Consider the following 144,179-nt stretch of genomic DNA (forward strand, 5'->3'; position numbering starts at 1 on the left):
CCGGTTTCAGGGGGGGCCCGGCCGGTTTTCAGGGGGGGCCCGGCCGGTTTCAGGGGGGGGCCCGGCCGGTTTCAGGGGGGGCCCGGCGGTTTCAGGGGGGGCCCGGCCGGTTTCAGGGGGGGCCCGGCCGGTTTCAGGGGGGGCCCGGCCGGTTTCAGGGGGGCCCGGCCGGTTTCAGGGGGGGCCCGGCCGGTTTCAGGGGGGGCCCGGCCGGTTTCAGGGGGGGCCCGGCCGGTTTCAGGGGGGGCCCGGCCGGTTTCAGGGGGGGCCCGGCGGTTTCAGGGGGGGGCCCGGCCGGTTTCAGGGGGGGCCCGGCCGGTTTCAGGGGGGGCACCGGCCGGTTTCAGGGGGGGCCCGGCCGGTTTCAGGGGGGGCCCGGCCGGTTTCAGGGGGGGCCCGGCCGGTTTCAGGGGGGGCCCGGCCGGTTTTCAGGGGGGGCCCGGCCGGTTTCAGGGGGGGCCCGGCCGGTTTCAGGGGGGGCCCGGCCGGTTTCAGGGGGGGCCCGGCCGGTTTCAGGGGGGGCCCGGCCGGTTTTCAGGGGGGGGCCCGGCCGGTTTCAGGGGGGGCCCGGCCGGTTTCAGGGGGGGCCCGGCCGGTTTCAGGGGGGGCCCGGCCGGTTTCAGGGGGGGCCCGGCCGGTTTCAGGGGGGGCCCGGCCGGTTTCAGGGGGGGCCCGGCCGGTTTCAGGGGGGGCCCGGCCGGTTCAGGGGGGGCCCGGCCGGTTTCAGGGGGGGCCCGGCCGGTTTCAGGGGGGGCCCGGCCGGTTTTCAGGGGGGGCCCGGCCGGTTTCAGGGGGGCCCGGCCGGTTTCAGGGGGGGCCCGGCCGGTTTCAGGGGGGGGCCCGGCCGGTTTCAGGGGGGGCCCGGCCGGTTTCAGGGGGGGCCCGGCCGGTTTCAGGGGGGGCCCGGCCGGTTTCAGGGGGGCCCGGCCGGTTTCAGGGGGGGCCCGGCCGGTTTCAGGGGGGGCCCGGCCGGTTTCAGGGGGGGCCCGGCGGTTTCAGGGGGGGCCCGGCCGGTTTCAGGGGGGGCCCGGCCGGTTTCAGGGGGGCCCGGCCGGTTTCAGGGGGGGCCCGGCCGGTTTCAGGGGGGGCCCGGCCGGTTTCAGGGGGGGCCCGGCCGGTTTCAGGGGGGGCCCGGCCGGTTTTCAGGGGGGGCCCGGCCGGTTTCAGGGGGGCCCGGCCGGTTTCAGGGGGGGCCCGGCCGGTTTCAGGGGGGGCCCGGCCGGTTTCAGGGGGGGCCCGGCCGGTTTCAGGGGGGGCCCGGCCGTTTTCAGGGGGGGCCCGGCCGGTTTCAGGGGGGGCCCGGCCGGTTTCAGGGGGGGCCCGGCCGGTTTCAGGGGGGGCCCGGCCGGTTTCAGGGGGGCCCGGCCGGTTTCAGGGGGGCCCGGCCGGTTTCAGGGGGGGCCCGGCCGGTTTCAGGGGGGGCCCGGCGGTTTTCAGGGGGGGCCCAGGCCGGTTTCAGGGGGGGCCCGGCCGGTTTCAGGGGGGGCCCGGCCGGTTTCAGGGGGGGCCCGGCCGGTTTCAGGGGGGGCCCGGCCGGTTTCAGGGGGGGCCCTGGCCGGTTTCAGGGGGGGCCCGGCCGGTTTCAGGGGGGGGCCCGGCCGGTTTCAGGGGGGGCCCGGCCGGTTTCAGGGGGGGCCCGGCCGGTTTCAGGGGGGGCCCGGCCGGTTTCAGGGGGGGCCCGGCCGGTTTCAGGGGGGGCCCGGCCGGTTTCAGGGGGGGCCCGGCCGGTTTCAGGGGGGGCCCGGCCGGTTTCAGGGGGGGCCCGGCCGGTTTCAGGGGGGGCCCGGCCGGTTTCAGGGGGGGCCCGGCCGGTTTCAGGGGGGGCCCGGCCGGTTTCAGGGGGGGCCCGGCCGGTTTCAGGGGGGGCCCGGCCGGTTTCAGGGGGGGCCCGGCCGGTTTCAGGGGGGGCCCGGCCGGTTTCAGGGGGGGCCCGGCCGGTTTCAGGGGGGGCCCGGCCGGTTTCAGGGGGGGCCCGGCCGGTTTCAGGGGGGGCCCGGCCGGTTTCAGGGGGGGGCCCGGCCGGTTTCAGGGGGGGCCCGGCCGGTTTCAGGGGGGGCCCGGCCGTTTCAGGGGGGGCCCGGCCGGTTTCAGGGGGGGCCCGGCCGGTTTCAGGGGGGGCCCGGCCGGTTTCAGGGGGGGCCTCGGCCGGTTTCAGGGGGGGCCCGGCCGGTTTCAGGGGGGGCCCGGCCGGTTTCAGGGGGGGCCCGGCCGGTTTCAGGGGGGGCCCGGCCGGTTTCAGGGGGGGCCCGGCCGGTTTCAGGGGGGGCCCGGCCGGTTTCAGGGGGGGCCCCAGGCCGGTTTCAGGGGGGGCCCGGCCGGTTTCAGGGGGGGCCCGGCCGGTTTCAGGGGGGGCCTGGCCGGTTTCAGGGGGGGCCTGGCCGGTTTCAGGGGGGGCCCGGCCGGTTTCAGGGGGGGCCTGGCCGGTTTCAGGGGAAGCCAAGGCCACTTCCCAGCGCCCAGAACCGGAGCCTCGGGCCTGACCTCGCCAGGACCTTTGCCCACTCCCCCTCCCTGCCGCAGGCAGACCCGCGACTCACGGTGACGGGGCCGCTGATCTGCCGAGATGCCGCCCTGCAGCGAGAGCCGATGCCCCCCGCACTGTCGTGTCCCCCCGCCCGCCCCCCCCACCGCTGAGCGGCCTGGCTGGTGTCAGGGAAGCCAAGGCCGCTTCCCAGCGCCCGGAACCGGAGGCCTCGGGCCTGACCTCGCCAGGGACCGTTGCCCACTCCCCCTCCCTGCCGCAGGCCGACCCGCGACTCACGGTGACGGGGCCGCTGATCCGCCGAGATGCCGCCCTGCAACGAGAGCCGATGCCCCCGCACTGTCGTTGTCCATCCCGATCGCCCGCAAACCCCCGCCCTCCCGCACACAGGCCTGAGTAAGTATTATGAAGTTTCATCTCAGGATAAAACGATCTTCCAATAGTTTCATGTCACAGTGATAAATATATTCCTGGTTAAAAATGGTCCTGCACCTGCTCATTAGGCATAAAACTTGAAGTATGTAAATCAAAGGATATTTGTACCAATGGAAAAAGGGCATGGCAAATAACCCTGCTAGAGTTCATGCCCACAATCAGTCACCCATTTGATTGTTTCAGGAATCATGTTATTCTCCCACATTCTCAATAGCCCTCAGATTTTACTATTCGACAGCACACTAGCAACATTTGACAAATCCTCTATAGAGAAATATTATTTATTGAATATTTTATTTCTCATTTGTTAATGCTTCTGGAAAGAGTTTATCCAAAACTATTATTAAACATTTATTTTAATAAGAAAAAGTTTAACATTACATATGTTGAAAGAAGAGAAAACATGCAGATGTTGAAAATTTTCAATAAATATTTAGTTCGGCCCTCGACTTAGTCCAAGTTTTTAATTTTGGCCCTCCGTGAATTTGAGTTTGACACCCCTGCAGTAAAAGGCGTGTGATGTACATTTACATGTAACCTTAAAACAAACCATGAAAATTACGGGCCAACACAAAGATGAAGGGAAATGACAGCATGTCCAAGGATCCCTGGATATCAAGGGATTCTAGGAAGCATATGCAGGTTATAGAGAACTGTAATTAGGGGAGGATTTTCAACAGAGGTCAAAATATCACTGTAGGCCAAAATAAGAAAAAAAAATCCCAAAGTATTTTATTAAGGGAAAGAGAATAACCAGAGGTAGCACAAAGGCAAAAACAGCTACGTGTGGCACCAGAGGGTAGAGGTGCAGTCTCAAATGAATATTTATCATGTGGATTCATTAAGGACATTGCAGTTCAAAAACCTAGAGGTGGAATGGTGAAATTCTAGAACATGTTACTATTAAAAAGGAAGTATTAGATGTCAGTGTAGAGATAAAACTGAAGGTAAACTATTGAAAGTAATCTTGATAAATATCAAGATGAAGTGCTCTGATAGATTTTAATTCAATCTGATGAGAATAGTTTTCAAAGTTATCTCCAAACAATTCAGCAGTCGAAATGAATCACAAGTCATTCCATCAGAGAGGGAACAAATCATCACATCACAAATAGGAAAAAAAAACCCTCTTTGAGGTTCCACCCTCAATTGCATGACCATTTTGTGTTAAAAATCAGATGTCCACTTGAAATAGTCTCACCAAAAAACTATAAATCAAGGATTCTCACTGCCCTTTCATCACTCCTGCCGACAGAAAGGAGGTGCAGAAGCCTGAAGACACACACTCAACAACTCAAAAACAGCTTCTTCCCCTCTGCAAAGATTTTGAATGAACAATGAACCCATGGCCAAAACCACAGACAACAATCTTGCCCTCGTTGTCACCAAAACCAAAGAGCTGATTGACTTTAAGAAGGGAAAACCAGAGGTGTCCAATCAATGATTATTGGAGGATCAGAGGTGGAGAGGGTGAGCAAATTTAAGTTCTTGCAAGTCACTCTCTTGGAAGTTCTTTTCTGCACCCAACATACAAATAGCATTGTGAAGAAACCACGTCAGAGCATCCAATTCCTCAGGAGTTTGTGGAGGTTGGGTAGGATACCAGAAACCCTGGCAAATTTCTATAGATGTGTGGTGGAAAGTGTGCTGACCGGCTACATCAATCTGGTAATAGGGACACCAATACCCCGGAGCATAAAGCCCTTCCAAAGGTAGTGGACGCAACCCAGGAAATCACAGGCAAAACCCTCCCCACTATCAAACATCTACAGGGAACGCTGATGTCAGAGAGCTCCAGCAGCGATCATCAAGGATCCACACCTCCCAGCATATGCTCAGTTCTCGCTGTTGCCATCAGGAGATATAGGTGGCACAAGACTCGCATCATGAGGTTCAGGACCTGCTGCTACCCCTCCAATATCAGTCTTCTCAACAACAAACTCAATCAGGGTTTCATTTAAGGACTCATACTTGTGCACTTCATTTTTTCTAATTCTCTCTCTATTGCAGTTTGTTTACATTTATTACCTGTTTACATTTATTTGTTACACGTATACACTGTACCGTCTTTTTGCACGACCAATAAGTGGTTATTGTGCCTCATCTGCAGAAAAAAGAATCTCAGGGCTTTGTGATGTCGTATGTCCCCTGACAATAAATCTGAAAATGTAAATTTTTCTTTTTTGCATTTAAAGAAAAATCTTGTATTTTTAGCCATTTTGCATTTTATTCTGCAAAATACTGCTGTCACAAAACAACAAATTTCATGACGTTCATGACCATAAACAAGATTCTTCTGATTGCAGTCTCATTTCCAATTTCCTCTCAATTTGTAAAGGGATTTTTAATATTTCCAGTAGAAAATAATTTGTATGGCAAATTTTGAATTTCAAAATTGTATACACTTTGCAGTTGAAGGAACTTAAATACATAAACATGTATTAACTCTCGTCACAACAAATTTAATACAAATATATACCAAACAATATTTACAAATTAAAAAAAAAACCCATCTCTCCACCTTTCATTTGTGTACCCACTGCTGCAAGCCAGTTCCTTTCCTCACTCCCACCCCTTTGAAACTGCACCAATATATATTGCTTCTCCTTATTTTTCCTATGTGCTTTACTTCAAACTCTGTGTTACCTGTAATAGACCATGTAATGGTCTATTTTACCAGCATATTTTCTCTTGGATGTTTCAAATCTTATTATTTATTACAATACAAAATTCCTTGAAAAACTCAGCAGGTCCTGTAGTGTCCTTAGGAGGCAAAGATACGTTACCAATGTTTTAGGCCCGAGCCCTTCATCAAAGTTTGAGAAAAAAAGCAGGCAGGTGCCTGAATAAAGAGGTAAGGGTGGAGCATAGGCCAACAACTAAGAAGCCATAGGTGAACATAGATAGGAGGGCAGGAGAGAAAAGATTAGGGGAGAGGGTGAGATTGTTGTATTGAAACTGCCGCTTCCTGATGCGAAGAACAGAGCGTACAGAACTGGCACAGCTAACTCTTTATTGGACACCATGTTAACCTGAGAGAACCCTTACTGTGTACAGCCTCGAAAGCAGTCACCAGGGGTCTCTGACCGACAAAGGGATGCATCAACTTTTATACACTCAAGTAAAAAAGTCAAACTAAAAGATTACATCATTACTTTACATACAAGGAAAATAACACCCTTTGTTGCCGCCTCCCCTATCTCCCTGTATCAAGATTGAATAATAAGAACATTGGGTTATATTTACTCAACATTCAGCAAAAACACACATTCCTTATCTGCACTGCCTACATTCCAAAGCCATCTATTGGTGCCTTACGAAGGTCGTACCAGTCTGTATCATATTCATGGTGCATCCTTAATCTCTCAGCTATCTTTTTGTTTTAATTCACTTTAATTATTTTAATATTCATTTTAATACTACGTTTCTCCAGCAATTTTGTTTACACTACAATCACAGGATATGCAGACTTCACTGATTCCACTTTATTTCATGACATCTGCAAACTTATCCCCGAACACAAGTCCAGGATGCTAATTTATCAAAATTAGCAGAGGATCTTTTGTAAAACTGTATAACCCAATGGAGACACAAAAGTCAGTAAATTCTGTAACCTGGAGCAAATGTTGGTGAGTGAACTCAATGGGTCAAGTAGCTACAAGGGAAGAAAACAAGCAGTCAGATCAAGACCCTTCATCTATTACAATGCCAGCATTCTGGTTCAAATCCAGCACTGTCTGTAAGGAGTTTGTACATTCTCCCTGTGTCTATGTAGGTTTCCACCAGGCACTCTGGTTTCCTTTCACCTTTCAAAAACCTACTGTTACGGAGTCCAGAGGATCCCAAAAACCGGCAGCAATAGATATGCACCACAAAGAGATATTTAAAAAAAAAAGCTTTTAATTATATTTGAACAAGAAAACAGAATTAGACTTTAACTTATTACTTAACCTACTTAATTTCTCCCCCCACCCCCTCTAATACTAAGTACAGGTGTGTGTAATGTATATTTAAGATTAGAAAAGTTCTTTGGATCACAGTCCAATCTCACTGGTGCAGGCAATTCTTTTACTGTGCACAGAAGTTAGCATCAACAAAGTTCACCAGTTTTTGGTGCTTAACAGGCAAATGATTACCACTCAGGAGGGTTCTTGCTGGTTTTCAGAGATTCCTCTTCCAGGACATCCGCAACAGATTCCTTCTCAATCAGTCTTGCTGACTAAACATGACCCCTTCAGGGATTAGAGCAGAGAGAGTTGTAAAAGGGTGTCAATTTAAAACAGAGGTGTAGAAAAATTACTTTAGTCAGAGGGTCGAGAGTCTTTGGAGTATCACCACAGGCAGCTGTGGAAGCACAGTTGTTGAGTGTACTTAAGGCAAAGATTGACAGGTATTTGATTAGTCAAGGCATCAAGTGTTATGGGGAGAAAGCCCGTGAGTGGGAGGATGGATCAATTCATGATTAGAATGGCAGAGCAGACTCGATGGGTCAATGGGCCTCCCACTGCTCCCATATTTTATGGATATAGTGCGTCAGGAACACTTTTTATACCTCAAGATTTCGTTCCATATTACTCTTCTTGACTTTCTCACCTTTGCATCACAATTAGAATTGGTCAATAGTTTCTACAAGCATTGTGAAGAAACAAATGACAAGGACAAAGCAAAAAAATGGTTTATATTTAGTACCAGCCCAGAATGTTCACAGAAGAGAAAAAATAAATATCAAGGTAGATAGGAGCAAGGGAGTCCTTAGTAATCTGCTGGATTTTTATAACTTCCAAGTATTAATCACATGCAAACTGTATAATATATAATTTCTATGGATGCGACAAACAAATCAAGCATACAATGATAAAGATCACTTTAATCTCTTTTTTTTTAAACTTCAAAATATACAAATGGCATGATCACACTTCTGGTTGAAATTATGGTCAGGAGAGTGTCATTTATTTCCATGTTACAACTTCACTTGTTAACACTTCAATATTCCATGTTAACACTTCAATATTTTGATATTCAGAAAACAAATGGATTAACTAAACAAACCAAAGAATTGACATTTATATTGACTTTCTCTTCCCCCCCCCCTCCAATCTCAATATCTCAAAGAATTTAAATCAAGAATGTTTGAATTATAAAACATTGCAAAGTTTCCAAACAGACAACCCCCACAAATAATGATCAATAATCAAGTCAAATTTCAGGTGGATCATTTCAAATTTATACAGGAGTCAGGAGAATATATCTGATGTTTGAACAAGCCCATGGATAGAGACTTGAATTCTTTAATGTCTTTTCACAAGAGAACTAGGCGTCAGTTCAGTGGCGCCAAGGACAGCATCACACTTTCTTTTTAGAGCACATGGTGTCAACTTAGATTAGGTGCTCAAGTTTCTGGAGTGGAAATTAAAGCCTCTTGCATCATGAATCATCTGGATACATTGCTGAAAATGCCAAATTTTACACCACATCGACACAAATTCAATACAAAAAGAATCTTCAAAGTAAAATAATTACTGCTGAAAATACTGCTGCCAAGACTCAAACGATTACATTTTTCTTTTTCAATTTTTTTTTTAATTGTTTTACAATAAATACAGTACAATGAAGAAAAACTGAAGTGTGTGTAAAAAGATAAAACTTAAAACAGCATAAACTCGATCCACCCTCTACTGCACTGGGTTAAGACAGGAATTGCATCAAAAAATATATATTATTAATAACCATCTAGAAATAGGTTGGGGATCTCCATTAGAAAAAAGGCACAAGAAGTGCTTTTAAAACTATGAAATGTGAAATGAAAAAATGTTAATGTTTGCAGGGGCCACAACTACCAGTAAATAGCTTCCAATAAGGTACAGAATAAAATTCTTAAAAGGGATTGCCAGAACAAAGAAATAGTACACAAAACAAGAAACCTTTGTGTTTATGCAGCCTTGGTTTCAATCATATTGTCTAATCTTCATCACACACAAAGCAGAGGAAACTTCCCTTAGTGTTTGACATTCCTGTGTGATACTTCTGCATCCTTTACAGTGATTTAAGGCAAAGTAGTGGGGGGGGGGGGAGGGGGGGGGGGAGGAAAGAGAGATTTAAAAGATAACCGTGGCAAGTTCTCTCATCTGTACATAGTGCTTTATAGTTGAAACTAACTGCAAAAGGTAGATATTATAACATTTAAAAACCATTTGGAAAAATAATTGTTGGGAAGAAAATACTAACTTTTAATTCACTTAAAAAAAAACCAATGTTACGTTGAATAAACCTGGTAAGACTGCAGTAACCAGGACCCAGTGAATTCATGGGGAGTGCAGAAACCAGAATTCAGTGAGGCAGACGTTAAACCATCAAGATTTCTGAATAATCACATTACAGCTTAGTTTTACTCAAATGGAATGTAAAGGTGCCAAGTTCCTCTTTAAACCACTTGTCAAGACAAAAAAAAAACATACCAACATTTTAAAGCAAAATAGCAGAGGCTGGACATCTGAACACAGAAGTACTGAACGCACTGGCAGGTCCCAGTGACATCTGCTTTCTCACTCATTTTGTCATTCAATCTTTTGCCTAGTCACAGGCTATATGGTATGGAAAATTGAACGCCAGGCCTGTGAAAGATGCCCTACAGGCCAGACTTTATAAATAAAAAACGGAGCCAAAAAAATACCCAGCTGGGCTCGTTTAGACGGTGGCCAATGCCTTGCTCCTTCCTGTTCCATGAAAATTTGAATCCTTAGCTGTTTGTCCAGATACTATCAGATCTGAGCACTCCCTGCTTTATGCCAATGTATTCAGTATTATTTCAGTTGGACTGAATATCAGGAAATAATTTTCGCTGTGCAAGCATCTTCCTAGCTTTCAACACCCAAGTATATTTCAGAATACAGCGTATAATCAAACACATTTCTATCGTGTTAATGCGAGTAACAGATCTGTCCAGACACTGATCCCCCAAACTTCAAAGTTTCCATCTGTGGTTTTCAAAGAGTTTAACGTCTCTTGCGTCGACTCCTTAATTTTCGGCGGACCCTGCAGGAGACTGGCAAAGTGCTGTAACAACCTCTCCCAGTTTTGCTCGGGCGCCTCTTCGTGTATCCATTGGCCACTTCCCGCATCGAACCGCATGCCACCGGCCCACTGCAGGAGGTAGTTCGAGTACGCACGCGCAAACGCCGGCTGCCGAGCAGCGAGTTCGGTCAACACTGCGCATGGCAGCTCACGGCAGGCGGCGCTAGCGTTCCCCAGCAACCACTGCAGCGCGGGCGGTGGCGCAGCAGCACCCGCCAGCAACTCGGCGATTGGCTCCCAACCGCCGGCTGTCAAGGCCCGTCGTAAAACCTCCTGCTCCGGTAAATCCTGCCTCTGCTCCCCAAGGCGCTGGCACAGGATCGCCGCTTGGGTTGCGACCGCGGCCCGCTGTTCTGGCGGCTCAGCGCCGGGCCCAGTCGCGCTCTGCCCGCAGGCCCGAAGGACACGCACCGCCGCCGCTCGCCTGACGGCGCTGCCGAGCGACGATGACAGCGCGGCCTCGCAGCTGCGACCGGCGCCACGGCGCCAGGCGGCGGCAGCGCGATGGAAGGCGGCGACCGAGGCGGCGGGGTTGAGCAGCAGCGCCTGGCTGAGCACCTCCTGGCCGCGGCCCAGCTCTTCCAGCCGCAGGTCCGCCCGCCGGCTCCGGAGCCGCCGCCGCCAGGCCGCCTGAGCGCCCGCGCTCCCCGCCAGCTGGGCGTTCAAGTGCTCGAAGTAACGGGCCCATTGGAAAGCTCGGCTCACCGCCACCTCGTCCCAGTCGCTGGCCCACGGACTTCGCGCTACCGCCAGCACGTCGGCGAACCGCTCCGCATTCTCCAAGGCCGCCTCCATGAGCACATACGCCGGCTGTCGCTGCGGATCCCTTCAAACTGGGCTGCAGCACCCGCCCTGCGCCGCCATTGGTCGGTTGCCTTCTGAGGGGGGGGGGGGGGGGGGGGTGTATTCTGCGCATGCGCGCTGAATTGTGATTGCTCTCGATTTATTCATGAATGCAATAACTCCAGTTTATTGTTTTCTTTTTAAAATATTTGTATTGAATTTAACATACAAATCGTACATAACAAACAACAGGTCGTATCATATGCATATCACAAATTAAATATAAATCAATCAAAAACCTATCCATAATTGTTTCTTTAACAATATTTATTTAAAACATAAAATTCTATCATTATGGTCCTGAGCCATTTATCTCTTTATATAATCCAATATGGTACTGGATAGAAAATAAATGACTGAATTAAACAATTCCTTTATCGAAACAAAGGGTAAATTCTATCTTAATTATATGATCCATGACAATCATATTTAAACCCATGTTTAACCAGTTAATCTAAAAAGAAAAAAAATAGCTAAATCTAATCTAGCTCCTCCTTCTAATCAAGGTTAACTTGTAACAATTGTGAAAATATGGATTGAATAGTGACTTCCAGACACTAGACAGAGAATCTCTGGATATTTTTTTCTGATTGTACACGTACAACCAGATGAAACAGTGTTCTCAGGCAAAACATACAGGCACAACACACATACAGACAGGCAATACATATATGCAGGACAAGTATTTAATCGATACAAATAAATACATATTGTTTTACATATATGAGAATCTCGGTTAGTGTAAGCAGTTCCTTTGGTCATTCAACATTCTCTCTTCCTGTGGGAATAAGCTGTACCTGGTGACGCTGGCCTTGATACTCTGGTATCTCTTCCAGAACGTGAGCAGCTGAAAGATGCTGTGTGCGGGGTGGAAGGGGTCATCAATGATTTTGATTTTCGTCAATTACTGTTGGAGATCACTTTAATGCAGCATGAAGTTAAATAACATTCGCGTGATGTTTTACGTAGTTAGGTTTGTGAAAGTTGCAAGTAGTGTTTGAAGCAAACAATTTTAAGAGATACAGGAGTATAAGAGCCAGCACAACTAGCTGAGGAACAGCTTCTTCCCACAGACAATGAGAATGCTGAGCAACCAAAAGAACCACTCACACTAACCATCTGAGATTATTATATTCAGGAAAAAAATATTTGCATATATGAATATTTGTCTTGCGTATGTATTGTCTGTTAGTATGTGTGTTATGTTTGGTTGTGTGCCTGCGTGTTTTGCACCAAGGACCAGAGAACACTGGTTGTACTTGTGCAATCGAATGACAATAAACTTGTTTGACTACTTTCACAAAGCTCAAATAAGATGGGTAACTCAGAAAAGCTAATACTCATGATCCCAGTGATTTAATGGGATAACTACCTAGCAAAGTCAAACCGGAGTTGGTGGAAAAGTGAACTAGGAGCTAGTCAATAGGCCTTGAGCAACATATGTGGTGAGCACCAGAACAGAAGTTCCATTGTGGACAACAGCCTGGATTTTGCATCCAACGGCGATGGAACAATACCCAGTAGCCACCACACACACAGGTTATGAAGTGCAGATGTCTTCTTCTATCAACAGCTATGTCAGGTGAGACACGAGAATCAACAAACTTCATAGCATATATGATACTGAAATAATCAATTTGGTGCAGTCAATGCCAGTGATTTTGCATTACTTTTGCTTCCTTACAACTTCCTGAATTTAAACACAACCACCTATCCGTTCATTGTTCCAGCATCCAATAAAACCATGGCTGGCCAAAAGTTCATAATTTCTTCATAACTTATTTTCTAGCATATATTTGTGATGTTGAAAATCGAATGACCATGCCTCATTACCTTCTTGCATAATTCATAACAACTGTAAAGAGTTGAGGCCCTAGCACTGATATCGCTGCAACTTACTGATCAGAAAAAATATGCATTTGAACATATTTAGTTTCCTATTGGCCAGTTGATCATCTATCCATACCAAAATGTAATTGGCTACATTAAACTTTCACTAAAATCAGACTGACAGGGGTAAAAAAACAACAAATTAATGTATAGAGAGTGAACAAATGCATCAGGAATTAAGAGAAACTTAATTGAAAACATTTTTTCAAAACTATGCACAATTTTAGAAATACTTATAACATAAAGAGGCCAGACTACCTATTTGCTTAACATTTCCATAATAGCAAGGCTGATCTGAACTTTACTTTCCCACCTGTTTCTATAACACCTGACTCTTGTATATTTCAAAAAAATTGTCTATCTCAGCCTTGAGGTAGACCTAACAGCATTATAACTCACAGTTTTCATCCATTTCACTCATGGAATAAAACAGCACAGAAACAGGCCCTTTGGTCACCCTGTACCTGCAGACAATCAATGCTAATACTTTTTGATGAAATAGACTCTTAAAGGGAGGAGGTGTTGGATGCATATCAAAGTGAATACTGTATTTATATTACATAACATCAGCATCATGACTAGGAACTCAAATGGATCAGTCGCATAAGTATAGTTACAATGGGAACAGCAAGTGATCCATTTTCCAGATAATTTACTCGTTAAAAATGTGACTGTTATGGGTTATATTATATATAAATATGTTTTTAAAAGAGATAGATTATGGGGGTTCAGTGTAGGTCATTTCACAAATAGAGTAACACTTTACATCTCATTTAAAATGCAAGAGTTTTGCTGAAGCTAGACTTTCAGGCACCAATAATTTTGCAAAGACAATGGAACTGCTTTGGGAAAGAATTTCAAAATCAGGTGCAAATGGAAAAGTCTAGGTTCAAAGTGCTGATAAAGATCTTTCAAAAGTTGGGTTTGGAGCCCTGCAAGGAGGTTTGGTTTTTACAAGCAGAGGGAGAGAGAACTGAGTTCTTCAGTAGCTTTTGAGGTTGCAACATGGCAAGCTGGCAGGCTTGTTGAAAATCCCATTTTGAAGACAAGTTGAGAGTTCTGAGTTCAGCCTGTTGAAAACCTTTGTTGTCCTTACAAGAGGAAATGGCTGGCTAGGGTGTTTCTCCTGAAATAAGGGAAACAAGAGGAACTCTGTGATGACCTGGAAAAAGAGGTTATAATTTGGAAAATCTGTGATGGGGAAAGTTTCTTTGGCAAGACTCTGAAGTGACTGATTGGAGGAAATCAGTTTGGGTGTGTGTCCAACGAGCAACAAATCTCTCTCTGAAACCAACTAGAATCTTCCTGAGCGGTAACCATTTACCTTTAAGCACCAGAATGTGGTGAAAATTCATAAATGTTAAATTCTATGCATAATATACCAGTGAACATGAAGAAGTGAGAAGTGAATGATTAGATTATTAAAGCAAAGAACTTTCCTGAACATATACACATTGCATACATGTGCGCTTAGAATTAGAAGGGGGTTAAGTTAGGTTAAGTTAATAGTAAAAAGTTAAAGTTTGATCTGGTTTTTATATTTAAAGAAAATTAAAAGCAACTTTTGTTAAGTAATCATTTGCCTTGGTGAATTTCTATTGCTGCTGGGTTTTGGGGTCCTCTGGGCTCGAAACAGTGATGGAATTGCCTCTGCTTGACTGGATGACTACAGTCCTATAACACTCAAGAACCTAGGAGAAAGTAATACCTATCTATCACTAAGCATTTATTACTTCCACCATTAGTTAGCAACGGATTGAGTATCTACCATCTTCAAAATAAACTACAATTGTTTGGCAAACACCTCACAAATCTATAAACATCAGGCCAAGAGGTTCAAGTATATAAAAAAGCCACAACTTGCATGTTCCCTGCCAAATAGCAGACAGAAAAACTTGTTATTGCTTTGTTTCCACTCGCATTAGTCTTGGAAATGCTCACGAGAAGGACAGGAGTTGAAGAAGGTGGCTCATCACCCCCATCTCAAGTACCACATAGTAAGGACATTAAATGGTGGCTTCGTCATCGATGTCCTGAAAAAGAATGAAAAACACCTCACCGTATCTTTTATCAGATTCCAATATCATAGATTCTGACAATTCTTTTGTGTAAAAAAAAGTATTCTCTTCAAATCCTCTAGAAACTTTGAGATAACTCTTATTTAATTTAACTTCCTGTCTTGCAAGAAAGACAGTCTCATCACCAGTAACAATACTGTGAGTCTTTTGACTAATGAAAACAGTGCAATATTACACGGAATTTGTTTTTGTCTGCTATAAGGCAGACAGATTCATTTTCGGCAGAATGGCTCTTACAGTTAGAGATGGAGAAGCAAAAGAGGGTACCCTCAGAGACCTGGTGTGCCTGTGGATTTGTCTCCAACACTACCACAGCACCTGCAGCCACACAAAGTCCAGTCCAAATCCACATGTTATAATCTCCAAAGCACTTCAGCTGAGGACAAATTAATTAATTATAATATTCTTTGACTTTATTCTCTATATTTTAAATCAATTTTAGCCACTTTATCAAACTTGAAGGACTTTATTGCCTTGAAGGATCCTACTTTTCAACAATTTACATATTTTTGTTGTATGGTTTCTTTACTCCCTCAAACCATATGGAATTTAATGCAGTTGAAGTGAAGCTATATGCTGTGCTTCTGTCCATTTCACTGTTCTTTCTATGCCACCAAAACAACATCCTCATTTTCTACATTGTATATATTGCACGTTTTATAATGCTTCTTACTTCTGCTAGTAAGCTCCCTGTCCGTTCTGGCTTCCCTTTTTATGATTAATCATCACATTTTAACTTAAGTCATTTTAACCTAAATTCTCTATATAACAATCCACCCCTTTCTCTCTTTAAAATGTGTGTAATATATATATAGATATGAATGGGGATTTTAACCTGGGGAAGAGAAACGTTTCATGATACATTAATCTCGTGCTGAAGTAAAATTCTAACGGGGTCTCCCAGTCCCCCTGGTTGCATAGCCTGTTGTACCATGGAAATCACCAGGCTGCGTAGACAGGGAATAATACAGGGCAAAATAAGTAGGAGGAATAAAATACCTCCGATGACCCACAAGAAGGTACGCCACCAGGTTCCCCCAAACCATTTGTCCATCCAATTTAATTGTGCAAAAGGATGCCAGGTTTGAACCGGTACATGGGACAAAGTACGAATATTATCAGCGATTTTTCGAATGGCTTGGCCATTATCATCAATCTGTAAGCAGCAGTTAGTCAAGTTAAGCTTTCCACATACACCTCCTTCCATGGCTAGGAGATAGTCTAGGGCCAGACGGTTCTGATATATAGCAGAGCGCATTTGACCTTGCTGGGATGCAAGTAATTGCAGGGCTAGAGCTGTTTGATTTGTAACAATTTCAAGGACTGCTTGTAAGCGAATAATGCGATTTAACATATAAATAGGAGTACGATAACCCCAGGATCCATCTTGAGCCCATGTAGCGGGACCATAATATTGAATTATGCGTTCTGGAGGCCAATCATCTCCCCATTGTCCCAAATGTACCGTGCTAGAGCGGGGCTGACGGTGTAATGTATCAAAAACCTTCACGCCTAATTTATGACCGTGATCGTGGGGTAGGAGGAAAAATTCTGGGCGGATTATTCCTCATTGCAGTAATAGCACTTAATGAACCTCTGGGGTCTTCCCTCTCTTGGATATCTTGGATTGTTTAGAGGAAGGTTTTGTTTTCTTTCCCCTCTGGATTCGGCATTCATCTGTCGGATAGTCTGTACCATAACCTTTGTCGCCCTCTTTTGATCTTCTTCTTCTCTCTGCACATATACTTTTTGCGCCTTTTTTAACAGGTCACTTAGGGGTTTTTCGCTCCAGTCCTCCTCCTTTTCTAGTTTCTTTCTAATGTCCTGCCATGATTTGGAAACAAATTCAATTCGAATAAGCTGTTCACCCATTGGTGTACTAGGGTCCACGCCCGCATACTGTTGGACATTCTTTCTCACCCTCTCCAAAAAATCAGTAGGGGACTCGTCTTTCCCCTGGTGGTTCCCAAATGCCTTGGTGAAATTGTGACCCTTTGGCACAGCCTCCCGTATCCCTTTAATTGTCCACTCTCTATATTGTCTCATACTTGCCAATCCCTCGGGTGTTCGTTTGTCCCACCTGGGTTCATTTAAGGGATATTTTTGTTCATGGGGTCTGGGGTCCCCAGGTTGTTCATATTCCCACATGAGGAGGGCAGCCCGTCGAATCATCTGCCTCTCCTGGGGTGAGAATAATGTTCCCATTATTGCCTGCATCTCTTCCCACGTATATGTGTTTGGTCCCAGGAATTGGTCGAGCTGTTCAGCCAATCCTCTAGGATCTTCCAATAACTTTTTCATTTCTTTCTTAAATCCCCGCACCTCTGTACTAGTTAGGGGAACATTCACATATCCCGTTCCCCCTCCCGGTCCTCCCATAGGAACTTCCCTCAGGGGATTTAGGCTTATTGAAAACTTTGATGGTCCTGGACCAGTCTGGGATCTTGTCCAGGGTCGGTTTACCGGTGGAAGTTTAGGGTCCGACTCCCTTAATTCATCCTTTTTTTCCCGGCCCCTTTCGGGGCAATCAGATTCATCACCTTTCCCCTCCGGTAATAAGCTTTCCTCGGGCGCAGTAGGCACCGGGGGAATATAAGGAGGGGGAAGGTTGTCCAGAGGTTCCCATTTCTTTTCTCCCACTACCCTCAATTTAAAACATTTTGTTAAGGATCCTGGCCAGGGAACCCAACAAAATGCATATGCTGACTCTTCTTGATTCACCTTTGGTCTCGAATTTACATATATGTTTAATGCTTGTCTAACCCAATCCTCATCAGATCCAAATTTCGGCCACCAGACCAAGGAACCTTTAATAGGTTGTTTCGACCAAAGGAGACAATATTGGACCATCTTTTTCTTGTTTTTGTCTCGATATCTTTTACTATCCCAATTTTCAAACATTCTCCCCAAAGGGCTGTCAAGGGGAACTCCCAGGAATTGTCCTGAATTTTCAGACGAGCCCTTAGATTTTGATCCTCCCATTTTCCCACCTAGATCTGTTTATCGTTGCTGAGGACTCTCTCGTTGTGGACCCTACTCCCTTCTTCTCAGACGCCTCGTCGGAGGTACTGTCCCTCCTTCGGTTACCGCTGAGGTTTCCCTGGGGTTGACCCCTCTCTTCTCGGCACTTCGTCGGAGGTGCTGTCCCTCCTTCGGTTACCGCCGAGGTTTCCCTGGGGTCTATCCTAGAGTCCCACGACAGGGTCCTCACGCCACGACAAAAGCTCTATACCTGATCTATTATGTTAGGTTTTTTTATCCAAACAGGTGTATCCCATTACACCTGTTACCCAATCCCCACACCACAACCGTAAGTCGTCACTTACCGGTGTCTTCCCGGGGATTGAACCGTCACCCTTCTCCTCTCCGTCTTGTTGTGTCACCTTGTCCGGATACCACTCGCTCAAGCCGCCCGAAGCGACGAGCAAGGGACTAGGAGCCGCTGAACTCAGCGGGGTGCACCGCCTCCGATGTCCCTCTTCTCGCCTCCCCTCACGGCCGGAGTGTAGATCCCGGACGAGCCCCCATTTGTCAGAAATAAAACTTCTCACACATGAGTCTCTTTAAAACTGATGACACGACAAGCTTTATTTACAAGTCTGCAGAGTTGGACTCAACTGGCTTCTCACCAGTTAAGCCCCGATACATACAGTGCATTGATTTTTATACCCTTATTGTTTGCCCTTCCCCTTCTTATTAATACTGTTTTAATTGGTTAGTATTGCAAAAGCATTCTAAGTATAACTGCATTTTTAATTATCACGTTCGTTACGTACGCTGTGAACTCTACATACACTAAATTCTGTTTCTCACCCTTCTTATCAATCCTTTGTCTCCTGCATGTCTCTCACTATGACCATGAAAAGATAGGTTTTAAAAAAAACATATCCAGCTGAACCTTTTGTCCTTGGCTGCTAGTAAGCTCCCTGTCCGTTCTGGCTTCCCTTTTTATGATTAATCATCACATTTTAACTTAAGTCATTTTAACCTAAATTCTCTATATAACACTCCAGTTCTCTGGTTTCCTTCCACCCTTCAAAACGTACTGGGGGTGTGGTGTGGGTCAGGAGGAGGGTTGTAGATTAATTGAGTGTAATTGGGTGGCACGGGCTTGTGGGCCAAAGGGCCTGTTACCATGCTGTATGTCTAAAATAAAATAAGAGTTTAATTGAGATCATCTAACTCAATCAGCTAATCTCATTATTGAATTGTGTTAGCTGATTTCAACCAGACTCAGCAACTTACCAACCAGAGTGGCAATAGGCTAATGTTTCTTTATCAATTCCAGCATCTTGACTGAGAGGAAAGGAAAGTCACCTTGCTCTTCAATTGTTTATTCAAAATGGCAAGATTTAATTGAACAGAGACAATCCTTGAGCATATGCTGACACCATATTGCCTCATATATGAGATGCTCAAATTATGCTGAAGCTCACACCTTTATGAAAAGCATGAGAAATTTGGTGTAAATAACAAAATAAAAAAGCACAACCCTCTACAATAACATTCCCTGAAAAAATATAATCATAGTTTTTTCAAGTTAACATTGGTTAGAATGTTCAATTAAATCTTGCCATTTTGAATAAACAATTGAAGAGCAAGATGACTTTCCTTTCCTCTCAGTCAAGATGCTGGAATTGATAAAGAAACATTAGCCTATTGCCACTCTGGTTGGTAAGTTGCTGAGTCTGGTTGAAATCAGCTAACACAATTCAATAATGAGGTTAGCTGATTGAGTTAGCTGATCTCAATTAAACTCTTATTTTATTTTAGACATACAGCATAGTAACAGGCCCTTTGGCCCACAAGCCCATGCCACTCAATTAATCTACAACCCTCCTCCTGACCCACACCTCAGCCCCAATACGTATTGAAGGGTGGAAGGAAACCCGAGAACTGGAGAAAATCCACAAAAGTACAAGGAGAACATACAGTTTCCTTACAGAGAGCACTGGACTCAAATCTGGGTCGCTTATGCTGTAACAGTGTTGCACTAACCGCTATGCTAACCATATTGCTTTTCTTCAGTCCATTTCACTTTTTTTCTATGACATCGATGTAAAACACTCTATATTAAATTAGATGGACCTGAAAACCTGCCATTAATAAATTTATAGAATCTTTATTTTGTATTGAAAAGGTGTACAAATTAATATATAGTTACTTTTTTTTAAAGGAACAGCTTGTTTACCCTTGCCTAGATTGCTATGGTAAACTGGAATATAAGCCACAAGAGACTATTATTACATTTCCTAATTATCCAGTGAACACTTTGAAGGATATCTCAGATTTAACATCTTTGAAAAAAGTGACAAAACGCTTTGTGGAGAGATTATTTGAGCTATTTACAGGTTAATGCCTTTTTCAATGCTCAGTTGTGTGGAATATTCGGTCAATGTCTGATCTCATTCGCATTGAACTAGATTCTACAATGTTCAGCAGCTTCATGTTTCACCCGAATATGACTATAAACAAAGAAGTAACAGAAAACAGAAAGTGATAGCTTCAAGTGAATGAAATTGTGATAGCTTCTGAAGTAAATGATAACAAAGAAGCTGTCGACAAAGCTATCTATCCATTTGGGCTCATTGCGTAGAATATTTTATAGTCACTGTTTTTGTTATTATGTTGACATCAGCAATTCTAAATTTATATTTCCAATTAAGTTATAAGGTTTGCTTCATGATAAATATATTCAGTGAATCAAATTCTCTGTATTCCAAAAAGTCACCGGGGTTGCTGTGGAATCAACTTTTGATTAACTTCTTCACTTGCAAAAGAGCAGTTTGGAAACAATATTGGAGGAAAGAGATTTTTAAAAGCAATGTTTATTAATTACTGTATTTTAATTATGGCTAAACAATGGTATAATCCTGAAGGGATGCATTCATCAGGATGCTCTTTATCAACTACAGTTCAGCATCATCCCCTCAAAACTGATAAGCAAACTCTAAGACGGGGAACTCAACACTCCATTGTGTAATTGCATCAGGGATTTCCTCAGCTTCAGACCACAATCAGTGAGGATTGCTAAGAACATCTCCACAATCTCTATCAGTACCAGAGCACCACAAGGCTGCATTCTTAGCCCACTGCTCTAATCACTTTACATCTACAACTGTGTGGCATGGTATGACAATGACATCATCTACAACTTAGCTGACAATATCACGGTAGTAGGTTATATAAAGAAAGGCAAGGAGTCAGCATACAGGAAGTAAATTGAAAACGTGGCCAAATGGAGCACCAACAACAACTTTGCACTCAATGTCACCAAAACCAAGGAGCTGATTATGGAGTTCAGGAAGGGAAAACCAGAGGTGTATGACCCAATGATTATTGGGGGATCAGAGGTAGAAAGGGTGAGGAAATTTAAGTTCTTGGGAGTCACTATCTCAGAGGATCTTTCCTGGACCCAACACACTGATGGCAACATGAAGAAAGTATGTCAGTGCCTCTACTTCCTCAGGAGTTTGTGGAAGTTTGGTATGACACCAGAAACCCTGGTAAATTTCTATAGATGTGTGGTGGAAAGTGTGCTGACCGGCTGCATCATGGTCTGGTATGGGGACAACAATATTCCTGACCATAAAACCCTCCAAGAGGTAATGGTCACAGCTCAGAACATCACAGGTAAAACCCTTGAGAATATCTACAGGGAATGCTGCTGTCAGAGAGCAGCTGCAATCATCAAGGATCCACACCACCCAGCAAATTCTCGATTCTCACTGCTGCCATCAGAAAAGAGGTCTAGGTGCCACAAGACGTGCACCACCAGATTAGGAACAGCTGCTACCCCTCCACCATAAGTCTCAAACTCAATCAGGGACTAATTTAAGGAGTTTTAGCACTTCATTGATTTTTTAAAAATTCTCTGTATTGCACAGTTTGTTTACATTTATTTGTTTACATGTGTACATTGAGTACAGTATTTTTTTTGCACCACCAACAAGTGGTAATTTTACCTTGCCCCCAGGAAAAAGAATCTCAGGGTTGTATGTGATGTCATGTATGTACTCTGACAATAAATCTGAATCTGTATCTCCCGCCGTGACTCACTTGTCCACTCCTCCCTTCTCACCAATCACCCCCTTCGCAACTTACTCTGTGAAAATGGAAAGATGAGTTTCCACCTACCCACTTGCAATGGTTACAGAATATTTCATTTTTGAGTTTCGAGAAAATTAGATATAATGTCATGAAACTTAAAATCACATGTGATAAGATGGTTTATGGTTTATTACCACAATTTGAGTAATTAAGGTACATGGATGTGGTTGACTGGTATGCTTTGCTGGACCTCCGAAGATCGTCACTCAATTCCAAGGCTGCTAATATTATTAATTCAACCTTGTTAGTAGGAGGGTTAGTGTAATTGTTTTTTTTGCAATTAGTCTTTTTTCTCTCGCGGGACTAAATACTTATGGATTTGATCGAGATTTCATTTACTATCACTAATGTACAGTAGGAAATAAAAAAAATAATATATATCGTATTGGTTCTTTAGGAATCTATTATATATGTTCTCAATTAAACTCATAAAAATATTTTAAAAATGAAATCTAAATGGAACAAAAGGAAATGATTGATAATGACAGTTAATTACACATTAGATCTTGAACATACTTTGTTCACTTGCCTAAGAATGCTAGAGGGATAAAAGGGTCATCATAGATAATCCTTAATTTGACAAGTCTCTTACTCATTGGGATAGACTGAACTCAAATTACATGCAATATAAAAGGAGTGAATACAACATCTATCAAGCTTTTTATTGTTTTTAGAAATGCAGTACTGTGCATCTTCAAATATTTGTATCAAGGGTAATTTTCTCATAAATTTCATCCAACTGGCTGTGAAAAGACAAAATATTTAAACAAAGAAACCCATGGTTTCTGATTTCTGATAATTTATGAAGCCTTTAAGAATTATAACTTAGGAAATTACAACTCCTACTGAGAGAGAAGGGAATCAAGTAGGGTGAATAATTTGATATCCAGCAACATTTAAAAGAGGTAATCAGATAAACTGGAGTAATTGTACACAAAGTTATGAAAGAAAGTGTAAACCATAGGAAGCTTTAAAAAGAACATCAAATTTCCTTCATAATTAGTCACAATTATTCATGAGGATGAAAGTTCATACGATTTCTTCAAAAATAAATAACTGAAAGGAAAATAAACAACTAATTCAAATTGAATTCTGATTATTGGTGAGTGATATTTACAATATCTCAGAGTAGATAGGCTAGAGAGATTTGTGTGGAATTAGTTTTGTTCTGACAACTTTTGTTGATCGTTTAATTGTTTAATCACTGTTTTAGTACTGTATAACCAAGTTTTTTTAAACAGTTTGTAATAATGTAGTAACTAATATAGAGTTAAATAAACTGAGGAAAACTCAACTCAACTTTAGTACAGATTTGTTTGAATGAGACATAGACAGCAACAACATTCTAATTCCTGGAAGCGACTATAAAGGAAAATAGTTGCAACATTTGCCTTTTCTTCATTCATTCCTGACAGGTGTAATGATTGACAAGCTCTCATCAAACAACCAGTCTCCTCCTGAAGTGGTAAGTAAGTTTATACACTTCAACATTTTTTTCCATGAGGATTTTGGCACCATCACTCTTTTACCTCAGAAAAATTATTAATTTGTCAGACTGTCCTGGTGTGTCTGCTGCTTCTCCAGCTATTTAATTTGAACTGTATGTAACTTGTGCTGTTTTTTAACAAATGATTTGCCTTGTTGGAGCTTCTTCAACAATAGTTTTGCCTTCGGCAGATCCTTTACTCAGCAGATTCACTTTCTCTAAATGTGTCTCTATCTGTCTCTCCTGCAGAGAGATGTATTGTGTATTTGTGAAACAGTCTTAATAGTAGACAATTCTATATCAACAAACTTACTGCAAGGTCAATGTAGCTTTCTTGAGGCATTTTGAAAATTATTCATCACAATCATTTATAAAGACGTGAGGTCCTATTAAGCCCGTATGTCACATCCAAGAGATCCTTTTTAATTTTAGTTTAGCTTGTCTCAGTGTCTTTATTAGAATTCACTTTGTAGAGACTGTGTTAGCCCTCTTGCATGATAGCAGCTCTAATATTCTTTTCTGAGGTTTTTGCTTGCACTGCCAATTTTCTTTTCAGTATTGAGGAGTATACCACTGGTTCTGCTGTGACATATTGTATGAGCAATTATACTTCCTCATGAATGTAAATCCAACACTATTCAACACCCAGAACCCCCAGTGTTCACTTACTATCCATCTAGTTTACATCTCCATGTATTCACCAATGATATTTCCTGATCTTTGAAGATATCCAAGTGGTTGGAATGTCCACTGGTGCTATGAACTCCGCCTCCATCAATATTTCACACCTGCCATTTATTTTGACTTTTGGAGTTGTTGAAACAGGTCCCAAAAGACACCTGGCTACTGTAAACTCTCACCTAGCTCCAGATATTTTTCCTGGAGCTTTCCATTTTCTTCAAACTTATCTATAAATCTAACTAGCAGATGCTCCTTTATTGAGTATAAAAGTTACATCTGCAGTAACCTATATTCTCATATGGCTCTTTGTTTACTGTTAACAGATCCACACTGGGCTGCATTGAGACTCTTCAGGTATAATCTCTTCTATATACTGTTATCCATTTTTTTTGATTTTTAATTTTTAGCTTGCATTTTCCCAATGGTATTTGGAGTTGTGACATAACATATTTGATTTGTTTCATCAAGTTTCTTTGCACATTTAGGAAAGATATTGTTACATGCAACATTGTCTATTTCTGCTACTGTCTTGATAGAAAAGATCTGTATTGGGTATTTGGCCTCCTATACTTTGTTCACTTGTTTCATTTTTTCTCGGCCTGATTTTAATGTCACTACTTTGACTTTTCCCCCCAGATGCCTCATGGAAACAATAGGCCTTGGGTGGAACAATGTGAGTTGGCCTTGTCACTTTCCTAATACCCATCTACCTGTTGACTATCTTCCTCATTCTGCACTGGGATGAAAATTGGTTTGTCTTTTGCACTTGCAGTACTCTTTTCCATAAGTTGAGTATTTCTCATTTTGAAATTCATACTGTTCACTGCAGATTTTGCACTGTACATGCTGTTCTTTCCTTCTATTCTTCTGTTTGACTGCATGGACACAATTCTGTTCTGTGCTTTTCAAACTCATCAGGTAGGGCTGTGTACACATCTGAGGCTGAAAACGATATGATATACTTTGTCGGGTTTTGATGAACCTGTTTTTATGATCTGGTACTTTCTCAGTCCTGCATTTGAATCTTGTGTACCACCCTGTCACAGATCAGTGAGTCCCTCAGAACTCAATTTGCAACCAACAACTTCAGTTACGGTTGCATTAAATGTCTCAGTCTTATTGCATGTTCATTTTTTATTCTCATTATCAACTATTCCCAATTTATACACTATTCCAGTTTCCTGAGTAAATATTGATGCAAAACAAGTTTCATTAGGCTCCACACATAGATGGCCACTCTGAACTTCTAGGGACTAATTTGTCCCTTACTATCCTTTTACTCTTAACATATTTGTAGAAACCCTTTGGTTTTACCTTCACATCATCTGCCAAAGCAACCTCATGTCTTCTTTTTGCCTTCCTGATTTCATTCTTCAGTACTTTCTTACATTTTCTATACTCTTCTAGTTTCTAATTTGCTCCTTGTTGCCTATACTTGCTATACACCTCTCTCTTCCTCTTAATCAGATTGCTAATATCTCTTGAAAATCAAGGTTCCCTATGCCTGTTAATTTTACCTTTAATCCTGACTGGAACATGCAAACCGCACTCTCAAAATTTTGCCTTTTAAGGCCTTCCATAATATCTGGTTATGTGGCTGTCAGCACCCTATTCTGTTAGATGGATCCAAAATCATTCAATCCTCACCATAGATCCTTTTACAGGAATTTGTGCAGCATGTTTCTAAATCAATTCAGTTTTCCAAGCAACATCTCAGTTCAAAGGTTTTCTGACAGCAGTCCTATCACCATAGCTTTTTTCTTTTTAAAAAAGTTAAACCCTTGTATTTAGCCAATTCTTTTGGAAGACGATTGAGCTAATTTCAAGCATGTAATGTGTGTCCTGAATAGCACATTCTGATTTCTGAATATGAAATATCGGAGAGCTGTCATTTTACCACCATTAGATGGCACTACATCTCTTGCTCCAACCTTACAATTGATCTGAATGGGACTCTGTTCTTTTTTTCTCTCTATTCTTTTTTCTGTCTTACTGAGATCCAGCTATTTCAAGATTCAGATCGAGTTAATCACTTTGGCACTGTTGCCAACCTGCCAACATCCGCACTGATCTTTCTTCATACTGAGAGAATGCAAAGAAATAGTCAACACATGCTAATTTAAGAGAAATCTCAAGATGAAACTACATCAATATCATATGTTCATTTCATTCAAATAGCTAATTGAGCAATGACAAAGGGACAGACAACCACTGCTGTGATTATATATTTGTGATGGTTAATTCCTGATACTTGTTTGAGCATAAAACTAAAATAAATTATTTTTTAAAACACTGGTGCGATACTGTGGAGATTTGCACTCATGGGCATTTGAATCCTTAATGAACAATCTTACCCTGAATCTCAAAAACTGATTAACTTATTTTTACCTCCTACATATGTACACAAAGTTGATAATATTGGAGAGGGTGAGGAAATTTAAGTTCTTGGGAGTCACTATCTTGGACCTAACACATTAATGGCATCATGAAGAAAGCACGTCCGCATCTCTCCATCCTCACAAATTTTCTGAGGTTTCATATGACATCGGAAACCCTAGCAAATTTCTATAGTTGTGTGGTGGAAAGTGTGCTGACCAGCTGCATCATGGTCTCATATGGTGACACCAATACCCTCGAGTGAAAAGCCCTGCAAAAGGTAGTGGACACAGGCCAGGACATCACTGGCAAAACTCTCGTCACCATTGAGAAAATCTACATGGAACAGTGGCTCAGAGCAGCAACAGCATCATCAAGGATCCACACCACTAAGCACATGTTCTGTTCTCACTGCTACCATCAGGAAAGAGGTATAGGTGCCATAATGCTTGCACCACTAGGTTCAGGAACAACAACTCCCTCACCACCATCAGACTCCTCAATGACAAACTCAATCAGAGACACGTTAAAGGACTCTTATGAACTTTTTTTTAAAATTCTGTGTATTGTTTGCAAGTGTACATTGAGTAGTTTTTTTGCAGTGCAATAAATTGTAATTTTGCCTCGCCTGGAGGAAAAAGAATCTCAGGGTTGTATGTGATGTAATGTATGCACTCTGACAATAAATCTGAAATCTAATATCCATTAGATAAGCTGTGGAATTTTGGGGGGGATATATCAAATTCACCCTGAGATGAGATGTGATATATCATTTGTGATGGAGAAGAACAAGGTGTTGCAGATAAATTCTCTGCCTATTGGAAGATAAGCTATTCAAACAAGAATTGGGTTTTTATTTGCAAAGTCTGTAGGATACTGCTATAAGGTGTAGGAATGCAATAACCCCAGAAGGAGTAGATGAATTCTAGTGTAAAGATGTGATACAGTGATGTCTGTTGGTGCAGTGTTTACATGATCTGGGTTTAGTTCTGATCTTGGGTGATCTCTGCGGTTGCATGTCATTCTTGTGACCACACAGGTGCTCCAGTTTCTTTACACATACCAAACACTTGCTGATGGTATGTTTTTGACTGCTAAATTGCTTTTACTGTAAGTAGGTGGCAGGAGAATTGGGGTGTGTTGCTGGGAATATGAGAGGAGAAAATTGGATTAATGTGATATTGGTATACATAGGTTTTTAAAGGGAATTTGGGAACCAGAACCCTGTAGAATGGAATTGGAGTATTCTAAGCAACACCCAAGGAACCAGAAGATGAACAATTGGTATTTTTCTGTTATTCAGAATTCAAACAACCGGCAGCCTTAAGCAACTGGCAAAAAAAAATTGCAGAATATAAATGGGTAAAAAATATGGAAGTTTAAAATTGGTGCTCCTCACCATTAGTTCTCCATTCACGCAACACTCAATTTCAAGCAACCAAAAAATTCACTTATCCAGCATCTACCAATACCTATAGATGCTGGATACCAGGGATTTTACTACAGTCAGATAGTGGATTATCAAAAATTTGCTATAATTTTGAGTGCCCTAGGTATAGATATACATGCTCCAGATTCTTCCAGATTCATAGTGGAATGTAGTACTATAGAATATACAACAGTCTTGTACATTTCTACCTCACTTGCAAAGAGATTCAAATGAACATGGAATGTAACATTAGGAAGGCATGCATAACCTTAATGCAAATCCTGGTCATCATACATGCAATTCCTACAAATAATAAGTTGAAAGAATAAGTCCAACTTTTGGGCTGACAAATGAGTCTGGTTCCATATTGGGATTGAGTGACTGAAGTGATACTCAGATGCTGATACCAAATTTTAGGAGAAAGAGCTGATTAAAATAGCTTTGGACTGTAGTGAACCTGATATAGAATTGGCACTTCACTGTCAAAAAAAAAAACAAGGAGCAACCTATTATGCTATTAATGTATGAAGTATGAGATCGTACATCAAACCATTGGGTTTGATAATAGAAATCACACACACCTGATTTACATTAACAAGGCAATGGCTCAATGGGACATAAACCATACGTAAATCTAAATGGATAGAATAACTGAAGAACGGAAATTAATTCCCTCAAATGAAATTTATCAATAGAATGTTTGATTTGGAAAATTTATTAGTATGGGCTAATATTTTGTAAACTAAAATTGGTGAGAAGAAGATGGAGCAATTTATTTATAAATGAAATTCTAAATTGCAACTTATTTATAATTCACCTATTTTGAGACATTTAATTGAATTATGGAGTATGATAAATGAGGAAATATGTACACGGGAAAACTTCAGGTAAGACACCCTTGCATTAGCATAAACTTTTTCCTTTTACTCTTAATAATCAACATTTGAAAATATGGGATCAGAAAGGAATTAAGACTGTTCAAGATTGCTACGAACCTGGTCATTTTATTTCTTTTCAAAGAATGAATGAGAAATATGAAATTCGAAAAAGTATTTTTTTGTTCTTATCAAGTTAAAGCTTCATTATTGAAAAATTTTGAAAATCCTTTAAAGTTGGCAAGGCAGTCAAAATTTGAAATTCTACTTATACAACGTAGGAATAAAAAAAATTGTATCTGAAATGTATCCTCAGCCTGATGGCTCCTGCCCGCCACCCCTGCCTTGAGGGGTCATGGAGGGAGAATGGTGAGTGGGGAGATGGGTCACGGGTTGATGGTATCATTAGCCCACCCCTAACCAGCAGCACTCCTTCGATTATCCTTCCCCAAGAAGCGCCTTGGAACTGACCATGGCACATTCAAAGGTAAGTCTTTAGGTGTAAGGCCGAAGTACCTCCGCCTTTACAGACAGGTGTTTTCCCTGCTTGAAAGTGCCTTATGTCATTCCTTCTGAATAATATCTAATTTAGAAGGACTGGCTGGATTCCTCAGAATTGAGTAATGTTACATGTCAAAATACAATGGCTTGAGAGAGACTTATAATGGCTTCTTAGGACCACATTCATGGGAATTTCTAAGAAATTTGAAAGCATATCTGCTTTGAAGAAAAAAAGTTGCCTTTTCTTTCACTCCTTGCAAAGCTAAAATTAATCAAAAGGAAACTTTTTTGGCCATTTGTTTCTACAAGATCCAAAAGTTCTTCATGGAATCCTGGTCAGTGCGGAAAATTATTAAAAGTTTTTTGGATGAGATACAACCACTGCAGTTTTTACCATCACCACGATTGATTCAATAGCAATTTCGGCCAGTGTTTGACCTGCCAATAATCTGTGAAATTAGAGGAATGAATGGTGAATTTCCTTTGTTCGATATGGATTAAAGGCAGAAAAATAAAGATGAGATACAAACTAGTCAATATATGAAATGAATAGAGAGGAGCCAATGGAGGGAATGGATTGCCTAATCCTGTCCATAATTCACATGATTCAATTTTTTCCTCTTTCATACTAAAAACTTGCTACATATGTTTCAGACAATGGAACTAATTAGTAAAGGGTAGAATGACAGATTTCTCAAGCTATGTAGAGTGCTGAAAATGGATGTGTTTGGTAGTTTCTTTTGAACAGTTAGTGAATATACTTGAATGGCTTTGTTTGTTTCCCTTCAGACAAACCATTTAACTGCTGCAAACTGAGGAGCTAAAGATTAAACAGAACATCCATTTTGCAATCCATTTTAACCTCTTTTAAACTACAAGAAGTAAAGAAACTTATCGCAAATTAAATTGTGGATAACAATGGTTGGAAAATTTTGCACGACTGAGATTCTCTTCTAGCTTGCAGTGTCAGAAAATTATCCCTAAGTACAATTCTTTTACTTATATTTTCTTTTACAAGCAAAGTTAAAAAGCAATCTAAAGATTTTATGGATTTGAACCAACTTTCAGTGGTTTGGATCCCATTACATCATAAGAAAAAACTTATTTTACTCAAGTGTCCATATATCAATATTGCCTTTTGGTCTCCATGGTTTGTAACAATTTTGAAGAATATTAGTTTCATTCCCTATTTCCACATGTTTCCACCTGAATCAACTCCCAACAGCCTCCTTTCTGGCCTACATTCACCAATCTAAACTGCCAAAATGTCCTCTGCTAGTAATGTTAATCTTTTCTTGTAATGTTATCCTTACCCTTATTTCACTGCAATCCCTCTAACTTTTTCATAAAATTTATCCCGAGGTTCAAACCAGGTGAGTGATACTACAAGTACATGCAGATTTTATTACATGGCAAATCGGCATTTTAATCTGAATCATTAATTTTATAAACAAAAATTTTAAATTGTAGATATTGTTTTAAAAAAAAACAGATGCAGCATCTTAAAGTTTTTATTTGCTTATCTTTTGCCATATTACTTATAGACCTTCCCTCCATATTTACCTCAAGCTTTCCTAATTTAAATTTTTTTTACTCTGTTCTATTTTCTATGACCTTTTGATCTAAAATAAAATCATTCATTGTTTCTGTCAGATCAAAAGTAATTTCCCAACCTAGTTCAGGTACATTTTTTCACATATTAATCCAGTATCTTAAATACATCTATTCTGATATCTTATTTTACCCCATTTGGCTTTCATTTTGAGCATTGAGCTGATCTTGGTAAAATGGGTCTATGCTTGTGTAATGGAACCCCTTTTTTCTATTTGGTGCCAACAATGAGTGTTAAAATGCAGTTGAGGTTAGATGCAGTGTAAAGCTCTTGACTATATATACTTGTGTATATTTTGTGGCAATTCAAATCTGCTTTCTTGTGTGTCAAATTACTGTTACTGTTTGATCTGTTTTAATTTGTGGACCCATTCCCAGAAGAAACTCAGCTAAAACTGTTCAAATTAACACTTGAGTCTTTTATATCATAGATAAAGAGAAAGAACTTGCATCTGAACAGCTTCTCTTAATTCAGCATAGAATCCAAAAATATCATCATGTATTTAATCTACTAAATTTGTCAACTGCAGTAACCAGAACACCAAGCCATTTTTTTTCTTTTATTTAAAACTCCCACCTCCACATCTCCATCATTATTCTTCAGTAACATGTTTAATTCCAATCTATCCTTTCCCATAATCAGAAGAACTCTAATGTTATACAATATCCTGCAAGTACAGAATTTAACTACAGAGAGCCATTGAAGCATCAATCCCATTTTTTTTGAAACAGCTATCCAATCTTTTCTTATAAGCTTGCAGGTCAATACTCAAAGTACACCTGCTTATTAAGGTACTCCAAGGATCTAATTCCATCACTCTTTCAAGTTGTGCGTTCCAGGTCTCAACCACCATGTGTGTATATGTGCAGAAGTGATGGGGGAAGTGGGTGTGCACAAACATCTCATTCTTCTTTCTTTGGTTTGGCTTCGTGGATGAAGATTATTGTGCATTTGCTTTTCAAATCTATGACCTCTGTCTATTGGCCTATCCATCACAAAGAAATAATTTCCCTCTGATTTATCAAAACCCCTTAATTTCTACCATAATTAGAAGTTGGTTTGTAGCCTTGATGTCATATTTGATGGTGACATATTGTGAAGATCATTTACTTATGTAAAACCAGTTGTCTGAACCTCCTTTATATCATTCTTGAAAACATTTATTATTTATAAATTAAAGTATTCCAAAGCATTCCCACATTCTACCTTCCTTAATTGTTAGATTATCCAACACCCAATTTACTTAAGCTACAGTCCTTTCGTCCATCACTGATATTAACATCGATATTATCTCTTTGATAATCATTATCAGATTCCTCCAAATGGAAGTTCAATCTCATCTCTTAAATCTCATCTGGTCTCTGACCTGCTGTGACATCTGTGGCTTTCAATTCAGTCCTGATCACTTCTTCAGTTATTGATGTATGTTTTCTAGTCTTGCCTTGCTTTCAGCTGCCAAAACAATGCTTTGAAATTCCTTCCTTACACATCTCATCCTTTCTACCTCCTTCATGCTTTCGACGCTACTTAAATCCTACCCCTTTAACCAATGTTTTGATTATTTCCCCAAGGCTCACTCTTTAATTAATGTAAAACTGAAATGCTTCCAAGAAAGTAGTGCACATTTATATGTGTGGGTGGCTTTGCCCTGGAGAAAAAAAAAGGATGATAATCCCATCTTAAATGGGGTCCTAAATAATATGGAGGAATAATTCTGGAAACAAAGATGAGATCCAAATCTTCATGAACATCTTTTCTGTGCTTCATCTTGGTAAGAGAGATGCTGAGCTTACTTTTTGCAGCAACAAAATCATTGACCTGGGAGGGAGGTAAATAACATTTAACATTCCACAACCACTTTGATAAAACGTTGCTTCCAAATTGAAGATAAGAATAAATAAAGCCCATGAATTTCATTCAGATATCAAAGCAGGCTCATTTTTAGACATACAGCATTGTAGAAGGGCTTTCTGGCCCACAAGCCCATATTGCTCAATTACACCCAATTGACCAATAATCTTGGTTTGTTTTGGAGGTAACTAGAGCGCCTGGAGGATACCCACGCTGACACGGGGAGAACATACAAACTACAGTCAGTGTCGAATTTGAACCCTAGTCACAGGTGCTGTAACAGTATTGCACTAACTGCTATGCTAACCACTGCACTAGCCATGCTGCCACTGTAGCAGAATACTATACGTCAGTATGGATTAAACGTGGTCACACTTGACTGAGAACCTGCAATGCAATGCATGGCTGGAACCTTCAGCTAAGTTTGGTTGTCACATGTCACGTCTGCAACATTTCATTTTGAAGCAGCAACCCAGTAGGAAATCCTGTATGTAAATATCTCCCCATCCACTTGGTCTTCAACATCATCCATATCCAATATAGAAGATCCCATGCTTTGATCTTGCACAATATAAAATATACATCAATAACTTCATCGTGTCTAACAGAGAATACCATGGTACATTTTATACATTTCCTGATCAATTAACGTGAAGGAGAAATTCCAGTGATATCCTGTGCTTATCCATTGAATACTACAGTACAGAAACAGGCCCTTCAAGTCTGTGCCAAACTAGTATTCTACCAAACACCACTGGCCTGCATCCAGACCATATCCCTCCATACTCTTCTCAGCCATGTACCTGTCCAAATTCTTTCTTAAATATCATAAATATTTACCAATACAGCTGGCAGCTCATTCCACACTCCCTCTAATATTCCCTTCACCCTTAACCCATGTCCTCCAGTTTTTTAAAATCTCTCCTGACCTCAGTGAAAAAAGCTGCTTGCATTTACTCTATCTAAACCAATCTCAAATTTGGGCACCTATATCAAATCACCTCTGATTCTTCTATGTTCCAGGTGAGATCAAGATGGCGGTACAGCCGGAGCCACTGAAAAGGCAGTGCTGGTGCGGACCTGCGGGGAGCGAGGGAGCGGGATCCAGCTGCTGTCACTCCAAATGGGCTTTGAATGTCCCATTGAGGGAGCTGATTGGGGTTTTTATTTGAAATCCTGCGACCTTGGGGCTGCAGACTCTGGGGAAGCGGAGGACTGGAGCAGGACACCAGAGGATGGAAAGACCACCACACACCCCCAAGTCTGAGGAGAAGTGGAGGAGACAACCCGCAAGGACAGTGACCACGGTGGTGGACTAGTGAGGGGGATCTGCGGCTGAGGGACCAGTGCATGCATAGGGCTGCTGGAGACTTGAGGCAAGGAACCCGTGGAAGCTGTGGGCTGCTGGAGACTGCTGTCGGGAGACTCGTCCTAGGCTGCCGACTGCTGGAGACTGGCTCAAACTGGCTGGAGGGGTACCAGGTATTGGAACTGGGATACGAGGAGGTGCAGAGGGCGCTGAAGGCTTCCTGACCATGTCGGAGGTTTGGATCTGGAGCTTAGGTTGCCAGTAGTTTGGACTGGATTCTGTGTGGCTGCGGGGGCTGCGGAAGTGCTGGAGGTGAATCTATGGACACTCGGTGACCCTGCGGGGACTCTCTTTTGGTTCTCTCTCTCTCTCTCTCTCTCTCTCTGACTGTGTCTGACTGTAAGAGGTGCTTAGGCAATTCTAGCTGGTGGTGAATCTGTCTGCCTTGCAGCAGACAAAAAATAAATTCATGTTTTATTACTATGGTAATAAATTGAATCTTGAATGAAGTCGCAACCTGCTTAATCTTTCCATGTAATTCAGTTCAAGTCCTGGCAAATTGGATGTATATCTCCACTGCACTCTTTCAATCTTATTGATAGATTTCCTGGAGTGAGGTGACCAAAACTGCAATGCAATGCAGATGGAATTGCCTCGATCAATTACTTCATTGTAAAATTAGGCCTGCTATTCCACATCTACAAAACAAATATGGAAGAAACTATCCTCTCATTGAGAGGCTCATGGCCCATTTATTTCGGTATTCCCCTGCAGCATTTTCCCAACATTAAAGGCACTGTATGAACACAGGCACTTGTCATTATGCAATGAAGAATAGTAATGGCTTTTCCGCAAGATCAATGGATAATCTGAAAAATTCTTGTCATTTCAGGGTCCATTTGAAGGTTCATAGATACAGAGAGGAGAGATGTCGTCCCCAGTTGCCTCCTTCTTGAAATAATGCCAACGAACTCTGTCATATCTATTGAACTTGACAGTCATGCGATCTTCCATCAATGCAGCACACGCTCGATGCCCAAGCCTGTGATGTGACCCATCATTGGAAGTGTATCAGATTAGGTCAAAATGTGGAAATAAAAATCAAATCAAATGCGATCTACAGAAACCATTGCAAAGACAGCGAATAAATACTGCATTTTTTCTTCTTCTCTATGGCCAAGCTAATTGTTAATTTTACTAGGACCGAAAGACCATGTCTCTCGCGTACCAATGTAATTTCAAATTGATCTCTTTTCCGCAAGAAGACCCCAATTTCAGAATGAACTTCGTCTGGTTTTGCCAGAGGCTGAAATGTAGCAGGAAAGGCATTGACTTCCGTTCTCATTTGACAGGACGATGTGAACGTGGTCTTACTCTGTGGTCGGCACTACTTGAATTCTTCCACCGAAGATGCACAGCTGAAGAACCGGCAATGCCAGGAGCCCTGTGCGGAAAGTGCTGTTTGATCTCCAGAGGCGGAGCCGAGAGGCCGATGTGCGGAGAGTGTGGCATTGCAGGCGAGACTGAGTGAGATCGACAGGACGGATCCGCTTGAAGTGGGTGATTCCTCTCCCACCATGAGCTTCCCCGGCGCTGTCGAAGTCATGAAAGCGTGAAATTATAGCGTCAAACAAGGAGCACGGACACGTTATCAGACTGATCGCAATCTCAACTACGTGCATGTGTTACAAACGAATGAAACAATAATACGAGGTACCGAGGTACCGTATTATGAATATTTTAAATTGAATGCCATTTGAACGCAATCGTTGAACAATCTTAACTGGGGTTTTTTTTTAAATCTTACGCGTAAAATCTTAATTTCAGTTCGTATGCACAATTCAGTGAAGAAATCTGGGAAACCATACCCTCAGAAGTAATTTTAGGTCGAGGTTACTATTGCTTCTGAATGTTGCAAGTTAAAATAAAGTTGCAAGTTCAAGATTAGTGATGCATTGTTTGATTAACCATCTCCATTTCAATGCACAAGTTTTTATCCAGGCGCATTTTATTTACAGAGTCGATTTAAAAAAATCTAGAATAAACTAAACACGGCTAATGAAATTGTATACGCCTCTTTAAAACGTTGCTCTTTTCACGTGCAGCTTTAAAAAAATAAAATCGGTGTAATAGTTTCAATTACAAATGATTAAAAAGCTTGCATCGCTGTTCTCTGCGAAGTCGAGGCAATGAATGCACCTCTGTACTGTTTTATATAAAACCCCACTGTTCTGAGAGGGGGAGTTTATTATGTCTGATGGTGTGCTGAAGAGGGAACAGTTGTTGCATGCTCTTTGGTGAATTGTAAACTGTACTAAACCAGGTCACTCCTGGTGATTGTGATGCTTGGAACTTGAGATGTCAGCTCACATTCAGGTACAAAAAGGGCTCTTCTGAAGCAGAAAAAGTGTTCAATTAAAGCTTCCTTGCACGCCGGTCCCATTTGTAGCACAGTGCTTCTGTTGTTGAGTTAACAAGGTAAATCTTAAATTGAATATAAATATTCTGGGTTTTATTCTGGGGAAAAAAAATGTACATCTTTTTCACTTCTCTGAAGTTGAAAAATGCAAATTTATTTGCCAATAATAAGTTGTGTTATTTTAAATTGAATAATTAGACACAGATTAAATGGCTGAATATTTTTTGTCTTTTTTATAATCCCTATTCATTTCAACTGCTGGGTATAAATAGTAATAAACTACTTTTTGACTTTAAAAATTGTGTTGCATATTATTTCAACTATTTTTTTCTATTGTAAATTACAGGTAGATAAGGGAAGATGTACAGCACATTTAGTCCTAAGGAGCCTGGGCCAAGTCTCTCTGATGTACACCAGTACAGTCAATGGTTGGCAAGTAGGCACGAGGCTAGTTTATTACCAATGAAAGAGGACCTGGCTCTATGGTTGACAAATTTACTAGGTAAGATTTCAATGGTAATGATCTGTGTTTAATTAAAATAATTAAAAATGTCAATTAGTTTAAACTTTTCCATGAAAGCAATATAGCCATTGTTTTTGTGAGGTAAAATTAAAAAAAAAAATTCCTTTACACCTTTCACAACTTGGAGCCAGCAGAGTACTTAGATGAGTCGTCACCGATATAATGTGGAAATTTGGCAGCCAACAGGTGCACATAAAGCTTCCATCAAAAAGCAATGTGCAAATGATCAGATAATTTGTTTATCATTGATATTGACTGAAGCACAAATATTGACCAGAATGAAAATTGGCAAAGATACCAGTGATCTCTTACTTAATGTTCCTTGAAAATGCCATGCAGTTGTTAATGTACACTTGAGGGAGATGATATAGCCTTCCTTTAACATCTCATTTGATAGAAAGAACTTTTGAATAGTGCAGTGCTGGCTCAGAATACATTCAGCGTTGAATATTGGATAGGAATCAAAGCAATGCTTCATCTACTCTCTTCCCTAGGTAGATATTCCTTTTCCACAAATTTTACTGAACTGATTGTGGTCTGTCCTCCAGAGTAATATTCTTTTGTATGCCTTTTCTCTGATATCAATATGTCTCTGTTCTACAATAGTCAAGGCTCTTTGGTTGAATGATCTTCAATTATTACTGTTCCAAACTTATTGCTTGTACTCAGTGATTCCCATACTGCTACTTCTTCATGTAGGATGAATTTCTGTAGGTTGAGTAGGTGAAGCAGGTGAAGCAAACTTTGTTTCAAAATTCTTACATATATGGGTACCGAGACTCAGAAATAACTTACCGTGTTTACTCGTGTAAAAGTCGGTACCATGTAAAAGTTGACCCCCTCCTGTGATTTTTGGCTCAAAAATCTAGTATTTTCCATTTTCTGTGTGCAAAAGTTGACCCTCTTGCCCACTGGCCACCTGCAGGCTGGAGCTCCCGATGCCTCTGTTGAGAACTCACGCCTCAGCTCTAGCACCCTGTCATTTGGAGCTCCTGACACCTTGACTGTGGAAATCCCACTTGGTCCTGGCTGCCTGCCCATTGGAGCTTCCGACACCTCTCTTATCCAGCCCTCTGTGGTCCGGCAATGCCATGGTCTGGCACGTTTGAATTAGCCACTGTTGGTACAGATTCCTTAGACAGTGTGGGACTCGAACCCTGCTCCTGATCGCTGATGCTGACTGCTGCACTAACTGTCACTCCACAGTGTTTCCTGTTCTACCTTTAATATGTTTACATAAGGGGTTTCCTTAGGGGTCAATTTCTGCTTTCCACTATTTTTTGTGATCTGGCAATGACCGGGTCCCAATGTTGCTGGATTAGAGGTATAACCTGTACTGATTTCCCACCTGGTCCTGGCTGCCCATCAGAGCTCTCGACACCTTGAATACCAACTTCCAAACCAGTTCCGGTGGCCCACCCATCGGAGCTACCAAAGCCTCCGACAATGCAGATACTGACCACTGTCAAAGGTAGTATCCATGTATTAAACTATTCCCATCAATTTAATATTAAGACTAATCTACAAAATTCAATTTTTACCTGAGTATATATGGTAGGATCCCTTGCCAGCCTTTTCCCATTTAACGATGTGCTGGACTCCTCATAAAATCCATAGCAGAGTGCTAACTGGCATCATGCCCTGAATTCCCCAAGGCAACACCCCCAAAAAAACTTAAGCTAAGTTAGATCTGATTAAGGTGTTGCATCTCACCATTCATTTAATCAGTAAGAAACAATTTTGAGGGGCCTATTTCACTGTGAGGTAATTCACATTTTTATTTGAATTAATTGAATGTGGTTGCTTTTGTTTTTAAGTTTCAATAATAACATTTTAATTGTTCCTGAAAGTAAGACATCCTGAAACAGTCATAGATTTTGAAAGTTTTGATGGCTCACCAAGCTGTGGGAGGTTTAGCCAGAGTTCCCAGCTGGTGCATATGTGGGGCTTGTTTTGCAAATTTGTGTATGCAAAAACCTTAGCATTGAGAATCAGACTGACATTTTGCAGGGAATTGAGTGATCTATAAATATGGTTGTAAGTGACTGCCTCTGGCAGAAACCTTTGGGCCACTTTCTGTATAACGTGGCCTTGACCCCTATGTATGGTGCACCAGATGCATGTAGTGCTTGAAGAGCAAAGATCCTGTTGATGCAGGATAATTTGTACAATTGACTGACACATTTTTGAGTCACTGGCATTGCAGTCTTTATTTTCATAACAATTGGCAATCTACATTTAACACAAACGACTTGAACAAAAATCCTGTAAATTAATATTAATAAGCAAACAAAATTACAAAGTTCTAATAAGCATTTCTATATCTTCTGAGGTAAGTTCTTCTCTGATCCTGATAGGATTAAGGAAAACTGTAGAAATTAGTAACCAATGCAATATGTAGCCCTAAATGGTCGGATTGGTTATAATTAAATAATTGCTCAAAATATATTATTTGTTCATTTTTGCTTTTTCATTCAAATGTTTTAATATACAGTCATTCATGCCCTTTTTATTTGAATGAAAATTATTATACATATTATTTAAGTTTGAAAGAATATATTTTAATCTTCAGTCAAACTTGGGTCTTAATAAGTGATGTACACTTCAAGGGACCAACATCTGTTTCCAAATTGCCAGACATTTCTGGTTTTTAAAAAAATAAATCTAATTGATATATTCCGTGAAGCACTTTTTTTGTTAATTCTGAATATTTCCTTTCACAGGTTAAGGGCTTTGTCCCAAAATTATCACCTTCATGTGTTTCTAATCTACCCTGAAATTGGGATTGTGAATTTTGTGTTTTGTGACATAGTGATACAATCAGCATTTAATTGAAGATAAACTTCAAGTTCTTCATTACTTCGAATTAAATGATGTTTGAATCAACAGGAATAAACTTTCTATTCAGCAAAAAAGTAAATAGTTTCACCTGCAACTAAATATACTTGTGACATTCTTGTACTTGTTTAGTCAAGGTTACAGATTCAGATTAATTAGCAGCATGTAATAACTTTAACTTGTTGAAATCTTTTTTTTAAATTGTATTCTGCTCTCCGAGAATATGAAGAGTAAGGAGCTGGACTAGGCCCTTTGGCCCAGGATATCAGTGCTAAACATAATGACAATTTAAATGACTTTCATCTGCCTGCACAAGACCGATATCCCTCGATTTTCTGTTGTTCATGTGCCTGTTGGGTAGTGAATCTCTGGGACTCTCTATCCCAGAAGATTGTTGTTCATGTGCCTATTGGGTAGTGAATCTTAGAGACTCTATCACAGAGGATTGTGGAGGTACTTAAATAAGATACCGTTTTGGGGAAGATTGACAGCAGTGGGAACTGGCAGAGAACAAGAGTTGAGGCAGAGCAAATACCTACAAGTATAATCAATGGTGGGGCAGGGTTAATGGACCAAGTATCCTACCCTGATCCTGTTTTCTTAAGTTTTTTTTTGCCTTGAATTGCTGAAGCATATCATATGGTGCAATTATTATGAATTTGAATGGAGTGGCCTACAGACCCTTTTGCGTCACTGCAAATAACAACAGTAGAGCTACTGGCAGAAAATTCTTTATCAAAGGCTTTGAGTCTCAACTGAGTATTAGGGTCTGGTGCAACAAAATTCAGCAATGTACACTCATTTCATCTACTTTTAGCTCTTAAAGGGATACTTAAACACTACATTGCTTTTCCATTTTTACTAATGTAAAACCATTATATATGTATAAATTATACCATCAGTTAACCATCTACATTGATATGCTGTTGAAAATTCAACTAATTAAAAAAATGAATGCAACAGTATAGTCTTTGTTCTCTGCACACTCCACTACAACCCGTACTTGACTTCTTTGAAGTATCTACTCCAGGTGTTGATTCCTGTGGACAATTTTTTCCAGATAGGCTTCAAATGCATCTCATTTCATGTCCTGTTCTGCAATTGTTGCTTCAAGATAATTTACATCGTAACTAAACCACATATATTACATCTTGATCACCTTTGAACTTCTTACTCTGAGGTCCTGTGGTCATTGGAATTTGCTTCTTTCTTAGATTCACATTTACTCCTTGTCTAGATCATCTCCAGGGATTTCCACTCCACTGTGACTGGATATCGACTGAATTTAGTCGAATGAGATTGGTAAAGATGGGCAAAAAGGTCAGCATGGCTGCAATGGGCTGAAGGGCCTGTTTTTGTTCTGCACAATCCTATTTCTATGAGTTTAGCTTGTTTTGCTGCATTATGACCATACTACATCCAGCAGACTTTAGTATTCCCACATGTGATATTCTTCAAAGAATCTTCAGCCGTTTCGAACTGCTTCCACATTTCTTTTAAGAGACTGTTATACGGTCCCAACTCATCTGCATTTGAATCTGTTCAGTCAGCAATTTCTGTAATCAGTAACAGTTTTTTAGGCAGTGAACCAGCATAGACTCGTCTTCCTTTGGCCAATTAATCTACCATTCTGCATATCTTTATGATGTTCTGGAAAACTGGAGCACCCAGGGGAAACCCATGAGGTCAAAGGTTACAAGATATGGACAGGATGCAGAGTTGGGCAGAAAAGTGGCAGATGGATTTCAATGTGTGAGGTGATGCATTTTGGAAGGACAAAAGAATGAGAATAGGGTTAACAGTTGGTTACTTAAGAATATAAATGAACAGAGGGACCTTGGGGTTCAAATCCATAATCGTTCAAGGTTGTCGCACAGGTTGATAAGATAGTTAAGAAGGCCTATGGGATGCTGGGCTTCATTTATAGGGGGATTGAATTCAAGAATAGAGAGGCCATGTTACAACTCTACAAATCTTTGGTAAGGCCACACTTAGTGTTGTATTCAGTTCTGGTCACCTCATTATATGAAGGATGTGGAAGCTATGCAGAGGAGATTTACCAAGATTTGTCTGTATTGGAAAACAAGCCTTGTGAGGCAAAGTTAGCAGACCTTGGACTTTTCACCTTGGAGTGTAGAAGGATGAGAAATGAATTTATAGAGGTCTGCAAGATGGAGCAGCATCAATAGGGTGGACAGCCAGCACCTGTTTCCTAGGGCAGGATCAGCAAACACCAGAGGGTATATGTACAAAGTGAAGGGAGGGGAGTTTAGGGCAAGTTTTTTTTTAAAACACAGAGTTGTGGGTGCATGGAATGCCTTGCTAGGGATGGTGGTGGAAGCTGAAACATTGGGGCCATTTAAGAGACTCTTCATAATGAAAGAAAAATAGAGGGTTATGGGGTAGGGAGAGTTTAGTACGTTTTAGAAAATGATACAACTTCAAGGGCTGAATGGCCTATACTGTGCTGTTCTATATCACAGGGAGAATATGCAAACTCCATACAAACAGGGTTGTACTCTGATCTTTGTGTGTGAGGCAGCAATTGTGCTTCCTGTGCTATTGTGTCACTCTAATATGGAATTATCATTTACTGCTCCAGTGTTTCCTTGTCCTCATGATGCACCTGTTTAAGTTACTGATCCATGCTGAAACAGATGTGCCTCCATCTTTTATTGTCAGAAACGTAAGCTGTTGACACTGTAAATCCATGAACCAAAGAATACTCTCTTTCTTCCCTTCTTGATCCAAAAGGTACCACTTTAACTAATTTTACACACTACTGGAGATAACGCATTCCCATGCTGTGCCAGGCTGCATTACAAGCCCTTCATATTTTGTGACCTTCTTTCAAGTTTCTTTGTTTGTTGCTTTTCTTTAGCTAAACTGTCGTCTTACCTCCACCCAGCTATGTCTCGCATTTAACTGCTTAGCTCTCTTTGCAGACTAGGCTTCACATTCCTTGTCAGATGCCTTGAGTATCCAAAATGTCCTCTGCCTGCCAGGATCACTGCTCCATATTGAAAAGTCTGCTCTCTAATTTCTGGATCACTTTTGTGTTACACCTTTAAAAAGCAACAACTCAAACAAGGTGCCAGTGTAGTGATTGTAATTACTTGGCATTGCTGCTTGAATTTTTTATAAAAAGTTGTGTTATTGAAAGAGTATTATTTATTGTATTCAGTAACAGTCAAATTAACAAGATTGTCTGGTACAACTATGTATCAAAGTTGATTGTTAAAGGAGAATTTTAATGATCAACTTTTATTCAATGCATTCTCCATGAAATTTAGAAAAGTGTCTAATTTTGGCACTAACTCTGTAGATTTTCTTCCAATTTTGTTTGGACATTATCTGTACATTTTTTGTCTCGTGGAAAATTGAACATTATGGCAGTGATTACATCCTGTGTACAAAATAAAAATATTCAGAATAGGGAGTTGATTATCATTTCTCATGCAACAAGGATTTTAAATCAAGTCAAGGCAAGGTTATTTTAATCTGATTGCACAAGTACAACCCAACAAAACAGCGTTCTCTGGAACTCATTGCAAAACGCACAGACACCCAACCAGACATAACACACATACAAACAATACATATGCAGGACAAGTATTCATATATACAATAAATTTAAAAAAATATTGTTTTGTAAGAGTCTCGGATGGTTAGGGTGAGCAGTTCCTTTGGTCGTTCAGCATTCTCACTGCCCTTGGGAAGAAGCTGCTCCTCAGCCTGGTGGTGGTGGCTCTGATACTGCTGCAGCTGCAAGATGCTGTGTGCAGGGTGGAAGGAGTCCTCAACGATTTTGCACGGCCTCTCCAGACAAAAAAATCCCAATAGATCACGTTGGTGGAAGGGAGACTCCAGTGACCCTCTCTGTCACTCTTGTGGTCCTGTGGAATAACTTCTGATCCATTTCTCTGCAGCAACCATACCACACTGTGATGCAGCCAGCCAGGACGCTTTTGATAGAGCTCCTGTAGAAGGTTGACATAATGGTGGCCAGTAGCCTTGCCCACTTCAGTCTTCTCAGGAAATGCAGTCTTCCTGACAAATGAGGAGATATTGTGTGTCAACAATAAGTCACTAGTTAAGCGGGCTCCAAAGACTTGGTGCTCTCTTCTCTCCACTACAGAGTTATTGATATGTAGTAGATATCGCAAAATGAGACTGTCTCCAGATGAGGACCGTATACCAGAAGAAGAAAATGAGAAGGGCTTTGATAATTGGTGTACACTACTGAAGGTTTATCAAGGAGTAGAAGTTGAAAGTGCACTTGACAGAGAAGCTTCTTCCAACAGAATCTGCTTTACAAAAGGCCTGGTTGCAGAGATTGGCTGCTGAGCCACGCATGGATCATTGTCCGATGAATAAGGGTGAGGTTGTTATGAAGTGGATAAATGACGAGATTAATAGCCTTGAGGTTGGAATTAATTTTTAATTAAAAAAAAAATTAAGAAATACGGCACGGTAAAAGGCCCTTCCTGCTCACAAGCCTGTGCCACCAAAATACATGTGACCAATTAATGTACTAACCATGTATGCCTTTGGAATATTTGGAGGAAACCAGATTATCCAGAGGAAACCCACACAGACGTGGGGAGAACATACAAACTCCGTACAGACAGTGCCAGATTTGAACCTGCTTTACTACTGTTTTAATAGTCTTGTGCTAGGCACTACACTAACAATGCCATAAGATTCCAGAGATCTGGCTTTAAATAATTAGGCGGTTTTGGAATTTAAATGATTAAAAATTATACAAAATCTAAAAACCAAAAGATGTATTCGTGTAATGGTAATCATGAGTCATTGAGTAATACAGCATGGAAACTGACCCTTCAGCCCATACTATCCCTCAACCACTCACAGGCATTCTACACTAACCCCATTTTATCCTCTCCAGCTTCCTTTTGAGACTCTGGAATTGTGGGAACAACTCCATCTGATCACTAATGTTCTTCAGGAGAGAAAATCTGCTGTACTAATCCGGTATGTCTTCTATATGACTCCAGATGTGAACTAATGCAGTTGACTCATGATTGTCCTCAGAAATGCCCATTTACTTGGATCATAACTACTAACGTAAAACAGAAGAAAACTCCAACGTACCTCCCAGCATCAACCTTGGCACCATATTCTCATGGGAATCTGTAGCAGCTAGTGAGAAAATTAACATGAGAGATAAAATTGTTCGACCTGGTCCTCCCAGTCTTACCAATTGTTCGACCTGGTCCTCCCAGTCTTACCAATTGTTCGACCTGGTCCTCCCAGTCTTACCAATTGTTCGACCTGGTCCTCCCAGTCTTACCAATTGTTCGACCTGGTCCTCCCAGTCTTACCAATTGTTCGACCTGGTCCTCCCAGTCTTACCAATTGTTCGACCTGGTCCTCCCAGTCTTACCAATTGTTCGACCTGGTCCTCCCAGTCTTACCAATTGTTCGACCTGGTCCTCCCAGTCTTACCAATTGTTCGACCTGGTCCTCCCAGTCTTACCAATTGTTCGACCTGGTCCTCCCAGTCTTACCAATTGTTCGACCTGGTCCTCCCAGTCTTACCAATTGTTCGACCTGGTCCTCCCAGTCTTACCAATTGTTCGACCTGGTCCTCCCAGTCTTACCAATTGTTCGACCTGGTCCTCCCAGTCTTACCAATTGTTCGACCTGGTCCTCCCAGTCTTACCAATTGAAGATGCTTATGATATCATTGGTAGAACTGATTGCTTTACAAATCAATAAATGGATTGGATTAAAAATAGATCTGATAGCTTAAACAGATTTCTCACACACTTGGAAAAAAGTGCTCCCGTGACCATGTACACATTCATGGCCTGAAATATTCCTTACTTTTCCATCACAGTCAAGTGAGGAGAACAATCCTGGTCCTTTATATGCAGAATAGGATTCTGGGAACATACCTACAAATGAGCTGTCAATCAAATGCAGCTGCTTTTGCACAACCTCATATTTACTACAGAGAAAATGGAGTATGGAATTGAGCAGAATTAGGTGATCCTATAACCAATGGTTCAGGTTAAATCTTTGGAGTCATGTCTCATCTATTCATGAATGGCGATGCACAATTCAACATTTACCAGGAGGAGCAGGCTCCAAAATATATTTATCCTCCATATCTTTATTGAGCATGAAGAACTTGGAATCAATCATTTTCAGCAAGAAATGATGATGTATGATCTTTCTCAGCGATCTTCTGAGATCCTTACCAGTCAATCTGCAGCCAATTCAACATGGTTGAGGGCATTGAATGTAGCAAAAGGTATGGAACCAGATAACATTGATGTGATGCTGAATCCATGCACAAATAATACTTCATCATCTGAGCAGTTCTAGATGGATTAATTCATTTTTCAAACATTGATTCTATGCCTGTACATGTCAAGACAAAGACAGCATTCATACATGGGCTAATATGTGGCAATGCCCGTGCAACAAAAGAATAATCCAATGTCCATCTTCAACTTGAAAGAGTTAAACTCTTCTTGAATAAACTAGCATTATTATCCCAAGGGGCGCCATTGGTCAGAAACTTAACGAGACCAGCCACATTAATACTTTGATTAAGAATAGGTCAGAGACTGGGAAATCAATAATAATTTTCTTACACTGGTATCTCATTGGTGGAGACGTCACCGCGACTGCCATGACCGATCGGTCGCAGCAACTCGGGTGACTCAGGAGACCAAAAAATGTCTTGCGCTCTTACCAAGGCGATGACAGGGCAACGTCCACGACGTCTCTAGACAAGGTGACAACCAATTTGCCTGAAAGTCAAGGCGACGTCTCTGGCAGTTGCAGTAATGTCGCCGCAATGTCTCCTCTGTCTTCTCTGGCTCCAGCAGGTCACGGAGATGTCTCCCCAGTCACGGACAAAATTAGTCTCCGCGACGTCGCCGCAACTGATGGAGACTTTGCGGAGACGTGGTGGGGACTGGAAAAAGTCTCCAAAAAAATTGAGCATTTTTGAATTTCCCACGACTCCCCGGAGACCCGGCTATTCTCCAGGATACGTCGCGGAGACATCTCCGCAACAGAAAGAGACTTGAGTTGCCACCAGGTCGTCACCTATTCTCCAGGCCAATGAGATAGGCCCTTTAATGTTCCAAATCCTTTCCACCAACTATGACTCAGGAGGATGAAAGAATTGGGAAGCAAGGTTAGCATAGAGGGCAGCATGGTTGGCGTAGTAATTAGTGCAATGCTACTACAGTGCCAGCAATCTGGGTTTGAATTTGGTGCTGTCTGTAAGGAGTTGATACTTTGTCTGCATGGGTGCTCTGGTTTCCTCCCACCTTTCAAAGCGTACAGGGGTTGTACGTTAATTGAGATATTTGGGCGACATAGGCTCATAGGCCAGAAGGGCCTGTTACCTTGTTGTATGTCTAAATTAACAAAAAAATTGAAATAAAGAAAATAGCATAAATACTCTCCACAGTCCTAGAATAGTGGAGCTACAGTAGGACTTGAGAAACTCAACACCATATGGGATTAGGCAGTTCACATTATTGGGACCTCATCTATTACTTTAAATATTTATTCCCTCTGCCACTGAAGGATCTTGTCTACAATAAGTACCTTCTATAAAGAGCACCACAGAAACTAACCTGGGCTTCTGTGACTGGTGAACTGCCCTCAACCAATAGAGGCCTTGACATGTGCTATACCTACAATGCTGCGAAGGAAGGAGTTCCAGGATTTTTATCATCCCTCTAAACCTTTCCTATCCTGTATATCTGACTGCATTGCAAGATGCTGGTGCACCCATTTACCCACTCTTCCTCTGGATTTAGCACTCCAGTGGGAGAGCACGAATATCTTGACCTGGTGGACCTGATAGGAAGCATTGGCCTGAAATGGGTTATTCATCATGATAAGTCCATGCAGACATTTAAACTTCATCATTTCTGATCTAAGTCCATCAACCTAACCTGTCAGATGTCAAACAAACATATCAATGCTGGTTGTCCCAGCATAAAACTCCTTTTATACCTCACTTTAATGACCTTTAAAGCCAAAATCTGCACATTGCAGCTTCCTTTCAGAATTTCAGAAATTGACCAATTTTTGGAAACTGGAAATTGATTTGCTATTTGAAGAAACTGAATTTGACTGAGAGTTGGGGAAGAAGTTTGTTAATAGCTATGACTGAAATAATTTGTATATATTAAACTGTAGCACAAATTTTGTAAAATTATGACAAGAAGACCATATCTGAAAAATGTAATGATGTGTTTGTTGTATGATATTTATTGATACATGAATATATATCCAGTCAGATTTTTTCAAGTGAACTGATTATTGTTTGGACTTTATTTGATGATAAAATCCACCTTTGTAAGAAATTTTATTACCTTTTGCAGGATTGAATTGCAGGCAGCTGAAAGTTGACACTTTAAACATTTTTCATTGATTATATAGATGGAAAAGGCTCAAGACTAGTTAGTTAAACACCGATAAACTTTAATGTTCATTAATTAAAAATAATAGATTTAAAGATAGAAGTATCTTGAAATTATCTGTGAAAGTATGGAAATGCAAAGTTACAAAGTGGTTGATTATCTATACATAACACATGTGACATTTTAATAGGTCCAAATGTTAAAATTTATTACTTCTATTTCTCGGCAATGTTTGTATTGGCATTCAACTTGAAAGAGAATCAGAAATGTGCACTGAGAAATGTACTTATTCAAGATGAGAAATGTTATTCTTGCTGTGTAGTCTCATGGCAGATTTTTTTCATAACTCTAGGAAACAGATTAAGATTTGATTTTCAGAAAGTTAGTAAAGCATTTTCCGCTTTACCACTTTTTAGCAAAACTCTATGCTGTTTTAAAAAAAACAAACCCAAATCTTTGGAACCAATGATTGTTTTTCTTGCAATTGTTCTTATCTAAACATATATCTATCATATGCCACGTCAATCCAGTATGAAAGGTGGAGTCTTTAGCCCCTTTTCCACTGGCATCTTGTGTCAGGAATTAATGGGGAATTAACCAGTTGAAGGTCCTGTAGAAAATGGGAAAAAATCGGCACTCCGGCATCAAATGATGTCAAATTACGTCAGGGATACCCCTACTCAGATCCCTGACGTCTGCTGACACCAGCATGCTGATTAAACCAGTGGGAAAAGGACAACTTCCATCCATTCCATTCTATTTGAAGATGCTCTCCAAACCCCAGGGATGAATTGTGTTCAGTGAAAAAGCAGTTAGTGTCCCAGTTAAAGGTGGTGGTCCAGTGGAAATAGCACAGACTGCTTCCTATCCCGGGACACTGCCTGGCCAATTATCTGGGATGCCAGTGGAAGAAGGGCTTGTGGTTAATGTCAAGATTCTTAAACAGTGTGGATGAACAGAGAGATCTTGGGAGTCCAGGTCTACAGATCCCTCAAGGTTGCCATGTAGGTTGATAGGGTGATTACAAGGGCATATAGTGTTCTGGCTTTCATTAGTTGGGGGATTGAATTCAAGAGCTATGAGATAATGTTTCAGCTGTATAAAACTGTTAGACCACACCTAGGGTATTATATTCAGTTCTGGTCGCCTCATTATAGGAGAATGTAGGTGCTTTGGAGAGAGAGCAGAGGAGATTTACCAGGATGTTACCTGGATTGGAGGAAATGTCGTGGAGCAAAGTTGACACAGCTAGGGTTTTCTCTTTGGAGCAATGAAAGATAAGAGTTGACTTAATGAAGGTATAAAAAAAAATTATGAGGGCATAGATAGGGTGAACAGTCAGGCCCTTTTTCCTGGGGTGACAGTAGCAAATACCAGAGGGCATTGGTTTATGATGAGTGGAGAAAAATTTAGGGGAGATGTCAGGAGGTATGTTTTTCACACAGCGAGTGGTGGGTGCTTGGAATTCATTGGTGAGGGAGGTGATGGAGGCTGGTACAACAGTGACGTTGAAAAGTCTCTTAGATAGGAATATGATGTGAAAAATGGAGGATTATGGGTTTGAGGTAGGGAAGGATAAGATGACGGCACAACAACATGGGCTGAATGGCCGGGACTGCACTGAAATGCGATATTTATTAATAAGTACGTATAATGATAATGACTAGCTTAACTAATTTTTACCATGGTAATCTAAACTTTGGAATCCGGTACCAGTGAGCATGATAATTATGTTATGTAGACTCTGGTTTTGTTCTGGTATTTGATGCTTAGCCCAGATAAATGGTCTTGGTGTTTTTCTAATCTTTTGAATTGTGTCTCAATTCAACAGATGATTTGGAAAGATGTTAACATTATTACAAGCTGCAAAGTTTGAAATACAGTATTGCTCTTGGCTTGAAGTATCCCAGTGTTTTAATTGTGCAGAAACCCTTTTGCTGGATTATTTCAGAAGGTGTAAATCACCTTGTTGTAAAATCTCATTGCATTATTTAACTTTGTAAACCCAACATTCAGCTGTTGTTTCATCCATTCCCAAAGTGATTTTAATAATGTGAACAGTATCTTCCAATTTAAATAGTGCCAGTAAGTTTGAAAGGAGAATTTTATCAACATGAGGCCGAAATGGATGGCAAGCACAATGGAAAAGAGCCGTCAGAAACTGAGCTGAGATCAAGATCAAAAGAGTACAAGATGTAAAAATGTTCAGAGGGTTTCTTCAAGCAGGTTGGGAGGAGGTCATGGAGAGAGCAATTGAAAGGGAACTCCAGGGTTGGAGTAACAGAGAAATGTTGAGAAAATTAGGGCTCAAGAAGGTACCATGGGAACTTGGAGTGGCAGAGATTGGAAGGATTTAGTACCAATATCAGCTATTTGGGAAAAGATTATTTTGGAATATAAACAAGTGATAACAGCCTCCATGGAGGAAGTCTGCACTTTCCAATTATTCTCCAAGTTGAGATCATGAACAGTAAGAAAATTATCAACTTTATTTTGAAATATTATTGTATTAGTTAAATGATGAATTATTAAGCAAATTACAGCAGACAGAGAAATATTTAATAAAATATCAATTGGAAAGGAACATTGGATTATAAAATCCTGTCATACCAATATAGGCGTTATCAAATGGGACATAATTTACAATGTGAATTTCATCTATTTTCCTTAAGTAAGTATTGTCCTTTTAATTAATTTAGAAAAGTACCTTTTCTAGCAATTATGGTAGAGGATTATTAAAACCATATCTGCATGCTAAAGGTAGATAGCTGAATTAGTGATAGAAAAATCATGTTTAATGAAATAAAATTTATTAAACAATTAGAATTGTTATGATGAACTAGATCATACTCAGTCGAACTTCTGTGTCCCACTGGGAGCTAGCCCTGTGGTCACACCCATTTTTTTGAGGTTGGGCAGCTCCCAACAACCTTATAACCTCTGGGCTACAGCCGTTCCACAAGTGGAATGGTGCGTAATAAGCAACCAGGCTGTCAAAGACTTCTAAGAGCAGTTGAACTTTAAAAAAAAACCTCAACATTATTTTCAATTAAAAATTATGAATTTACTTGAAAATTGATTCTGTAACTTACTAATAAATATTCAGGGAAATAAATAAAAAAGATACATAAAAGCCTCTGTTAATCTTAATGTTGTAATGAAGGTCAGCATCCCCATTTAAACAGATGAATTTCGAGTAAATGTGCCAACATGTGTGCGCTGCAAAGCTGAAGGATCTGATACAAAGTGCACAGATATTAGAAGTTTAGTGCATGCTGATGTCTGCACTGCCACTTGTCGGCAGTTCCCTATGGAATCATTGGATCGCTGCTGACCTGCTTTTACCCAATGCAAATCATAGAATCCCTACCATAACCAAATGAAAAATTTTGGATGTTACAGAATTTATTCTTACCTTATTTTAACTTGGCTTTTTTTTAAACATCAAGGGAAAGAGATTACTGCAGAAAGCTTCATGGAAAAGCTGGATAATGGAGCACTTCTCTGCCAACTTGCACAAACGTTGCAAGAAAAATTCAAAGAAAACCACAGTGAAAGCAAAGTAACCAAGGTATGTCTGTAATCTATTCCAGTAATCCTTATAAACGTTAACATTTTGACAGGCAAGGAACTGATATTTTGATTTTGATTCATTAACATTGATTAAAATAATTTGCTTCTAGAAAATTTGATTTGTTTTAACTTTATTTCAATTGGGTGTCTGTGACATAGGACTGAAAATTAGCAGTTCAAACACCACTGAATTGATATTTGTAATAATTTGCATTTGCTTTGTGGATACTTTTAATTAGCTGATAATTATTATCTAAAATTTGAAGACCGAATATTATATTAACATTCTTGTGAACTTTAAGGCATCATGATATTCTCCAAAATTAAACCCCAGTTTTATTTAAATTGTACGTGGATAGTGAAGCAGAAAATGCTGGAAACGCTCACCAGGTCAAGCAGCATCCATAGGAAGTAAAGGCGAACCAAAGTTTCGGGCTGGGTTCCTTTGTCATACATGCATGACCTGCTGAGTTTCTCCAGCACATGTGTGTATTGCACTCAGCCTCTGCATCTTCAGACTTGTTTCATTTTTAAATTTAATTTAGATGTCAAGATGGTAATCGACCCTTCTGGTCCACAAGCCTGTAACCCCAAAAGTACACCAATTAACAGACAACCCCATACAACTCCCATGTGTTTTTGTAAGGTAGGAGGAAACCAGAGCACCCGGAGGAAACCCATGCAGACACAACAAGATGGTACAAACAGCGTTGGATTCGAACTAGGGTCATTACCGTTGTAATAGCATTGGACTAACTGCTGCACTAACTCTGCTACATCGTATTTTGCCTTCTAGCATAGACAAAACTATAGACCAAAAATTGTCATGCTGGAAACTCTATTAAGACTTTGCAAAGGTAGATTTAAGCTAATATTTTCCCATTAGTTATTAAGTGCTTTGGTGATTATCCATTTCTCTTATGAGTGCAAGAAAGCACTCAGGTTTTTTAAAAACCTGAAAACCATAAACCTTATGGAGTTCTGAATACAAAGGTGAAATTGAACATCAAAACTGTCAGAGCAGTGAAAATCACACAATGGAATTCTATATTCTAGTTCTTTTAAATTGGAATTAAATGCAATTTCAAATGTAGCAAAATAATTTTCATAATGGTAAATAAAAATGGTACTTTTATTTTTCCTTAAGGACATAAGAACATTATTCAGTGTAATGTCATGGATATGCTTTTCCGGGTAGCAGGCAGATAATTGAGGTTAAAATAATTCATGCCATTTTCATTCCTAATTACAGAAATCATACATATATCTCAGCCATTGTAACCAGATGTGAAGCTAACAGTTTGTTTTTCACCACCCAGCAGTTTCCTTTCTATATTTTTATTTTTAGCAGCTCGGTATGAGATTTATACAATAATTCTGTTGGTTTGACAGAGGCATTTAGAATTGCTCGGTGTAAACATACAGAAGAGATAAAGACCGGGTAATATTAAGCTAAAAAGGATTCTTCGAAGTAGCAATAATTTAAACCACTCCTTAGTTTGGATATAGTGCAGAAAAATAACTCCTCATCAATGATCTTTGCCCAGCCCCACATCATTTCAGAGATGCTAGATGTAAAGTGATGCAAAAGTATTCTCACCATTGCAAATGATTACCTCTGCATTAGAACTCGCCACATTTCTCACTTGCTGAAGTGTTGAGCATTATTACTCAGGATATCTGTATTTTAAAATTCTGGCCAGTCGTCTGTGGACTTGAATTAAACTTATCGGGAAAGAAAATACTTTGTAACATGTCAATTTTTTTTAAATTATTCAGTAACATTTATATTTAGAACAATTTTCCATTTGTCTCACTTGTAGTATACTTTATCTACTTTTCACTTTTTGGCTGTTAAATGTGTCACTTCAGCAAGGAGGCAAGCAGGTGATTTTATTCAAGACCTCAGCAAATGTATCCCTTGGGTTGGTTCCTGTGAAGCAGGCCAGAGGAATTGACTCTTTCTCCGACTTTTCTTTCTTCCTTTTGGGAAACTCCTGTCTCTACTTTGCGCCTTTCTGTAGTGGCATGGTGGAAATTAGAAACACGCTGAATGAGGAATGACAGACTTAAATCTGTATTCTGGCATTCTTAAGGCACAGACACATTACACTCTTTTTTTTTAAATGTGTTGATGGTCTACCAATAGTTTTTTTTATATTTAGAGTTAAGCCAGACCTTTCACCTTACTCTGAATCCTGCTTTCCTGAGGCAAGCAACAACTTACACGTGGTGAAGACATTAATTTCTCAATCTGCCTTCACCATCTGGAGAAGTAATTTTCTTAACTGGGGCAGTGAAATTCAATTCTGATCTCTAAACAATTGAAAACATAATAGAGTCAATTTGCCTTTTCCCAACAGAGGTGCATATTTGTACAAAATTGGAGAGTATTATAATTTGTATGCCAGTTTGCTTGGAATGATGGTTACTACACATTCAAATGGTAATACTTTCACCAATCAGTGTGGAAAGTTGTATAGATCTGTTTGACATTAGGAGAATTTGATGCTGAGCTACTCAGTAATCACTAGTCTGCAGCATAACCCGGCCATCATGAAGACACTGTTCATGCTTCATTTGCAGTAGTAGGGTAGGAGAAGAATGAGAATGGTAATAAATGAAAATGGGCTGCGTTTAAAATCCTAAAACGTGGCTGCTATTGGCCTGCTAAACTTTTGTTGACAGTGTCCTACTAACTCCGATCACAAGGAATGAGGCAGTGTGAGTTTCAATTCCACAGACCAACCGATAGCTTTTGTAGTTCTCAGATAATAGATGGTTTCCACTTGTGTTACAATAGGAATTATGCCAGCGTTCGGGAAAGAATCTGTGCAAAACTGAAGAATCTTTTCCTCCAACTTAAAAAAAAAAAGTTTCTGACTACAGAAAACTCTATTAAATTTGCTGTTGTAGATGGTAGGGTACATACATTCTTCTCATCCTCAGCTGAGGCTAATCATTCTCTATCCATTTGATAGCCTGCCATCCCAGGAAGCATGCTGATGAATCTTTGTAGCCCTCTCTTATAGCAAGTAGATCTTCATTTTGGAAAGAAAATCTAAATTATGCACAATAGCCCAGGTGTACTAAAATCACAATACTTTATTAGAGCAAAGATAAAGATATATAAATAACATTTCAGGCTTGAGCCCTTCTTCGAGGTATGAAAAAATGTAGCCCATGTGTGGTCTCACCAAGACACTATTATTGTAATAATTCAGCTTTACTCAAATTTGTCATGCAGTAAAGGCCACAGTTTCTTTGCCTACTGCATTCTGGATATTTTATGGACGTGCATTAGGACACACAGATGCCAGTCTCTCACTATTTAAAAACTACTTGGCATTTCTGCCTTTTCTACCCAATTTGGATCACCGAATTCTTAATCACATTGTTCTCCATCTGCCTTGTTGTGCCCTCTCAGTCAGCTTGTCTTTATCTTCATGAAATCTGTATGCATTCTTATCATGGTTTCACACTCCTACATAGACTTGGGAATGTTATAGCTGGGCAGCAAAATGGAGCAGCTAATGGAATCAAACTTGAAAGTCTGCAGATGCTGTGATCGTAGTAAAAATACAGAAAGTCCGGAGGAACTTGGCATGTCTCACAGCGTCCGTAGGAGGTAAAGATATTTATCTGACGTTTTGGACTTGAGCTCTTCAAAGTTGTGAACAAAAAGCAGATAGGCACCTGAATTAAAAGACCGGGGAAAAGGAAAGAAAAGGCAGGGCAAGGAGTACAAACCAACATACAAAAAGTGTTAATTGGATATGTATAGGAAGACAAGAGAGGAAATATAAGAATTAATTGGGGGGAGGTTGTTTAGCTCTGTAAATGTAGGTCTCGGGGAGAGGAGGAAGAGGGAAAAGGGAATAGAGACAAGCTAGAGGAAATGACACATAGAAATAGATGGGGGGGGGGTACTAACAGAAACCTTGACCTCACTCTCAATAACTTCTCCTTCGACTCATCTCACTTCTGAAAGTCAAATAGGTAGCCAAGGGTGCCTGCATGGGCCCCAGCTGTGCCTGCCTTTTTGTTGGCTACATCCAGCAAGGCTTCTCAACTCGTCTCATCCTCCACTAAAGCAACGACTACTCTGGTGATGCCTCATGCACTCACGCTGCCAACTTCCATCTCAAACTCAAATTCACATGGTCCACCTCCAGTAACACCCTCCTTTTTTGATCACTCAGCTACCTGGACTACACCTCTTGTCACCTTTCCCCTGTAAGGATTCTATTCCTTTCTCTGTGTTCCTCCATCTCTATTGCATTGATTTCCACAACAAGGTTTTCTATGCAGATCATCCTAGATGTTCTCCTTCTTTAAACAATGTGGCTTTCACTCCATCATTATCAATGCAGCCCTCACATACATATTCTCTGTTACCTGCACATCTGCACTGACCTCCTCGGTCTAGCACACGCAACAAGGACGGGATTCCCCTTGTCCTTACCTAACACCCCCGAGCTTCTACGTCCAATATATCATCCTCCACCATTTCTGCCATCTACTACGTGATCCCACGACCACCTCCACTCTCCGCCTTCCACAGGGAGACAATCTAGTGATCACTGGGGGATCAGAGGTGGAGAGAGTAAGCAATTTATTTTCTTGGGAGTCACTGTCTGAGGATCTTTCCTGAACCCAACACAACATTGGCATTGTAAAGAAAGAATGTCAGTGCCTCCACTTCCTCAGGAGTTTGTAGAGGTTTGGTATAACTCATAAACACTGGAAAACTTCTACAGAGGTGTGGTGAAGAGTATGCTGACCGGGTACATCACAGTCTGGTATCAGGACACCGATTTTCCCGGAGTGTAAAGCCCTCCAAAAGGCAGTGGACACAGCCAAGGACATCACAGGCAAAAGTCTCTCCACTATTGAGTACACCTTCATAGAACATTGCCGTTGAAGAGCAGCAGCAATCATCCAAGACCTCACCACCCAGCACACACTCTGTTCTCGCTGCTGCCATTAGGAAAGCGGTATAGGTGCCACAAGACTCGTAACACCAGGTTCTGGAACAGCACCTACCCCTCCACCATCAGACTCCTGAATGACAAACTCTATCAGAGACTCATTTAAGGACTTTTACATGCACTTTATTGATTTTCTTTTTGTTCTCTCTGTATTGCACAGTCAATTTGTTTACATTAGTTATCTGTACACTGTTCTTTGTTTATTTACATTTTAAGCTGTGTTCGGTTTTTTTTTTGCACTCCCAATTAACAGTAATTCTGCCTCGCCTGCAGTAAAATGGAATCTCAGGGTTGTATGTGATGTCGTGTATGTACTCTGACAATAAATCTGAATCTCCCTCCATGACTCACTTGTTCACTCCTCCCTTCTCACCTATCACCCCCTTCATAACCTACTCTGTGATTGGAGGAGGTGCTCTGCTTGCACCCATGGCGCCTTCTCACCAACATTTAAGGCTCCAAACAGTCCCTCCATGTGAAACAACATTTCACTTGTGAATCCCTCACCTACTGTGTGTGGTGCTCCAGTTGTGGTTTCCTCTACATCAGAGAGACCAGATGCAGACTGGGAGATCGCTTCATTAAGCACCTCTACTCTGTCTGCTGCAGTAGCATGGATTTCCCAGTGGCCATTCATTTCAATTCCCTGCCCCATTTCCTTGGCAACATGTCTGTCCTTGGCCTCATGCACTGCCAGACTGAGATAACCAGCAAATTGGAGGAAGAATACCTCCTATTTCATCTGGGGATCCTCTAAATGGATGGCATTAACATTGACCTCCCACATTTATCCCTATATTTCCTTTCCTGTATCTGTCTCTTTTTCCACTCTTTCTATCTGTCTCTGTCTCTGTCTCTGTCTCTGTCTCTGTCTCTCTCTTCTCCTTTCCCCCAGCTTTGCATTCACAGAGCCAAACATCCCTCCCCCAATCAATTATCACCTTTTCTCTCTTTGTCCAACAATCCATAATCCTGTTAACACCTTTTGTCTTTTGGTCTGTACCCTTCCCCCTCCATTTTCTTTCCTTCTCCCCAGTCTTTTAATTCAGACACCTGCCTGCTTTTTACTCATACCGTGAAGAAGGGCTTAGGCCTGAAATGTTAGTTGTATATCTTCCAATAGATGGTGCAAGATCTGCTGAGTTCCTTCAGCTTTTCTGCAGGGGACCAGGGTTCAAATCAGGCCTTGGGCCCTCTCTGTATGGAGTTTGCACATTCTCCCTGTATCTGTATAAAGTTCCTCTTGGTACTTTGATTTCTTCCTGCATCCCTAGGTTATGTGGGTTAGTAATTAATTAGCTACTGCAAGTACGTTGGTGAGTAGTAGAATCTGGTGGTGGGGGGGGGGGGGTGTGGTGGGGGAAGGGAGATGAGAATATGGGGAGAATATGATTCATGCAGGAGTAGTACAAATTGGTGATTGAGGTTTCACGTTGGCTTGGTCGGAAGAAGGTCTTGTTTCTATGCTTTGTGTCTCTATGGTCCCTCCAGTGAGAATGATGACAAAAGGTTTTGATAGTTGCAGGTCAAGTGCTGTTCTCCATTAGGTTAGAAACATGAGAAGGACCCGGTTTATTCCTACCTACTAAACAACTCTAAATAGCTGCTTGTACATTACCCAAATTTTGTGCTCAGATGTTTTATGTGGAACTTTATCAAAAGCCTTCCAAGAATTTGTTCAGTAATTTCCCATCATCCACTTTACCAGATAAGTTCACAAAGAACAGTTACAGATAACTTTAACATGATTTCCTTTTCATTAATCTATGTCGACTAGCATTTTCTAAGCACCTTTAAATCACATCCTCCATTATATCAGGATTTGTGTGATGAACATAAATTAGCACGTAGTCACGCTAGCCGCGCAGCAAGCTAAAGTGAGTTGAACCAACTGATTCAAAAACTGCATGCTTAAGAACCCTCTCTCAGCAGTCGCTATGATCTACGGGGCTAAAATGGCATCAGCCGCCAGGCTGCAGGCTTGCCCCGTGCCCAGAGCTATCATAGTCAGATCTACCACGGACTTGCCCGTGACTCCGCGAGCTGGTTCGCCTGTTGTGTGGGTGAGCCGCCACAAGTGCTTTGGCCAGCATTTGTGGGATAGTGAAACAGTGAATATTTAGTCATATGGGGATATCAAAAGGTAATTTAAAATATAATAATGTAGCGGCAGCTACACTGGTACTGAAAGAACACACAACCAGACGGATTGAGCTCAGTGAGCGGAACTGATTTATTGCAGGCTGCTGGGCTGGACTTGTACTCCCAGCCCGGACCTGGCTGAGAACTGCACTGGGGGATGCTGATGTCACCCAGGCATCACATGGTCCCCCAGCACAGGCTTCTGAGCCCTGTGATGAGAAGAAGAGGAAACCTCTGACGGTGCCATTTTGGCCAGCTGCCCTGCTGCGTGGATTACAAGCGGTGCCGGTTCGCCTGCCTAGTGGTGTGCCGCCACACAGCACCCCCCCCCCCCCCCGCCAGAACTGGTACCAATGTCCTTTTTAGCTAGGTGGCCTCGCTTCTTGGGCTGGCCCACAATTACTGGTTCAGTGGGGTCGAGGTGTGCCGACTTCTGCCTGTCCACAGTAAACAGTTCCCGCCTGCTACCAATGTCCAGCCTGAACATAGACCCTGAACGCTGGACAACATTGTACGGCCCCTTGTAAGGTCTCTGCAGAGGTGCCGTGGGCAGGCCCCGCCGAATAAAAACGTACTCTGCGGAAAGCAGCTCACTGGGGACGTGAGATGGCTGTGTGCTGTGTCTGGGCAGCGGCGGGGGTGCAAAGGAGTCCAAGCGGGCCCGGATGTGGGGAAGCAGCTTGTGCGGCGACCGCTGGGGATTGTGAGGCGCATTGTTGAACTCACCAGGAAGTGCCAGCGGTGCGCCGTAGACCAGCTCAGCTGATGACCCCTGCAGATCCTCCTTGGGTGTGGAGTGGATGCCCAGGAGCACCCAAGGCAATTTGTCCACCCAGTCGGGACCAGTGAGGCAGGCCATAAGTGTTGACAAGGTGGCATTGCAGGCGCTCGACCAGCCCATTGACCTGCGGATGATAGGCCATGGTGTGGTGTAGCTCGATCCCCAACCTCTTGTCAAGCTGTGCTCAGAGCACAGAGGTGAACTGGGCAGCCCGATCGCTGGTGACGTGATTCGGAATGCCCAACCGGGTGACCCAACCGTGCAACAGCGCTCGGGAGCAGGAGTCTGTGGAGGCGTCCGGCATTGGGATCGCCTTGGGCCAATGAATGGTGCGGTCCACCACCATGAACAGGTAACAGTTGCCCCGGGAAATGTGGAAGGGCCCGATTATGTCCACGTGAATGTGGCTGAACCATTCCCGGACGTGCTCAAACTCTTGCACGGGTGCCCTGGTGTGCCTGTGTAGCTTGGACATTTGGGAATGGGTGCATGTTCTGGCCCAGCCTGCGATCTGCTTCCGCAGCCTGTGCCAGACGAACCGCTCTGCCACCATCTGGACCGTGGACCTGATGGACGGGTGTGAAAGGTCGTGGATGTGGAAGACTTGCCTGTGCCACTGCTGGGGAACCACTGGCCACAGGGTGCCCATGGAGACATTGCACAGGATGGTGCTTCCGCCGCTCGGAGTCTGGAGGTCTCGGAACCGCAGGCCCGTGATGGCAGTCCTGAAGGCTCACATCTCCTCGTCCCGGGAGAAATGGTCAAAGTCTAGGCTGGGCGTCAGCGCGCAGATGGCTGGTTGCAAGAGTGCATCAGCGACCTCATTGTCCTTCCCCCGCCTTGGGCCGAATGTCGGTGTAAACTCCGACACAAAGGAGAGGTGACACTGCTGGTGGGCTGACCAGGGGTCTTTTACCATCACGAGTGCCTGGGTGGTAAAAGTCCTCCCGTCTAAGAAATAGTGGAAATGCCACACCGCCAGGTTCATGCCCAGTAACTCATGGTCAAAACCGCTATACTTGCGCTCTGGTGGGCGGATAAGCTGGGTGAAGAATGCCAGAGGCTTCCATTGTCCGTTCACCTGCTGCTCCAAGACTGCGCCGATGGCTGTGGCAGAGGTATCGACAGAGAGCACCACATGCAGGTCAGTGTGCAGGTGGGCAAGCATGGTAGCCTTCGCAAGGGTGTCATTAGTGGCCTCGAATGCACTGCAGGCCTCTGGGGTCCAGGTGAGCATTTTGTGCATGGCTGCGATGAGGGCGAATAGCAGCTGCATGATGTGTGCAGCTCCCGGGATGAATCGGTTGTAGAAGTTGACCATACCCGTGAACTCCTGCAGCCCTTTGAGATTGTCCAGACGTGGGAACTCCTTGATAGCGGCAACCTTCGTAACTTGATAGTGGCTCCCTCAGCAGTGATGGTATGGGCCAGGAACTGCATGGACTCTTTCCCAAACTGGCACTTGGCTGGGTTGATGGTGAGGCCAAAGTCGGCCAGCCAGGAGAAGAGGGTGCGCAGGTGGGCCTTGTGTTGCGCCCAGTCCCTGCTGGCAATGAGGATGTCGTCTAAGTAAATGAAGACGAAATCCAGGTCCCTGCCCACTGAGTCTATGAGGCACTGGAATGTCTGAGTGGTGTTCTTGAGCCCGAACGGCATGCGAAGGAATTTGAACAAGCCGAAGTAGGTGATGATGGCCGTCACCCATTGCCAAATGTCCCACACCTGATCTCACTTGGTCAAACCTTAAATATCTTGATAAGCCTAAGAGCAGTGGGATCAGTGTGGGGACTAATAGTGGGCTGTCGAGGCGGAGCGGGTTGGTAGGATCAGTGTGGGGATTGGTCGTGAGATGTTGAGGGGAATGGGACAGTGGGATCAGTGTGGGGGCTGGTAGCAGGCTGCCGGGGCAGTGCAGGATGGTGGGATCGGTATGGGGACTGATAACGGACCGTCGGGGCAAAGCAGGATGGTGGTGGTGGTGGTGGTGGGTGGGGGGGGGTGGGGGGGAGGTTATGTCGGCACTCAAAAAGCCTGCTGTTATTTGTTGTTTCAAAATCTGAAGAAAAAAATCTAAAATTCTTTTAGTCCTGAGCATTTCGGACAAGGGGTACTGAACCTATAATATTAGCATATTACTTGCTAAAGACTGCACCAATAAACAGTCGTCCAGAAATTACTAAAATGAATAAAATCAACTTAGTTTGAAAATTTGTTTACATTCCCACTTACTCTCCCCACTTTCTTAAATAATAGATGGGGGGTGGTGTAGGAATCATTTAAAATTTTGAAAGATGATAGTGAAACTGGGTGTCTGCTGTCATGTCTTAACTGCCATAATTACTGCACCATGAACTGGGATTTGCAGCAATGGTTGGATTCTGTAATCAGCTTCCCTTTTGGAAGTGGAATCAGGAAATCTGTTAGCAGTAGTTCGTTTCTGCAGGTGTGCAGCTCTAATGAAATCACTTGTGCTTCTGGTTTGGAGAAACAAATATAACTGATTTCTCCAAAGGCACAAAGACTAGCAGAACTTGTACAAAATGCCCTGGGGCCAGCATGGAGCATAATCCTCGTTGATTTTATATATATATATGTGTGTGTGTGTGTGTGTGTGTGTGTGTGTGTGTGTGTGTGTGTGTGTGTGTGTGTGTGTGTGTGTGTGTGTGTGTGTGTGTGTGTGTGTGTGTGTGTGTGTGTGTGTGTGTGTGTGTGTGTGTGTGTGTGTGTGTGTGTGTGTGTCCATATATATATATATATATGGAAATCCAATTTCTAGTCCTGAACACATACGCACATCTATACTTATAAGTACACTCTGAAGAACATTAAAAGTTCTAAAAATTTTATTATTGTTGGAAATGTTGCAGAAATATTTTTGTGATTTTCCCCCACCATATTAAAAATCTTCACTGACATTTTTTAAGTTCTGGCCCAGAAACAATAAGTTAAAAATATGTTCTATATTAGGAATAAATCAAACAGAATTTGAAAACAGCCTTATGGTTAGTTGAATGTTGACTGTTCAGAGAATAGTTTTTTGAGAGTTCACGAACAGTGATGTAGGTTTTTTTTTCTCCAATGTACCTCTTTGTTATATGGTTTAAAGCGATAATGGTGAAGGCAGCCCTGGCACGTTTTGCTGAATGCCATCCCAAGGACAAAATGAACGTATGTGCATTCAGAGTGTGCAAAACTGAGCAACGTTGGTTTCATGACAGAGCTGGGCAAATTGAGCTCAATGCTTCAGCAACTATCACTCATTACAGACAGCAGAATGCGTAGCTTTAATAACAGGAAATAACCACCTCACTATCACTATTTAAAGTGATCACTGACACCACTGATTAATTTCCAACAGCTGTTGCTGTAATTCTAAAAGGGTTGGTGCTCTCTAGCTTTTGTCAAAATCAGTAAAGTCTATAGTGAGTAGTAAGCCAGGTGCCTAAGTAATTTGTCTTGACCTCAAGTCTTTTAGAAAAGTTCATTTTCTTTTCCCAGATAGGGATGTATCGGTAGCCATTCTGTTTGCCACGCAACATGAACAGGTGAATGAGCCATTAGCGTACAGAGCAAAATGAGCTTCAAGAAAATGAGGGGAGAAAGTAGCTCAATCCATCACATATAAATAGGATGTTTAGGGAGTAATCCACATGCCTGAACCTCAGTGATTTCAATATAATAATAAATTGCCCCATTTCTCAAGACTGGGATTAAAACTAACATTATGATGTTGAGAAACCAAATGGGTATAAGTTCATAAATATAATTTCCATCATTATGTTTGGAGTTAGAGTTAAAGTTGACCCAATACATCACATATAAACAAGAAGGTCTGCAGAGACTGTGATTGTGTTAAGTACACAAAAGTGCTGGGGAATCTTGGAAGGCCCCACAGTGTCCATAGGAGGCAAAGATATATACCCAACATTTCTGACCTGAGCCTTTTGTCAAGGTATGAGCAAAAAGCAGGCAGGTGCCTGAATTTAAAAAAAAAAATGGTGGGGAGGAGGGAAGGGGGTAGAAGGAAGAGCACAAATCAAGAGCCAAGAGGCCATATGTGATCATGGATAGGAAGACAAGAGGAAAAAAAGCTGAAAATTGATCAGAGGAGGGGGAGTTGCTCTGTAATTGCGGAGTTGGAGGTAAGGAGTCAAATGGATGGGGCGAGAGAGAGAGAGAAACAAGGGGTGGGGAGCTGAATGAAGGGAGACATAGGAATGAGGGGTGTGGGGGCTAACAGAAACCGGAGAAGTCGTTAATGCCATCTGGTTGGAGGGTGCTCAGGCAGATCGTAAGGCGTTGTTCCTCCAATTTGTGGGCGGTCTCAGTTTGGCAGTGCATGGGACCATGAACAGACATGGTCACTGATTATACTTGTGTGAAAATTCAACATTGATTATTATGAATAGTAATGGGTGGAAATGCGCTGAGTAGGATTCAGCTGCTAAATTTCTTCAGTTTCAGTATCTGTTTCAGCTTTTCTTGTAATTTTTATTTTATGTTGTGTCCTTAATTTCAAATTTGTATTGTAAGTCATTATATCTTTATTGATGTCACTGTCAACCTCAGTCATTAAAAGGGCATTTATTATCCGCTATCATTTCATTTTATAATTTATAATTTTATAATTTTCACTACCCATTGACTGTTGAAAAACGCTACCATTGACTATTCATTGCCAAAACCTGCAAGTAAATTATTGAATTCTCTTGATTTTTTTTTTTTACACAATTCAGGGTACATTTTGAACTTCCATATTTTATTTAACTGATTCTTAATTATAATCATGAATTTGTTGCCTTGTTGTCTTTGACTCGTGCTTTATTTGGGAGTGATTGCGATACAGGTTGTGATAATGTTACCTAAAAGCTTAGTCCTGTATACAATAACAGAAGGTTAGCTATAAGTGTTATTGGACAAATAAATTAAGTTTCATTGCTCAGAAATGTCATTTGTCATTGGTCAAAATTAGACTTGTACCGGTAGACAGCATTTTAATTTGGTGATATCCATACCAGGCTAGAAGCCATTTGCAAACATTTCATTAACCAAAAGAATTAATTGCTGTGTTAATGAAAAGATAATTTGTTCCAAATATTTTGCTAAATCAGCACTGCTCCTTGAGAGATTATACTGGGCAATAGTTTAAAATTCTGTTATATAACTTGCATGACTGCATTCCATCAAAATTTTCTCTCCTTTAACTTGTGTATATTTTTTAAGTGATTTGATCATTTTGCTTCATGTAAATCATTAACATCTTCAACATTAAATGTAATTCTATATCGGTCAGATTCATAAGGCAGTAGTTTATCTCGACACATGGCTGTCCCATAATCCACTTCAGAAGAATTGTGGAACTCCACTCCAAAGAGCTGGCTTATTCTTTGCAGAATTCACATTGGTTGTCATCAAAATTGCACAGGACTATGTGCCAGTGTCTGTGGTTCAATGATACCCATCAACCTGTTTCATTTGCATATCAGTACAATTTACTGGTTATGTGATTCAGCTTGTGCAGTCTTGGTAAATGGAGAAAATTTGGATGCAGAGTGTTTTAGTTGCTAAAATAGAACATGGTTTAACCTAGTGGGAATCTAGCAAATTTGGAATTTGATTCAACCACTCTCTTCAAGGAATTTTGCACAGAATTAATGTTACAACTAACATACATATGATACAAAAATAATAAAAACCATTTAATCTGTCTGATACCCAAGATTTTGCCAAAGGACTAGAATCTGTCTCGGTTGAATAAAGATCACAGTTGATATTTGAAAGTAATAATCCAATACAAATGTCATTTCCACAGATTAATTTGATTATACATTACATTTTTCTTATTTTATTCCAATGGCAAATTAATTTTTTACAGCATCTTATTTCTACTGGTTTTGGATATTGTGATAGAACAGATTCTATCACCAATGTGTATATGTACAGATGGTAGTGTAGGATGACTGTGATTGGCTGAGAGCGTAGCTACACTTACTGGCAGGTCCTAAAGGATTGCTCCTAGCCAGACCAGGTCATTCTGGACTGGTCAACCTACATGTGATATGCTCCAGTCTTTTTGTTAATAAAAGCCTTGGTTTGGATCAACAAGTCTTTGGTTCTTTCAACGCGCTCTACAGATATATAAATATCATGAGGTAATGAATAAATAATCTTGAACTTAATAACCTCCAACTTACATAACAGTGCCTCTTTTATTACCATACATAATGTGACATTGTTGTAATATTAGTTGAGTATTCTGCTTTTAAAATTGGCTGCTTATTGCTGTGAAATGTTGAAAAAGCTGCACTGAGACTTTCTGAACTTGATGGCCTCTCTTCACTGGTGATTTCAGAGTCCAGTGATTCATTGTTAATTTCCCAGTGGTTACACTGGGTCAACTGCTCCTGTACAGTTTGAGGAAGAGCAACACCTCATCTTGCATCTGGATATCCTCCAACTGGATGGCATTAACATTGACTTCTCTGGTTTCTGCTAAGCACTCCCCACTTCTCTCCCTCCCCACCCCTCCCCCCTATTCTCTGTCTCTCTTCCCTTTTCCGTCTGTCTCCTTTCACAGAGTTAAAATCAATTCTCATCTTTCCCTTTTATCATATGCAATTAACACCTTTTGGTCTGGATTCCTCCCCCTCTCATTCTTCCCCCTTTATAACCATATATCTCCAGGCTTTATTTTTTTTGCTTCTACTATACAACTCCGATTATCCAAAATGGTTGGGACTAGGCCTATTTCGGATAAACATTTTTTTTTCGGATAACTGGTCATTTAAAAAAAACAGCCCTGAAGCAGCAGCAAATCACTTGTAACAGTGTTGAAACAACAACAAAGGAAGGCTATTAAAACATGAAATAATGCTTAATTCTCACGAAAATGAGATAAATCTTTCGGCATCAAAAAGTTTTGGATAAATGAGGATTTTGGATAATCTGATTTAGGATAATCGGTGTTGTACTGTACCTTGAAGAAGTGCTCAGGCCCCGAACATCGGTAGTATATCTTTATGGACGCTGTGAGACCGGCAAAGTTCCTCCAGCCGGTGATTTTACCCTACTCACAGCTTCTGCACTTTTGTGTTTCACCCTCATTTGAATGAAGAATACCCACACGTCACTGAGATCGGTATAATTAATATTTTTTTTATTTAATTGAGTTTATTTAAAGTATTTCAATTATTTATTTTAAAATGTTTTATTTCAATTGATTTCTGCTATATTTTTTAAAATAATTTGAATGTCAGGAGTTTACAAAATCAATGACAAGTATGGCACAAATTTAAGACCAAGAGGTTTGCCTAATCCGGTTTATTGGTTTAGCCATTTGTTATTTATCCTCATATTTTGAGGACTGGGCTTTATTATTATGATCCCACCCATAATGATGCACAATAGCTTTGGCGTTGAATAGCAAGACAATATCAACAAATCTGGGGAAGGATCAAACTTAAACATAGGCCAGCCATGAGTAAGGTTTACCAGTAGTGAGCTCTGGACCAATGTTCTTTCGTGCAGTATTTATCAAGTAGCATATTAACATTACAACACATGATTAATAATTTGAACTAGATTTTTTCTGCTATGGGGAATGGTGCAATAATTTGTATGCTTGTTACTTAGAAAGATTGAAAGCAAAGCCAAGCTAGGATCACTGAGTTGACAAAGACATAGAGATATGAACAATTGTTCAAAAGATTATAGGCCTGCAAGGAATGGGATTGGAATGGCTGAAGATATTCTGTATGAGGGAGATAAGGGTTAAACTACCATAAAGTGTGAAAGCAAAAAGGTCATCGAGGATCTTCAATGGCTGCAACATTTTTGATTTTGAGAGCCTGTGAAATCAAACCTATAAGAGACTCTTTGGGTACTGATGGGGTGAACATTGTCAAAGGACTGAGGGGTGGAGGGAGAGTGGAAACTTTAGCACAAGGAGAAATATTTTCACATCAAAGTATCATTTTGGAAGATAAGCAAAAGGATAGATAATGCACTGAAGTCAGTCACCTTAGACAAGGGTGTCTAGGGATGTGAACTACTCATCAAATATTGTCTGTTCTGAAGTAAGTAATTTTGTACTTAATGGACTCTTGATGTTTCATGTAAATTTCCAGTTACAGTTAATTTTAAACTATCCAAGAATTGATCATGTTACAAAATCTGTGACACTTGCATTTTACAGGATATTAAAAGATATTTTAAAATGTCACATATTATGCAATTTACTGAGGTTTAGTATTTGTTTAGTGATAATTTGATAACAAGTATTTCACAGAAGTGTTCAATTACATAAGCAGCAGACATGATCCATTGTGTTTTCAAAAAATGCCTTATTTTATATTTAATTGTTTTCTTCTTGTTCATTACAGGAAATTATGGAAATTTGTAATAATAATTCTTTCCCAGTGGCACTTTTAATTTGAGCTCTAAGGAAAGAATATGTGTAACTGACTATTTCCCATTGTAAATGTGAACAAATAAAGATATAAGGGAACAAGTTAAAACAAAAATACATCCATATATAGCATTTCTACCACATTGCAAATAATCTCTCCTGGACAAAATAGGAATTAAAACTAAATGAACACATTGGGTGCATTGTGGGTGTTTAGATTAACTGTCATTATTTTAAAGTTGTATGTTCTGATATTTTAGTATTTCTATCACAATTTCCCACATTTACATGTAAAATATAAATGACCTCTAAACTTGTCACATAAAATGATACCCCACATTTCTTTTCATCACCTTCTGATTCAGATCTCATTCATCTAATTGAACTTTCTTTTTCACTCAGTTATATCTCTTTGCCCAATCTTCCTCTTCTTCATTCATATCCCTACCTCACCTTCTTCAGCTTTAACCTTCCATTAATATTCTCTCTTACTTCCTTACTTTCAATTGCATTATCTGTCAATAATCTCTCAATGCCCATCCTTGGAATTCCTTATTTATTTCTCAATAGTGAATTTTCTCTGTGAACATTTTGTGTTTAACCCAGTGGTTCTCAACCTTTTTTCTTTCCACTCACATACTGCATTAAGTAATCCCTACGCTCTGTGAATAGTAAGGGATTGCTTAAGGTGGTATGTGAATGGAAAGGGAAAGTTGAGAATCATTGCTCTAGATCCAATTGTTACTGAAATATTTTGCTTGAGAAAAATTGTCATTGGCCCATTTCCTTTGAAGTTATGAAACAAGTCAGTCGGATACAATTAAAATAGTGGTTTTCAAACTTTTACTTTCCACCCACATGCCACCTTAAGCAATCCCTTACTAATTATAGAGCACCTATGGCATAGGGAATACTTAAAGTGGTATGTGAGTGGAAGAAAAAGGTTGAGAACCACTTGTTTAATCCTTTCCAAATCTCATGTCATCTCCTTTGTTATTTCTGCTCACCAATCTGTCTCCCTCTATGAACCCATATTTCAAATTTTACTTTTTATATTGTACTCTTGCTTTATTTTTAAAAATGCTGATAAATTAGAACTCTGTTTTAAAGATCTCCTTATTGATATGCCTTCAGAATCATAATACCTTTCTGGAAAATGCATTATTATCATTAACAAGACTTGTCTCTACCTCCCCCTCAGTTGAAACAGAGAGATGGAACTGAAATGACTTAGATTGTGGACAAAATAAATTTGAACAGTATGAATTAAAGGCCACATGCAGCAGCTTAGATTAAATATTAGAAGGTTTGTTAATTTCACTAAGTTGTTAAAGATTAGAGAAAATTACTGAATCCCTTGATGCTGTTGATTTTCTACAACAGTTGAAAACTAACTGGACAAGATCCAATATGTGGCTAAAATCATTGCATCAAAAGTTAATGGGACACTAGTTAAATACCTCAATCATATTGATCTTTGAAAACATGTTTCATAGGCCTTTATGATTTCTCTACAAACTGAATGAATATAATTTTAGTCCAATTTGTTTTAAAAAAAATGTCCAAGAGATTTTTGGATAGAAATATGCCCAAATTCGCTTGAACAATATAACAGTGGTTGCATATTAATTTAACCCTGTCTTTGATATAGAATAAATGACACATGGTGCATGAGAATGCAAGCTAAGAACAACTTCACCTTCAGTGGTAGAGAAAGTCACAGAGGTGAATGGAATTGATTAATAACTGCCTATTCATAAAGGTACCACTGGCTCGTCTTTGGGAATCACTATGATGCAGAGAAAGGAGGTCCAAACAGAGCTGGAGGTCAGATGTTGCCACATTGTTCCATCCCTTCCACCACTGAACTCCCCATAGATCCCATGATAGAGTAGTGATGTAATTTGCACCTGGTCTTTCATTTTACACCAGGGAGAATTGACAAATGAACAAAGACTTGCCAGCCCCATGGATGAAAGGTTGTGCAAGTTGGTGGTTGAATTATTTCCTTTTAGAATTTTTAATTATTTTTTAATATTTTAGTATATTTTTTACTATATTTATCTTTTTGGTTATTTTAATTTGTTAAAACATATTTGCAATATTTTAAATAGGTTTAACCATCTCTGACTATTGCAGATGTTAATACTGTTCATTAATCTTTGATGGTGATGTACTATCAAAGGAAGTGTTTTGGAAACAGGGCTCAGGGTGCGGAGCACTGTGTTAGTTCCACACCATCGAACCCACTCTGCTTGATGGTGTGAGGGGTCGGCTTGTTTGGCTTCCACCCAGATCATTTAAGTATAAGCAGGTGGAACTCATGAATGATGAGTCCAGGCAAGCTGTTTAATTCTCTCATCACAGCCTAACAAGCTTTTCCTGTCCAACCTTTAAGTTGTGATCTCCCATCACAAAATCTTTTTCTCAGCCAATTTTTTAGACAATTAACATGCTGATTGAGTACAGCTGGCAGATTTATATTGATGCAACCAAGAAAAGTGAAGTAGACTGCGTAATTAGAATAAAATCTACCCTGTCACAGGTTTGAGGTAAAAGATCAAGGCTAGGCCATCAGGGAAAACTAAGACTTTTAAGTTAATTCTTTAATTAAAAAAAAATCCAGTTCTTGGTGTGGTTGTTGTTGCAAGGACAACATTTATTGCCTTATTAAATGCCCTTGAGAAGGTGAATTGCTGCAGTCCCTGTCTGAAGATTTCCTCCAACCTCAGTAAAACTAACTCTTCCCACACTTGTCAGAATGGTATTTTGGATGCATCGCAACTCTGCCTGAAGATTTAAATGGCAGCCGATTTGTTTCCCCATGAAATGTTGTAAGAATTGTGGGATTCTGCAGCAAGCTTTGAGAATCCATTATGGACAAATCCTATCTTTAAATGTAGTAATTTATAATGTAAAAGATTGAAACAAAAGTGCGATGAAAGCGGTTTCTTGATTTACCTGTCTACTGAACTCTTATCATGTTTGTATCCACAGAGTCTGCTTCTGAAGAAGATCCCTTGCAAAGCAAATGCCCCTTCAGGCTCTTTCTTTGCTCGTGACAACACTGCCAACTTTCTAGCCTGGTGCAGGGAAGTGGGGGTAGATGATACGTGCCTTTTTGAATCTGAAGGTTTGGGTACGTAACTAAATATGTTTACATCATAATGTATTGTTTGGGGATTATCTATCATAGAATACTTCGAAGGAAGTATTATGTGGAAATGCACAATATGTGTTTCATCTGTGGGTTTTATTGGTACCCCTGTTGATTTTCAAAAGCCCTATTTAGTTGGATGAATACACTATCTGTACTGCCTGGGGAATAAACGAGCCTCTGTGTTCTGCTGAGTGACCTCCTTTCTGAGTGGGGGGGGGAGTGGGGGGGGGGGTGGGGGGGGGGGGAGAGAAAGACAAAAGGTCACTTGAAAAAAAACTGACTGCAATCCTTATCTTTCATGTAACTGATATGCACTTTCTGTGTGTTAATGGCACTGTTTTGCACTATTATTTCCAACTGACAGCTTGACATACTTATCACTTTTTTTTTCTCTGACATTCTTTAAAGCAAAATAAAGCTGTTGGTGATCTCCAGAGAAATGTTATCAAAGATGAATATCTGTGCTTTTGACACTATTGGCTCAAATATTGCTTTTTTAGGATGCGCCACCAGTGGAAGGAACCTTCTTCATTTCATGACAAAAGAAGAGCTGAAACAGGAATTTTTATGAAGGTTCCACCTCAGTCAGTGTTAGAATGCTGTCTGTGATATCATAATATTGTATCGTTGGTGTTGTAATTGTCTTTCAATTGAACTCCATAACAATATCATTCATGAATTGCCACCTTTTGTTCATTATTGTGTATAATACAACACTTGTTTTTCATCAGCATGTGAAACAAATGTGTGTTAAAGCTCTTGAATTCCACAGAGAACAGTCTTTTGGGATTTGCGTTATTAATTAAGGAGCTCTTTGATCAGAATTTTTTTTAATCCCCCCCCACTTTTAACCTGCAATGAGTTAGTGTGAAGTGTTCGATTAAAGCAAAAAGAAAGTTTTAAAAACTCCGTTTTTAGATTGGGTGGATTTGGGTACAATCCAACTTGAGTGTATTTTTAAAATTATTTCTAAATAAATTCTTCAAGTGTTGAAATATATTTTCAGTTTAAAGGTGTACGTAGTTGTTCTGTAAAATATCAGGGAACCATGGACTAAAACTGGAACACTGATTCGTTTTGTTCACTTCTAGTTGAGGACATAGAAATATTCCATTAGTGCATTTCTTTAGATGAATCAGGGCAATTTTGTTTGATTGTAAAGATCATAAACATTATATCACGATGCACAAAATATTGGAAATATTCATGTCAGATTTCAAAATAAACAAAAATATTGTGATATGAGCATTCCAGGAAACACTCTTCTCAAGGAATTGAGACATCTGCCTTCTGAAATGGTCAGCTGCTTATAAAAGGCAAGGAACAATTTAATCCATTCTGAAACACCACAGGGTAGAAATTAGATTCTGTTGCATGTTTTTTTAAAATAAGTTTGTGAAGCCCAATTTTCCAAATTAATATCTTGTGATCTATGAATACTTTTTAAAAAAAAAACAGATCTTATTAGGGATGGCTATTTTGCTGAGTACTGTGTAAAATGGGTTTTAGGCTCTTGACTAATGCCATTGTGGCTGTTTTAGAACCTATCAGTAATTTGGGTTGATCTAAATGGAGAGGAGATTGGGATTCTTCCACTTGGATTTGGAAGTGATTTTGCCAGAGTAGCAAGTAAGTTGGTTTATTTAAAAAGGAAAAAAATGAGGAGCCATTAAACCAAGATGGCTTCATCCGGGTGCACATCACTCTGGTGCTTGCCTCCTCCTCACTTGGGTATTTCCCTGAGGCAGGCTTTTAGACCAATAGAATTTATTCAATTAATATAAACCACATTTGTATCGCCTTCTGAATTACTCAGAAAGGAACCTTGGTTGACATGGTTGAGGGGCCTGTATATCTCTATGACTAGGATGCCCCTTGTGTTCAGACTACCAAAAGTAAATATTAGTTTGATACTTTCTTCTGAACTGGTGTGAAGCAGCCACTACCCTGTTTCTCTGTGATTGCATTAGTTCCAATTGACAATGCTTCTATGTTGGTGCATGGGTGGCAGAGTTGTAATGGTTAGCACAATATTGTTATAGCGCCAGTAACCCTTGTTTGAATCTGACTCTGGAAGGAAGATGCACGTTCTCCCCATGACTGTGTGGGTTTGCTGTGAGTACTCTAGTTTCCTCCCATTTTCAAAAAAATGTATGGGGTTGGTAGGTCACATGGATGTATTTGCGCAGCATGGGCTTGTTGGCTAGAAGGGCTTGTTACTGTGCTGTATCTCTACATTAATATTTTTAAAAAATGCATCATCTAGTCTGCAGCAAGGGGGCAAGGTTCAAACTTTAATGCCTGGAGAATTGCTGATAGTTTCACACTTTTCATAACTTATTACTTGCTCTCCAGTCAGGAAATTACCATATTTGATGGCATATAGGACACCACCGCCCCCTCCCCCCCTCCCATTTTAAACCGAGATTTCAGGAAAAAATTGTTTTAGTGTATTTACCTTCTCTCATCTCGATGGAAACCTTCCAGCCCTGCATGGCCAAGATGCCGAAGCCTCCTCGTATAAGAGCAACAGCAGCAACACGTCCTCCTGCCCACTGCATGCCAAGGCTCAGGTTGCTTTCCCCCCACATTGTGCAAATGCTGATTGATTGACAGGCATGCTGGGGCTTGGGAAGGAGAAACTGGTCACCAGGACAATGGGAAGGGCCCAGGGAGCAAACAACAGATTGCTCATTTTGAGGGGAGCTCTGGGCCTTGGTGATCAGGCTCCATGCTGAGCCTTTGTTCGACAAGCACAGCTCCCCGAACAGATTGAATGAGGCATGGGAGGTGAATAGCAGTGAGTGGCCTTTTGGACTGAGTTTAACAGGCGACTCGCTCACTGCCACCTGCTTCCGCGCCTCATTTAATTTGCTTGGGGATTGTGCTCGTCGAACAAAGCCTGATCGCGAGGGCCTAACGTCCCCTCAAAGTACCAAGGGAGAGAGTAAGTGGCAGCGGCGACTCTGGAAAGTACGGGCCACCTGAGGGAAGGTGGTCCACGAAGCTGTAGGCCCGCTTCCTGGACAGCCGCACCACCTCCGTGGGCTTCTTGAAGCTGAGTGAGTAATTTGAGTGCTTTCCTCCTGTCACCATCCTGCGGAGGAAAGCCTCCACTCCATTTGAATTTTGGTGCCCAAAATGGAGGCTCCAAAATGGTACTTTCGCATATAGGGCCTGAGATGGTTTTTGGGGGTTGGGAAAGGGGGGTGGGGTGTCCTATATGCCATCAAATATGGTACTCTATTTAACACAAATATGGCAGGAATTTTCCAAAACTTTGCCGCAAAAAAACTGTATGAGAATGACATGACAGTAATTTTCATTGCGAAGTTTGTGCAGAAGTTATCACACCACTTTTAGCACTGTATTAGAGCTATTGATCTGGGTGAGGGCACTGATCTTGGTTTGCTTGGTCGTCCAGTAAATTTGGAGAAGTTGTGGAGGCAGTATCGGAGGTACTTTCCCAGTTCCTGAAGATCCCTGCCTTACTACATGTTCAGAAGCCACAATTCTGGTTGATTTCTTTTTTTTCATATTCTAATCAACCAGTTACTGTAAATCTCTGACCCCTTGCTGCTAAGGGAAGTAGGTCATTTCTTTTTGCCCTATGGGGGTCTATCAATATTTCCTTTCTCTCTGTAAATCATATGTAATATTTTACATACATCTTTCTTGACTTTTTCATAACTATAGTTTGAACAGATAATAAATAATTCCTTACCTGAGCAGTTATTGTCATATAAGGAAATTGCCATTGAAATTTGGCTATTTTTGGATTCAGATCCATGTGAGAAAATGGATTAAATCCATAATGGGGCTCTGATAGCTCAGTGGTTAGAGCACTGGCCTTGTAAACCAGGGGCTGTGAGTTTGTTCCTTGCTGGGGCCTCATTTATGTGAGGGGTGCTGGATAAAGTGGCTACTCTGTCTTTCTTGTGGTAGACGAAGTTAAAGAATTTCATGTATGTTACATTCTAAATGTAGTATTATGTGATAATAATGAAACCTTTATCTTTAATGATTTAGAGTAACTAAAAAATTTTAGTTACAAAATCCCTATCGCAAATTTATTATACATAGAATAAACAATTATTTTCAAATGATTGAATACCAAAAGTTGTAAAATAACAAAAATATGATAACTAGCTGAACATGTAGATCTTTGTAAAGTTTGGTTTATGCTTGTTATTAAATCTTAATTGCTCTTTGTGTGTTATGTTTTCAGTCCTTCATAAGCAACCCAGGGAAGTGTGCCTGTGCTTGCTGGAACTGGGGAGGATAGCTTCCAGGTAAAGTCAAATTTTCCTGCTTTCTCTTGAGATGCAACCATGGATCATATTCACATTATTAACTACCTGACTTAATGCTTTCAGCCAGCACATATCATCTGCACCAATGCAGTAAACACTAAAAAGAAGTGCAATGTTCAAGATTTTATTCCACAACATCTTGTGGGCAGTTTAAATAGTTGTTCATTATGCAATGATGTGGCTCATTTACTGAGAGATTCTCAGAATTTCTAGCCACAATAGGGAAAGAAAATGGAAAGGATTTTTTTGTTAATGCTGCAAGATGTTGTGGGGGGGGGAGGGGGGAATCTTTTCAACCAGAAGCTTCCCAATAGTTTGGAATAAGTTCAAAAATCCATTCTTGCTGCTTTAAATCTGCCAGCGTTTACTGCCTAGATACTAGTAAAGAAAAGGTATCCAAATCCATAATGCATGCATAAAAAGAAGCTGTAAAACCTGAGTTCAGTAAAACTTTGATTCACTCGTCTGTGAATTTGTCTTTTCTTCAAGTATGTGGCAAATGGAAGTCTTTTCATCTCCATCTCGTTAATCTTCATAGTATGGAATTTGAAACAAGTTGCTGCCTCAGATATTTAAAATCTATTTATTACATTTTTATAGCATTAGATCATTGGAGTTGAGCAGAAAGCCTAAATTTAAATTCCATCTACATCTGGCCTGTGTATTAGGTGTTCCGTTTGTGTGAATTTATTCCCGTTTTGCCATGTAAATGACTTCCATGCTGATTTAAAATGAATGTGGTGACTGTAAAAGACAAAATGCGTAAAAGTGGCTAACATGGAATATTTTTGTCCAGACGTTGTTGTAAAAGATTTAGGCAAGATAATATTTATTGCCTCCTCCTTAAACTGCTGCACTCATTGCGATTCTGGAGTTTCAACAATGGGATCTGTTAAATTATTATCTCAGGTTGAGAACTGTGTTATTCCACAGCACAAAGGTCAGAGATGGTAGGTGTAACTGCAGATGAAAATCTGATGAAAATCTGTGAAAATAAAAACAGACCATTGAACCTTCTACACATATCAAATATTTGTTAGATAGCTTATCTCCTGAACATGTTTCTGCTGTTTGTAAATATTTGCTTTTAAATTTTTGATGGTATATTTCAAATAAAATGGTTCTTTATATCCTCCATATTTTGGTTTATTACATTTTTTCCCAAAATAAATAAACAATCATAAAAAAAATATCTTCTTTAGTAAAATGACAAATCTTGAGAAATAACAAATAGGTTTCTGACTAAAACTTGCATTAGGAGCGGCACAGTTAGCATTGAAGTTAGCACAACACGTTACTGCTCCAGCAGCGAGGGTTCGAATCTTCTGGGAGAAGTTTGTGCATTTTCCCTGTGCCTGTGTGGGGTTTCCTCCAGTGGTTCCAGTTTCCTTCCACCATTTAAAAGCTTACCAGGGTTTTTAGTTCAATTGAATATAATTCGGTATGCCCAGTTTTGAAATGTGTTCAAAAAATTTGTATTGCATTGAAAAAAATCAAGTGAAACTTGGGATTGCAATACATTCCAAATAATTCCACAGTTATCATCTGTTTGCAATTTTAATGGAAAGGGACAAGCAATCATTAATATTCTGGATATTGTGATTAATAGGGTGCTAACTTTTCCTTTTTTTTAATTTTAATTTTTCACACTATAAACCATACTGACCAAAATACATACAGACATTTTTCTTTTGAATATAGTGTCATTTTCTCCCCTTCTTCTCCTCTCCCTCTTCCCCCCCCCCCCCCCTTCCCATTTCAATGACACAGGAGTTCCCTCTTTTGTAATGCAGAGTTAGTTCATCCAGCAGAAACTTGACATCCACAACAATGATGAACTATGAAGAGCTTGGGTCCGAAATGTTGGATAAATATATATACACCTTAACCTCCTATGCATGCTGTGAGACCAGCATTTTTGTGGTGTTATTAATGAGGAAAGGGTTGTGGTTGATGTTTGCTGTGGACAGGATGTGCTGAGGGAAGGCCAGAAAATGCCTCCTCTGCTGTCAGTAAACTGCAAAATGCATAACAGAAGAGCCTGGACCAATTTTGTTGAATAGGTTAGGCAATTTCTGTAGTCACTGGCATTCTATGAAATTATATGAATGAAATAAGAGTTTTGTTGTCATATACACATACATAATTCTTATTTCTACAGCCACGCAGGAATGTGAGGTATATCAACTACGTTAAATCACCACAATATGGTATGAGGTAGAAACAGATAAATAAATGTAAAGGATAGTTAAATAAATATACACTCTTACAGTGGTGCAAAAAAAGTTATATTTCAGTATTGCATGATAGATCTTTTGATGTCACTAAGTAGTTTATAGCTTGGTTTAGGGAAGTATTAGGAAGATCAAGAACCTGGAAAGAACTGTTCTTGAACCTAGAATTGCTGTACTTCTGCCTTAAGATAGCAGTGAGAAAAGATTGTGATGAGATTTAGAATGTTGGTCACCTTCTTGAATGCAGTACCTCACAAAAATGACTTCAGTGTTGCCCATGACAGATTTTGCTAAGTTTGTCACTTTATGAAGTCTTTTGCATGCCTGGCACTAAACAAATCAGGCCATGATGGGACCAATCTGTTGACTATCCATAGTAGACCTGTAGAGATCTGATGGATTATTTGCTGACATGCCAAATTTCCTTGGACTTAGAAAGCAGAGGCATTGGTATGCCTTCTTCAAGGTCACCTAGATGTGCTGCCTCCAAGAGAGATCCTCCGATGTACACTTGTTAACCCTCTCCACCACTGTCATGCCAATGAAGGCAGGCATGTGGTCGTATGGTTTCCCCTTACTAATGTCCATAATATGCTCCTTGATCTTGCTGATGTTCAGAGCAGGATTGTTCTGGCATCACACAACCAGATTCTTGATCTACATCCCACATTTCCTGCTATTCAGCCAATGACAGTGGTGCTGTCAGTGAATTTATAGATTGTGTTGGAGTTAAACTTGGCCACACATTCGTGCCTGTAGAGGGAATAGAGCATGGGGCTAAGCACACAGCCTTGTAATGCCCCTGTGTTGATGGTCAGTGTGGAGGAAGTGCATTTATTGAGGTCTACTGATGAGGAAGTTGAGCTTCCAGTTGCAAAGGATAAACAGCATCTCCTATTTGTTTTGCTGGTAGACAATGAACATCAGTTTGTCAATGAAGAATAATATTATCTAATAAAGGATTTAATCTTTCCTGAAATGTGACCTAACACTAAAGAAAATGTTCCAGGCCATTTAAAACTATATCAATTTTTTTTTTTTTTTTTTTGGCTTCAAAAGCTAACTACAGAATCAAATGTTTGGAAATGTTCAATGTTCAAATTTATTGTCAGATTACATAATGACATCACAATATTCCTGAGATTCTTTTTTATTTCCCTTTGAAGGCCAGACAAAATTTCATCTTATCAATAGTAAAAATACAATGGTGGAGAAACTCGGCCAGTCAAATGTTCTTGTTGAAGCTGGATCTGGCGATGCAGTCGTGGGCCAGTAGCGTGAACAGGAGCAGGGGCAGGTTGAGCACACAACCCTGAGGAGCACCAGAGCTCAGCATGATAATGCTCGATGTTCTGCTACCGAACTTGGACAGTTGTGTGCAGTTTATTTGCGCAGCAAAGGATTTCAGTAAAGTGGAAGGCATGCAGGAAAGATTCACAAGCACTTTATCAGGTAGGGTGGGCTTCAGTTATGTGGATAAACTGGGACTTTTTTCCCGTGGATACTGGAGATTGAGGAATGACTATAAAGGAAAGTAAAATCATGAGGGGCATAGATGTAAGGTGAGAGGAAAAAAATATCCAGATCAATGGAGCAGGTATGACCTGCAGAAAGCTATCTTCCAGGCGAAATGGAGATTCTGAATGAAAATAACAAGACATCTGTGGCAAGGCCTAAATGCCATAAACTTGTTTTTTTTAAAAAAAACCAAATCCAGTAAAATAGCAGATGACAAAGATTCTCTTCTAGAAGAACTTGATGTTTTCTATGCCAGATTTTATGACCGTAACAGCAAAGAACCACCCCTTCACAACCCCATGTCTCCTGATGATCCCTCCTGCTCGTATCTGTGAATGACGTTCATGCTGCCTTCAGGAGAGTAAATCCGAGGAAAGCATCTGGCCTGGACGGAGGACTTGGCCAAGTATTAAAAATCTGTGCCAACCAACTTATCAAGGTATTCACGGATGTCACTACAGCAGGATGTGGTTACCCACCTGTTTCAAACGGGCATCAATCATACAAGTCCCCAGAAGAGTGTAGTAATCTCCACTAATGACTATTGACCAGTGGGTGGAAAGAAAAAGTTTGAAAACCACTGTTTTAATCGTACCTCATTGACTCGTTACGTGCTCAGTTTCATAACTCCAAAGGAAATGGGCCAATCACAATTTTTCTCAAGCAAAATATTTCAGTAACAATTGGGTCTAGAGCAGTGATTCTCAACCTTTCCTTCCCATCACATACCACCTTAAGCAATCCCTTACTAATCACAGAGCACCAATGGCATACGGATTACTTAAAGTGGTATGTGAGTCGACAACGGCTCTGTATACGCTAATCTTTGTGAGGTTTTTCAGTTGGTTGTTTTTCCAGACTCTTTTGTGTAGTCTTCCAAAGGCGCTATTTGCCTTGCCGAGTCTGTTGTCTATCTCGTTGTCGATCCGATGAAATGGTGCAGCCGAGATAGGTAAACTGGTTGACTGTTTTGAGTTTTGTGTGCTCAATGGAGATGTGGGGGGGCTGGTGGTCATGGTGGGGAGCTGGCTGATGGAGGACCTCAGTTTTCTTCAGGCTGACTTCCAGGCCAAACATTTTGGCAGTTTCTGCAAAACAGGACGTCAAGTGCTGAAGAGCTGGCTCTGAATGGGCAACTAAAGCGGCATCGTCTGCAAAGAGTAGTTCACGGACAAGTTGCTCTTGTGTCTTGGTGTGAGCTTGCAGGCGCCTCAGATTGAAGAGACTGCCATCCGTGCAGTACCGGGTGTAAACAGCGTCTTCATTGCTGAGGTCTTTCATGGCTTGTTTCAGCATCATGCTGAAGAAGATAGAAAAGAGGGTTGGTGCGAGAACGCAGCCTTGCTTCACGCCATTGTTAATGGAGAAGGGTTCAGAGAGCTCATTGCTGTATCTGACCTTGTTGGTTTTCATGCAGTTGGATAAACACACAATCATGGGTCCTTTACCGGCATCACCTACGGCTCCTAGAACGCTTCCACCAGCATTGTCTCCGCTCCATCCTCAACATTCATTGGAATGACTTCATCTCCAACATCGAGGCCGACAGCATTGAATCCACGCTGCTGAAGATCAAATTGTGCTGGGTAGGTCATGTCTCCAGAATGGAGGACCATCGCCTTCCCAAGATCGTGCTATATGGCGAGCTCTCCACTGGCCACCGAGACAGAGGTGCACCAAAGAAGAGGTACAAGAACTGCCTAAAGAAAGCTCTTAGTGCCTGCCACATTGACCACTGCCAGTGGGCTGATAATGCCTCAAACCGTGCATCTTGGCGCCTCACAGTTCAGCGGGCAGCAACCTCCTTTGAAGAAGACCGCAGAGCCCACCTCACTGTCAAAAGACAAAGGAGGAAAAACCCAACACCCAACCCCAACCAACCAATTTTCCCTTGCAACCGTGTCTGCCTGTCCCACATCGGACTTGTCAGCCACAAACGAGCCTGCAGCTGACGTGGACATTACCCCTCCATAAATCTTCGTCCGCGAAGCCAAGCCAAAGAAAAATGTGAGTGGAAATAAAAAATTTGAAAACCACTGTGTTAGGCCAAAGGTCCTGTTTCCATGCAGTAAAAGTCAGCAACAAAATCCTCATGGGAGAGTGTTACAAAGGGTATGGTCTGCAGTGTAGTTTGACAAATTGGATCTGAAATTATCTTTCTAATAAGGTGATGGTGAAAGGTCACTTATGCAAGTGGAAACATGCACCTGAGGCATGCCTCCGGAATTGGTGCAGAGACCCTTGGTGTTGGTTATTACAATCTGGATGTGAATTTGGGGGATATGATTAGTTATGGTTAGCAGTTGACATAGAGTGACAATGACATTGATCATGAAGTGGGTCGTGTTCAGCCACTGACTGGAATTGATCGGTTGGTAAGACAGATGGAGGAAAGGCAGTTGGCATTTAATCCTGTGAAGTATAAGGTGATGCATTTTGGGAGGATCAATAAACCGAGAGTTCATGCAATAAATGGTGTAGAGAGGGACAGAAGGTGTACAATAGCAATGAGAGCTGAAGGTGGAAATACTGGTAGATACAGTAGTTACTGCCAAGCATTTTAGGTTGTGGGCCGCATATAGAAAAACACAAGGAGTCACTGGTCAAAGAATATTAAGCCTGGCAGTAATGTTACAAGAAAAAATAGTGTTTTTAGATGAGAAAACCCCTGTGTCATTGTCATTTAATTTTCTATCAAAATAACTAAACAACACTACTGATCAGTATTACAGTAGTTCATTTATCTGCTCACATATTAAGGTCAGCATTTCTGAATCTGCTGCTCTTTAATTTTAAATGACTACAATGAAACACTTTAAAAACTCTCATTCAAAAAGCAGTGCAACATAAAAAACTTACTTTCCAAATAAGAACAAGAGAAAAGATCAAGAAAGACCGTCTCCATCATTCCTCCACAACTCTCAGTGAATACAGTTTTTAGCCCAATTGTCCACCTTAACAATTATGATGCAGTGTGTACCTCTGTGGACAGGCTATTAAAGTTGAGAGTTCTTGTGAATCAAATAAACACACTTCCCCTTGACTTTTAGGAAAAGTTATTCATTTTCCCACTGTGTCTGAAATTTTCGGTACTCCCTTGCTATTTCCCATCTTTTTGGTTCCTCCAAGTTTGTCCAACTGTTGTAAACTTTTTTTTAAACTGAGGTAAACACTTTAATCGATGAGCAACATTGCAGCAGTTGGTCTCCATCGTTGTTCAGAATGGCAGCAATATTAAGTGTTGAAACTAAGAAGTGGAATGTACATAAAGTGCAATTTATTGTTAGAGACTGTTCTAACAGGCCATATTCCTTTAAAAATTGTCAATGGTTGCAGTTGGCCCAGGAGTCATAGTTTGTCCACTCCTGCAATAGAGATTCAGTACTTGTCTGCTTCATCTTCAATTGTAAACATCCTTTTATATTTCCTCAGTCTTCATGAATTTTCTCCTGAGAGGATGTGCAGTTTCTTCCTGTGCAAGCAATGGTGTATAACAATGTTGTTACTGATAATATATGCAGCACTTTGACATCATGTTGGCACATAAAGTGCCTGTTGTGTTTGAGACCTTGATTTTTGCTTTTGGAGATGGATCTTTGATGGCAAATTCTCAATCATTCTCACAGTATATCCAACAGCTGGATGCAATATGAGCATCCTTCATGTTTAAAATTTATCTGCTCCTCCAAAAGGATCCTTAAAGAGGTAGAAAAGAGCCAGCTAATGTACAGAATCCGCCAACTGGCATGGGTTAAAATGCAGACAACATTTTCTGTAGATGTCAGAAATTCCAGTCCGTAAACCATGGCGCGCTACATCTAAAACAGTACAGTGCATAAATGTGGGTGAGAACAGAGAGCATTATAAAGTAATGTGTTGAGAAAGAAAATGCAACCAAAAAAAAAGTGGTGAGAGTTTGAAATGATTGTACTTTTTCAATGTCTGTGGCTGATTTGGTAGACAGATCTAAACATGAATTCAATAACTGTGGACAAATACATAAGGATAATAATGAATGCTTGAAGTATTGTTGAGGAGCAAATACGACCCTGTTCATTTTGGAGACTTGTGAGCTACATTTATCAACCACTTCTTGATGCCATGAAGTCCTGGTTGGACTATAGCCAATGTGAGTTCTTTCTCCTCCCTCTGACAATTCCCCAACCTCTTGGTTGCCAAAGCCACATTCTGACTTGTAGTATATCCAGTTACATGATTCATCTCTTCAAACTGCAAGGTTTTGCAAAAAAATGTAGATTTTTCTGGAAAATATTCCAGGGCAATGGATTGCAAATCCACACTCTATTGAGACCATGAAATTACTTCCTTCACATCCATTGAATCAGGGGTGAAGGATAAAGATGTTGCTTTTTCATTCTTTTTGATAAAGCTGTTTTTCCTGGTGTGATCAAGCATTAATCCCTTTTGTTTATGGCACCATGGATTGTCATTTCACAGCCAAAGCTTGGCTGTCTTGGATGTTATTCTGTTGTGATGGTCTGTGGTTACTTGTACAATATGTTGGCCTTCTCAATTAGTGTATCTTAAAATTGTTAGGTTCCATGATTGCTGTCATTGAGGCTTGGGCACTGTTTGTCAACTAGCCAACTGTTCCTTCTCAAAATGATCTTGCTTGGTAAACCAGATGGTGGTGACATTCTCAAAATAAAACTCTTTGGTTGCCTGACAGATCAGGTGAATCCCTTCGCTAAAGGCTTGATAAAGCCAATGACGAATAGCTCAGTGTGTTGTGACTTCAACATAAATGGGTATGTTGTGTCTGCATTGGCTATAGTTTCCTTCGAATGCAAATAAATGATGGTTGAGTTGAAAATGAATATTGATATTTCTCAGTTTACAAACATTAGGTTTAAGAATCTTCATCAGATGCAATTAATATTTTTTAAGAAATATATCCACTATTTACAAACTTTTTTGTGAGAATAAATATTTCTTGTACATTACTTTCCATAACGGATTAATGGGGTGAACTGCTTTGGATGGTTTGAAACTGTATTTTCTTAATTTCCTGTGCTGAATGGGAGTTTAATTTAATAATTGTACCTCATTCCTTTGTTCAGCTCTGTCCGAGTGTTGTGACTTCAATTGGCAAGTTTTGCAGGGATCACTGAACTTCCATGGTTGGTTACATTTTCACATTAACCGGGCAAACTGGTCCTGTTAAAGTAACAGGGAAGCACAGTGTAGAGATTGGGTGGCCAGCTGGCATCTTTCTCTCAGGGCGGCAGTAGCCAATACTAGAGGGAACCTGTTTAAGGTGAATGGAAAGAGAGTTTGGCGGAGATGGCAGTGTTAAGTTTTTTTTGTTATAGACTGCAATGAGTGCCTGGAATGCATTTCCAGGGGTGGTGATGAAAACTGTTACAAAAGGGACATTTAAAAGACTCTCAGATATACCACAGATGTAAGATAAACAGAGTTATGTGCTGTGAGTTTGGGAAGGGTTAGAATGATGGTGGAATAAGTATAAAGTATATAGGTCGGTACAACATTGTGGACCGAAGGGCTTGCACTCTGCAGTGCAGTACTCTTCTATGTTCTTTATTGAGGATGAACATTGATACATCTAAAGATAATGTTTGTTGAATCTTGGTGTTGCAAAAAATTTTGCTGTTGGAGGTGTTCTTCACATTGATTAGAAACCAATCAAATAAAAATGAAAGCACATGATAACAAAGATCAAATTGATGTATCAAAAGTGGCAGGTAACTAATTTGGGAATTGCTGGCAGGACTAACTTGTTCATTACCAATTGCCCTTGAGGAAGTAAGTACTGCGGTAATCTTCCTCAACTGGTGCTATTTTTCTTGTGAAAATATTTGCACAGTGCTGTTGGGACAATGAGTTCCAGGATTTAAACAGAGCAATGATGAAAGATGGCAGGGGTAATGTATTTTGAAGTAAGGATGGTGTGCAGCTTGGAGGGTAACCTGAAGTTGGCGTTGTTCCCATGCAGTTTCTGCCCTTGCCTTTGTCAGAAAAGCTTGCAGATTTGGGCAGTGCTGCAGGAGGAGCTGGATGAGGAACTGGGGTTTTTGGGTGGTCACAGAAGCCTGTAAGCAGCCATTTTAGTTTTTTATTACTCCTTCTGCATTAGTATTCTCTAAATGACCATTGATGAATCTATTGAATATGGGTGTTCATCTTTAGCAATACTGCCTAGTTTCATTCTGATATTGTAAAGATCATTGTATTTGATTACATTCAAAACAAAGATATTTGCAAAAAGTTTAGTTTGATTAAAAATGATGCATGGTCAGTTTATTTGTGCTGCCATATCTGCCATTTTTTCCTCCAATAATCTGACTACAGATTAATCTGAGGTCAATAATAATAGAAAAATAAATGTAAGATCTTTTAGAACTTAAAAAAAAATTAGACATATAGTATGGTAACAGGCCCTTCTGGCCCATGAGCATGAGCCCATACTGTCCAAATGCCTCAATTAATCTACAACCACCGTTTTGAAGGGTGTGAAGAAACTGGACCATCCAGAGGAAATCCACGCAGACACGGGAAGAATGTACAAACTCTTTAGAGTCAGCGCAGGATTCGGACTGGGTCACTGGCACTGTAGTAGTGCTACGCTACGCTAATCGTGCTGCCCAATTATTTGTTTAATTTTTTTTACTTCACAAGATGCAATGAAAAATTGCCTATTAAATAATTAAAAGATGAGGTTAAGCAGGCTCCTGCACAGAAGCAGATTGTTTATGTCATGAATGAGTGTGAAGCCAGGTAAAGGAAGAGGTCCAATGAGAATAAGAAGATTTACAGCACGTCAGCCCCTCCAGACACACAGGAAAGGAATATATCCAGTTTAAGCATAATGCTGGCTGATTTGTTTTTAATTATTAAACAGGCCACATCAGCTATTTGCCAAAGAAAGCAGCTAGAATTTCATTTATGCAGGATTGAAATGCATTTGGACCAACATGATTTGAACTAGTTATTGTTCCTATTTACTTATTACCTTAGCTACCATTTATGATGAGCCAAGGCAAACCTTTCTATTTTCTAGGTGTTGCTGTACATGCCTTTTATGTGAATTGAATAGCCATTACAAGAGGCTCTCAAACCTGCCTTTTATATTTTGTGAATATAACACAACTCCATGACTAATTTAAAAAAAACATTACTTTCCACTTGAACCCAAATGTGAAGTATTATTTAGTTGCTTTTTTGTACTTTTCCTTTCCTGTTTGTACAGCTTTCCCATCACAGATGAATTGATTGAAAATCTAATCCCCTGTTTATAGTCACATTCAAAAGTCAAAGAACACCAAACATCTGCTTGTATTCAACCTCTGACTGGAAGTTTAAAGTCATATATCCTATGCTTCAAATCATCCCTGGCTTAAAACAAACTCTTGGGTTCTTGGGTATATTATGTGGTGTTCAGGGTAGAATGGACAAAAATATCCAATTACATTTCTTTTTATTCCCTCTGAAAAATATATTGACAATTAGAATATTACCCATTTGTTTCCCTTTATTGCATTTTCTACCAAGAGGGAGAAATAAAAATGAACAGTTCAGCTTTTAAGCATCTCTTAAAGCACTCATGTCAAACTCTGGCCCGCGGGCCAAATTATATATAAATATAATTATATTTGGCCCGCAAGATCAAATTAAATATATATTAGAGTTGGCCCGCTGGCCGCCGCGCCAGTATAGCGCATGCACACTGAAGGTGAAAATGAAGATGCCGGAGGTGTGGAGGGATCTCAGAGTCCCGAATCCCGGGGATCGGAGCGCCGCACTCAGCCCGCCCGGCTCCCGGACACACAGACGCGGCTGGAGTTGGGGACCATCCTCACTGGGTCTGCGCTTCAGCTGCGACGCCTGACCGAACGTCTCGTTGGCGATGCCTTCCCCCTCGCTCTGTGCGCGGCGGACCCTGCCTCCCGCTCCTTTTGTTGGAGATGAGCCTGGCGCCGTGAGAGCGCAGTTTAATCCCTCTCCAACCAACGGGCTCTTCTCAGCCAATTCCTCCACCGTCCCGGACGCCGGCGTTTCAATGGGGGGTTCGCTTGCCTTCGTCAGGTGACCGACCTGTTTGTCCAAGACAAGGGGAGAGCATACAAACTCCACACAGACAGCACCTGAACTCGGGTGAACGTGGAGCTGCGACCCCACATTCCACATCAGGACTGTGTGTAAGATTGGGAGCAGTGAGACGGAAGCTTATTTTGTTCCTGTGATTTAAGCCTTTCTTGGGGTGGTTGGGGGGGGGTGGGGTCCTTCTCTGACCACTTGCCTAACAATTAACCTAACCAGATGTGGAGTTACCACAATACAACAGTTCTCAACCTTTTTCTTTCCACTCGCGTCCCTGTGCCATTGGTGCTCTGTGATTAGTAAGGGATTGCTTAAGGTGGTCTGTGGGTGGAAAGAAAAAGTTTGAAGACCACTGCTTTAATCATCCCTCATTGACTCGTCATGTGCACGGTTTCAGAACGTTAAAGGAAATGGTCCAATGAAGATGAAAGAGTTTATCCAAAACTATTATTAAACATTTATTTTAATAAGAAAAAGTTTAACATTACATATGTTGAAAGAAGAGAAAACATGCAGATGTTGTTGAAAATTTTCAATAAATATTTAGTTCGGCCCTCGACTTAGTCCAAGCTTTTAATTTTGGCCCTCCGTGAATTTGAGTTTGACACCACTGTCTTAAAGGAACAATGAGTTGAATTTTGGTTAAAGTGCTACTGTGACGAGTACAACAGAATTGATTAATTACACAAAACTTTCTTGTGAACAAACAAGCTTCATTATTTACATTGGATTTTTGAATATTTTCATATCATAAGGATAAAATAAATGGTGAAGTGTTATTTTTTCCATTACTGCTGAGGAGAAATTGATTTGCAGAGATGTGCAACTTCAGTTACATTAACCTTTTGGGAAAGTAATAACATTGATGGGGAAATATTGACAAGGATGTACCGTAGATCCTTAGTGAGGTTCCCCTAAATATTTGTCATCTTAACACCGGCTAGTGTAGCGGTTAGCACAATGCTGTTGTAGCACCAGCGACCCGGGTTCAAATCCAGACCTATTTGTAAGGAATTTGTAAATTCTCCCATGTTTCCTCTGGGTATTCCGGTTTCCTCCCACTTTTCAAAATATACAGGGATTGTAGGTTAATTGGGTGTATTTGGCTAGCAGTAACTCGTGAGCCAGAAGGGCCTGTTGCCGTGCTCTGTCTAAATCTAAAAATAACTAAAGCTCGCGGAATTGATTAGTTACACGTAAAGAGTGGATTGGGAAAATGTCATTGTAATCAAATTGGAAGTGTTCCATGTTTTCTCATTCAATTATTCACTATATTAATTATGTAATGACTTAAAGAACACAATGGATAGCAATATATTCAGGTTTATTGATAACTCCAAGAAAGATGGTGCAGTAATCATAGATTAATGCATAAAACTACAAAAATGTTTAGCAATTGGGCATAACCATGAAAATGAATTTTATGTGATCCTTCACTTTAGACCAGAAAGTAATTTTATGATATTAAACGCTAAAAATGAAACTTCCCAAGGGTTTTAAAAATCCATTTACTTCGATCACTAAAATGTCATCTAGTTGCTTTTTAATTCCCTGAAAGGCTCTAAAATACTAACCTTTATAACATGAGAATACAGAACACTACATAGATTTTTAGAATCCTGCATCATGGGGGTATATTGCAAGGATGGCAACGTAGGTTCTCAAGAACTTTAGATTAAATATGAGGTTGTTTCTTGAGTCAGCATTTATTACCCAGCATGACAGGGAACATCTTTGGAAAAGAGCATCTTTGATTCATATGGATGTTGCCTGACTTCCTGAGTATTTCTCGAATATTCAGATTTCTAGCACTTGCATTATTCAATTATTAGCCAGTCATTTTCCCCACTGAACTGAAACTTACTGAGCCACTGCAGAGAACAGTCACGTCAACTGCATTGCAGTGGGTCTCAAATCATACAAAAGATATACAGCATAAAAATTATCACCTTTGTTAAAAAGAAATGCTTGTTTCTATAAAAAAATTCAGTGGTTTAATTGTCATCAATTATTAATCCTGTTTTTTTTAAAAATTTCAAACTGAATTTGTATTCTCCAGCTGTAGTGAGACTTCAAATGAAGATCCCAGTTCATTAGGAACACTAAAGTCTGTAGACTCTGTGATTGTAGTAAAAACACAAAAATGCAACAGGTTTTGCATTCATAGGAGGTAACTATATATAACTGGTTCAGGCCTGAGCTCTCATCCAAGATCAGCCATCCTCAATCTTTTTATCAGCTATGGCCCCCTGCAGGACTCCGCTCAAAGTTTACAGCCTCCCCTTCCCTGAGAAGCAGTCAAGTTTTGGTTTCTTTTGTACTTCCCTCTCACTGACTACATAAAACCATGCTACTCGAAGTGAAAAGAAAACAAAGAAAAAATATCCGTGGCCCTGGGGAGGGGGGAGTGGTGACAGGGGAAAGCGCAGCAGGGCTGGGACGTGGGGCCTCCCATTGAGAATGGCTGGTTTAGACCTCTGGATTATTATCCAGTAACTTAAGTACCGTGTTAATTTATCCCATTTAATTGAATTTATCGGAACTTGGAAAGATGATTATGAGGTAGGACGATAAAAATACATAGGTCTTACCCATAAAAATGGTATATGTGAGTTTATAATTTTAAATTTTTGAGGGCAATTTTTTTGGTAGTTAATGTTATGGAAGAAGCAGTCACCAGCCCCCCCACATCTCCATCGGGCACACAAAACTCAAAACGGTCAACCAGTTTACCTATCTCGGCTGCACCATTTCATCAGATGCAAGGATCGACAATGAGATAGACAACAGACTCGCCAAGGCAAATAGCGCCTTTGGAAGACTACACAAAAGAGTCTGGAAAAACAACCAACTGAAAAACCTCACAAAGATAAGCGTATACAGAGCCATTGTCATACCCACACTCCTGTTCGGCTCCGAATCATGGGTCCTCTACCGGCACCACCTACGGCTCCTAGAACGCTTCCACCAGCGTTGTCTCCGCTCCATCCTCAACATCCATTGGAGCGCTTTCATCCCTAACGTCAAATGACTCGAGATGGCAGAGGTCGACAGCATCGAGTCCATGCTGCTGAAGATCCAGCTGCGCTGGATGGGTCACATCTCCAGAATGGAGGACCATCGCCTTCCCAAGATCGTGTTATATGGCGAGCTCTCCACTGGCCACCGTGACAGAGGTGCACCAAAGAAAAGGTACAAGGACTGCCTAAAGAAATCTCTTGGTGCCTGAAACATTGACCACCGCCAGAGGGCTGATAACGCCTCAAACCGTGCATCTTGGCGCCTCACAGTTTGGTGGGCAGCAACCTCCTTTGAAGAAGACCGCAGAGCCCACCTCACTGACAAAAGGCAAAGGAGGAAAAACCCAACACCCAACCCCAACCAACCAATTTTCCCCTGCAACCGCTGCAACCGTGTCTGCCTGTCCCGCATCGGACTTGTCAGCCACAAACGAGCCTGCAGCTGACGTGGACTTTTTACCCCCTCCATAAATCTTCGTCCGCGAAGCCAAGCCAAAGAAAAAGAAGCAGTCAGGGTGAATTGATAGACTTGGATATTGATCAGCTTTGAAAATAGATGGTTACTTTGTTCCTATAAAAGTTGTCAATTTAAATTATTTCTGTAAGTCAGGCAGCAAAAAATGAAATTTGCTGGTTCCAAAACAACTTCCCATTTCAAGACAAAGCTTGACCGCTTTGTCAAAGGCGATTGTCTTTTATAATTCCTTTCTTGAGATAGCCAGACAATTTACTTGTCACATGGGCCTTAGTACAGTATATATAGCATTCACATGCTCAGTGATGTCATGCTTAATTTATCTTCTAATACATTGTAAAACTGCTTCCATGTGTTCTCCTTGATATGTATAGAATGAGCAATCATGATAAAATGGCAGATCATCCAAGTTTTTTATTTTCTTTTTATTTCTAAAATGTCTATCATAACTGGATTGGAGAGCCAGATGTATAGTGTTTCAGTGCCACTGTCAGATTCCTGTTTTAATGGATAGAAAGGCATCCATTCTATACTTCAGCTACAGTGAAAGTATCCTGCAGATTGAAATGTTTGAATCCGTGCCACATGTCAAAGCCATTTTGGTTTGCATTTAAAAATGGAATAAAGCACCAAACATATGTTAAATTTTGTTTCTGTAATAGGTATATAATTGGTTGTTTGGACTGGGGAAGTGATAATTAGGAGGTACATTAAATTGTTATACTTAATAAAAGCAACAACATTTGTTTCCTGCTCTTTTGCATCCGGTCAACAACTTATGACAGTCCATTTAGATTGGTTCAAGTTTTCTGTATTTGTTCCACTTCAGATTTCTTAATCCACTGTATGTAATATGTAAACCCTTCCAGTACCATATCAAAGGGAATGACAGGTGGTTAAACCATCATTCTCAAACTCAACAAAACCAGATAGGCCAGGGAATTCATTGACAGTGTGCCTTGTTCTCAGGCACCAAACAGGAAATCAAGCTCCTTAAGCAAGTTAACCACCAGTTCTTAAAGGAATAGCTGGAGGATTTTTTTTTAAAAAAAAGGGTACATTTTAGGGGGAAAAAAAGAGATCTCATTAATACCCCCTCCTTCCTGATTACAGGACCACTGTTGACTGACTAAATGGAGCTGTGTTTTATTGGCTTCTTTAAATGGCCTTTATAAACCAAACGTGCAGCTAGTTTCCTAAGATTAATTAGGTACTGTGCACTTTATCCAGAGTTTAGTGCCATTAAACAGGAACAGCTTTTATCCCAGATAACCTTATAGTAGCTAATAGTTTATCAACCTGTTGGTTTTTTTTTTCAAAAAGTGCTGTGTGGGTTTTTTTTTAATGTTCTCTATACTGTCATTATTGCAGATAATGCAGAATTGTTTCCATCCTGACCTTATAAAATATTTTAACCTGTTGGTTGAAAAGCTTTGGTACAACCATTTTTCCCCTCCGCTTGTACATTTTTGTATAATTGCTTCTATCCCAGTGGAGTGTCTGTCATGTCAGATTCATTGAGGTTTCAAAGTTAATGTGAATTTTGGCAAGCATTACAAATGAATAGAAACAATTAAATTAAACTCATACATTTTACAGCAGGCGCCATACTAATCTATACAATGAAGTTTGAACTACAGTAAAACTTCTGGTATCTTACACCTATGGGGATTGGTAAATGCCAGTTAAGTGTATTTTCCAGTTACTTGAGACTTGCATTCATAATACACCTGTATTAATACAGTTTAAAAGACAAAAATAATTTATTAAACTGAACAAACTTCACTTGCATGAATATTTAAACCTTAAAACATTTTACTTTCAGTCACACACACTTTGAAAAGATTGAACTGTCGCTGCATCTGCAGGTTGCTTCCCCTCCACAGAGCCACCTGAAAGACGAACAATAGCATGATAGAAAATGAACCCTCCCATCACTCTCAGGTTTAAAGATAAAGGCACTGAACCGGGCAACCCTCGCTCAGCAGGGATAAGGAGACACTTTAAGAGAGCCACCCCATTGACGAGCAGCATCAACCAGCTCTTCATCCTGGGCGATGCCATTGCTGTTTCACACAACTTTATTCAAACAGCTGCTACAAGGAAAGCACAATCAAGGCCCTCCGCTGGCTGAAAATTTGTTCCCATCTTCACTAAAATTTCATGTGTTACCTCAGAGAACATTTACTTTTACAATTTTAAACTTGCTTATTTTTACCTACTATTTAATTCTTATTATTTCAATTTTAAAATTTATTTTCCTTGATATTTTTTCTGGTTGCTGGAGGCTACTGGTTGCTTGAATTCCAGATACCAAGGGTTTTTATTGTATCCATTTGTGAAAGTGGAAGCTTAGTTTTATGTATTTCACTTCTTTTAACAGTACATGACTGCTTTCATTTGAATTCCAGGTTTGGAGTAGAACCATCAGGGCTGGTCAAATTAGAAAAAGAAATTGAGCAGGAGGAGTTGTTTTCTGCACCATCCCCTTCACCATCTCCAACCAAATCTCCCGCAAAGAAGAGTGCAGGAAAGTTGCTCGATGATGCAGTAAGTAAAACAAAGCAAAAATGTTTCCCAAAGTAATAAATTGGCAGAGATTCCCTATTAATCTATCAATAATCTCATCTTTTGAAGTACATCCTTTCTGAATTGGAGAATGGTCATGATATTCAAAGACAACCAACCACAATCATTGCAAATAAATAATCTGATGGAGGAACTCAGCCGATGGAGCGGCACCAGTGGAAGAGAAAGAACTGTTGACATTTCAGGTTGCAACCTGGAAGTCCAAGATGAAAGTACAATTTTTTTTCTTTCATTGATGCTACTTGACCCACCAATTTCCTCCAGTGGATTGTTTTTGCTCTAGCTTCCAGCAGCTAGTTTTTTTGTGTCTCCAAATTACAATTTGTAATTTGTAATTTGGTACAAAATTTTAGGATTGAATATCATTCTGACTTGGAGAAATTATATTTTATTGCTATGGATGGTAGTTTCACATGATAGGCTCTCAGACCAAAAGTCTGAGAAATTGATTTTACACACAGTCCATTGCCATCTAAAACCAGGGTTAAACTTTCAAGATCTTTCTAAATGCTGATTTTTAACTTCTGTGAAGGCTTCCTTACTTTTGATAGCTTCTCCATGGATTGTCACCTTGATACATGATTAATTACACCAAGACTGGAAGATGCCAAAACTGAAGGCTTTTATTTGCATGAGATGGACAGCATCCCTATGTAGGTCACTCACACTGACCCGGACTCAAACTGGGGGCAGGCTTGTGGCATGACAGCCTTTATGGGGAAGAAAGGGGAGGAGTTGCGAGCCAGCCAATGAGAGCAGGGTCAACCAGGAAAGGTTATATTTACATATGACAAATATACAATAGTAGTTTCACCACACTCCTTGTGTTGGAGAAGCTTGTGTGATCCTGAGAGTGATGCAATCTGGAGCTATACTCCTGGTAGGATCATCCATGATTATAAGGTCGAGGTTGAGGTCCCTGACAAAGAACAATCCAACTAAGTCCTCAACTGTGGAATAGGCAGATGCAGTTACTCTGAACTGAAGACTGATGAAGGCTACAACCAATCCATCCGCTCCAATCATTGTGGTTTCAATGCCATTGGAATTAGTTGGTTGATTTGTGAAGTATCGTGTGCTTCTTGGAGTGCAACATCAAGTACACAATAAACAAACACACGCACAGGCATCTTCCCTCTGTAGATCAACGGAACGAAGGCCATCATCCTCGACTACGAGGGATAGCCACGATGACTTTTGACAGATAATATAGAAATGATCTGCACACTAAAAGATAAAATGAGGAGTTCATAGTGCTAGAAATCTGAAAAAAATAAACTACACCAGCTTCACAGGTTGAATCAACATTTAATTTCCCATCTCTAATTACCCTGAGAAGGTCATGGTTATCAATGTTATTTTAATAGAATTCCTTTCGAATAAACATGGAAGATATGGTGTTTCCTTGATTACACACTTATGAGAATGTATCTTTAAAACTTCAGAAGATACAATTTTGTTTACTGTCATTTCAGTAGAACAATTGAATCAGTAAAAGTAAGGAATTTTACTCCACATATTGAATTAGATGTCTTGCTTCTTAATTGGAAGGAAAATGTAATGGGCAAGGCCTTGTTAAGTTCTCCAACTTTAAATGAAACAACCATAGACTGTGGGTACTTGGGAAGGCAAGTAGAGAAATATGAACCCCAAAATCTAAATAAAGACTGAGCTTTAAAAAGTGAATAAATATTCGGAGTAAGAAATTAAAGATTATTTATGATGTATTGCATTTGGAATCAATTGTCATTTTAAATATTCCTACTTTATGATGCTCACCATCAGCAAAACCAAGATGATTGTGGACTTCAGTAGGAAGAGAGCGGAACACAACCCGGTCCTCATCGAGGGCTCAGTAGTGGAGGGGGACAAGAACTTCAAATTCCTCGGTGTCAACATCTCTAGGATCTGTCCTGGAGCCTCCATGCTGGTGCAATCACAAAAAAGGCTTGCCAGCGGCTATACTTTGTGAGGTGACTGAGGAGATTCAATATGTCACTGAAGACTCTTGTAAACTTCTACAGGTGTACTGTGGAGAGCATCACTGGTTGCATCACTGCCTGTATGGAGGTGCCAACTCTCAGGACAAGAATAAACTCCAGAGGGTTGTTAACTTGGCCTGTGACATCACAGGCACCAGACTTCTCTCCATAGAGGACATCTACATGAGGCGGTTTTTTTTAAAAAAAAGCATCTATTCTCAAAGACCCCCACCACCCAGGCCATGCCCTCTTCACTCTACTATCATCAGGAAAAAGGTACAGGAGTCTAAAGTCAAGTACTCAGTGGCACAAGGACAGCTTCTTCCCTGCTGCCATCAGATTAATGAATAATCAATGAACCAAAGGCACTGCCTTAGTTTTCATGCCCTGTTATTATTATTTATAGTAATGTTGTAAGATGGTTATAATATGAATGCACAATAACGCTGCTGGCAAACAGCAGACTTCATGACAATAAATTCTGATTTTCAGTATTTTTATGCCTTTTTAGGTGAAACAGATTTCAGAAGATCCCCCTTGTAAATGTCCACAGAAGTTTTCAGTGGAGCGACTTTCTCAAGGGCGGTATCGGGTTGGAGAAAAGATTCTGTTTATTCGGGTAAATGATTTAGAATCATATTTGCAAAATAAGATGTGTATATGTCAAAAATAGATGTTTAAAAAAAAAATTGTGAAAGAACACTTTTTTCTTCAGTTTGCATGAAAAGGTAAGTAGAATTGCACTTGTAACAAACTCTGTTCAATCAAATTTAAAGGCCTTTTTATAGTGTGGGATAAAAAATGAATGTAAAGGTGAGTAATCTCAGCATTATATTGCTTCACTTACCTTGAAGAAAGCCCTGAGGGCAGATTCAGCAGGTGAACTCCAATCTGTTTAGGGGGATACACTCAGAGGTGGAGCAAGATTGCTCTATTTCCTCCATGAAGGCAATGCCGCTGAAAGAGGCTGCAATGGGGCAGGCTGATAATGTCATGATGATGTTGTCAGCCTGTGACCCAGGAGTGTGATTTTTAAAATCATATAATTAATATAGCTAATTACATTGTGCAGGAGATCTGCCAATGTTGCAAGACTGCTTGCACAGATCTCCACCAGTTCTCTTACCTGCTCTTCAGTCACCATTTTGGGTATTGGCCGCTTTCCCTTCTCAGCACGTATGTTTGATGTCACAGCACTATTGTACCACTCGCCCCACCTCCCTCAGCTCTGGAAGACTGTTCCCGACGCTGGGGAGTTGAAAATAATGCTGGATCAGCCTTAAAGGGCTTCTCCATAAAAAGGTAAATTCACCTTTTTAAAAAATTGTTGAGCTGCCTTTAATGCTGCTTTGCATCATAAATAAGGCTTCAGTGTTAAGCGCTTCCAACAGTAATCTGACAATCAGTCTAACTAATATATCTGAGGGAACAGCTTGTATAACACTTGGCTTTGGTGGAATAAATGAGCTATTCTATGGTCTAAATGAGAATTATATTTTAAAATTATAATACAAAGTAGTAGATGATACAAAGGGGTAGTTACTGCCATTTTACATCTGGGGTGTTGATTCTTGTGATTCATCTGTATGAACCAAAAAAACAAATTTACTATTGCTGGAAAAGTGTTTAAAAGGTATGAGAATGTGGAGAAACACGAGGGAAAAATGACTTAATCTTCTGTTACTTTTGCTTTTTTGTTCTCTCTATCCATGCTTTCTTCTTCTTTCTTCTTTGGCTTGGCTTCACGGATGAAGATTTATGGAGGGGTATGTCCACGTCTGCTGCAGGCCCGTTGGTGACTGACAAGTCCGATGCAGGACTAGTGCTTTATAGCACTAGTGAATGGGAACTGTTGTCTCTGAAGAGAGCAGCCCAGGCCCAGTTTTTACACATGGTTCAGGCTGAAATGACCACCAGGATTTTATTAACCTTTAATTCCAAATTTCCCAGTTTGTTTTTTAAACAGGTCATCCAATTTGATATCAGGGCCACACATTGGCATACCTTTAACATAAAATACAAACTCCAGTTTCAAGACTTACTTCTTTCTACTTCATCTAACATAAGTACAATCTTGTGTTGGAAAGTCTTTGTGATTGATGTGTCAGAGATTCATCATTGATGTTTGTTCAAGGCTCTATAACAAATTTACCAATGCCAATATTACAGGTTATCTCTGAGCAATTTAGTTTTTCTAATGATGTTATTGGACCCCTCTGATGTTGACGCAGTATATAATGTATTTTGGTTTTGATTCATTGGAATGACTGAATTTCAGATCTACACATCAATATTAATTTACTAAAACTTGCAAGCTTTAAAATGAGTATTTACTCAGTAGTGCCCTTAATTGAAACTTCTGGCACTTTTATGGGAATACAATGATGTAGCAGTATCATAAATAATGATGGTAAATTGATTTAATCAATTGTTTTTATTAGGTTTGCAACCCCTCCAATCCATGAGCAGCTGAATTTGTCATTTATTTTGACAGTAAATGGAAGCTGGTGATTTAATAATCTGGCATCATCCTACATTCCAGGATATATGTATATGTGAAAAAGATTTCCCTGTAGGGAGTAGCACAATCGTGTCAATCTTGTTATATAAATACCAAACTCTTACAGCCTATACATAATCTATAATAGAAAGGAATGTAAGTATTTTCAATTTATTCAGTTAGATAGCAACATCATTTAATTTTGGTTTCCAGAATCCTTTTGTGTCTGGGATAACAGACATGACTCATGATGAGTCAGCAGGTGCAAAGACCAACAGGGTGCTTAAAGGAATGGTAAAATCATCAAAAGTTAATGTATATAACATTTGCTCTGATATAGCATAGCTTTACTAAAACTGTTTTTCTTGTTATAAACTCAAGTGCAAAATGCTAGGCAAATAATGCTTCATTGTTCTAAAAAAAAAATGGCTGCCAAAACTGAAATGGTTGAAATGATCTCAAGCCTGCTGCCCATTTTGGGGGGAAAAAAATATACTTAAATCAAAATATAAGTAAATGATCTTAGTATGAATTTTTTTTCAAATTCCTATCAGATTTCTTTATAAATGTAAAGGATACACTGATCTGATTTTTGTCTCTGGAATTATTTTGCTTTTTATTTTAATATTCTGTATATTGTTAGTCATCCGTAAACACAGAAGATGCTGAATGCTGTCATAAATTTGTAACTTCATATGCTTTTCAAATTTTGGTTCCTCTCAATTTATTGTTTTAAGTATCCCTTCTCCAGATTACTTTAAAAAGTTGCATTCTATTTTCCACATCTAGATCCTTCAAGTGTATGATGCTTATCCACCTTCTTGGCATGTTGTAGACAGGAAATGATGAAAGAATTCTGATGTATTTTAAATCCAATTACTGTGCGATTCAGATTTTTGGATTCCAATGCATTTACTGGTTTTCTCTCTTTGGCGGTGGTTTACAGGTTCAGAAGGTGTCATCAAAAAGACTCTGCTACTTTTTGCAATGCAACACATTGCACATTCTGGAGCATTTGGATACTTAAGATAGGGATAGATTTTTTTTTAAAGGATTTAACCAGCTGTTTAGACATTAAAGATTTTAATAGAGACAGTAGATGTCAGATAAGTGAATTTTCTGGTTGCTTGAGGTTGCATGGTTGGTGAACTGACAACTAAGGGTGTCAGTTTTAGACTCGTATCTTTTTACAAATTATCTTTCTACTCATTTATTTATTTGCCAGTGGCTTAAATTCTGGATAACAGAGGGTTTTACCGTACATTGGTTCTATTGAATCCATAAAATCATGGAGACCTAGGAAATTCTTCAATTGGTTTTAATTTCTTCCATTTAGACTTTTAGGAACCGTGAGTAAATCTCAGTTTCTCTGACTTATGAGAACCCTGGAGATGTTGAGAGTCAAATGAAGTGTAGAAATATGCAGTTTTACTCACTCAGCATAAAGATCAAGGAGTTTCACAGTAGAACATGACATCTGCTTCCCCATTTAAGCCATAGGCTAACACAGCCCCATGAAGAAATAGGAACAGGAGAAGATAAATTAGGCCCAAGAGTTTTGCTGCATCATTCTTTAAGATTATAATTGAACTTTAACTCGTGTCCACTTTCCCACCCCATATCCATTGATTACTTTAGAGGCCAGAATTCTATTGATGCAGCATTTAAGTAAACGCAACAATTGAGTGTCCTTTTAGCAAAGGGAATTGTAAAGACTGCTCTCAGTGCTAAATGACTGACCTCTAACCCTATAACTAGACTCCCTATTTCTTGCCTTTTCAGCCGCAGCAATTTAACTCCCAGCATATGCTTCGTTCATCTCTGTTAGAATCTTTTCATAGAAATATCTTTCACTTTATTAAACTCCATTGTGTGTATACCTATCAATCTCTCATCGTAGCACAATCCCTTCCTTCCAAAAATTAACTTGGTCTATTTGCAGCATACCACCTCCAAGGGAAATTTTACTTTCACCCTTAGGAAATCAAAATTATTGAGTTCTCTACTGTGGTTCCACAGAAGTCTTGGATGATATTAGCAAGAATTACTCAGTCTTGTACCTCCTTGAATGACTATATTTTTCATATTCCTGTCTTAATCACTTGCTTTAACTGTACATTTATTTCCTGTGTCTGGAGACACATGAGAGACTGCAGATGTTAGAATATGGAGCAAAAGAAAACAATTTACTGGAGAAACTCGATGGGCCAAGCAGAATTTACTTGGAGAAATAAAATGGTCAACATTTTGGGTCAAACACCTTGTCTTGATGAAGGGTTCCAACCCAAAAATGTTGACCATTCTCTTTCTACCATACTTCCTCCAGCAAATTGATTTTTTTTTAAACTTTCCGTGTTTTTTGTGCAGTGTCATCTAGATTCCACTGAACATCGATACTCCCTAGTTTTCTTGTATTTATATTTTTTAAAAAAACCCACTAGCCTAGAATTTGCTCAGGCAGAGAGCCAACTTTACTCTCTGCTCGGAGAAACATCACAGTTGGCAAAAACTGCAGTCGGTTGAATCTTGTGTCAACAGTAAGGCTGCTGGAGAAGCTCAGTGGGTCAAACAGCATCCATGGGCAGAAATGATCAGTCAGCTTGATAAAAGGTCCAGTTCCAAAACATTGACTGGCCATATCTACCCAAGGGTGCTGCCTAACCCACTGATTTTCCCCAGCTTGTCATTGTAGTCACAGTTCACCCCCCTTGTTAAAACCACTCTTAACAGTGAATCTCCTGGCGAGAATCTACTCAATAAAGGTGGTTGAATCCATCACCTCCCAAAATGCAGAATTTTCACAAAAAATGTTCTTGCAGCAAAAAGCATTTTTGAAGACAAAAACCTAAATGTGCTATTTTTGAATGTTAAAATAATAGCCAAAAAAAACCAAATTAGAGCACAAACCTGAAGATAATTCAATAGATTTAGATGGACAGAATTGAACCACAAAAATAACTAGAACCTCATTCCCTCTACCTCCCCTGGAGTTGTTCCTCCCCAATAAAATGGCCGCATTTTACCTGCTGGTAGATTCAGTGTGACCACTGGGATCTGAAAGAATTTCCCTGAACTTCATAAATTGTTGAATTGGCTGCAACCTCCTTTATGAAAATCTCATTGTACCACATACATTGATGACCCCACATCTTCCTTCTCCAAAATTATACCTTTGTATAGAGAAATTTTGTCCCAGCCTGGTTGTGTTTTTCTATTTCCCATGTTACCAGTACTTAAAAGTGGATTCTAGTATTTTCCTGACACCCAATTAATTGGAAGTGGCTTACCATATATGCCGGCATACAAGATGAATTGTGAATAAGACAACCCCTGAATTTCCACCTAAAATGTAGGTTTTTGAGCTGTACTCACTGTATAAGACTACTGAAGTATTACTGCCCCAGTAGTCATTTGTCAACCATCCCAGTGACCAGTGAAGCGATGCTGTCACAATATTTTAAAAGCAAATTGCCCAGTAAAGGTTTAAATGTTATTAGCATATTTTAAAATAAACCATTATCAGCTCCTTTTGCAGGCCGTTTAAAAACTGTACAGAAATGATGGCATTTAGATTGGGCGGATGTACCCCACTTTGGAGTACTGAGACTTTGCTATTAAGGTTCGGATTTTATATTTGGTGCCGGGGAGTGCTGAGACTTCCCTGTTAAGGTTCAAGTTTTATACATAGTGTATAAAACAACCTTTGGTTTTGGGATGACATTTTTAAAGTTCAAGACCCCCATCTTATTTGCTGACATATACGGTATTTATTCTCCTCACTTGAACCATTATTTTTGTTACTTTACATTCAAGACTGAATTTTGGAACATAACAGGTTAACACCAGGTTTTACATGATTAATGCATTTTAACAGTGTAACTGCTGCACACAGACCTACAAACAACTGCTACTTGGGCTTTTACATTCCTTGTTCTTTCTATCTCTAACCATATGTCCACTGCTAATCTCTCCTTGTAATGCTTGACCATGTTTATTGGATCAATAACAACTTTAGATCCAAAGACATCTAGATAGCAAATTGGCCATTGGCCAGCTGGACATCTGCAACCAGGATGTCACTTAGCTGTAATTGGGTGATGAAGCTGGCAAGTATTAACACAGATATCTGAAAGGTAGCCACTGATGAATGGAACCAGAGGATTTTGAAGACTTGGGTGGGCATTGGAAGAGTTTAGGTAAGATGCAAAGTATAGCTATACAAGAGAGATACAGTAAAACCCCTGGTATCTGGAATTCAAGCAACTGGCAAAAAAAGAGGAAAATAATTTTTAAAAATAAAACAAGAATATTAATAATAAGTAAAAAAATATGCAAGCTTAAAATGATAAAGGTAAATGTTCTCTGAAGTAGCATATAAAACTTTGGTGAAGATGGGAGCAAATATTCAGCCAGCAGAGCGTTTTGGTCGTGCTTTGCTCATAGTGGCTGTTTGAATAAAGTTGTGTGAAACAGCAATGGAGTCACCCAGGATGAAGAGCTGGTTGATGCAGCTCGCCATTGGGGTGGTTCTCTTAAAGTGTCTCTTTATCCCTGCTTAGTAAGAGTCGCCTCGGTCAGAGGCTTTACCTGTAAACTTTGGAGTGGTTGGGCGGGGGGAGGGGTGGGGGGGGGGAAGAGGTTGTTAATTATCTATAATGTTGTTGTTTGCCTTTCGGGTGGCTCTGTGGAGGGGAAGGAACCTGCAGATACAGTGATAATTAAATGTTTTCAAGGAATGTGACCGAAAATAAGGTAAAATGCTTTAAGGTTTATATATTCTGGCAAGTGAAGTTTGTTCAGTGTAAGTAGAGTGTTTTTGTCTTTTAAACTGTTCATCATGCAAGTGTATTAGTTGGGCATTGTAAGAATAAGTCTCCAGTAACTACAAAGTACATTTAACCAGCATCTATCAATCCCCATAGGTACCGGATACCAGGGGTTTAACGGTTAAAAACACACTCACCCCAATATGAAGCAGAATAGATGTAGATAGGTTGTTTCCTATGGTGGGAGAGTCTAGGCCAAGTGGGCACAACTTCAGGATTGAAGGGTGTCTGCTTTAAAACAGAGATGCATAGGAATTTCTTCAGCTAAAGGGTGACAAATCTGTAGAATTGATGCCACAGGCAGTTGTGGAGACTAGGCCATTGGGTATATTTAAAAGAGATTGATGGTTTCTTGATTAGCCAGGGCATCAAAGTTATGGGGTGAAGGCCAAACAGTTGGGGAAAAAGGATCAACTCATTATTAAATGGTGGGGCAGTGAATAATGGGGTGAATAGCCTATCTCTGTTCCTATGTATGATAGTCTTGTGGAAATAAAGCCAGAAAATGCTGGATAGACACAGCATTTGTGCAAAGTGATGAAGAATTAAAATTTCAAGTTGAAGACTTTTTTTGGAACTGGGAAAGAGAGAAATCAAATTAGTTTTTAAATTGCAAAGAACATCATGAATGAGTAAATAGTTTAAAGATAGGGTGAGGCTGGGATTACTGTGAAGATAAGTTGAAGGTCATCCCTTTGAGTCTACAGGGGAAACTGCAAAGCTCCCTGTTGTCTGATACTTTAGACCTCTGTCCCACTCTGATCCATCTGCCTGTAATCTTTTGCAAATTTATAATAATGCATCATGTAAGTTTGAGAAACAGCACCTCTTCTTCCATTTGGACATGTTGTGACGATCTGAACTCAATATCATATTTTACAACTTCACAGAATGTGCTTTGCCTGTCTGCAGCAAAACTCGCAATTTCTTCTATCAGTCAACAGTTTTGACCTGTGTCCTAATCTGTGGGGCATGTTCTCCTGTCCTATATTTTGAATCTTTTTCTACATTCTTTATTCTGCATCGCCACTCTCTACTGCCTCACTTCATCACACTTACTACATTTTTTCTCTCTATTCCCATTAACCCATGGAAGAATTACTTCTATAGCTTATTTCCACAGCAGTCCTGGCCTCACCCAATCAGAGGCGTTCCCTTTGGCCTATCCCATCCATTTCTACTGACTCTGCAAATTAAAACTAATTTGTATTCACTCTTTACCAGTTCAGATGGAGGATCTTCAATCTAACGCATTAACAGATCCTCTTTCTACAGATATGCTGCCTGTCCTGATGAGTGCTTTCATCATTTTTTTTAAGTGTATGAAAGGAAAGCTCTGAGAAAACGAGGCCAACAAATGTTAGTAGTAACTTTCGCATCCCTAAGCCACAAAGTGTTCAATATGGATTTGACCACCAAGGCAAACTATAGTCTTATGGGATGGAAGAACTGCCATGGCAAAAGTCAACAACCCACAGATGTCATGTCCATCAAATGAATTACTTTTGAATTATTATCCTTCTGTAGTAGAGTATGACATAAAATAATTATCTTGGTAAATTAATTTCTGGCTAAAGTAGTATTTTCATTCTTCCTCCTTTTTCAATTGACACTTTTCTGAAGCTTTCCCCCGCCCCCCCCCCCTCCAATGTTACTATATTCTGTGAGATTTCCATTGTGTGGGTGGTTGGATTGAAAAATGTTTCATTGCTAGATACAATGGTTTCATCATTCACAAGCCAGGGGAATGAATGTTCTCGAGACAGAACACACAGTAGCACAGCAATATAATAAATCTTTAAATTATACCTTGATCTCTTTCCTTCTGTATGACAACACTCAGTTTAAAGTTAGTGTTCTTTCAGCATAAATTTCAAACTTCCAAAGAATTATTTCCTTTTAAAGTTCTGACAAAATTGGCAACTGGCATTAATAATCCAAGGTCAAATCATGTTTAGCAAGTCATAATTGTCTAACCAATGCTGTATTATAAACATGATTTTTAACCTCCTGTGAGCGATATTGTGAAATTTTAAGTTAACATTTATTATTACATATACTAAAGGACAGTGGAAAAATTTTATTTTGGGAGCAGGCCCATCTAGTGAACCCATAGTGTATATATTAACAAAAACACTCTAAAATTCAGTAGCAACAAAATATTAAACAGACTGCTTGAAAATGGTGTCACTAAAAATTTTTTGTAGCTATTAGCCTTATGAACATCCAAAAATATTCTGTGATCATCTTGTACTTGGTCAGACAGCCTTTTGTTGGTAGCAAGTAAATAGCTGTAAGTATTGTTAATTTTAGACATCAGTTAGTTTTAATATTTACTCTATTCCATTAGGAAAAATGATTTAGTATGGGGAACCTTAGCCAGAGGACACACTATCAAGGAAGTGATGACTTGAATCTTCCAGGGCTCATTGTCTGTGGGAATGCAGAGAATAATACAGTGCTTTACTTTAAGGTTTTGCTATAACAATGCAGAATCAAAAACATCCAATATTACAATGCAGCATTCTAGTTTACTTTAGACAATGATCATTTATACCAATAATACTTAACAATTTGACTCTTTTGTGAGAAAGATTGAATATAACAATTATAATTTATAACATATTTGTCATTTTATTAATAATGCCAACAACTGGTGAAATACATATGACAGGAGTTGAATTATGATTTATTACCTGTACAGTAAATGGCAGGACCCTAAGTAGCAATGATATACAAAGGTCTCTTAGGGAAGCAAGTCAATAGCTCTCTGAAAGTGGCAGCACAAGTTGATAGTGGTTTAAAAAAAACATACAGCATGATTGTCCTCATTGGTTGGAAGGTTGAGATTCAATTTTTTTAAAAGTCATACTACAGTTATATGAAACATTGGGATATTTGTGTGCAGTTCTGGACATCATATTTACAAGAAGCATGTAGAGGCTTTGGAGAGATTGCAGAAGAAGTTCACCAATGCATCGCCTAGATTAGAGAGGATTAGCTATAAGGAGAATTAGACAAAGTTGGATTGTTTTCTCTGGAAGGTCGGAGACTGAGGGATGACTTGATATAAGTATTTAAAATTATGCGAGTTGTGGATAGGATGGATAGTCAAACTCTTCTTTCCCAGGGCATAATTTTGTGAGAGGGGACAAGGAGGACCAGGAATGCCCCACCAGGGGAGGGGATGGAAGTGGGTATGATAGTATTGTTTTAGAGCTATTTAGACAGGTACAGCAACTGATGTGGAATGGATGGATATGCAGGAAGATAGTAGTAGTTTAAACTGGCATCGTGGTTGGCTCAGACATTATGAGCCAAAGGGAATGTTCCTATGTGCATTGTTCTATACTTTATCATGAAACCTGTCTATTTAGAAAGTATGCAGGTTAGGTGAATACTTCAACCTTTGTGCTTTGATTCTTAATTCCTACTGAATGTTTTTGTTGTGGGGAAATAAACAAATATCTTCTGTTTTCATTTCCTGCAATATTAAAATAGGGAGGGAACCCTCTTCTCATTAAGTTATAAAACTAAAGACTCATCTGAAGCAAAAGGTATTCTCACAGCATTTAAATAATATTTGGATAAGCACTTAAATTGCTGGGGCAATACAGGCTATCAACCAAGTAGTGGAAAAAATAGGTACTTGATAGTAAGCAGAGGCAGGATGGGCTGAAAATGCTGTATAACTATATCAATGAAAAACACTTCCTTGAAGGAGGAGGGATGAAAATGCTTCAACTTGGGTCTGGGATATATTTTGCTATTCAATTCCACACCATGTAGATATTTTGATGATACAAAATGTAAAAATAGCACATGCCTTGGATTTACCAGAAGGCGGCTTCTTAAAGATCCACAACATTTTCAAAAACTGTTTTATATTTATCATTCTTTTTGAACGAGCACATGTTTTGCACATTTGTTTCTGATATTGCAAAGATTGAATTGAGTAACTCTTGTGCTCTGTTCAAATGTGCTCCTACATTAGGAAATGTGTCCACAGCTTGAGTTTCAATGTGTTTCATAACAAGCTAATTAATTTTCATTACCTTTTCAATCATGCTCTTTTATCAAATGGAAAACCTCTCTCTTACAAGAATTAATCTATTAGTTCATTACTATTCTTCAGTTCAATGGTTTTCACCAGATCAGTTAAATTCAAATCATCTTAAAATTAGAATTTTTGCACAATAAAAAAAAGTATAATTTATTACTAAGTGCATCTTTTCTGAGAATTGGATGCTCTCAAGGTCATTTCAATTTATTACTAGAATATTTTACAAGATGATTGCACTCAAATCTTCCTGCATATTATCTTTATAATAATTTGCAGTGAATCAATATTTAGACTTTATAATCAAACTATTTATAATTGTATATATCTTGGTGAGCTTACAGAATAAATTATGATCTACAAAATCTTTTGCACAGAAATTGTTTGGTATTTGAAGATTAAAAATAGACTATATTGATATCCTATTGTTTCCTTGTATACGATTACCAATCTAGCATTCATTTTCACAATTGTTGGTCATTTCCAAATCTAAGGTAATTCTTAATTTGTAACAATGTTCACTTTAAAATTTTAAAATGCAGTATAATTTAAATATTTCCAAAATTGAGTGACTTCAAAGTTGCTGAAATGACACTTATTCATTTTTAAAAAAAAAAAAAGTTTTTGGGAAAAGGGTATTACCAATGTTAATATTTATTGTCCATCTCTAATTGCCTCAGTGTGTAGTGATGAGCCACATTCTTGAACTGTAACAGTCCTTTGAAGGTATAGTAAAACCCCAATATCTGGCATCTATGGGAATTGGTAGATGCCAGGTAAGGTGAAGTTACTGGTTGCTTGAGATATGTTGCAAGGATTGGCAAACTAACTGCTGGAGCGTGGCAATTTTAAACTTCAGTATTTTTTACCTATTTATTTTCCACGATAGTGATTTAACTGTACTACCAAATTTCTATTCTATCAGGAACTCCAGGATTCAGACATTGCAATACTGAAGGAATAGTGATACATTTTCAAGTGACAATGGGGTGTAGACTGAAATGACAACCACCTGGTGAAGCTGTTTCTATGCACCTGTTCTTTATTCCTTTTTTGTGGTTGTGAGATTAGGAGTCAGTGTTAGGAGTATACTAGTCAATAACCTCTGTACATTTATAAATGCCCACATGACAATTATGGAGCAGTGATGAGAGTTGTGGAGTTAGGATAGCTGATACAGGAGAATGTCTAGAATGATGTCAGCTTGGTCTCATGGTTAATGGTGGGTTTTCCATCAACTCTTTAAAGACTTGTAGATAGTAGAAAATGTTTGGGATATCAGTAGCTGAGTCATTGCCTTTGATACACCTGCAGCGTACTTAAGCCTCTGAACTGCCTTTGTAGCCAGACGAGGTTTTTATGCACAAAAGCCGCGTTATTCCCTGCTCACATTATGAAAAAAGGTGAATTTGTCTTTTATGCGGAAGACAGAAAAGGTGGATCGCGCAGTCCTTTTATGCAGAGGAGATTCCTGAGCCATCTTCTGAGGGTGAATGAGGTGGGGCATGTAGTGCAGTAGCACTGCCCGCTACTGGGTCGTGGAACATGCATACCAGGAAATGAAAACCCCCTTTACACAACAATGGTGACTGAGGAGCAGGTACAAGCGCTAGTGGAGATCTGAGCAGTCTTAGAACTCAGGCAGATTTCTGCGCATCATAATCTCCTTTATTGCAGATGGGTACTTTAAAATTCGTGCTCTTGGGTTGCAGATGGATGACATCATTGCAATGTCATCAGCACTCCCCCTTTGGAGCCACTTTCAGTGGCAGTTCTTTCATACAGGAGGTGGGGCAAATTCCCTCCACCTCTGACATTACCACCCTTGGCGGAGGGAACCCGGATCATGTTAGACCCGTCAATTCACCCTTTGGACTTTTAAGCAGGTAAGTGGAGCATTTTAATGGCAGAGGAAATGTGTCTTTACAATTTGCTAAATTCCATTGTAAAAGGGCCTACAGTAACTATAATGGTCTCTGCTCAATGATGATTCAAAGGATCTACTGCAGTACTATTGTTAGACCTCATGTACAATTTATTTAACCAGGTTGCAAAGAAACAACTGAGTCAAATGTTAAACAGGTCCCTCCTGTTACCTAAATTTTGAAGTGTAGAGTTTGCTGTGAACTTATGGTGCTAATTATGCACGTTTTAAAGAATTGTATGAGGAAGGATTTTTGCTTGACAGTGAATATTCTAAATTATGTCCAGGTTGATGTTCTTTCTTTTGAGTTTGGTCTTCTGAGCACAAAGGCTCACACAGTAAATATTAATGAATTAAGGCATGAGCAGCCTCACTAATTTGCAGCATTAAACGTAAATATTAAAACCCTTCAATTTTTTTAGATTGATGCCTTATCAACCTGTCCACTTCCAATTAATTGTGATTTCCTCAAATAAGCTGGATATAATAAAAGTTGAAAGATATTTAACAATCAACATTAAAATTCTACAGTCTGATCTATGTTGGACAAGTTGTACAAGCTGAACCAGGCTTGCACTGAATATTAGAAATGTTGGATGACTGAAAAAGGACCATTATTTTCTGCATTAATCTCCCCTGTAACAACTGGCATGACCTAGTAAGATTATAATACCAAAATCAATAAATGTAGCTTGTCCACAGTGGGTGGGCACAGAAGTAGCTGTCTGGGTGAATGTGCTTATTACCTCCGAAAAATTAGGAAGGATATTTGTGTTTATTTACATTTAAATTATTGTTCATTATGTGAATTGCTTGGAATTCCACATATCCAAATAATTAGTCATGGCATTTTAATCTCATCACATTGCCTTCTGTTGTGCATCCCAAAGTTTTCCATTGATTTTTGTGAAATAATTCCTTTGCCTTGCAGATGCTGCACAACAAACACGTGATGGTGCGTGTAGGAGGGGGCTGGGAGACATTTGAAGGTTACCTACTGAAGCACGATCCCTGCCGGATGTTGCAGATTTCCAGAGTGGACGGCAAGACATCTCCAGTCTCCAACAAGTCCCCAACGATCAAAGATTCGAGCCCTGATAGTTACCTTGTGGTAGCTGCCCATTACAGGAGCAGAAGAGAGAATGCAAGTAACAATAGTGGTAACTGGGGAGCAAAATGATGGCAGAGTATTTACAATGCAACTGGACCCACCCGATTATCTTATGTAATATCACAAATCAAAAACTGGTACCACCTCTCAAATTAAAGAATAATTCAACCTAATCACTTTTGGTGAAGTTAAAAATGAGCCAAAAATTTAGATAATCAGACTGAGGAAAATGTAATAAATGTGCTAGTAATAGATTTTAGAGGATATGATTTTTTTAAAATTAGACATACAGCATGGCAACAGGCCTTTTCAGGCCATGAGCCTGCGCCACTCAGTAACCTACATCCCCAGTATGTTTTGAAGGGTGGGAGGAAACCGGAGCACCCAGAGAAAACCCACACTGACACAAGAAGAACATACAAACTCCTTACCAGATTTGAACCCCTGTCGTTGGCACTGTAAGAGTGTTGTGCTAACTGCTACACTAACCGTGCTCGCCAGTGTTCTCAACAAATTAACTTTACTGGTTTAGATCTTTCGGGAATTTCATTGTTGGAAAGTGGTAAGATTGTTGCTATGTTTACTTGATTACAGATATTTTGCATGTTACTTGAATATCACAATTCCTGCTTCCATTGCCACTTTAATCTTAAACATCAATGGTACGGTATTGATGATACACCTGTACCATTAATTGTACCAATGGGCCCAACAACTCTGCAAATTAATTTTGTTGCTGAGCACTGACATCCAACCATTATATCTTTGTAGTGTTTGGATGGTCTCTCAAAATTGATCATTCCAAATTCACAACAGTTGACCGATATGTTTCACCAAGCAACTAACCTTAATGCTTGGCTCCATGTCTTTATAGAAGTTGAAACATTTTATCCCAGCAGATTCATCATTGCTTTTTCACATACTATGCAATGCAAAAATCATCCTCCAATCATCATTTTGTTTCAAAACCATCATCAGTTCACAAGGAAAAATTTTCAATCAGATGGAGCATTTGAAGGATGATTTTGATTCTTAATTTACTTTATACAAACACAAATCAATTCCCGATTGTTGCAATAGAAACACAGCTGATGCATTCTTGATCCACTTTCCCCATATCCCTTGTAGTAAATGTTAGGTTCATTTCAACTGAAGTAAAATAAAACCACTACTTTATTAGGGAACTGGACCGAGAGCAATAATTCCTGCTGTTCAGAGTCCCAAGCATTGAATTCTCGCATTAGCTTTTGTAATTTCCATTTTTTTAAAAATCATGTAGACCAAAAAGTGACCAATTGTGCCTATAACCACTGCCTAGATTTGCTGCTAACATTAAATAATACCAAAACACTCTCTTTAAATGTACAGTGCTCTTAATTCACCACACATTCCATTTAAAATAATGGGGTATTTTACATCCAGCAGCAAGTCATTAAATGTTGCGTATTACAATACCATATTGCTATACTTCCCCCGACTGGATCCTAGATCATTAAAATGTCAAACTTGCCAAGTAAGTGCAAATGAGTGCTGACTGATCAGCTGAAATGCTAGACCAGATTGTGCTGCATCAGGCTGGTGGCTTTGAATATCTGCCTGGGTCCCCACATACCCAAGTTGTCCTGACTCACCATCTGTGACTAGGTCTGAATAGTGACTGGAATGCCAGAGATGTGCTTAGTTCCCACTATGAAACAGCTAGAAATCCTTTGATTATAAAAAAGTTTTTAAATTCTGTCAGACATTAGAAACTTGAAGTTGAACTACATTGTCTTCCATTTGTTTAAAATGAAAATTTTTTATACACAAAAATGGATTAGAAGCAAAATAATTAAATTAGGATCTTAATCCACCCCATCCCTTCCCACCTGTTAATTTGCAGGGTCTGGTATTGACATTTATATCAGCTCCTGGTAAAGTGGCAATTTCTAATTTCCCAACTAGGGAGTAGCAGGAACACTGGATCCCACTGTTAGACTCCATGGGGACCAATGGACTATCCTTTGAATTTGCCAATCGGTTCTGCTCTTTCACACAATTCCACGATTTAGTGGTTCGATGCAGAACCATCAGGCACTGTCAACTGTTTGGCCCATTATTACAGTACCTTTCAAATATTTAATTTTGTTAATTTGCGTAGATTAATTGCGTCATGTAGAATGATTTATGCAAATATAAAGTCTTTCCTTTAAACAAGCTATAGTTGTAACAGCTGCTTCTCAGTTCCTTGTCCAATGGTAAATCACTAAAACTATGGTTGATATTCAACATACTGGTATCTTTTAAACAAAAAGGATTAAATTCGGTTTAAAAAAAAAACAAACTTGTGCTATTCACAAAACATTCACATCATCTTCCTATCCATTTATTGCTTCATCTCAAAATAAAAACAGATGCTGAAAATCAAAATAGAGAACAAAATGTTGGAAAAAGTTCCAGAAATCAGACAGAATCTGGGAAGTTTATCTGAATTAAACGTTTTCGCAACAATTTTGAAATTCACCAGACATCCCTCCATTGTCAGTGAGGTGATTTTTAGATGGTTTTATTTACTCAAAATGATTTAAATCAAGAAGAATTCACTGTCAGGAGCACAAGTGGAGCTAGGCCTTTTGATTTAAAACAATAGGGTGACAGACTTTTTTTTCTCTCTGAACAATTTATGCAATTGTGTTTGTGAAATGTTATAATTACATATCTACAAAGAACTGTGAATACCCATAAAATATATACATCAATACATGACTGGAAAATGTCTGTCAAGTAGCCTGTCAGATTCCACACGTGTGTGCTAAGCAACATTATTCTAGGCCAAGTACAAAGTGAACTAGAAAGTGTAATGTTAAATTGAATTGGCACCAATATATTTACTTCAGCTTTGCTGAATTTGGCTCAATCAATTTCAAATACATAGCTCCAAGTTCTCTACAAGAGCATAATTAGAATTCAAGGCAAATTTCTCATTAATAGGGTGTGGCATAAAATGTCAGCATTTAACATTCAATTAGAAAGCCAGGCAAAACAGAATTTAATAAAGCTGTTACTTTGCTTTTGATCGTTTCTTTGCAGTTTGCACAGCAACAACATTGCATTTTATCCAAATAACTAAATTATAATACCCAGAGGCAGTTTAAAATAAAAAGGAGATATATTTCTGACATTTTATGTTTGCACATAACCACACCATAATGGCATGAGATAAATTAATTCTTTAATAAAAAACAAATATTATTTTATCTAAGCAATTTACAATAAAGTTAAAGTAAAAACTTGAGAACTTGGTTTACCCAGTTGATTTTGAAAAAATTATGAAGCAGTTTTCCCTTGAAACATATCCCAAAATATATTAACACTGAAAGCAAGTGACATTTTGGGAGTTACACCCAGACCATATCCTAGGTAATGTTCAATAAATAAATGCTCTAATATGTAAGAAATACAAATTCAAATGCATTAATTAAGGCTTTCTCATTTCATTCCTCAACAACACAGCATAAAACTGGCTATAAATTGTCACAAGCAATTAAATCTAAAAGAAAATTAACACCACCTAGGAAAGGTTGTGGGGATTGTTTATTCTGCCTGAAGTCATTATAGCATAAATGATGCTCATCTATACCCAAATTGCGATTCACCTTGAAGCTATTGATGGCTAGCAGATCCTCATCAGTCTACCTCTGAGCGTGTTTAAATAGGTAGTAGATAAAATGAGCTTGTATTTCTCGACCCAAATTTGCAGTCCTCCCAAGCATCATAGCACATTTTTAATTAGCAATTACTTTAAAATTCATTTTGAAAAGTAACAAAGGATTATGATGCTTAGACGTCATGAGGATAACAGGGAGGTTATGATGGAAATTCTGAATAGCACTAATGCAAAAGCTGGTGGTGCACTAGGAGAGGCATTTAGCAGCCTTTTCAAAAGTAAAAAATCTAAATATCTTGCACCCTATTGAAAGAACAATTCAATAATTACTCTTTAATAACTCTGATGGACCTTAATCTGTGAATGCCATTTTCTCAATTATTTTGCAATTCCATGCTTTTTAAAATCAATAAAGTTTATATTTCCGCTTCAGCCTTAACCTGTGTCAGACTCAATCCTTATTCTTTAGAGTTTATAAAACTAATTGAAATTTCATCTCCTGGTATGTGGTCTGAGAATAGTTCACTATAATTGGCTGCTCTGAAGCACAATGACATCAGTTTTAATGGATGCAAGCATGTCAGCAATACCCAAAAGCTGACATTAGATTGCAACAGACATCTGGAAAGAGAAAGTCCATGGCTCAGAAATCATTCAATCAGCAAGGATTGCAGGGGCCTCAGCCTCTTGGCAGCTGATCACAAAATCCATAAAGTATGGTGGTGCGACAGTGAGTGCTGTGAGATGACAGCTCCAGGGAACCAGGTTCGATGCTGTCTGTAGAGTATCCATGACTACATGGCTTATCTCTGGGGGTTCTGCTTCCTCACTGGTTGATTGGCTATTGTAAATTACTCCTTAATGAAGGTTTAATCGCAAAAATACAGGTGTCTGAGGGAAAATGAGGGGGAAATGGGACTCATTGGATTGCTTCCTGGAAGCCAGGCTGGATTTAATGAGCCAAATGGCTCCCATGCCACAAGAACAATTAAATATTTCAAAATATTTATGCTTTGGTTAATATGCAAAAGATGGACATTCTAAGTATTTTCTCTGCAGTCCTAGACATGGCTTTGGTAGTAGACATTTTAGGCAGTTAGGACTCTGAAGTGTGGCTCTTATATACGAAATCCCCAATTCCACTGGTTGTTTTATAGTAATCTCCCACTTGTGACAATGAAGAAATTTCTGGTTTGCAATAAAGTGTGCAGAATTGTCAGTTTCTATGCAGGTAAAATGTAACCAAATACCATGCAGTATTACAAGAGTTTTTAAAAGATTTTAAGACAGGCAATTGAGATTATTTGTGGGGAGAAATGTGAGACTAAGCTGTCAGATGTAATAAGCTTTAAATGCAGTTATACCATTGTGTCATCAATCCACACTAATGTGACCTGAATTTGCCAGATGATGGTGAAAATTCTTTTGGATAGGTTTACCATTTATATTATCCATCTACCCAATTTAAGATAGGCAGTTCTAATTTTCCAATTTAAGATAGGCAGTTTCACTATCTAATTCTCCCCTTAATAACAAAAACATTCTGTTGCATTGAAGGAGGTTTTTTTTTCTAGCCAGTAAAATTGGAAAACAAACTCAATAATTTCTTATCATCATAGTTTTAAACTGTTACCATAGTTTTAAACTGTTACCATCACTTTCATAATGTAACATGGGGTGAAATACAAAACAGCCTATCTGAAGCAATAAACTGGGAAAAAAATGAGATAAAATAGAATGAATGATATAGTTAGAGCACTGCATCCATCATAGAAGACCATAAAGAGAAAAGATCCAAGAACTGTGAATATATGGAAGTGTCAGGTTGCTTCCATTTGCCAGCAAAATAGTTAGAGACTGTAGTGGTAGCTACCAGACGGGTTAAGTTCAGAGAGCAGAAACTGATTTATTGCAGGCTGCTTGGCTGGTCTTATACTCCTAGCCTGGACCTGGCTGAGAACCGTGCTGGGGAGCCCTGACGTCACCGGGGTGTCACGAGTCCCCAAACGCGGGCTTCTGAGCCCAGTGGCGAGGTCGGGAGGAAACCCCTGACGGTGCTATTTTGGCCAGCTGCCCTGCCGCATGTGTGACAAATGGGGCCAGTTCACCTGCCTAATGGTGTACCACTGCACAGTCCCCCCCCCCCGCCCCACCCCAGAACTGGCACCAATGTCCATTTTTGCTAGGCGACCTCGCTTCTTGGGTTGGGCCACAACTACTGGTTCAGTGGGGTCGAGGAGGGCTGGCTTTAACCTGTCCACCATAAACAGTTCCCTCTTAACACCGATGTCCAGTGTGAAAGTGGATCCTGAATGCTGGACAACTTTGTACAGCCCTTCGTATGGTCTTTGAAGAGGTGAGGTGGACAGGCCCAACCTGATAAAAATGTACTCTGCGGAGTACAGCTTGCTGGGGATGTAAGAGGCCCGTGTGCAGTGTCTGGGTGTGAAGGAGTCCAACTGGGCCCGGAGGCAGGGAAGTAGACCGTGTGGTGACTGCTGGGGGCTGTGCGGTGCATTGACGAACTCACCGGTGCATCGTAGACCAGTTCAGCTGATGATGCCTGTAAGTCTTCTTTGGGTGTTGAGCAGATGCCCAGGAGCACCCAAGGCAGCTTGTCCACCCAGTCAGGGCCGGTGAGGTGGGCCATAAGTGCCGACTTAAGGTGCGGTGTAATCACTCGACTAGCCCATTGGCCTGTGGGTGATAAGCTGTGGTATGATGTAGCTCAATCCCCAGCATGTTGGTGAGCTGTGCCCAGAACGCAGAGGTAAACTGGGCACCCCAATCACTGGTAAGGTGGTTTGGGACGCCGAACTGGGCAACCCAACCATTCAAAAGTGCTCGGAAACTGGAGTCCATGGAGGCATCTGACATCGGGATTGCCTCAGGCCAATGAGTGGTGTGGTCTACCACTGTGAAAAAGTAACGGTTACTTCAGGAAATGGGTAAGGGTCCAACGATGTCCACATGTATGTGGCTGAACTGTTCCCGGATGTGTTCGAAATCTTGTACGGGCGCTCTGGTGTGCCTGTGTATCTTGGAAAGCTGGCAATGGGTGCAGCTTCTGGCCCAGTCCGCAATCTGCTTTCAAAGCCAATCCCAGACGAAACGTTCTGTCACCATATTGATCGTGGACCTGATGAAAGGGTGGGAAAGGTCATAAATATGGTGGAAGACTTGCCTGCGCCACTGCTGGGGAACCACTGGTCGCGAGGTGCCTATGGAGACATCGCCAGAAGCAATTCATCCACTTCAGGCCTCTGCTTCTTCCACCACCGCTGGGGAGCCCGTGACAGCAGTCCTGAAGGCCCGTGTCTCCTCGTTAGACTTCTGGTCCTGGGCGAGCTGGTCGAAGTCGAGGCCGTGTGCCAGTGTGTAATTGGCCGGTCGTGAGAGTGCGTCAGCGACCATGTTGTCTTTCCTCGCCTTGTGCTGAATGTCAGTGGTGAACTTTGACACAAAGGAGAGGTGACGCTGTTGGTGGGCCAACCAGGGATCTCTTGCCTGAGTGAGGGGTTTGTGGTCAGTAAAAATGCTGAAAGGCCTCCCCTCCAAGAAATAGTAGAAATGACGCACTGCCAGGTACATGCCCAGCAACTCACGATCAAAAGCGCTCTGGCGGGAGAAAAAGTCATCTAAAGAATGCCAGTCGTTTCCACTGTCCGTTCACCTGCTGCTCCAGGACGGCGCAGACGGCTGTTGTAGAAGCATCGACGGAGAGTCCCATATGCAGGTTGGTGCGTGGCTGGACGAGCAGGATAGCCTTCGCGAGGGCATCTTTTATGGCTTTGAATGCCTTGCTGGCCAGGCAAATGTCTTGTCTTTGGCCGCGATGAGGCGGAGAGTGGCTGCATGATGCGTGCAGTGCCTGGAATGAAGCAGTTATAGAAATTGACCATACCCACGAACTCCTGTAGCCCCTTGAGGTTGTCTGGGCGTGGGAACTCCCTGATTGCAGCGACCTTCGTAGCGCGGTTGTGGCTCCTTTGGCTGTAATGGTATGGCCCAGGAACTGCATGAACTCTTTCCCGAACTGGCACTTGACCGGATTGATCGTTATTGCTGAAGTCGGCCAGTCAGGAGAAGAGGATGCGCAGGTGAGACTTGTGTTGTGTCTGGTCACTGCAGATGACAAGGATGTCCTCCTAGTAAATGAATACAAAATTCAAATCCATACCCAGTGTTCATAAGGTGCTGGAAGGTCTGGGCGGAGTTCTTGAGCCCGAATGGCATGCGTAGGAACTCGAACAAGCCGAAGGGGGTGATGGTGGCCTCAGGGTGCACCAGGATTTGGTGATACCCGCACACCAGGTTGACCTTGGAGAATACCCTTGTGCCATGCAGGTGGTCGTAAAGTCCTGGATGTGAGGGATCGGGTAATAATCTGGTACTGTCGCATTGTTAAGTCATAATCTCCACAGGGGCGACAGGTTCCGGGAGTCGATGGCTGTGGCTGGGATGATGCTGATCTGGGCCCCAGTATTGACGAGGAAGTGTCGGCTGCTGACTGAATCTCGCAGGTAGAGGAGGCTGTGTTCTTGCCAGCTGCCGCAGCCATTAACAGCGGCCGGCCTGCTCATTTCCCTGGAACAAGCAGGGCTGATGACACTTCTGAGCCTTGGCTCCCCAGCGGTGGTGGAAGAAGCAGAGGCCTGAAGTGGATGACTTGCTTCTGGCTATGCTCTTTGAGGCCCCTACAGGGGCCAGGTGTTCTACCGCAGTGCTAGAAGGCTTAGCGTGGTCATGCCCGTGACTTGTAACCTGCTGGACTGCTGAGCCCTCTGGGAATCGTTTGAGCCATAGCTCCTGAGCCTTTTGAGCTACCTTCCAAGGGTCGACAAAGCTCTCCTGGGACAGTAACAGCCGGATGTCTTCAGGCAGATGGTCAAGGAAGATGTGCTCGAAGAATGGACAGATGGTGTGATCGCCCATGAGCGCGAGCATCTCATCCATCAACTCGATTGAAATTCTGTCCCCAAAGGTGTCGAGGCGCAGCATCCGAGCAGCACGCTGGCGCCTGGAGAGACCGAGGGAGCTGGTGAGCACCCACTTGATGGTCCCATACTTATCTTCCGCAGGTGGGTGTTAAATGAGGTGCAGCACTCGCTTGGCAGTGGCCTGGTCCAGGGTGGCGACCACATGGTAAAACTTGATTAAATCTGGCGGAGGTGAACTGTGTGTCTGAACCAGGTCTCCGGCTCCTGAACCCAGAAGTCAGGAAGCTTGATTGCTATAGCGTTGATCGAAGGGACGTTCATGTTGGGTTCAAAGATGTTTGAACCTGTCGGGGGTCACCTATTGTAGCGGTGGCTACACTGCTAACTGAAGGATCGCACAACCAGACAGGTTGAGTTCAGTGAGCAAAAATTGATTTATTGCAGGCTGCCTGGACCTGGCTGGTCTTATACTCCTAGCCTGGACCTGGCTGAGAAACGTGCTGAGGGGCCCCGACGTCACCGTTGCGCCACGTGGGTCGCAACGGTGCCGAGGTCGAAGGGGAAACCCCCGATGGCACCATTTTTGCCAGCTTCCCCGCCGCGTGCGTGACAAGTGGGGCCGGTTTGCCTGCTTAATGGCGTGCTGCCACAAGACCATAAATTTAAGATGACAAAAATATTGACGGAAGCCAGTTTGGTTTGGCAATCGTTAACGCAGAATCCATGAGTTCCTAGAAAGCAAATTAGATGCTTCAAACGAGAATGGAATTACAGTCAGTACTAATTTATTTGGTTTAATGTTGTGCAATCTAAATATTGGAATTAAAATGATATCCTCAGGTCATAAGAATTATATCCTTAACATGTTTAAAACCTATACAACTTCAAGGAACCATTCTAAGCCCTTGCCAATACACTTTTGCCGTGCATTTGAAGAATTTTATGCACATTCTGAACTTCAGAAAAGGCTGAAGAAATCTAAAGTTACTGTAATGTATTTTTATTATAAATTCCAAATTAATGGGAAATTGATAAACACTTAAGGAAAATTGTGTGTGCAGCATTGAAGCCAAATACCAATTCTATTATTTCCACTCACCAGAGTATTACAGATTATTTCTCCATTCATTTCAGCAAGAGGATAAATTCCATTATTTTTTAAATGGAAAATTTTTCCAAAACTAGAAAGTCAATGTACCTAAAAACAGTTAAAAGCAAGCAACAATGATAATTATTTCATGAAAAATAGTAAATAAATGACTTAGAAGCATTGTTTGGAAGAAGTTCAGCATTAACAGAGTCAAGAAACTTTAAAATGTTTTGATGGGACAAAGCGATGTTGATTTTGCAAACCAAATAGCAGACATGCATACTGAAGACAAAGAAGTCCAACTTCTTTTCATGAAATATTACGAGCACTCTTTTTTCCCCTCATGAAACTAAAAATGCTTAGAGTCCAAAATATTTGCCAGTAATTGGCTTATATAGTTGAAACATAAAAGCAGAATGAATTTGGAGATCATTCTGAAAAAATCATATTAACACTGCCCTCAAGTGGATAATCCATTAAACTGTTAACTACTTAACAAAATTCTGAATACAATCTTCAGACCAGGCTGCATAAATGGAAAGAGAAACTATTAACATTCCAGGTTGAAGACTCTGTCAGAATAGCATACAACATTTCCCTTTAATTAAACCTGGAAGGAGCAGGTCTTCCACAGGGTCCCAATGCTTAGTTGTTGTGCTTTAAATCTGTACAGGCTTAAGCTGCCTGTAGAGCAGGGCCAGTGGCCACAGTGTTCCATGTCTAGACCTCAAGGATTGCTGGCTCCAAGGAAGCAGGAAACCGGTGCAAGGCATCAGTGGGAGAACTTTCCTCCACTGAGAGGACACTACAGAGTCTGAAACCACAGAGGTGGGCCAGAGAGGGTCTTGGCATCCAAAAGACTCACTCCAGATGCAGGCTACTGGACACTGTCTCAAGGTTACCAGACATTGGGACTGGGATTTGTGAGGGCGCCAATGGCGAGAGCTTCCAAACCATATCGGGGTTTCAGAACCAGGGACTACGGTGCTCAAGTTCACCACTGTAGCAGATGAGAGGCTGTGCAAAGGTTATAGGAATGCAGCAGGAAATGGCTACAGAGGATGAAGCAGAATCTATAGGGACTCCCTTTTGCTCCCTTTCCTCTTTGTGCGAGGGGTGATAGGGTAGTGGCACCCCATGTGCCTTTACGGGCAAACAAAAGTAAACCTCTTGTATACTTAGGCACATGACAATAAAGGAACCTTGCCTGTTCCATTACAAATAAAGTGTTAAATTTAGACATACAGCAGTCACAAGCACTTCTGGTCCATGAGCCTGCACTGCCCAAAAACACCATGTTTATGAAGGGTGGGAGGAAACTGGAGCACCTGGATGGAGGGTGGGAGGAAATGGAACATCTGGAAGAAATTCATGCAGACACAGAGATAAAGTAGAAACTCTTTACGGACAGCACCAAATTGAAACCCGGATCGCTAGCGCAGTAATAGCGTGTGCCAACTACTACACTAACCATGCTGCACATTAGTCCAGGCAAATTAGGAAATCAGAGATTTATCTTGAACTTGTTTTTGGATCTGGGGCAGGGAATTTCCCATCAATGGAACACAGAATGCCTGTGGGACTAAGGTGCATCATCATTTGAACTGTTATATTTTCTTTTAAATGTTTCCTGTAGTTTAATTCTCAAGTTTTGGAATTTGTGTCAAAAAATGTTAATGGAAAGCACAGAATTCAGAAACAACCCATAATGCATGTTCTCTCCCCATATCTTGCCATTCTTTTTGTCATGTATAATCCATCTACCATCTCTGCAAATAGATTCTGTAATTTGGCCTCCACCACCTTTTGTAGTAAGACACTTGCATTGTTTTAACACTGAGTGAAGAAAAAGTCCTAAAAGTTTCAGAATGCAGGATATGACAGTAATCTTCATTCAGTGGCCCTTTAATCTGCATCCAGTCAGAATTTAGTGTTCTTCTAAATAGGTGAAAACCAGCCCCGACCATGCATAAAAGTGCTACCATCTAAGAAAGCAGATTAGAGAATGTGCACTGGCAAGCCTTCCCTTTCTAACATGAGGAAATGACACATATTGAAAGCAGATTCATTCATTGAACTGTCAAACATTGCTTTGATTTTCTCTGCTCAGAAAAACTCCAGCTGATCTAGTCTCTCTGAATTCCCAGAGTTAGATTCTGCCAATCTACACTCATCCCATTTGCATGCATTAGATCTGTATCCTTTTGTGCCTTACATATTTTAAGCATCTAAATGCCTCTTAAGCATAGTAATGGCACCAAATTCCACATATGGCAGAATATTCCAGGTATAAACCACTTCAAGAAAATTTGCCCTTTTGGATCCTCTTTAAACGTCCCACTTTATTCCTCAAAATGATGCCCTTTTGTTCTTTTGGTGGGAAAAACATAGACTATGCATCTCATCAGGTCACTCTTCAATTTGCATGGAAAACAAACCTAGCCGAGCCAATCTATTGCTACATCGTCCAATCCAGGCAACATCTTGATGAAAAAAAGTGAAATACGAAAATTTGCAGATGCTGTGATTGCAGTAAAAATACACTGAAATGCAGGAGGAACTCAGCTGGTCTTTCACCATCCATAGAAGGTAAAATATATATTACTGATGTTTTGGGCCAGAGCCCTTCTTCAAGGAATAAGCAAAAGACAGGAAGGTGGGAGAATAAAGACTGAAGACTGGGTGGAGGAGGAGTCCAGAGCAAAAGGTGTTAATTAGATAAGAGCAGAGGTGAGGATTGATTTTAGCTCTGTGAAAGGAGACAGAGGGAAAAGGGGAGATCAGAGCTGGGGGAAAGGCAACAGGGGGGGTGGGAAATAACATCTTGATTAATCCCCCCCAGGACTCCAACTAATCCTGTACTTTGAACCATTTTATTAACAATTTTCTGTATTCCCTCAAGCTTTTGTGGTTTCCAGATGGAGTCTAAAGGTTTAGCTTAACTCAAAGGACTTTAATTTGATACAAGACAATACTTTTGAGCATATCAAGGGCCGTATCTTTGAAAAAAGATTCTCTTTAAAAATAAAAATGTATAGTATAATACTATTCCTGTTGAGGAATTGTCATTTTTCAGCGTTTGCTACCCTCACTTTATTCTCCTAAATTCTTGCCAATAAGACACCACAAAATTTCAAGTATATAACTGCTCTTCGTGTTTAATTGGCATTTTCAGTACCATTTTGAAGTTTTGTCAGAACTACATAAGAAATTATGGACACTGTTAGAAAGAAATAAGCAAGGTAGAATTGAAGGCACCCTATTAGAAGTGGCCTCAGCATCCTTGTCAAGTGCTAAAAGAACAAAATAGGCAAAAATCAAAAGTCTGCTTCGGAAGACACTGCAAGGTGAAAATTCTGCAGAGGGACACCAAGTAGTTTTCATATTCATACACTTATCTTTACAATGAATTGGTATTTCTTGCATTAATAAAATTCCAAAATCAAGTGTTCATTTACTAACCAATTATGCCTCAAAATTCAAGACAAGAACATTCAATCAGTATCACAAATAGATTTTTTTAATTTAGTTCTGAAAATGTATTGTTCCTAAATGGGTTGAGTGTAGTGATCTGGCTTAACAAGAATCCACAATTTTTCAGCAGAAAACATTGGCAGAATAAATTACGCGACACCCCTATAATAATGCAATTTTAGTAATTAAGTTAGAACAGTGAAAGAAAACTTGTTATCACACACCTCTCCAAGGCACAAAGGTCTAGAATTCTTTTATATAAATATAGAAAACCTTGGCTAATAAAGAATCAGCAAAATTATCTACAATCAACACTGGTCTATAAATAATGGCAATACATAGAAAATAAATATTCAGTAGTATTATCTATGACGCAAGCAAACTAAAGCACTCTGGGCGAGCAACATCGAAGTTATGAGTAGCTTTCAGTTTTGTAAGATTCTGGGTTGGTCAATGAAATATTAATAGGCAGATTTTTAAATTACTGCAAGAAACATTGTACCTTTCTGTAGGAATACAGAAAGCTTTTGTATAGAACATTCAATGTAAAGCAGCATGGCACATTTCTGAATCTTTCTAACCACACAACACTGAAAGCCACGCCTCAGTAACTGGGGCCAACAAGGTCAATGCTACATTGGCTGTCTTGAAACCACTCATCAGCTCTTCAGATCCTTTAGCCAACTTGCCACTGGAATAAAAAAAGAAAAGCACAATTATAACTAACTGTGGGTGAAAGGTGCAATTCATAACACACACCTGGCTGGTCATAATACTCTTACTGCTATGACCAATACTATGTGGGTTCCAAAATATCACATGAAAAATTGGGAGGTCTGCAGAAAGAGGAGGAGAACTACATGAATTGCTAACCCTTTACTATTATTTTAATATTTTAGCTGTTGGTAGTTTATTCATAGTTTACATACTCAGATTGGAATATGTCAACAGACCAGTTAACCAGATGTTTATTTCTTCTTAGTAGGCAGCTCGTTTATTTTGTGTTCTTCTTCTTACTGTGTAAAAGTTGAACCCAAAAATTTGACCCAAGAAATTGGTCCCCAAAAACTCAACTATTACACAAGTATATAGTCTCATTGTTTTTTGTGTGCAGAAACTGTACACATTTCCAACTAGTTGCGCATTACCTACCCTGTGGAAGGCTCTAAAGGCTGTGGCAACTGGCATCACCATGCCAGAAATAACCATTAATCCTTGCAAATGCAAATAAAGAATTAATCACCAAGCTAATGTTACAAACCCAGTTTGTCCTGAGCTATTGCCAGCTGATTTGACTAGATCCGGCGCCAGGGAGCACCAGCTACTGAAGTATCTTTAGTTACTTGAATGTGACAGCAAACATACAGAAATATTCCTCAGGACTTAATAATGAAGGAATGTCCCTCCCCACTTTCTACCACTTTCCCTCTGCTGTTTGTTTCTCCCCCAACTGTACCCATAAGTACAAATCACAGTATTTTAAAAAAAAGAGACTGGCTGATAACTATTTATTTCCCATTCAGTATAAGTATATTTGGATATATGATTGGGCCAACAGCTTAATCATATATGGATCAGCACTTCCTTGGACTCCCCAAGGACACCCAGTACTTCTACAATTTTTGCTGAATTTACTGCTTCTCAAGTCCCAAAGCTTCTGCACAGTCTTTGGAATAGTACTGATCCAAAAAGAATATGATAAAACTATTCAATGAAGATTGAAAAATTTATAAAATTTAAAAGAAAAAATATATTTTGGAAAACAAACAAATGAGTTTTTTTGCACATTGATTAACCCTTTGGTCTCTGGCTGTTTTAAACTATTCATCATACATAGCCCAGACTGGGTCCATGGGCAAACCTTTACAATAAAGTACAATATGTGGTGAGGTGCAAGACCAGTCCTGGAAAACTAGGAGTATATGCGCTTGTTGGTAGTCCCAGGAAATGGGAGTCCAAAGCATTAAAGCTACAAAATGCAAGGTTTACTCATTCAGAATTGATTTATTTAAAATCACTGTACTTTTAAAACTCCACTATTGCAACCAGACTCTTGCAATTGACACACAACTGATTCAGCGGTAATAAACTGACTATGAAAGACAATACACCACCATCACCATTATGCAATGGGTGCCAGATTCTGCTGCAATAGGTCTCTCAACTATATTGGTTTACACACGATTAAGGTTTTTAAATATTTTGTGTCACAAGATGCTGACAGTGGAAGAAAGTGGATATATGAGCTCCAAGTTCTTTCTTAACCAGGCTAAAGAATGACATAATAGCAAAAAAGTTGATGTGGATGTTACAACAGGTGAACTCAATTTTTAATTAGGTACAGCAGGCTGGATTAAGAATGAACAAGAGGAGAGTGTTCCTTTCAAACTTTAACACATTTTAGATAATTTCCAATTAAAATCTAATGGAACACTCCACTGTATTTAATTTTCTATGGCAGAGATTGACCAACAGTAGTTATTACATTTAAAAATACCGGTATTTTTCTGCGAGTTTTCTAAGGTGAATTTAGTTTTATTTGTTCTAGCATGCAAAAGAAAATGTTTTGTGAAGCTGCACAAGTTAAACATTGACAGTTAATCCCACAGCCCTTTTTCACTTGCAATTGCTTAACGTTTATGCAAACATAATGGTGATTGGTACTGACATCACCATTATTCAGGCACTGAAATCTGGCCAACTTTGATTTGGCTTTGGGTAGAGAAATTAAACACTTAGGTTTTAGAAGCAGACCTGTCCACTGAGCAAAGCCGATACCCAAATCCAAGACCTACCCCAAAATATTTATTTAAATCAAATGGCAAATTCCCACTCTTTGATTTAGAATGAACATTTTCTTACCCGGAGGCCTCCACCTCCTCCTGTAGACGAGGAATTCATCTGCTGCTTTTCCATCTCCTCCTGTTTTTTCTTCTTTCGTTCTACAGATTCTGGATTCTTAATGCCTCGGTGTACATTCTTAAAAGAGAGAAATTTCCACATTTTAGACACAATGATACAACATAAACTTAAATCCTCCAAGGAAAGTAGTTCTGGATCAGAAGAGGTGCATGGCAGCATTGTTGCACAAGATACACAGACACAATTAAAAACAAACATTTGTCATTTCAAGAAGAGGTTTGTGAAGTGCTGTCAAGAAATATGCCAACACTTCAGAAAATCAGAAACCACACACCCACCATTCTCCAATGCATTGACTGCACGCAAGGATTTCTGCCCCTAAACATTCACGTTACATTGTTCTGTGGCGACTCACCATAAGGCAGGCAAACTGGCCCCGCTTGTAAGCCATGCGGCGGGGCAGTCGGCCAAAATGACGCCGTTGGGGGTTTCTTATCCTTCCAGCACGGGGCTCGGAAACCTGCGCTGGGGGACCACGTGACGCCTGGGTGACATCAGCGCCCTCCAGCGCGGTTCTCAGCCAGGACCGAGCTGGGAGTTTAAGTGCAGCCCAGCAGCCTGCAATAAACTAGTCTGCTCACTGAGCTCAACCCATCTGGTTGTGTGCGTTATTGCTGGAGCAGTGTAGCCGCCGCTACAATTGGTGACCCCAACTGGTTCAAGTATCTTTGAACCCATCATGAGCGAGCCTGGGATCAGTGCTATAGCCATAAAGCTGTCTGAATTCTGAGTTCAGGAGCAGGAGACCGAGTTCAGCCACGTGGAGGCCCAGTTTCACCTCAGCCAGATTTTGTCTATGGTCACTGCCCTGGACCAGGCCACCGCCAGACGCGCGCTGCAAATTGTTCAGCACCCACCCGCCGAGGACAAATACGAGACCATCAAGCGAGTGCTTACCGGGTCCCTCGGACTATCCAGACACCAGCGTGCCGCTCGGATGCTGCACCTCGACACCCTGGGGGATAAGTTCCCGATGGAGCTGATGGACGAGATGCTCGCGCTCATGGGTGAGCACACCAAGTGCCCACTCTTTAAGTGCATTTTCCTCAACCATATTACCAGGGACATCCGGCTGCTGCTGGTCCAGGAGAGCTTCACCGACCCGAGGAAGGTCGCCCAGAAGGCCCAAGTGCTATGGCTCGCATGACCCCTGGAAGGCTCAGTGGTCCAGCAGGTCACAAGGCACGGGCACGACCACACCAAGCACATTACTAGCGCTGCGGTAGAGCACCCGGCCCCTGCAGGGTCCCCCAAGAGCATAACCAAGGCCACAGCATCCGCTTCAGGCCTCTGCTTCTACCATCAGCGCTGGGGAGCCAAGGCTCGGAAGTGTCATCAGCCCTGCTCATTCCAGGGAAATGATCAGGCCGGCCGCTGATAATGGCTGCGGCAGCTGGCCAAGGTAGCCTCCTCTACCTGCAGGACTCAGTCAGCAGCTGGGGGTGCCTCGTCGACACTGGGGCCCAGATCAGCGTCATACCGGCCATACCTGTCAAATCCAGGAATGGACCTCGTGGACCTCCCCTCCATGAGGCCAACGAAATGGCAATCCGGACATATGGAGACAAGACAGTCCACTTCCAGATTTCGTCTTTATTTATTTGGACATTCTCATTGCCAGCAAGGACCGAGCGCAACACTAGGCCCACCTATATGCCATTTCCTCACGGCTGGCCAACTTCGGCCTTACCATCAACCCGGCCAAGTGCCAGTTTGGGAAAGAGTTCATGCACTTCCTGGGCCGTACCATCACGGCCGAAGGAGCCACGCTTGCCGCTGCGAAGGTCGCCTCTATTAGGGAGTTCCCACGCCTGGACAGCCTCCAAGGGCTGCAGGAGTTCGCGGGTATGGTCAACTTTTAAAACCGCTTCATCCCAGGAGTTGCGCGCATCTTGCAGCTGCTGTTCGCCCTCATCGCAGCCAAGCACAAGATGCTCGCTTGGAACCCAGAAGCCATCAAGGACGCCCTCGCGAGGGCCAACATGTTCGCCCACCCACACACTGATCTGCATATGGCAATCACTGTCGATGCCTGTGCCACAGCCGTCAGTGCCATCCTGGAGCAGCAGGTGAATGGACATTGGAATCCGCTGGCATTCTTCAGCCGCCTGCTCCGTCTGCCAGAACGCAAGTATGGTGCCTTTGACTGCGAGTTAATGGGCATGTACCTGGCGGTGCGGCATTTCCGCTATGTTTTCGAGGGGAAGACTTTTACCATTTTCACCCACCATAAACCCCTCACCCAGGCGCTTGTGATGGCAAAGGATCCCTGGTCGGCCCGCCAGCAGTGTCACCTCTCCTTCGTGTCGGAGTTTACCACCGACATTCGGCACAAGGTGGGGAAGGGCAATGTGGTTGCTGATGCACTCTTGCGACCAGCCAACTACGTGCTGACGCCCAGCCTGGACTTCGTCCAGCTCGCCTGGGATCAGGAATCTGATGTGGAGACAAGGGTCTTCAAGACTGCTATCACGGGTCTGCAGTTCCGAGACCTCCCAACTCCGAGCAGCGGAAGCACCGTTCTGTGCGATATCTCCTTGGACACCCCGCAGCCAGTGGTTCCCTAGCAGTGCACAGGCAGGTCTCCTGTCACATCCACGACCTTTCACATCTGTCCATCAGGTCAACGGTCCGGATAGTGGCAGAACGGTTCATATGGCATGGGCTGCGGAAGCAGATCACGGGCTGGGCCAGTACATGCACCCATTGCCAGACGTCCAAGCTGCACAGGCACACCAGGGCGCTCTTACAGGTGTTCGAGCACGTCCAGGAACGGTTCAGCCACATTCACGTGGACATCGTCGGCTCCTTACCAGTTTCCCGGGGCAACCATTACCTGTTTACAATGGTGGACTGCTCCACTTGCTAGCCCGAGGCAATCCTGATGCCAGACGCCTCCACTGACGTCTGCTCCTGAGCACTGTTGCATGGCTGGGTTGCCCGGTTCGGCGTCCCGCATATCCTCACCAACGATCGGGGTGCCCAGTTCACATCTGTGCTCTGGGCACAGCTCGCCAACAGGTCGGGGATCCAGCTACACTGCACCACGGCCTACCAACCGCAAGCCAATGGACTGGTCGAACGTCTGCATTGCCACCTTAAGTCGGCGCTCATGGCCCGCCTCACTGGCCCCAACTGGGCGGAAGATCTGCCTTGGGTGTTCCTGGGTATCCGCTCCACTCCCAAGGAAGATCTGCAGGTGTTATCAGCTGAGCTGGTCTACGGTGCGCCGCTGGCATTACCTGGTGAGTTCGTCAACGGACCTCACAATCCCCAGCAGTCGCCACACAAACTACTTCCTCACCTCAGGGCACGCTTGGACTTATTTGAACCCCCACCGCCACTCAGGCATGGCACCTGCCATCTCAAGTTCGCGGCGAACTGCTCTCCGTGGAGTACGTTTTCGTTTGATGTTGCCTAACCGCGGCACCTCTGCAGCAACCATACGAGGGGCCGTACAGGGTTGTGCAGCGTTCCGGCTCGACGTTCCTTGTATTTTTTTTCTTGCTTTTCCAAGAGAAGCAACTATCTAAAGAACAAGAAAATCTAGCATCTGTATCCGTCAACAACATTAACAGGTGTGCAATTAAAAGCATCCTATCAGGGTGCATCACCGTGTGGGATGGCAACTGGTCTGCTCAAGACTGCAACAAACTGCAGACAGCCGATAATACATTTCAGATCATAACATAGCCCCTCACCTCCATTGACTCAGTTTACAACTTCAGCGGCCTTGGGAAAAGCAACCAACATATTAAAAAGACTCATTTCATTCCAGGCACACACTTTTCACCTCACTAACACCACCCTCCCCCCTCACAGGAAGAAGTATAGATCACGCTCCACAAGGTTCAAGGTGTTTCTTTTTAGACTCCAGAATGAACCCCAACTAGTAAAAGTGTGCTGCGTTTGCTCCAAACTAACTGATTTCTCCCTGTAATTTCACACTTTTGAGCTGTTTCTTACTTGCACTACATACGAGATGTCCAACTGAATTGCTCACAAAACAACAAGTCACTGCATCTTGGTACCCAAGAATAAATGAACTTAAACTTAAAATATTCAAACATGGCATTAAAATGGTGGGCCTAACTTTTGAAAAAAACCTTTAAGCTCTCTAAAGGTACCAGAGACTGGATACATGAGAAGATGCAACAATAGGCACAAGACAAAGAATTACCTCAAGGAATAAACAACAATTTAAAGATAGGGTTAAGCACCAAAATATGCAAACACAGTGATTGTAGGTTACACAAAATGCTGGAGAAACTCAGCAAGTCATACAGCATTATTTATGTAGCAATGAATCATAACCAACGTCTTGGGCCTGATCCCTTCCTCAAGGTATGAGCCAAAAGCAAAAAACACAATGCTGGAGAAATTTAGCAGGTCAAGCACAGTACTTTATATAGCAAAGATAAAGATACATATGTAGTGTCAGCTACACTGTTCCTGGAAGAACACACACAATCAGACGGGTTGACCTCAGTGAGCAGACTAGTTTATTGCAGGGTGCTGGGCTGTACATACTCCCAGCCCGGATCTGGCTGAGAACCATGCTGGAGGACGCTGACGTCACCAAGGCGTCACGTGGTCCCTCAGCGTGGGGTTCTGAGCCCCGTGCTGGGAGGAAGGGAACCCCCCTGACGGCACCATTTTGGGGGCACTGCCCCGCCGCGTGGCTTACAAGTGGGGCCAGTTCACCTGCCTCGTGGTGAACCGCCACACATAACCAATTTTTCAGGCTTGAGCCCTTCACCTTGATTTAAGGGCTCAAGCCCTTCACCTTGATTTAAGGGCTCAAGCCCAAAACATTGGTTAGGCATCTTTATTCTTGCTATATAAAGTTCACTGACCTGCTGAGTTTCTCCAGCATTGTGTTTTTACTTCAATCATGGTGTTTTCAGACTTGTGTGTTTTGCTCCTGAGCCAAAAGCAAGTGCCAGAACAAAATAGTGGGGGTGAGGGGCAGGGATAGGATTACAGGGCCATAGGCAAGAGGTCTTTGGTGGATAAGGGTAGGAGGGCGCTAGAGTAAAAAGCTGAGAAGTGATAGGGGTGTTAACACTCTGAATGGAGAAGGTGTGGCAGTTAGAAGGGGGAGGAGCAAATATATTGAGGACGGGCTCAGACCTGAAACGTTGTTGTGTATTTTTATCTTTGCTACATAAAGAACACTGAGTAATTTGCTAAGTTTCTCCCATATTTTGTGTAAATTTAAAGATAGGTGGACATTGAGTACCAAGGGAGAAATAGCAGTGGTAGGGCTGAGGGAATAGAATTCGATACAAATACCAGTAACTAAAATGACTAATAACTAATTAAATAAATCAAACTAAGTTTGCAAATGCTGGATTTACCTGTTAACTCAGTTTCTATTGAAATGACCACAATCTTTGAAAACTTATTGTTATATTTTAATTGTTGGCTCGAGATTTAATCTAGCTTTGGAGTATCTGAGTATCAGGGCAGGCCTTTTTATCTACCAAGAGAATTTACTTGTATCATCACTGTAGCAGTTTATATATAGCTCCGGATAGCCTGTGAAAGTCCTTAGTGCTGCTATTGGACAGTTGCTGACATAACATCCAGATGGTGCCTTTATTGTGTCTGGAGACTTTAATCACTTTAATTTACTCTCTGTGCTCCCAAGATTTCATCTAAATGCAACATGTAATACAAGAGGGAATAAAAACTTGGATCAGGTTTACATAAATGTGGCTGACGTGTACAGAACCACTATCCTCCCTCACTTGGATCAGTCTGACCATCTTTCACTGATTATGATTCCCAAGTACAGCCCAATCATCAAATGGGTTAAACCTGTAACTAAGACTGTTAAATCTGGCTGGAGGGGGCTGACTCTGTTCTTCAGAAACATTTTCAAAATACAGACTGGAGTATGTTTGCTGCTCGTGCCACAGTAGACTCTCAGGTTGATGTCGATGTATACACCAACTCTTTATTGAGTATATAAATAGGTGTGGATGGAGTCACATCGCAGAAGAAAATTAAAATAGAAACCACAGATGAACAGTGAGGTTCGTCGTTATATACGAACAGAAGATCGAAGAGCAGCTTATATCCTCGGACTCAAGGCGCATGTGGCATGGAATATACATTATCACAGATTACAAATCATCTGGTATAGCGCTTGTTTCTAGATGCGACCCCCTAAAATTCTCTGAGGAGCTTAATTATTTTTATGCTTGTTTTGATCGAGAGAAAAAGAAAGTCCCTTTCAAGGTGGATGTTTTACTGAACAAACTACCTCTCTCAATTTCCATTACAGATGTATGGACCATCCTTAGAAGGGTGAATGTACAGAAGGCAGCTTGACCGGATGGCATCCTTGGTTGTGTGCTTAGAGCCTGTGCAGAACAGCTGGCTGGGGTCTTCAGGGACATTTTCAATTTGTCCCAAGCTGTTGTTCCAACAAGCTTTAAAACTGCTACAATTGTGCCTGTGCCGAAGCATTCTACCACCATGAGTCTAAATGACTACCATCCAATTGCACTTACACCCATCACTGCAGTGTTTTGAGAAGTTGGTTCTATCTCACTTGAAATCTTGTTTGCCTGCCACTATGGATCAGCATTAATTTACCTATCGTTATACAGGCCGACAGAGGATGCCATTTCAACAGTGGTACACTCAACTTTGAATCACCTTGAGAGCCGTAACTCTTATGTTGGAATGGTAGACAACAATTATAGTTAGGCTTTCAACACTGTTGTACCATTAAAACTGATAACCAAACTTCGTTTATACGATATCAGCTCATCCCTTTGTGCCTGGATTCTGGATTTCCTTACTAAAAGACCTCAGTCTGTTAGGATGGGCAATATTTTTTCCTCCACTCTCACCTTGAACACCAGAATACTCCAGGGTTGCGTGCTGCACCCCCTCCTACCTCTGACTGCATTTCTATGTATAGTACAAACTTAATTATTAAGTTCGCATACGACACCATGGTGGTAGGCCTGATTACAGGGGACAACAAAACTCCCTATAGGGGTGAGGTTCAACACCTAGCCTTGTGATGTGCCAAGAACAATCTGTTACTCAATACCCAAACGTCAAAGGAGATCACTGTGGTTTTAGATGGACAGAAAGCCACACTCACAGCCCGATTTACATCAATGGAGTGGCGGTGGAGCATTTAGAGCTTTAAATCCCTGGGGACAAAATCTCTGCTGATCTCACTTGCTTCTTGAATTCATTAATTTTGATCAAAAAGGCAGGTCTTTATTTTTTGAGATGCATCAGGAAGATGCACCTCTGCCTATGAATACTGTTGGATTTCTATAGATGCACAATTGAGAGTATGCTGACATACAGGAATAACATAACCATTCTTGGAAATCATTAACTTTAGGTGGTTAACTATCAATTTACACAGGGCATAATCATAGCATAGAAACCAACCCTTCAGCTCAATGTGCTCATCTGAGCTAGTGTCATTTAGCTGTGCATTACGTATCTCTATCCAAATCTTTCCTATCCAAGTTCTTGTCCAAATGTCTTAAACGTTAATCGTGCCCATCTTTACCACTTCCTCTGACAACTTGTAACAATATCCTCAACCAGAGTGTTTTAATGTTACTCAAATCTGCTTTGAACCTTTCCCTTCTCATCTTAAATCTATGCCCTCAAGTCTTAAGCACCCTTCCCTGGGAAAATATGTGAGTTTTCCTCATCTTTGCATCATAATTTTATATAATTCTCCAAGGTTACCCTAACTTCAAAGCTCCAGCCAAGCCTTCCAAATAACAAACAATTCAATCCCACGAAAAAATTCAGAGCAAGTAGTCAAAATAGATGTTAATCCTGATTTGGAAACACTAGCCTTATTCCAGAATATACAAATTTAGCTTTGAATGATATTCTGGTAAACGCAGAATCAAGAGTATTAGCCAACATGCTGTCAACTGAATGGTTCAGAATGAACAGCAATTCCTTGATTTAAAAATGGTTAATTTACAAATTTCTACAATGATGTCATTTACACTTTAGACAATATGGCTTCGATTTGCAAAACAATGTTTTGCTATAAAGAGTGTGTTACAGCAATGCACCACTTAGTGTCAATTCGGGCAATGTCCGACCACATACATGTCCATGGTCCCATACTTATTCACTTACTGTAAGCAAGTCTGCAGCAATTTTAAAAAAGCGATCACTTTCTATAGGAAATTGTACATTGTATACCCAAACTGATCCCACTGCCCCACACTGATCTCATTGCTCCGTTCTCTCTCCACAGCCCCATGTCAGTCCCCATGCTAATCCTTACTTACAAATAAAAAGTTTACTGCTACACTATAGTATTCCATATAGCTTTGCTAAATACTTGATATGGTGTTCGCACAACATCCACTGCCTAATGTCCAACTTCATAGGACAGAAAATTATGAGAAGCCAAAAATTGTCATCTTTCATGTGAGGATTGAATGATGTCTAAATGTAATGATATTAGTTTTGCAAACATCAAATTAAGTATCATACACAATATTGCCCCTTAGAATTGGATAACACTGGTAAATTATGCCAATTCCAATTGAAATGGAAAACCCGAAGTTCTGCACAAATGTTGGTGAAGAAAGATTCTGAATTTCCCAGCTTACTCTGGAATCCAGCATCTTGCCAAGATTCCCCAGAATTTCACTTCTGGATCCTTTGCCAGGTTGGACCTGATGCAAGAACACTAAACCATTGGCTAAAATTGTGATTATAGATCAAATATTAACAAAACAAAGGCAAAGTTATTTTGGTAAATATTGTTTTGACTTTTGAAGAGGTTACTTTGAAAGATTTTGAAAAATTTCCAAATGTCATTGACATCTCAGGGAAACAAAGTTTTGCCAGATATGAAAGCCTACAGCAGCACTTTCGTGTCCACGCAATAGAAGGTTCCTTCTACTGTTATGTAGTAATACTTTAAAAATACAATCATAAGCTGCCAGAAGTTCACAGCCTGCGGGTCCTTTAACCGCTGAGCTCCCTCACTAGTCTGCTGTCATAGTTACCATCCTGCAGGGTCATCTCCTATGCTTTTTCTTCTAAATAGGTGTTCTCTCAGTTTCTGGTGCTCTGGGCCAGTCCACTGCTCCCCTAGAGCCTGCCAACCATCATGGTACACTTGCAGCATAGCAATGCCATCTTTGGTAAGGACATGTAATTGCAGAATTTTTAAAAACTGTCAGCTCCATTAACAGGCCTTTAAACCCTATACAGAGCCAACAGCAGGGCTCTGCTGAGCAGCATTGTCTCCGCTCCCCTGGGTCTGCACCAGCACTGTCATTTTTTTTTAGACAAAGCTGCTTCAGGCCATCATGTTCCCCCTTCAAAGTCAGTGCTGAAAAGTACGTGGACACAAGCCTGGACCATAAAGACTTAGCTCAATATTATTGGTGATCAATATCAAAGTTCCAACAATAGAGAATAAATGATAAGCCATCAGCACTTTTGCCTTCTATTTAATGCATCTAATTTGGATAGTTCTGAATTTGTTGTCATTAGTAAACAATGACTGCTTAGTGCAGCCTTTACATTAGTATAATTATCATCTTAAAGCTTTTGCAAAAACTGCTCCTTGTAGGTTTTACACTTCAGTTAAAAAATCTGAAAATTGTCACGTTATTGTCAAAATATTTCAGAAAAACAATGCTAATTAGCATTCTTACCTCTTTCTGGCGTTTCTCAGCAGCTTCTGCTAGCTGTTTCCTTCTTGTATCCTAGATAATTAAAATAAATCAAAATACATCAACTCATATGGTACATTTGATACACAGACCACAAACATTATTTTCACCTGCCTGTAAAGCTTGAAATAATCAATCAAACTTGATCTTGTAATTGTTCACCCAACCTCGGCATGTCTATACTATTCCAAGAAGATATTAATAGTTCATTTACAATATGAAATGGTGTTACAATTAGAATTGTAGTAAGAACAGGTAGATTTTCATACATTTTGCAAGTCACAGTTTTAAATCGATTAAATTCCAACAGCCTATACACATGTTCCTCATCTTTGTTTCACACCCACCTGAAATTACTTTGCAAATTAGAAGATGTTTGTTTTCACTGGAAAGAACCAATAACTTCCATGTCAGGCAAAACCCACTAATTGGAATAATTTAATCAATATGTAGATTATGTAGATATATGTAGATTCATGTTCAAACCTATAATTACCCAACAGCAAAATAAACCAAATAGGAATTCATAATTTGATTACCATTACTTTATCTACATTGCCTATTTCTGACCTTATACTTCCTGACTGCAAAACCTACTAATGCTATCCCCAAGATATACAACACTCCCCTGCAATTAGATCCATGACTGTTTATTCCACAGGCCACAATCAGTAGGCACTTTCAGATAGACCAAACACTTGTTTGTAAAGGCGGAGGTTCTTCACCCTTACGGCTAAAGACATACCTTCCTGAATGCGCCATAGCTGGCTCTGAGGCACCGATTCGGCGAAGTGCTGCACTCCATTGCCTGAACTGAATCTGCAGCCGCTGGTTAGGGGTGGGCTGATGATGCCGTCAGCCCATGACCCATCTCCCCACTCACTCTTCTCCCTCCAAGGCAGGGGTGGCAGGCAGGAGGCGGCCAGTGAGCTGAGACAGCCACATCAAATCGCTTCAGCCTGCGGGGTTGTTCTATGCGGCTGTTCTGGGAACCACAGAGTGGTTTCAACTGCCTGGGGGATTATGGATAGGGAAGAGAGCCAATGCTCTGCCTCCTACTTATGATGGGTGGCGCTACGGCACCAGTCGCCCCACCTCTGTCGGATCCAGAGGGCGCTACAAGGTGCCTCTGAATATGAATGAGATGCTGGAGCAGCCTTTTAGGGCTGCTGTCTGAAAGGTAAGTTCTTAGTTTTCCATCTACTCCCATAGCCGGCCTCAAGGCGGAGGCCTGACCTGAAATGGCCTAGTGAGAACTAGTGATAGCACCTCTTGTACAATGATCCTCAACACCATGGCACCACGAGAACTTGTACTTGATCTTCCCCCACACTCCATTTATTTCCACGACTGCATTAGCAAACATAACTCCAGCAACTGACATCATCATCATAAGCAGGTTCTCTAACTGCGGGAAAACAAAGTACAGGAGAGAGGTAGCGGGTAACAGACAACAACCTACTAAATCAAGGCCAAACCCTGAAGTTCCATAGCGATACGCTTCAGCAGAAGAGGTTTTGAAACTTTCTCCTGCGCATCCTTTGAAAATCAAATAAAACTCAGAATTTGTTGCATTAGAAGCAAGTGAGTTTCTGACAGCGCCCCAAACAAGAATTCCTTTATCAGATTTTCGACATGGAATATTGGGAATGTCTATTTCAGAGACGCAGCTCAACCTGCTGTGTATTTCTAGCTTTTTCTGGTTTCCAGATTCAGCGTCGGTAGATTTATCTTGGACGAACCAAAATACAGTTTTCCTAATCAGAACACATGATCAAAATACATCAGGCTTTAATTCAAAGTCCTTCACAAACAACTGCAAAGGAATGCATGATGAATAATGGGTATTGCAATCTGTACAACACAAAACATTATTGTTCAAATTCTAAATTTTTTTAAAATCAGTTTCTTGCAAACATTTCCAGTGACAGGAAACAGTTAGAATTGATCATCAATTTATACCACAGGGGAAAAAAAACCTTGGATTAGATACTTGCTCAAGGAGAATCATGATTGAGCCAAAGCCAATCATTTTAGCTCAATTTAAAGACTGACTACAGTGATTAAACTTTCCTCTAAATCAAGTGTTTGCTGACCCACCAGAGTCAATTACATGCAAGTTGATGTTCATTTTCTTTCATATACCACCACATGTAAACAGATCATATTAATTCATCAACTGTTTTGATCTCTTTAAACAGTTTCAAGTCTTTGGATTTTGGTTAAATAAAAGTTAATTTCTAACCTACATTAGCATTACAAAATTGTGTATACATTCCCTAAAAACATAGAACGACTGCAGCACAGGAGGCCACTGTGAGCTCTGCCAACTTCTTTCTGGCTGCATGCAAATGCAATTCACCTCACCTCACTTCCTTGCCCCTTAGCCCTGCAATTTTATTTTATTTTTTTAAAAATGTATCCAGCTCCCTTTGAAAATTTGAATGCATAATTAAATTTGCCTTCACAACCACCCCTGGCAGTGGATTCCCTCAAGTCACTTTGGTTCTTTTACAAATTACCTCCATTTCCAGTTTTCAACCTTTTTGCCAATGGGAATAATTTCTATTCACTAAAATACTATCAGGTCGCCCATACAAATTCCTGCCTATTCAGGGGACCAATGTATTAATTGCAGGAAAATTAATTTTCCAATGGCAGGTCATGAAAATACGAGTAAAATAAAATGGCATCAACTCAGAAGAGCAAGATGCTCCCGCCAAGTGATTTCTTCACTCTGACATGGGTGAACTTGAGAATTCGCCACTGAAGATGAAGAATATATTTCAAGTGATAGATACATTTCTTGACCATCCTCTGTATTTCTATATCAGTTGCTCTTTAAGTTCCACAAATAATTTTTAAGCACCCCGAAACTGGATTGGAAACTTGGAATGAGTGACAGGAGTATTTAGTATATTTGTTGAACAGCAAAGTTATGCTTTGCATGTTATATTTAAAATGTCAGTCTCAGCATTTAAATGAATCAAGATTAAGTGTTCCATGTAGAACACAGCACAAAGAGAGGAATTACTAGAGGTGTAACACTTTGGAACAGTTAATCACTGCCAGCAAGATCTCATTTATTTGCTCATATGTGTATACCTAGAACAGATAGCAGTTTTACCATGTAGTAAATGCTAAAGTGACACACAAAGTGCTAGGTCAGTGGTTCTCAACCTTTTACTTTCCACTCACATATCACTTTAAGTATTCCCTATGCCATTGATGGTCTGTGATTAGTAAGGGATTGCTTAAGGTGGTAATGTGAGCAGAAAGAAAAAGTTTGAAAACCACTGTTTTAATCGTACCCAATTGACTCAGTCTGTGCAAAGTTTCATAACTCCAAAGGAAACGGGCCAATTACAATTTCTCTCAAGGAAAATAGTTCAGTAACAATTGGGTCTAGAGCAGTGATTCTCAACCTTCCCTTCCCACTCACATTCCACCTTAAGCAATCCCTTACTAATCACAGAGCACCGATAGTAATAAGGATTACTAAAGTGGTATGTGAGTGGAAAAAGGCTGAGACCCTCAGTGCTAGAGGAACTCAGGTCAGGCAGGATCCATGGAAAAGGGCCAAAAGCCCTCATGTAATAAAGAGGGCAGAAGCCTCAATAAATAGGAGAGGACGAAGCACAAGCTGGGCAGGTGAAAGGTGTATTCAGGTGAGAGGGGGAAGAAGGTGGGCAGGAGAAATGTTAAGTCAGCAACTACAAAGGTGACAGGAAGAAGAGGTTGACAGGAGGAACCAGTAGAAAGAGAAAGAAGGATGATTGCTTGAAGAAGGAAGGTCAATTGGGCAGGAGGTAGGGAATAAAGGAAGAGGAGGAGGAGGAGGAAAGGGGCAAGAGGAATCAGGAAAAGCAAGGGGGCAGGAAGGTTACTGGAAATTGATGTTGGTGTTGTTCTTCTAATGTGTGTGGTCTCAAATGGGCTATAAAGTAGACCACAAACAGACATGTTAAGGAAAGGGAAATGGAATTAAAATCAAAATATATCTTGGTTTTAATACATGTAAAAAGTGCTACCATTTGTACTGTTATTGTCTGGGCATCAACAGGTTTCATGCTCTTTACTACAGTAAGATCCGTATTACCCTGAATTCAAGCAACCAGCAAATATTTTAAAAAAGCACAAAAATGGGTAAAAAAAATAAGGACATTTAAAATTAGCACACTTCGCTATTAGTTCTCCATTCACACAACACAACCTTAATCAACTGGAAAACTCACTTATCCGGCATCTTCCAATCTCCGTAGTTGCCAAATACCAGGTGTTTTATTGCATATGCTAATTTGCATGAACTACACATCAAGTCTTTAGTGCAGGTCATAGACCAAAGTACAACAGAGAAGATATTTTTTTGCCATAAATATCTGGCACTGAAATCCAATAAAAGGCAATCGGCTGTAAACAGAAAGGAAACAATTCCCTTGTCCCAAAGGCACTACAATTGGGCTAAACATTCAACCAATCTCTACTCTGGTCTCACCTGAAGACTCCAATACTAACATTCTGAACATCTAATTTGCAGGGTAACCAGAAATCTTTCTCCTATCAGCCCATTCGACATGTCACATTCCCAGGTGTAAATATCCACCAAACCTTAACACCCCAGTAGATCCACACCTCCCCTGCCTTCTATCCTCTCTCAAAAGAGAGCCACATCCATCTGACTTCATCCTCCTTCCAGACATTCCTTCCTTTCTTTCCTCAGCCCCAATCCCACTCTCTCCCCTTCCAAACCCCATTCTGTCTGCTTCCCTGACCCCACTCCCTCTTCCCCCTCCCCAATCCCCCTCCCCCCATTCCCCTACCCTACCTCCCACCTCAAACTAGGACTTAGGACCTACCCCTACCCCCCACCCCCACCCCCACCCCGCCGCTGCCACCCCCTAACCCCTCACCGGATCAGGCGTCTGCACCACATCGTCTGCCGCTCCTCCCAGGCAGGGCAAACACATACCCATCCCCGCACCGATCGACAACCCCTCTCGCAGAGGTACACAACAGCGACAAGACACCACCGCGTCTCCGCCACCTCCAGCCCGCACCAGCCCAGCTTTCCCACGCTCTGCGTCATATCGCCCACCACCGAGGAGAGTCTACACAGACAAGACTGTCTGCCCCCTGGTTAACCAGAACGATTGGGCACCAGCGCCCCGCAGAGGGCTCCCAGAGGCATTACCGTTTGGACTGAAGGATCATGCAAGAAACAGGTTGACCTCGAACATTGCTGCACTCTCAACTGTATTTTGTTATTGTTTTCGTTTTAAATTTCCACCATGGACAGATTGGGGCATTCTTATGGACAATTTATGATCAGATGAGGATAAGAGCATTGCAGGGAAAAGTAAAATCACAATGCTGGAGAAACTCAGCAAGTTAAACAGTGTACTTTATAATAGCAAAGGTAGAGATAGAGGGTATTGCAGGGAACTAAGCAGATCAAAGAACAATGAACAGAAATCAAAGCAAAATTACCCTAATCTGAACTTGACCATGCCACTTCGAATGTTTAATTCGAATTTATTGAAAATAATAACTGGGAATAGTTGTTATAAACAAGAGAGTTGAAGGAGATAAAGAGTTTTGTGAGATGTTGGCAATTCTGGCATTTAATTTCTCTCCCTAATTGTCTCTGAACCAAAGAAGAAGCGACGGGTCAATTACATGTGTGGGTCTAGTCTGGAGCGACATGTGAAGATGGTAGCTTTCTTGAATCACATTACTGAACCAAATTAGTCTTTACAACAATCCATTACTTTCATTATTGCATCAAATTATAATTTTTCTTGTTTTAACACCAGATCAATGTGAGTATTTAAATTCCCCAACTGCACATGTCGAATTTAATCACACGTCTGGATCAATGGTTCTGAAGTTTGGCTGCTAATCTTGAAATTAATCACGGCATTCTGAAACTTCTCCAAAGGAAAGATCTTTTTTAAAATTATTGCCATTTTAAATTTATTTTCAGTGCTGTGTTTGGCAGTAATTAACAAGGCTGAAGGTTTTCACAGACTGGAATGAATAAGCTCTAACAATTTTGTGGATGTCTCACATGAATACTCTAAATTCATTTGGTTATATAGATATCTGAATCCATGTCTCTGAAATATTGTCACAGCGGATCATCTTGGAGAAAAGCTTCCTGACTTCTGCATTTAACTGGACATGCAATGTTGCTGTAAGTAACTTTCTTAAAGAATGATAAGTATTAAAGTCAAAAATTTAAAAATTCTGTGTGAAATCCTGGGGCGGCATGGTTAGCATAGCAGTTAGCACAATGTTGTTACAGCACCACTGACCTGAGTTCAAATCTGGCACTGTCTGTAAGAAGTTTGTACGTTCTCCCCATGACTGCATGAGTTTCCACCAGGTGCTTTGGTTACTTTCTGCCCTTCAAAACATAATGGGGTTGTAGGTCGGCATGGGCTCATGGGCTGGATGGGTGTGTTAATGTGCTGCACGTCTTTTAAAAAAAACCAATAATACATTAACAGACCAAGCGTTTTATTGTATATGCTAATTCGCATGATCTACACATCCAGTCAGTTCACTGAAGGGTGAAAAAAATTAAACATGCAAAAGAAGCTCCATTGCATCAACAGATTTGCTAGACCAAAAAAGATATTTAAATGATACCAGAATTATGATACATTAGGATATTTTTTTTTAACTTTTCCTGGATATACAGTGTTATATTTTCTTAATATGGTCTTCTGCTGCTACAGATCATCGTGTATTTTCTTTGGTATATCTCATGAATTGCTATGTGGCTGTTAACATATTTTTGACATGCAGGCTACAGTGGGAATTACCACTATTTATATCAGAAAATCATAGAGTTGTACACTGTAGAAATGGGTCCTAGTACGACCATGCCTACTTGTTTGCCCATCTACACTTATCCAATTTGCTTACTTTAGATACATGTCCTTCTATCTTTTGACCATATATGTGTGTTTTTCTAAATGCCTTTTAAACATATTAATTGCATCTGCTTTCATCATCTCTGGCAGTGCATTCCAGAAAGTGATCATTCTCCATGAAAATTTACTCTTCAGGATTCCTTCAAAATGCTCACCTTTCACCTTAATCCTATGGCCTCTTTTTTTTTATATCCCTTTAGTGGGAAAAATAAAGATTTCTACCATATTTATTCCTCTTATAATCTTATAAACCGGCAGTGGCCAAACTTGCTTAATGTACAAGCCACATACAGTATTATAGATTTCAGATGTTTGAGAGCCACAAGACATGAAAAAAATTGTGTTTTTACTCTTACATGTACATTTTGTTACAAAAATGTCATATAAATGCAAAGAAATATATGTACAGAGTAATATTTTTTCATGTACGTAGTTTTTAAACTGCTAATTTGTATGTTTCAATTATGAAAAAGTACACATACCATAAATACCTGTGTAATAGTCGAATTTTGTGGATGAATTTTTAGGGTAAAACAGGGGTTGACTATTACACCCAGACTACTTTTGACTTTGAGGCGTCAGGAGCTCTGATGGGTGGATGAGCAGCCGGGGACTAGGTAAGCATCTGTGGTCGGCCATCAGGAGCTCAGATGGGAGGCCAGCAAGGCCCTAGGCAAGAGTCTGCGGTCGGGGCATTGTGAGCTTGGATGGGCAGGGGGCCAGGGCTTAGGTGAGAGTCTGCAGTCGGGGCATCAAGAGCTCCAGTGGGCAGGCAGCCAGGGCCAAACACAGGGGGGGTACTTTTCTTTCTTTTAAAACTTTATTTATGTCGTTCAAAAAACAATTAGTACATGACATATACAACAAGTAACTCTAAACATGAACGTTATTTTTTATATATAAAGAAAAAAAAAGAAAAGAAGAAACTCCCTCCCCCTTCAGCCAACTCTCCTAAGGAGAGCCATAAAGAAAGAAAAAAAAAAGAAAAAATATTAAAAAAAAGTTAAGCATACATATTAAAATCTAATCAATTTAAATTGAAATGTAAATATTCTGAATATAACAACCAGTTATTAATAAATAAACTATAATTATCACGTGAAACCTATGTAATTTTTTCCATTATTAAACAATATTTCACCTCATTATGCCATCTATTAATATCAATCATATTTGTATCTTTCCATGTACTAGCAATACATTTTTTCGCTACAGATAATGCTAAATATACAAAAGGAAGTTGAAATTTATCTAATCCCAAACCTTTCAGAGGTTGCAAAATACTGTTGGATCTAAAGGTATTTTAATCTTATACAGGTATTCTAAAAACAATTGAATTTTCTTCCAAAAAGATTGTATATTTGTACATGACCAGACAGCATGAAAAAAAGTTCCAACAGAATTACTGCATCTAAAACACAAATCTGATTCATAAAAACCATACTTTTTAGTTTTTCAGGTGTTAAGTATAATTTTTTTTTTTTTTAAATTTTTTATTTTTCACACCATAAACCACATTAACCATGATACATACTTTTTCCTTTTCAA

General features: G+C 40.7%; 3 protein-coding genes and 1 long non-coding RNA gene across 5 annotated transcripts; 1 reads left to right on the plus strand and 3 right to left on the minus strand.

Moving 5' to 3' along the window:
• Positions 1-7,764: 7,764 nt before the first annotated feature.
• Positions 7,765-10,863, minus strand: LOC138751823 (Fanconi anemia group F protein-like). The gene has a single exon (XM_069914661.1). It carries the CDS (start codon positions 10,781-10,783, stop codon positions 9,827-9,829), a length of 957 nt encoding a protein of 318 aa, XP_069770762.1. The 5' UTR covers positions 10,784-10,863; the 3' UTR covers positions 7,765-9,826.
• Positions 10,864-11,132: 269 nt separating this feature from the next.
• On the minus strand, positions 11,133-18,805 carry LOC138751830 (uncharacterized). Its single transcript, XR_011350216.1, has 3 exons — positions 18,126-18,805; positions 14,663-14,754; positions 11,133-13,847 (listed from the first exon to the last, which is right to left on the minus strand). It is a non-coding gene; the product is annotated as an uncharacterized lncRNA (long non-coding RNA).
• Positions 18,806-35,315: 16,510 nt separating this feature from the next.
• Positions 35,316-113,992, plus strand: LOC138746720 (growth arrest-specific protein 2-like). The gene is made up of 8 exons (XM_069905057.1): positions 35,316-35,750; positions 36,795-36,950; positions 51,679-51,800; positions 71,121-71,262; positions 75,512-75,575; positions 93,337-93,475; positions 96,008-96,115; positions 109,738-113,992. Exons 2-8 carry the CDS (start codon positions 36,809-36,811, stop codon positions 109,984-109,986), a joined length of 966 nt encoding a protein of 321 aa, XP_069761158.1. The 5' UTR covers positions 35,316-35,750; positions 36,795-36,808; the 3' UTR covers positions 109,987-113,992.
• Positions 113,993-122,735: 8,743 nt separating this feature from the next.
• svip (small VCP interacting protein) lies at positions 122,736-140,780 on the minus strand. 2 transcript variants are annotated; one of them, XM_069905064.1, is made up of 4 exons: positions 140,663-140,780; positions 135,676-135,726; positions 125,930-126,046; positions 122,736-123,758 (listed from the first exon to the last, which is right to left on the minus strand). In XM_069905064.1, the coding sequence occupies exons 1-4, from the start codon at positions 140,777-140,779 to the stop codon at positions 123,744-123,746; spliced, it is 300 nt and encodes a 99-aa protein (XP_069761165.1). In that variant the 5' UTR covers position 140,780; the 3' UTR covers positions 122,736-123,743. The 2 variants fall into 2 exon arrangements, with proteins under 2 accessions (XP_069761165.1, XP_069761170.1); XM_069905069.1 differs by having other exon boundaries at positions 123,023-123,758; positions 140,604-140,780.
• Between the last annotated feature and the right edge of the window lie 3,399 nt (positions 140,781-144,179).

Source organism: Narcine bancroftii, chromosome 1, assembly GCF_036971445.1.
Source record: "Narcine bancroftii isolate sNarBan1 chromosome 1, sNarBan1.hap1, whole genome shotgun sequence".
Lineage (NCBI taxonomy): Eukaryota > Metazoa > Chordata > Chondrichthyes > Torpediniformes > Narcinidae > Narcine > Narcine bancroftii.

Excerpts from the sequence above, each read along its gene's own strand:
- LOC138751823 (XM_069914661.1), bottom strand. The coding sequence starts at position 10,783 with ATGGAGGCGGCCTTGGAGAATGCGGAGCGGTTCGCCGACGTGCTGGCG.
- LOC138746720 (XM_069905057.1), top strand. The coding sequence starts at position 36,809 with ATGTACAGCACATTTAGTCCTAAGGAGCCTGGGCCAAGTCTCTCTGAT. Across the intron at positions 51,801-71,120 it reads GTGAAAGCAAAGTAACCAAG|AGTCTGCTTCTGAAGAAGAT; the intron begins GTATGTCTGTAA and ends TTGTATCCACAG. Across the intron at positions 93,476-96,007 it reads GAAAGTTGCTCGATGATGCA|GTGAAACAGATTTCAGAAGA; the intron begins GTAAGTAAAACA and ends ATGCCTTTTTAG.
- svip (XM_069905064.1), bottom strand. The coding sequence starts at position 140,779 with ATGACGCAGAGCGTGGGAAAGCTGGGCTGGTGCGGGCTGGAGGTGGCG. Across the intron at positions 135,727-140,662 it reads GTCGATCGGTGCGGGGATGG|GATACAAGAAGGAAACAGCT; the intron begins GTATGTGTTTGC and ends TTAATTATCTAG. Across the intron at positions 126,047-135,675 it reads CTGAGAAACGCCAGAAAGAG|AATGTACACCGAGGCATTAA; the intron begins GTAAGAATGCTA and ends CTCTCTTTTAAG.